We start from the raw sequence: 118,802 nt of genomic DNA, 5'->3' as shown, positions 1-118,802 counted from the left end.
ACACTATGAACATTCCAGAACCATTTTAGCTATTCACTATTTCCTCAGTTCGACTAAGTCTGTTAAAATATCGGTAACCACATGACCTCTTAGAGGGCTGTTATTAATGTTATGCAGAGGACTGGGAGACTTGATTGAGTATAAGTTAAGTCTTCCAGCCCTCTTCCGCACAAACGTGGAGACACACTTAGCTATGTTTTAAACTGTCTTAGTGTTACCTGACGTCGCTGAATAAGAATTTGGTGGCATCGTCAAAATCAACGTATGAAAGGAGTCTTTAATGCGGATTGATTTGGTATTGTAATGTTCTATTACTATACTTTAAAAAGTGAATCTTCATAATACGTTAGCGAAACGACCTACAGCTCGTTAGCGAAACGACTTCAGACGTAGGCGAATCGACCTAACTCGTTAGCGAACTGGCCGTTAGCGAAACCACTCGTAGGCGAAACGACCGGATAGCTTCTGACCATATGTGGGCATCGTGACAATTTGTTGAATAATATGTTAATAATAAGACAAAGAAATAACTTCAAAATAATGTCATCCATTTTAATGGCAGAAACATTGTACTTTCTAATTCCTGTTAAACATCATGAATTGTCGATAACTAGTATTCTATTTGAACATTTTTACAATATATGACTTGTATTAAACACAAATGTTACAAGACCTTGCACCAGTTCAATCTCAACTGCTAGATGCAATACTTTGAACCCCTTAATGTCTATTAACAATAGAAAACAGAGGATTTACTAATTTCTTTAAATATTTCACGAGTTATTTTTTTGTGCTCGCTGTAAAATAAAAGATTATTGTAGTTTTGCCTAATAAACTGGCAAACGATCACTGCGTTCATATCTATTCAAATGCCTTCGTTTTCTAGATGCCGCAAAGATTTCCTTACATCCATAGATACCTTATTGTTAATTATTTTCGCGGAAACTTAATTTCGCGCAAAACAAAAAGGAAAAGAAAAATGTCACGAAATTTAAGTCGTGCACAAAACCCCCTTTCAAATTGAAGGAACCCTCAGAATAATAGTGTTAGAAGAATGACGCGACAGTCAAAATTTTCGAGTCTTTAATTTTCGCGATGACTTCTTTCCGCGGATCTTTAATTTCACGTTTTTGAAATCGCGAAAAATCACGAAAAATAAGTCCCGCGAAAACTAGTAACAATAAGTTATGTATGAAGGTCTAACTGCATGTCATTACACGGAACAGACGAAGGTAACTGATGTGTACGGCACAGGAAAGGTAATAGCACCACAGGCTTGGCAGCTCCAAGTGATTAAAATCTCAGACCTGGTACCACTTCTTATCCTTGTATTGGCGCGACAGTTGATGGGCGGCGTCCGCGAAGGCCTTGGCACGAATATTCATTTCTCCAGTCTTCATCTCCAGCTCCGAGAGTTTTTCACCTCTCTCCATAAGAGCCTAGTGACCATCAAGTTTTATAACGTGTTAAAGTAACGATTTAAAAAAAACAACTCGGATAGATAATTTTCGCTTATGTTTTGAGCAAATTTACAAGTTTAATTGTAAAGGAAACAGATGGCTCAACAGTACAGGGGCTTCACTACGGCTTGTATAACATAAAGCAACTAGAGTATTGCTACTCCCCCTGAATGCGGCTAGTTCATCGCAGGGTTCCCATCCCGAGCAGGGTCCCACAATTTCGCAGGGTCCCCACCCCGAGCATCTTTGTTAAGTTTCCTCACCGTTCGCCGCTACCCATTTTTGTAAAAAATAAATAACTTTATATGGTAGACACAATTACTGGTGTCCCATTATTTTACATTGTGGCCCTTGAATAAATAAACAGACACATATTGTAAATAAACAGAAACTTGCTAAAAATCCCAACTGGCAGGAAGCTGACCAGTTGGCTATTTACAGAGCGAGGAGGTGTTGAGTTCGGGACTACCAAACACAAATCATTTTAGTGGCAGGGAGCAGTACTTGAACCCGGGGCCTCCGGATTACAAGTCCAGCGCCCTAACCACTCGGCCACACTGCCTCTCCTTATATTCCTGCGTGAAGAGAGGCACTCAAGACTGTGAGAGTAAAGTGTCTTGCAAGGAACACAACGCAGTGCCCCCAGCCTAGGCTCAAAGCCGGAAAAAAATACACCCACAATAAGGCCCCCACGCCTCCCCCAGTCACTTTCACGCAATTTCACAAAACCTCACTTACAGTGCTTCATAACTGATCTCTCACCTGTTTGTTCCTGGCCACAACACCAGCTAATCCGCTGGACGTCTCTTGCAGCTTCTCCATTCCAGGGCCATTAAACCGATTGGTCAAACTACGGGACGCATTCCCGCTTTCTGTGCCAACTGGTATGAGTTAAAAAGAACACACAACAAAAGTTCAGTCACGAACACTGTACAAGATAAAAGGTCTTTACTACAACCACCAAATTCCAAAGACGCCTTACAACGAACTCAAAAGCTTTAAACACTCCCTAACAGTTGGAAGGTAATCTACTCTCGTCATCTTCTTTGCTCGTCACGCAATCTTCCTCCATTAATGGAAAGATTGTGTGACAAGCCCAAAGAGCGTTGGTCACACTCGTCGTCGACGCCTCAAATCAGATTTCATTTGACTGCGATTGTAATTACAATTGGCCATAGCTAAAACGCGTTAATCCACACCGTTAACAGACGGTTTTTATTTTGTTTGAATGTTAGGTACTTACAGAGCTGCTCTCTATCAAGTGGTGAAGCAGCAGTGCTGAACAAGCTGCTAAAGAAACCTTTGCTGGGAGGTTCAGGTGTCTCCACCGCACGAAATAATGATCCCTGGTTCTCTGTCAGCATCCTGAAATGATACCAAACCGATTTATTGAAATGGTACATGAGTAAAGAGGACGGGAAGTCTACAGGAAATGGGGAAGCAAGGTTAGGAATTCCCAAGGTAGCGGGGACCGGGAAAAATAGGAAACATTTCGCAGCACTGCGCTCGCAGTAAACTTCACGTAGGAAACTAAAAGTTCATTTAAACTTAACGTTAAACTTAAATCTGCAACGCCAGTGAAAACACTGCAAACTCACAATTCCATCTTACCCCGGTCTCGCAAACATTGAAAGCCTCTGGATCTCAAACGGTGAACACAAAATGACTGCTTGGGCATCCTCAGAGAACACAAGCGTCCTGAGAAATCTAAAAAAACAACAAAAACAAACAAACAACAAAGCTTTCAATAATATCTAGGATATTTGACTATTTTTAGTACAGCTATAGATGAATTAGCACTATGTGCAGTTTCCTGCCGCAATGAAAACGATAGATAAACTGAATTGTAAACATTAGCATAGACTGAAATAATGAATATATGAAATCATATACCGGTATTTGAACTACGGATGAAGAATGAATGAAGAGAAGATCCTCGCAGTTGTGAACACAACTTAAGCAGTTGCGAAAAGAAAGCTTGAAAAAATCAGGCTTGCCGGGACTCGAACCCTGACCTCTGCGATACCGGTGCAGCGCTCTAACCAATGGAGCTAACAAGCCAACTGGGAGCTGGTCATTAAATTGGTTCGTAATATACACGGGAAAGATGAAGATGAAATAATGAATATATGAAATCAGATATTTGAACTGCTATCTAGCATAGACTGTTTACAGCCTCTCTATTTTTCAACGCAAAAAATGCGAGGAAATGGCGAACGAAGCAAACCGCCCCACTCCCTCGCGCCTCCCGGCGTTTTGCGCTGGCGTCCAGTTCTCCCGCAATTCTTTCCCCGCGTTCAACGCTAAGGGAAGTGGTCATAACAATTGTACTCGACGAGGACCCACCTTGTGTAGGGGTGGGTGGGGGGGGGGGGGGGGATTGGGCTATTCGAGTTACCACTTGTCTGTTCAGCCAAATGAACAAAATTGCATTGCTGGAGAAATGGCACAGGAGGTTTGAATCTTTTTCTTAGTTTCTACTCCTGATAAAGAGAGGGCTATAAGACACCATCTTTTAAGATAGGGAAAAGGGGGGGGGGGGAGGGTACATGAAGACTGAGACCACCTGTCTTATTCGCCCTGTCAAATTATTCGCCCACAATCTAACCTGTAGTCCTTCATGAGGAACGAGCATTCCACGTCCAATAACGGTGACAGGTTCGGCAGGCTTAACGCGAGCAGCTTGCCAAGACTGTTAAGACACAACAAGCAGCTACTACCTGCGAGAAAAAAAAAACATAGATGTCACTGACATAGCGCGGGGTCCGTGTTGACGAAATTTTAGTCGGCGAGTTCCTTTTTTTTTGCAAGTTTATGGACCGAAAAAGATACAGCCGAGAAAAACGAGTGCGTGAGATTCTAAACCTGGTCCTGTTCTGCAGGTTTAGAAAAGCATATACTTGTAATTTTTCTAGATCCCCTAAGGGGAAAAAAGACTTTTTTTCTTTTGTATCATGTTTTGAAAAGTAATTCAGGGAAATAGATTCATGAACCGTCCATCTTAATAATTCTATTTATTTTCGTTAATTAAGAGCTCTAAACTTCAAATTGGCAGAGAAAAAGTCGTTTATTGGCAAAATATGATCTTCGAGCATTGTAAATTCACTTTCATTCAAATTGAGATAAACTTGAAAAGTTGGGCCGACGTTTTTCAAGTTTACCCGAATGCAATCCGTTTAAATCTTCTCGAATTTTGCCCATCCATGCGTCTTTTTGGCCATTCTGTGTTTCTTTTGAGTTTTTCTGCAGTTTTAAGCCGTTATTGTGATATTTCAGTAAAATGTATGACCAGTTTATCAGTGCCGAAATTGCCTAAAATTGTGTGACATAGCCCCTTCAAGGTCTGTATTTCATTATGCAAAATTTGAACTGTTTAGGGAACCAGTGAGAATGAAAAAAATCATTAATAAGGAGATATAAACCAATATACGTACCTTGAACAACAACAGCATCTGCCTTGAGTAACACGGCCGAGTCATCCGTGAGGTTAGCTTCTGAGAAAGTCTTGGGATTAGCGTGGGTTGTGGGTAATGAATACACCTGTAAATCCAACGTGAAAAACAAAAAACGCCTGAAACTCACAAAAAGAAGTACAATTGCTACAGTACCAGCCAAGAGTATTGATTTCCCTTCTCAGCCATGGGATCGTCACTACCTAATGAGGAGGAGTGTTGCGTGACGCTCCAAACAAGTCACACGAGGGAGACTAGTCGCGTGACCTCTCTTTGGCGAGAGAAATTGAACAAAAGGACCGAGCTTTAGCGAATTATTTCATGTTTACATCTCTGTATATTGGCAATAAAAAGTGCAAATCGAATCGGCCAGTAAATTAAACAGCATGACAACCCAAAAATAGGGGAACGTGGAGGCTTTCCATAGATACCCCCCCCCCCCCCCCCACACAAACACACACACACTTCGGGCACTTCCATGTATGGGCTATATAGGTATGTGCTGCTGTAAAGGGTATGGTTTTCATGCAGTTTAGTCTGGAATAGGGTATAAAAATCAGAGAGTTTCAGTCTAGAAAAGGGTATCTTATGCCGGAAAACTGATCGGTCGTATGAAGAATTAAGTCCAAAATCGGAATAGAAACTCGGAAGAGCTAGAGGCTTTCCTCAACGTAAGTTAATTCATCGCGGCGTCATTGTTGACAGATGGTTTTCCATTGAAACACTGATAGTGATACAGTTCTAAAAAAGTGCACATCTGGGATAGGGTAGGAATTTTTAGTGTCCAGTATAGTATAGGGTTTAAATCAGCTAAACATGGTCTGGTATAGGGTAAGGGCTTCAAAGTCCCAGCGGCACACCCCCATCCAAAAATATACAGAATCCCGTCCCCCGGAGATAGCTCTGATTATCAGTAAATTCTCTTAACAAAAAAAAAAAAAAAGGGGACAAAAAGTTCAGGAGGATTCATCTTTTGAGCTCAAGATTATCTATCACCACTAACCTTGGCTTCTCTGTCCGTACAAATAACAACAAAGTGTTTGTCGAGTAACTCCCTTGTCAGTAAAGAGTTCCCTGAATGCAGTAATAAAAACAGTTCAAACAGTAAACGAACAAGTTTCAATCAGAGAATCAACGCCAAATTCAAAGTCAGTCTTGAAAAGTATCCAAGGAGCAGCAATGTTCTGGCACTTACTCTTATTGTGCTGTGAATCTTTTTCTTTCCAGAACTGGAATGGAGATGGAAAGAGATGTCCCTGACTGTCAAGGATAGCCATGCTGAGAATCATGCCTGCTTTGGGCTGACATAACGTCCCTGCAAACCAGTCAAAAGTTTAACCTGTCATGCATATCTGTGACTCAGAAAAAAATAACAGACTGCAGTGATTAAGATTGTTGCCAGGTGCAGGGTTCGTACTCTTTTGAGCATTTGAAATTCCATGACTTTCCATGACCTTTTCCATGACTTTTCAAAGTTTTTCATGACCTAAATCTGCCCCTTTTTCTTGGAAATTTTCAAAAATTATCTTGATTTCGGGTACGTATTTACCGTTTTTACCGAATGGTGATGAGGTTATGTTATGGGCCGCATTTTCTCACTCGAACACTCACTCACTCACTCACTGGATTCTGATATCAAACCGCAATTAATTCATCATTAAACGAGAAACGTGCTGACAGAAAGGTCCTTTAAAAGCATTCAGCACATGTCAATCAGAAACAAATTATTCTTCAACCTCGTTCCAGGGTCTCTCTCTTTCAGGGAACTAAATTGAATTTCACAAAACAAATCGAAAGAGGATCACTTACACTTATCCTCTGGTGAAAAAAGAGAATAGAATTCGCTCAACGAAGCCTCAGAGCATAGGCTATCAATGACGCATTCACGTAAGAAAACATTCAGAGACGCGTTTTAGTGAACACAACATTCATGCACGTTTTTGTTTCGCGTCACATCATCTTCGTGTCACGTCATCCGTTCTTGATCTTTTTGAGTCGTGCAGAAACGCGCATCTCTCTCTCAAATTTTATTCGCTGCTAAAAATAACGCTATACGTGCTGGCAGAAAAGTAAACATATTCACAAAACAAATTTTCTTAATGCTAAAAAGGATCAAAGGTTACACTTAAATATTTTTGTGATAAAATACGGAATTCGCGCTATGAACTACATATAGTTACGCTTAAACTGTTATAAAAAATTATTACGCTCGCCTTGTGACGTGTTTTAGTCAACACAACATCCACGGCACGTTTTTGTTTCGCGTCACGTCACCTCGTGTCACGTCATCCGTTTTTTCGTCTTTTTGCTTGTTTACAAGCGAAAGTAGGAGAATAACAGTTATGTTAGGGAAAATTTCACATTCTTGTAAACTCTCAAGGGATTTTTTTAATTTCTCAAGGGACAGTTTTAATTTCTCAAGGGATTACTTTCAGCTGTGGGTGATCACTTGCGATCTCGTGGAAAAAACGTGACTTGTCAAATTTACAAACGTTATATAACAATTTTAAAAGTGACACGTCAGCTTTCTTATCTCAACGCACGTGTGTCTGATAGGCGATCTATAAAAAGCGTCGCACAAACAATGGATAGCGTAACTAACGCTAAAACACGAATAAATAATCACTAGCACTTACATCGTTTAAAAAATTACAAACGTCAAAAATAAACCATACCAAAAAAACCCGCTCTTTTCAAAGATATTTTTGAAGTTAAAACAAATGCAAGAGATGGGGGCTTCTTTTAGCTTAGGAGCGGTTAAAAATTAGGCCAAATTTGGTCGCTACAAGCGCCATTCTATTTCGTCATCAGCCTAGGTCGTTAGGGGCGTGACCTCTCGTTGACAGCAATGTTGCATGAATCGGCTTTACAACATGCGATCGTATCGACGCAGTTCGAGTGGAATTTCAGTCAAAGACAGCAAAATTCTTTCGTGTTTCATCTTCAAATATAATGCGAAAGCATTCACTGTATATATGGCTTTTGTTTAATCCTTCTTAAGCCCACGAAGAAGCTCTCTTGATATCCGACCCTCGCAGAGCCTAGACAAAACGCAGCTTGAGTGTTTCGATTTGTTTACGCCGCAATTATATGCGCAATGTTTTCTCCGACAGTAGTCGGAAATATCTGTATTTTTTTCGTGCTTTTTCGTCGCAAAAACAAAGCGTCGAACGCATATTTTGTTGTTTCATTTGCTAATTTCGCTGGTGTAATCGACTGCATCGAAAGGTCCTTGCAGTTTTAAAGTATAGAATTGTCATATCTCGGTGAAATTTGCACTGTTTATTTGTGTAATGTTGAGGAATATGTGTATAAATACCCGGCGCGGACGAGCCATTTTTGACAAAATTATATGGCTGCATTTCCTCCGCGAAGATAGTAAATTGTTGTACTAAACTACAAAGCACATGTAATGATAAGTTCGAAGAACAATGCACAGGATAAACCTTCGACTCATACTTCATGCAAAAAAGTCGGTATCTCGAAGAGACTTTAATTCATCTTTTTGAGTCGAGCAGATACACGAAGTGTTCGGGCGTATCTTTTCTCTCAAATTTTTTCCGCTGCTCAAAAATAACGCTATTCGTGCTGACAGAAAAGTAAACATATTCACAAAACAAATTTACTTAATGCTTAAAAGGATCAAAGGTAATACACTAACCGGTAAATATTTTGGTTGTGAAAACTGAATAGCGCTACGACCCCTGCGAGCACGAGCCATCAATGACGCAACTCACGTGGAAAAATAAAGCAAAGTGAGATTGCCTTACTTTATTGGACACTTATTTAGAAACAATGCGGAGGTCGGCACTTCATTCATCGAATTACCATGAGGTTGCTCGAAGAGCCTTTGATCTTTACAAAAAATAACCTGCCTAATTTATTTGGTACAGTCAATACTATTTTCCATGACTTTCCATTTTATGACTGTATGAACACTGAGGTATTATCAAAAAGAAGAGTGGATGGTAAGAGTGGGTTACCTGTGGTAATTGTTAGCACAGGCTGCGACTCTCTTTGTTCTCTGACAGGCAGGTTAAGCACAACAACGAACACATTTCCAAAGACTGTTCCAACCCACAAGCACGGGCTGATTAAATTGTCTGCAAAACAAAAGCAATCCTGGAATTAAGTTACTTCAACAACGACCACTTTCAATAACAGTCAACTCTCCCTAAAATGGACACTGTTGGGACCAGCTCCAGTTTTACGTCTTAGAGAGGTATCCATCTTATAGGGAGTTTACTTACAATAAAATGACTGAAAAACGGCCGGGGGAGGGACCAACACCATGTGTCCAGCTTACAAAGGGTGTCCTTCTTACAGAGGTATCCGGTAAGAGTAAGCTGACTGTACACGTATTTTGACATTATTTTGGGGTTTATAAGCACTTTAATAAAGTGTGAATCAACAGGATTTGAATCGAATTCAGCCCCCAGGTCTTCAGAATTTTTTGGCTGGTATTTCCTAAACCCTCATCTTTCTCGAATAAGATGCCATTCTCTGACGTAGAATGCCTTACCCAAGCTCTATTCCCTGCATAAGCTTAGCGTCATTCTTTCTAACCCAAGCACTATTTCCTGCCTAAAACAGAGCTCTATTCTGTGCCAACCCTCAAGCTATAGCACATGGTGTAAGTTGTCATCAGTTGTCTCCTTAAATCTCAAAACATCAACAAAGTGCACAGTAGTCAATTAAGGCCAATTCTCTGAGGGCTCGGGGGAATAAAACAAAAGATGTCACATCGAGGTTGATGGATGAATGGATAATTTCTTTTGTTTTATTCCCTCATCCTTGAAGTTGGAATTTTAATATATTGGAATTGGCCTATCCCTTGTGTTTCGTCTGATGAAGAACCTCACCCGAACCACCCCCTGAAGCTGAAAAGGCAACTCACCATTCTTTTTAGTGAAGGTGCAGGCAAACCGCACACAGCTGATGCTGTCAGGGGGGCCACTTTCCAAATTTGGTACACTGGTTGTTCTTGGTCGTATGCCATCAACAGCTTCATTCTCGTTCTGATCCCCACCACTAACAGGCCTGCTATTAAGCCTTCTTACCGGGGGAGGTGGTCGAGGGGGGCGGCTTTTCCTTCTCTCAGATTTTGAGTTAAGATCAACGTGGAATTCCCCCCTGAGCCATCAGCATTCATAGTGAATGATATAGGCATGCCAGTTGTCACAGGCATCGTTGCTGAATTTGCTGATGATGACGGGGATTCTGACACAGCTGTAATAGGTAAATTACATTTAGTTATGCCGTTAATAATCACATTCAAGCTGGAGGTTCAACGTTTGTCATCCTAACAGCTACAAAAGAAGGCCAAGAAAAGCCAAACAAAAGCAACTTAGACGATCTATGGGAAGAAGTATGCAAAGTGACCTTGAGCAGGCTTAGGGAATAGAGAGCCTTCATTATTCCTCCTATCACAGTGATGTTGAAACTGATTAAATGGCAGAGGTTTTCTAGATCAAAGGATATTAGTCTAAAACATTTGATAACCTTACCACACATATCTTGGGCTGACAGCACTGTAATGAGTTTCTTTTGAACTATATCAACCAATGCTAAAGAGGGTCCATTGCTGATAGAAATCCTGTAAAGGGTAAAAAAAGGCTGTGATCTCATGCCAGCACTAACAATACTATGCTTGTTGCTGAAAATGGCTTACCATTCAGCTGGAGTTTGTGACACTACTGCCACAAGAAAAAATGGTCAATCCCCCCTCCAAGGATTCATTAACATTCATGGCAGCCAGCCCAGAGAAGTCATTGATTTGTCGAGACTTAACGTATCCTATGGTAAACATATGGAAAAACTTCACCAGTGAGTTTGGAGGAAACAATAATAGTATAAACCAAAGACTTTAAAAGTCTGTACACTGAACTGCATGTAACAAGGAACATGTTTGTATACGTAATTGGACTACATGCTGTCCAATTTGGAAATAATTTGATGAAAAAAATTCCGAGGGCAGCCAAAATTGGACGAGGCCGTAGGCCGAGTCCAATTTGGCTGTCAGAGGAATTTTTTGAATCTAATTATTTCCAAAATTGGACAAGCATGTAGTCCGGTTACATATTAATTATATAGCTTGTAGTGAGTGAATCCAGCATAAACCACAAAACTTATGTCCAGAACGGGAAAAGCATTCAACAATAGTAGGCATAACACAGCACATGCAATTCACTCAGAGCATTGTCTTCACAAATAAAACTTAAACAAAACAGTGCAATTTTATTCACCTGAGTTTGCGAAGCTTGCTACAAAGTGAGTGAAAACACTGCATCAATCAATGAAAGTCGTAAACAAAGTGTCCGAAGAGCTTAACAACTTCTTGAATGTGACATACTCCTTTCCACTATATCGTTCGTACTTCATCGCCGTCTTTTCTTTTCGAATTTCAGCAAAAAAACGACAAAGAATTGCATCTAGCTCATGCCTCATGGCGATGAACATCTGACAGATTTCTTGCTTCGCTTCGCTGCACTTACGGTCACCCAAGTTTTGTACTATTGGAGGTGTTTTGCTCTTGGTTTTTGCTTCTTAGTGTAGCTAGCTCCTCTTCTGACAACGTAGAAAATTTCTCTTTGTTGTTTCTATTGCTGAAAAGCTCAAAAGGAATAGAAAAACGTAGCAAACTTGCTCCATAAAATTCCGCCATTGTCGACTCACAATGCGACCAGTTTACAGCGCTGACGCTACGCTTTGTGCTAATTGGCTAATATCCATCACATGTTGTGTTTTCTTCGATTTGATTGGCCGAGACGAAACTGTCCAATTTATTTTAAATTGGACAGATTGTAAATTTTACCAAAAAATCCTAATTGAAACTATCCAAATTTAATCCCAAATTGGACAGTTCCCAGAAATTAAGGAAAAATAGCTGTGCTGACAATATAGGATTTACTGACAGCTATATAATTATATAGCAAATAAGCATAATTTACAAAATTAAATTGCTGAAGGCTTCCTCTTACCAGTAGTTTACTCATTTGCTGATTAGATTTTGACAAGAGAAGTTGGTTATTTCAAAACTGTAATGCATTTACATTACCTAGTATTACAGGCAGGCAATGTGCAGTTTCAGAAAACATTGATACCCACCCCACAGGTGGTCATTAGAAATTCCAAGTGCGTGGGGGAACCTTAGAAGCCAAAATTCTTAAAGCAAAGTGTGGGCCTTAACTGGAATTTCCAGAGGGGCGTGGGCCAAGATTCAAACCAAAAATACATCTGTGGCATATTTTTTGTAACATCAATATTTTCTGGACCAACACAATGCGTGTACAGAAGGCTATGTAGCTGTAGCCCTTTGTACACATTGCAGACCTACAGTACGCTATGTTTAAACTCACACTCCAAACTCTGAGCTAACAGCCATGTTGCTGAGTGGTACTGTGTCTGATCCAACTGATGGAATCATGCAACAGACAGTGGGCTGAAATCCAGGTGACCTCTTGTACAAACCAGTTTTACATGTTAGAGTGGGACATGACACAGTCATGGAGGCTGAGGTGGGACTGAGTACCAGTTCCTCTCCTTTATCCTCAGTCGGGCTTTGGACATCAGAGTCTGGTAGCAAATCCATACCCAGGTCAAACAAAAGATTGATGTCAAGTTGCTGAAAGCAAAATACAGAAACATGATTATAATCACAAACACTGACCTACAGAATATAATTATGAGCATGATTTAGTCAAATCACAAAATTTAGGGTTCATAATAAGCAAAATGGCTCATGAGGCCACACTCAAAGGGACTGTTAGCCTATTTAACTAAGTTTGCCAAAATACTTGCTATAAAACTCAATGTTAGCAAATAAAAATTACTTCTATTCGTCTATGGGTCTAAATTACAAAACCAAAGCTTCATTACAAAATTAGTAATGTCTTCTGAGTGTTGAAATGAAGTGAAATGATAAAACTTTATTAGAGTGTCAGAACCTTATAGCCTGGGATGTACCTTTACTAATAAACTAATTAGGGGACACAACATAAAAAAAAACTAACTAATACTAAAAATAATACTAGTAAATATCTACAAGTCTATGTCTACAACAGTGCCAATCTAAAATCTATGATTAAAATAAACTATGACTAGATGTAAAATATATCATTATTATAGCTAAAACTAGTCTTACAAACAAACAAGATTAACTTTGAAACTATTCAGCCTAACAGTTTTTCAAAAACCCATACAGTGGAACCCCGATAGAACGATCCTCGATATAACGATTTCCCGAAATAACGATGAATATTCCATGTCCCGGCAAAAGTTACTGTAAAATGTATGGGACAGTACCCCGATATAACGATCTTCGATACAACGATATCCCCGATATAACGATGGGAAATTAGCGAACCGAACGTAAAGTCTTTCCCGATATAACGATATTATCAGTTCTCAGTCACAATTTAAGCGAAACACTGAATTTAACACAATACCCTTACAGTAATCGGGTAACCTCTAACGTTTCTATCGCAGCTTTGTACGATTATATACAAAAATAACACTCAGTGTTCTTAGCCTCTTTATCAACTTTATCCTCCTTATCCTCCTCGTCATTCAATAGTTCTCTTTGTTTCATTATCTTTGACTAGGTTTACCCCGATATAACGATATTTTCGGTCATTTTACGGCCATATCGTTATATCCGGAGTTTCGATATAACGATACCTCGATATAACGATATAATTTTACTGCTCCCTTGGCATATCGTTACATCGGGGTTCCACTGTATCAAAATCTGTTCTAATCTTCTTCAATTTTTTTCATCTGTACCGTCTTTTGTATTTTTTGCTGTGTTATTGAAATGTTCCTTCACTTTTTTTACCCCCGCTTTTTCAGTGTTGCGTGCATAGCTATCTTAATTTCTACATCCATCTTTTGACATTGTCTTTCAACGTGCTGTTTGAAATGAGCCAATCAAAACCATGCATACCGCTGTTGATTTTATGCAATTGAGCCAACAAGGTCAGAAGGTCATGCTAGTGGGCTGCGATTGGCAGATTGCCATCTGTGTTTTTTGTTTAGCACGTTGAAAGACGGATGTCAACAGAAAGCCGCTATATGCACATGACACCGAAAGCATGTTGGTAAAGTGGTTATATTAACTTCTATAATTATTTCACTCAATTTGGTGGCCATTTTCTTATGTATTAACTTTGGCTAAAATCTGTGACACAGTTCCTTTAACTCTGGTGATCCATGAAACAGCTGAGGGACACACTACTTTCCCCTGGGTGCTGGGATACTATTTCATCGCAAGTTATCCTCAACATTTTGTTAAGTTGCCCTAACATTCTGCCCTGGAAGGAGAGGCATTGCGAGAAGCCAAGAACATAATACCATGGCCCTCAGGTAAGTGCTTAGACCTAGAACTTTCCTGAGTCCAATACAGTAACCATGAGACAATCCCACCCCTCAAATAAATGGTACGAGAAAAAAAAAACTTACCACAAATTCTAGTGTCTCTTCCACAGTGCTAAACTGGTAGACTATAACATGGCTAGTGCCTGCCACTAGAAGTGTCCGACTTCTGATACATAGTTCTATCATGTTGACAGCATAGCAGTCAATGTCAACCATTGAAGGCGGTGACTGTTCACTGCTTGTGCTGCCGTTGCCTTCAGACTGGCCATCTTTACCATTTGTTTCACTGCTCTCAGGTTGACTTGTGTTCTTCTCAAATACTTTGCTTGTTGACAGTTTGTAGAGACATCTCAAGACAGCTGTTACAGCAGAGATAAGGTACCGGTAACTTAATCAGAATACGAAAGGACACTGTCCCCTTTGTATAAAATTAATTTTTCGCGAAGATCTGTACACCGTTTAATTTCATTCAGTTTCCAAATGCAAAAGTCTTGAAATTGAAGGAAAAGTTTCAAAAAAATCTTTAAAATGTCTTTGCTGTGTAATAAAGTTAAATTTGACAAAGTGTCTGTAGTCTTCTGTCGGTAAATTCTGCGGGTGTTTTCATTTTTGAAGTCGCGTATTAATGCAAACAGTGGTAATACTTGTAGGTAATGGTCTACATACACTCTTTTATGCATTGTCTACCAAAGCTGGCTTTTCAAGTTATTTTTACGTGTATGATTTTTTCCTTAGAGTGAGCACAAAGGTAAAGGTAAAGTCTGCGTCAAGCCAAGTGGCCCATACCGCCGGAGCTTATCCTGGTTTCTGTAGCATTAAGTGACTAGCAGTATTTCTACTACCCCCCCCCCTGGATGGGACGCTAGTCCATTGCAGGGTTACCCCCCAGCATTTTAATTCGCTGGTACCCATTTATACACCTAGATGGGAAGAGGCATTACGAGAGTTAAGTGTCTTGCCCAAGAACACAACACGATGACCCCGGCCAGGACTCAAACCAGTGGACTGGTGGATCCAGCGTCCAGCACGCTAACCATAATGCCACCCCGCCTCCCACAGGGTGAGCACAAAAGTACAGAATTAGCACATTTTTCCCTGATTCCAGTAGGCTTACCTGACGAGGCCTCCCAGAACTTTACAGACCCATCTGAATGACTGTAACAGAGAATCAGAAATTTTGTGATCAGTCAGCTGCAGCGTAATATTTAATGCAAAGAAACTGATGCTTTATTTTGCATGACCTTCTTACCCAGTGATAACGAGTTCAGAGCCGGTAGCAAACTCCGGTGATTCTCCTAAGATTCCACCAGCTATGGGCCATGCCTTAAAAAAAGTCAAGTCATCAATTGAAATCATTCAATAATTTAAATTTTGACATGACCCGATCAGGGCTTTCAATATGTAGGTATATATGTATGAAAGACAAGTAAACACACATCAGCTCTAGCAAGAGCTAATTAAAACCAAGTACGGTACAGCTGTAGCTATATATAGCTTACTGAGAAATGGCTCGAAAGCATTTTGTCTATGAATTTAAACTGACAGCATAGTGACTGCTTTGAATTAAAAAAAAATGCATGACAGTGCCAGCACAATTACGTAGCTTGTCCACTTTTGCTGGACTGTATTTTTTGAAGCAAATCACGCTCAGTACCAACCTGGGTGCTTTCTCCCCTCTGTAACTGCCTTTTACGTGTGCGGCTACTTGCTGTTGATTCCAGAGCCATAATAAAATCCCGAGGACAATCACTACAAAACTGTGTACAAGTCACTGGAGACTCATGTATGTTGAATGTGTAGGGAACTTCAAATGATGACGGCCTGTGAAAGTAATTCAGAAATGCAAATATTAACCAGAAGTGGTGGTTAAAATATACCCTTCAACTAGTTAACACTCAAGAGTCACTGACCAAATTAAATGTAAAAGGTAAAGTCTTGGTTGGAGCCTAGAGGCCCTTTAGGGCGAGGCTGGAGCTTGTTGTAAATTTGTCTACTTGGCAAGGTGAGTTTTAAGCCATTTTGGGTGAGTAACAAATAACTGAAAGAATTTTGGCATTGGAAATATTTGAAATGCACATCTATAACAATGAAAACTATTTTTTGTTTATAATTTTTTGTTTGTTTGAAAGCTCTACATTTAATGAATTTAAATTACATTGGGGCACGTAACACTCAATAATTGCTGTAGGTTCTTAAAATATAATAATTAAGTACAACATACTTTGCAGATGATGAAAGTAAGTCAAACACCAAAAGTTTCACTGGCGTTAACACAACAACAGCTCTTGGATCTTGCACATCTATGAACAAAGAGAAGACGGAATAAATTAAAGATTTTTTTTAATTTACGTTTAATTAGTACCTGAAATTTTCGTGACACGTTCATTTTTCGATTTTGAGGTGCGCATATAAATTTTGCAACATTTAAATTTCGTGGTTTTGCGAAAAAAATTTATTTTATTTTATGAATCACTTTAATTTCGTGTTTTTGAGTAATACACAATTTACAATTCCTTGACAATATCATTCAACATGTCCTTGAATTAAATAAAGCAACTTTATCAAAGGAACAACAACGTCAAAATTAACAAAAACGCATGGTGGGAATAAAAGTCAACTGTAACAACAGAGCTGTTCTCAGTTCATGTGTGTATGTGAATTATTGTTCTTGAGTTAATTGACCGCAACATCCATTTACACTGAAAATCCCTTCCTTCAGTGGTACTAAACTCGTTCTTTCAAGTCAATTAATTTTCACATCATGTTATATATGTTTGTGACACTAATTGTTCGCCCCACTTAAATTTCGTAATTATTATTGAATTATGAAATTTGCAAAATGAATGTGTTACAAGAATTTCATGCAATAAGCTAAGGTAGATTTAAACTGCAAACCTCAAACCCCTTAAAATATTAATTACATGTATGTAGCAAATTCTTTCTCTTTCACAGTGCTTTTATTATACGGCTACAATAGTACGCGCGCTCTGATTGGCTACTGAGCGGGCATTATTTTCTTGTAATGACCGGGCATTATGAAAATTTTTCTCGGCTCGACGGTTTTTTGAGTTGTGAGTAAAAGCTACTAGCGAGGGGGCAAAAACAGCAAAAAATGCCGACAAAATATAACTATCTTTTCAATAACTAAAAGAAAAATATTAGCATACCGATACTTCTTTAGTATGAACGACGAAGAGAGCCACAGAGAGCGAGTTTTACCTCCATTGTTTTTTCCCTTGATTATACTCTTCTTTTGAATAGTGCTTAAAGGCCATATAATAAATAACTTATTATATAAGTGTTATTGCCAGAGAAAACCGGGCAGAAGCAAAACATCGGGGTCGGCCGTTTACCGTCATCTTTTTACAGTATAAAAGCTATCTGATAAGATTAGCAACGGTGGCATTTGCAGCAGTAGAGGTTCTTTTTTCTTTGAGATAACACTATTCCGTAATTTTGGGCCCTCCAACGGCCTAAAATATCCGAAATTTTTGGCAACTTTGGGTGAGCCTACAACACACTTTGTATGAGTCCTCAGACTTCTAATATTTTTTATATGACATTTATTCCCTTATAAGTTGACTGGGATATGTAAATCCTTCTAAGCTTTAAAACTAATTTTCTTACGAGGGGTTAAAAATTGGCATTGAATCGTTAATGAGCTTGACCCAAATTTGAGTCATTTTCAGTCGACTGTTTCACAAAAGTGCGGCAGTTTATTTGGAAAATAAAACCATCCCTCGATAGTCTTTTGCGCTGTTATCAAAATGCAGATCAGTTAAAATTGGTATCTAGAAGTAAATCGGAGTTAGCGGCGTCTAAAACTGCCATAACAATTTTCAGTTTAGCAATATTTCCCGCCAAATTTTCTAACATACTATGTTTCGACTTTCTCTGATTGCAGTCCATTATTAACTTAATGGACCTAAAAGCAGTTTCGTTGTCTTCGGGAGAGAACATGGAAACAGTTATATCATTAACAACATGTGTAAACATTTCAAATCTCTAAAGAAATACCCGATAACTTCTTACACATGTACCAAAATTTCCCGCGAAAGTTTTGTTTTTTATTCCCCGTCACGCTTTATGGTAAAACCGGACTGTATCCTCAGTACGCTGGTCTTTTGATCGTCGCCAAAAAGCAAATTGAATCAAATAATGCCAATTCAATCGAGAATTACCTTAAATTAATTAAGTAGACTTTGCAGACATATTGTTTACACACTTGTCTCCCCTGACTTCTGAAATGCGTGACGTGTCACGAATTGTAAGGTCAGACGACAGGTGTAAAGCTTTGTTTCATTCTCGACGTTGAATCATGAACTGTTCTTTCGGGTCAGAAGATTCGCCGTGTAGTTTAGGTGGGCTCGGTTCAGTTATTCTTCCATTACTGGCTTGCAAGCGAGATATGACTTTTCATCTTGTTAGTCTTGGAATCAGCGGTAAACGTGGTCGAGGAAAAACTGAGGTCAGCGAATCACAGTTAATTTTAAACCGCGCTGGTCTGCCGGGTGCTTTAAACAATGAGGAAATGGAGGCCATGACAATCTGTCCCAAGCATAGGCGAGACCTCACTACCGATTGGTCGGGCCGGAAAGGCGAACTTTGCTGCTATCCAACACACGAGGGCACGAGGAAGCGAATAAAACTCCCTAGACGCGTTAACGCTGTTATGTCAGCCGAAATCTCTGCTTTATTCAATGTTGTGGTTCCTATCGGCGCAGGTTAGTATACCGCTTTTATTTCTTTAGCAGTTCCTCTTTAATTTTACATACCCACGATTTACATCGAAAGGTTGAAAATTGGCGCCCGTACGCAAGTACTTTGTAGGCTAGTGCAGTTTTTCTGCTTTTCAGCTTCCCAGCTAATATTTGTAATCAAAAAGGCGGTTTTTTCTAGGGCCAAACCACGTGTAATGGCAATAAAGATATCTGTACCTTTCTTGAATCGAAACCAATAAAAACAAGCATACCCCAAATTTTTTTTTATAGTTACTCGAACGCATATTTTACGTGCCGTCGTCAACAACACAAATCAAAACTAATTAAAAGTACAAACATACTTTTTGCACATTTTAAGATGTAAAAAAAACCCACCTGTTGTAGCAAGCTCTTCCAAAGAATGCGCCAACAAAAATGTATCCTAAATAACTATTGATCATTTCTTTTTATCAATTTATACAACTGTTTTTGATGAATATTCGAGGATTCGCAGAAAACGAAATTAAACGTATATAAACCACAAACTTAATTGAATTATCAGTTTGCACGCAATTGACTTCATAAGCCGCATTAATTTGAGATTTTGGTTCAGTCAAAAATATAAAATATGAAAATCTGATACAAAACAATAACATAGCTGGCTGATATTAAAAATCAAAGTTGATTAAACTTGTCGAAATGGATTTTTTACAGTAAGGGACGGACCATTATTTTTTTGAAGGGGGGGGGGGGATGGAAAATATTGAAAAAAAATTGTTTGCAGGGCCTGGAAAGACAAAATAAATTGTTTGCAAACACGATATGTATAACAAAAAATAGTAAGAATTTCGAAAAAAAGTGTTTGCAGAGGTGCATAACCTAAAAAAAAAATTTTTCATCCTCCCCCTCCAAGAAAATAAAGGTCCGTCCCTAATCAAAATAATAGAGCCACTTTTCGATTCATCAAAAATAACCTTAGCAAACAAAATGATAATAAAATCCACTGAGGTAGACGTAAAAATGGAAACAGAGTCATCAATGTAAAAGTAAAGATGTGTAAATTTTAAAAGCAAGAGTGGTTTCATTTCTCTCCAACTTTTTGGCCAGGAAGGGTAGGGAGGGGTGTTTATAGAGTACAGTGAGGGTGGCACTCCGGCAAATGAATTTTGCTTGGGCGATAGCTAGTTCTAATAATTTGTGTTGTTATTGTTTTTCATGATAGCTATTTGTACAACTTGCCGACTGCAACACTACAAAGACCGTAAAAAAAGTGAGCCTGACAACGTCGAGGGCGCAGAAAAGGTCAGCGGTATTCCCAATTTGCAATACGTGTTTTCCTGTCTTGTGATTGGAGTGACTGTTAATGTCAAGTGGGTGTGTAGCCTGCAGATAAATACTTTTTACAGCTCTGGACGTACAGAGTGAGGAAGAAAGTACAGGCTATAGTGAGCAAAAGTTCACATTCGTTGTTCATGATTTCTTTTTAGGATCCTGGTGAGCATTCTACATTAATGCAGTGGGAGGAACTGGAATCTACTGACTTTGACGATGTGACTGAAGATGACCAAATACAAATAGAAGAATCAGACGAGACTGTGACACTATCGTCACTAGACTCTGAGAACTCTGAACCCGAGGAAGAGGTTAGTATATGGTGCGACGAAAAGGAACTCCAAAACGAGAGACGACAAGCACTCAATGATGCTCTAGGAAACCTGACCAATGGACGATTTAGCCCTATACGTTCTACATTAAACGCTTCATGGGATGACATTTCCTCGACCCAGCAAAAGTACTATATGCGCAAGGCGCGGGAAGCCGTAACAGCCTCACTGTCGGTCATTAGCCCAGGACAGGAAAAAGAACTTTGGAATTCCATTCGAAGTGAATCGATAATTGAAAGAGAAGATGGTGATTCATCCAAACGTAAGCGCTTCGACACAAGTACTGGGCTTATTGATGTCTTGATTAAAGCGCATGATCAAGCAGGGTCCTGGCAAACCAAACGCCAGATTCTATCTCTTTTCGCAAATGATTTTAGCCGCGCAGAATTGCAGACACTAATTCCCGGGTTAACTAAATGGAGAATTGACCAGGCCCGTCTGCATGCTAATGAAGTAGGAAAAGGACAAATTGTTCCCGAAAAGCCTATCTTCCGAACAAGAATTGATCCCGTGAAAGTTGATCATTTTATAAATTACATTTCACGACCAGACCTACTTCAAGATGTTGCATTTGGGACAAAAACGCTAAAGCTAGACTCTGGGGAACGTATTGTCATCCCGGCTGTTATACGAACATTGATTCCCTCTCTAATTATCCATCAGTACACAAGCTATTGCAAAGAGCAAGAATTTGAGCCAGCTAGCAAGCGTTCTTTGTTTCGAATGCTTGAAATTTGCTCAGCATCAATGCAGAAGTCCCTTCATGGACTCGATAACATCACCGCCGAAGGAACTGAAGCATTCGACAATCTACTATCAACTATTGAAACGTTAATGGAGAACGGCGCAGACGAGCAATGGGCCCAAAAGATGGGGCAGGCGATGAAAGAGGCTAAAAGGTATTTCAAGACGGACGTGGGTAGAGGCGAAAAAGGTATTTTCAAGGCGCACGTGGGTAGAGGCGAAAACAGCAGCGACCACTGCACTGTTTATGCTCTTAGTGATCCTACCAATCTTGACTTTCGTGTAGAATGTCAGCACCCTCACGACACCGGTTGTGATAGGTGCGAATCTCTCGATATGGTGTTAGAAGAAAACACAAAGAAACTAGAGGAGGTGGACATCACCGAGGATCAGAAGGCCAGGATGAAGTTTGAGAACAAGGCGTACATTCGAGCAGTTCATGCATGGAAGGCACATTTGATTCGCTCCGTTAATCAAGAGGAAGCTAAGCAGGACGCCCTTGGCCAACTTAACGAAGAAACGTGCTTGATAATCATAGACTGGGCAATGAAATATCTCGCCCAGCATTACCGGGAAAGGATGTCTGAGTTTTTTGGCAAGCGCGGCAGGAGCTGGCATGTAAGTGCAGTCATAACCCACTTGCATGCTGATGGGAGATACGAAGTTGAGTGCTTTGTGCATCTCATCAACACGTGCAATCAAGACAGCTTTGCCGTGATGTCAGTCACTGAGCATCTGCTTCACACCATCAAGCTTGAGTACCCTTCAATCAACAAGGCTTTCCTGCGATCAGACAACGCGGGTTGTTACCATAACGGGCCCTTGATCCTCAGTCTTCCATACATTGGAGAAAGGACAGGTGTAACACCACTGCGCTACGACTTTTCAGATCCTCAGGCTGGGAAGGACATATGCGATCGGAAAACTGCGCCCATGAAAGCGCACATTCGGAGGTGGGTGAATGAGAAGCACGACGTGACAACGGCAGATGACATGAAACAGGCACTGGAATCCCACGGCGGCCTGAAGGGTTGCAGGGCAGCTGTTGTGGAAGTTGATACCACCAAGGCGGCTGGCATGGATAACAAAATACCCGGTATAAGCCTTATTAACAACTTCTCCTTTGAGAAACGTGGAATCCGCACTTGGAAGGCCTACAATGTTGGACCTGGGCGCTTTCTTTCGTATAGTGAACTGATTATCGAGAAACAAGGAGACACTGGGCTGAAAGTAATCCAGCAGTTCGGTCCCAGAACGAAAGAGCGGGGTACTGTCTTAGAAAACACCAGGCCTGATAGTGAAATCTTCTCGTGCGGTGAGACTGGATGCGTCCTCACTTTTAAGACAGAGGCAGAAGCTGATGCGCACATGGATTCAGGAAAGCATGTCAGAAAGTTAGAATCGGAGTCCTTGTATGATTCTATCAGAAAAAAGTGGGCTGAGAAGGTAACTGGTGTGAGCGTACCTATCTCTGAACAAGAAGCAAGTTCCGCACATTACGACAGACCCTCCTCTTCAACCGTTAAAGACAGGCGAATAGAAGGATGGGCCCTAAAAACCACCAAAAAGCCACAACGAATGACGGATCACGTAAAGAACTATTTAGAAAAAAAGTTTAACACAGGAGCAAGAAGCGGATTAAAGGCGGATCCAGTACAGGTATCCCATGAAATGAAGTTCCTCAAGGACGATAATGGACATCTTTTGTTTACTCCAGAAGAGTGGAGAACAGCTCCTCAGATAAACAGTTTCTTCTCAAGGCTATCAGCATTACAACGACAAAGTCAAACGGGAAAGAGCGGGTTAGAAGACACCAACGAAGAAATTCCAGAGGAAGACTTAGAGGCGCTGGAATCTGAAATTGCCCTCGAGGATTTGCGGCAAGCAGTACTTCATGACATGGATGTACCAAATCACCCCATTCAAGTAGGGGAGAGAAACATTTGCGAGCTTACAAGAGCAAAGAAACTTAACACGCTGAAAGTGGCTGAGCTAAGGGAAATATGCCAAAGCCTACAAGTAGCAGTTGATGGGTCACTAGCAAGGAAAAAATCATTCATCGAGCCACTGGAAACGTATGTGAAATCATGCACACGTTTCCAAACCTGAACAAGCCGTAGTTCACGCGCACGCTTTCTGAAGCGCGGTAGGCTTAGGCTTTTTGGTCTATTAACGCATTTGACGGTAGCTTTATTGCACGTCAAAGAAAGAAGTTTCAAATGACACTTATGCTGGATTTCCACTGAAAGCCCATGCAGTCTGCGTAGCAGGCGTCTGTGTAGTTTTTTAGCGGGTTTAAGCGAGTGCGCGATCGCGAGAAGGCCACGCAAGGATAAATAGATTTTTTCCTCCTCAATTTTTCCTCGCGTGGCCTCCTCGCAACTACGGCGCCTGCTAAGCAGGCTAAAGCCCTTGAGGCTATATAACCACATTTATGACGTTGCTTTACTTCTTTGGGTGTATTTTATGAAAGAAATATAAAATAACCACTGTGTGCTTACATAGCCTGATGTACCGGCATTCAGCAGAGTTTGGGAGAATCCTTTTGAAGCGCTAACGTGAAAACAAACTTTCGTGTTTCTGTGAACGTTAACTAATAACCTAAGTACGTTTGTTATATAATACTTGTTTTCCATTCCGAACCCATTGAGGAGGCTATTTCAAATAACGTATTTTCTTTATTAATGTCCTATACATACTGCTTTCCGCTCGTCTGCGCAGTGGTTGCACGGGAAGTATACTTTTGAAACAGGAGCTACTGCTTCAGCATAATGTTTTGCAATGTCGAAACACCAGGTGTTTGTTACGGTCATTCAATCTATAATATTACATGTTTTTAGTTTTAATACATTGTAGCGGATAGATGATCTGTTTGTCGCTGATTTACGGCACCATTTTTTCCCTTTTTATTACTTTGTACGGCAAAAGTACAAACAATGAGTATCAGTCATTTAATTAAACGTTGCTATTTAATTTTTTCATGTGCTCCTTTTGTAAAAAATCCTGCTGAAAATCAAAGAGATATGTCACCAGCTAGGTTTTTTCAATAGCTCTTACGTTTTGTTATTTTCACGGGAACTTAATTTCGCGAAAATGGAACGGGCATAATCGCTGGACTAAAGTTTCGCAGTTTGGCCAAAAAATACATTAAAGCCTTAAAAATACGTTTACGCGGGACTTTGTTTTCGCAAGCCCCGCGAAAATAAGTAACAATAAGATACCTAACTTGTTTTGAACAGCGGTTTGGCGGTAAAAAATAGTATATGGAATATTTTACATTTCTGCTTCAGGCACAAAAAGATCATTTGTGAAAACATTCCTGCTTTGCAACATTGCGTGACATTTTAACAACTTTCGCGGGAAAATAGAGCTCAGTATAAAATATCACGTTGACGGTTTTCACTGTTTAACCAAGCTAAATAGCAACAAGACGGTTTAAAATTCCACCCCATAGCCCAGTGAACAAAGCCATTTACTTTTGAACGCCCCTTTTGTTGAATTATGGGCTGCAATCGTTGTAGTAGGAACAACGTAGTGATAACCTTCAAGAAAAATTTGGCGGGAAATATGTTAATTAAAAATTGAAATGCCAGTTTCAGACGCCGCTAACTCCGATTTACTTCTAGATACCAATTTTAACTAATCTGCATTTTGATAACAGCACAAAAGACTATCGAGGGATGGTTTTATTTTCCAAATAGACTGCCGCACTTTTGTGAAACAGTCGACTGAAAATGACTCAAATTTGGGTCAAGCTCATTAACGATTCAATGACAATTTTTAACCCCTCGTAAAAAAATTAGTTTTAAAGCTTAGAAGGATTTACATATCCCAGTCAACTTATAAGGGAATAAATGTCATATAAAAAATATTAGAAGTCTGAGGACTCGTACAAAGTGTGTTGTAGGCTCACCCAAAGTTGCCAAAAATTTCGGATATTTTAGGCCGTTGGAGGGCCCAAAATTACGGAATAGTGTTATCTCGAAGAAAAAAGAACCTCTACTGCTGCAAATGCCCCCGTTGCTAATCTTATCAGATAGCTTTTATACTGTAAAAAGATGAAGGTAAACGGCCGACCCCGATGTTTTGCTTCTGCCCGGTTTTCTCTGACAATAACACTTAACCTCGTCCGTTCGGTCATTACAGGGGAATCTCAGACCTCGACCTTGATGTATTGACCTCGCTGTCGCTCGGTCAATACATCAAGGCCTCGGTCTGAGATTCCCCTGTAATGACCTCACTCTCGGTTAATAAGTAGTATATAATTAATTAACATTGATTTTATACATGTATGCAGATGGCTACCTGACAATATTATTACGCAGTGTGCCGAAAATTGAGAAATTGTTCCAGATTATTGTACAGACTCTTTCATTGTACAATCTAGGCAAACAAAACAAAAAGATAGAAAAGTATTTTTATGTCCAGAAGCTCACATCACCTTCTCCCCATGGTGTTGAGGTGATGCATACAAAGTCGACCACAGTGTCTGTACAGAGGACTCTTATTGAGCGGCTACCCTGCATTAATGTCAGCCCCTTTTTCTTGCTGCTACATGTTCCTCCCGAAAACAAAATAATTGGGTCCCTGAAATTGAGAAAATAAGAGTATAAAACAAATTTTAGTGACAACAACAACAAAAACAATAATAACATTATTATAATTACTGTTTTTATCATCATCATCATCATCATCATTATTACATATGGTGTGGATAATATCCATACCCACGCCAAGGAAGGTCATTGGAAATTCCTTGGGGAGGGGAGACTACATAGCTAAATATTTTAGAAGAAAGTATGAATTTAAGTGGAATTTTTAAAGGGGTGGAGGGGTTACAACCAAAAAACCCAATAGTGGAGTTCATACCCACAGCTACAACCTCAGGCCAATGACAATCAGCAATACCCAAGCATGTATCAACAGGAACATGTACTGCAGGAAGTGTTCCGGCTCTTTCATTACCTTTTATCAGAGACATTTAGCCGAATAGTACAACTGTAATTTATATCATTAGCACATATTTAATATTGCCAGTGTGCATTAGTAGAGAACTCACTTTTCTTTAAACTGCAATGGTGATAATAAACATTTTTATTTATTTATTTATTTTATTTTATGGTGGGTGTATGGATATTTCTGAAACAACGCATTGTAAAAAATAAAATATATTAGTATAAACTATAGATGAACTCACATTGACTTAATTATCATGACAGCACAATAATTTTAAATGATGTCTTTAATTATTTCAGTTAATTAAAAACAAACACATACCCTGAACTAACTGCTAGCCACTGCACCTTAAAAATGGGTTGACAAGGTCTGCCTTTGTCTGATTTACCTAAAAATAACAATAAATGGTCTAAATTAATAATCATTTGTATTCAAAATTGCTGTTTGTTACATGGGTATATTGCTGGAGGCGAATGATGACATGTTAACTTTTGGCAACAGGTGCAATACACAATTATAGCTTATGGTCAATAAAAAACACATATTTGGGGTTATTATAAAGAAGTATATTAATTAATTAGTCCTGGAGCAGGGTTGTCAAAATAAGGCTGGCAACCCGCACATTTCACCGGCTATTCCAAATACTGCGCCAGCTACTCGGAGTATTAGTAGGTCAGTTCTGAGTGTGTTTTATCAAGTTCTGAGTGTTTTGTAGTTGCCTACTTTTTGGATGGAACCTGCTACTCAAAAACCCACTGACAACACTGCTGGAGACAAACTTATTTTTTACTTCATCAGAGCACTTTAATAAAAAATAATTATAAATAAAAATAGTACTCTATCTTATTAATAAAATAATTTTAAAAAGGCGAATATTAAGCAATTTAAAAATTGTTATAATTATATTGCAAGCTTGTTAAGATGTACATGTAACATTGATTGACTGTAGTAATTAAAACACTCACCCGCAAACAAACATGCAAACATTTAACAACAAACAAATGAGCAAGGTTTACAAAAACATGCACTGTGTAATATATGCTCAAAGTCAGTGCTAGATTTTTCCTTAATACCCAGGGCATTATAAGCGATGCTGATGCGTAGCATGGTTAAATGCTGGCAACTGCATGGCAAAAAGAGCTGGATATCACTAGCTCAGGACGTTACTGGGAGAACATTGCTCTTGGATCTTTCTTATTTATATAGACCTCACTTTGCTCAGTATGTTTATAAAAGAGTCCCCCATAAAAATGGTCTTTCAGTTCAGCCCCGAGGTACCCGAAGTTACTAATGCAGTGTATAAGAAGAAGTTTAAGTACTTATAAAATGAAGACTGTTACTAGCACTTGCCTGTCCATAATTCACTTAACTTCTTTATTTGAACTGGAATAAAGAAACTTACTATGTGGAATTAATGTGTCCACTGGTTTGTCACTGTTTTTAAGGTTCCATACTGTTAGGGTACCATCAGTGTGAGAGCAAATAAACTGTTTTCCATCATTCAACCAATATGCAGAGATCACAGACTATTGTAAAAAATAAAAATATGATGTCTATTTTGGCAGTAATGCAATCAGGAAAAAAAATCATCATTAGCTCTTTTCATCTCAAAAGACAATCTTGGAATATGTGAATAAGATATCTGAGGAACAGTGAGTCCATTGTGGGATATTAATTTAATTAAACTTCTTTCCTTTAGCTTAATTTGAGCCTATGCACAATTCCAAACAACGTCTTGTGGTCATCTGCTAAGCATTCAATTTAAGAGATTTCCCACAAAATACAGGGTTTTCCAATCAAATTAGGTACCCTATGTGTACAGTTGTGTCACAATGACACTTTTACAGTAAACTTTTATTTATGCCATCATATGTTTCTTAATCAATTGGATGAAAAGGAATTCTGTTCAATAATTTGGAACCCTGACAAACGGTGAGAATCTTTTCCTCAAACATTCCATATTTGGTTTTTGTTAATTTTGTTCTAGTTTATATTCAGTTGCAACTAGGGTCTTAAGAAGAATAACTTATAAATTAATTAATACAATTTTTTATGACACTGTCACAAAATTGCTCAGACTTGATGATGAATAAAAATGAATCCTGTGCTTTCTCACCTGAGAACAAATACATCTGTGTTCTGCTGTTTTCCCTCTGAGGGACCAAACAACAACTGTTCCAGATTCAAAACCTAAAAGCAACTGAAAAATAAAAACAAAAAGCACTCAACAGGTTTGAAGTTAAGTGATTACTGAACATGTCAATCAACCTCTGCATACAATAAACCAATGATCCATTAAATCATTGGCATCCTTAAGGGAGTCGAAAGAGAGGTTGACCAAAGAACACCTGGAGACATTTGCAAGAAGCAGAGATCAAGTCCATGGGCAAGAGTTGGTACCAGCTTAAGAGGATGCACAGGACAGGAGGCTATGGCGAGAGACTGTTGATGGCCCATGCTCCTGAGAAGGAGTGAAGGACAAACTAATACTACTCTAAAACAAAATGATTTTAATAAACACTGTGTTGATATCAAGAGCCTGTGCCGACTAATTTTTATTTATAATTTAGTATTTTAATTTGCTCCTGTTGTTGAACAAATAATGGCAAGCCTGGAAGCTTATAGAGTCAGTCATGTATTTGTACCTACAGGATGAAAGCTTTGATTTATGTGTGTATCTGTACTCCTACAATTCATTTAGCACAGGCTCCTACCTTATTAGGGTCCACAGGATTACCACTTATATGTACAACTGGACCTGGGTGGGTTTTACATTTTCTACAAAAAACAACAGGCAGTCTTATTCACATGTTCACATTACATAGTTTACATGAATAAGGTTTTACCTTTCTGTAGCTTAAGGTTAACAAAATAAATGCAATTACTTGCATGGTGACTGAGTTTTTCAGTTTCCGAGCTTAACAGTTTACTGAGTCTGGAGAAAAAATTACGCACACTATTGAATGCTCAATCTAGCTCATCAGGGCTACGGCTTAACTCTGGTTACCAGGAGCAATGCTACTCCTCCTGCATAGGATGCTAACTTATTTGTACTCATTAATTTACGCAGGACTTAAATTTGCAATTCTTGCGATTGCAAAAAATCGGTAAATAAATGGGCAATGAAAAAACATTATTATGAAAATGAATGAAGTTTAATACACTTCTATACGACCTTTCTCATTTGGCTGTAGATCAGTTTTCATTGTTATCTGGGTTCACTCTCTCTTTCTCAGAATCAAACAACAGTGAGAAGACATATCAGGGGCAGATTTAGTTAATGGTGGGGGGGGGGGGGGCACGGGTAAAGGCCACTGGCATTCAGCTTGAGAGACTATTAAATTATTTTAAACCAAACTGTTGGAATCACTGTACTCACATTTCTATTACTTTATTCCAATTAATTGTATATCCAGATAACTGAAAACTCTCAATATTTACAACGTGAATATTCCCTTTTTCTGTACCAACATAAAGCCACTTGGAAGAGAAAGGCAGGTGCATACAAGTTAATCTGCAAATAAAACAGGTGACACACTTGCTAAGTTAAAAACTTACCTACATCTTTATAATTTCAGGTTACATGTTTGAGATGAGTAAGTCTTATTGAAATGCAATCAAGTCAAAATTACTTGTAGAGAGACCAAAAATGTTTTGAAAAGGAAAATTAAAATTAGTAAAAAACATATTTATTATAAACATCTATTGTGCATAATACATTACAAGTACATACATGTACATGTACAATAAAGTTCTTTAAGTATTACATATATATTTGAAATTTAAACAAAATAAAAAGAGTAAATGGTTTAATAATTTCGAAAACTGTTATCTTAAAGGTGGTCTACAAGAGTAAATACAGTTTAACTGTATATCTCAGAAAAGAAATAAGCATGCATTAACCCTTTAACTACCAAGTTTCTGAGGGAAACTTTCTCGATCGTAGTACATGTCTTAAAATGGCAACAGCTCTTCTTCTTTACCTCCCACCCCCCATAAACCATAATTATATCGAAATGTTCAGCAAGAAAATATAATATACTTTCAAATGGAGTACTGTAGATCAGTAGAACACGGGGGGTCTGGAAGCATGTTCCACCAGGAAATTTTGCAAATTTAGGTTCTCTCAAGTGCCATTTCCGGCATTTTGACATCATTTCTGAGTTATTCTATAAGGTCTAAATATATAGGAACATGCCACCGGGACCTAGTCTGACAACTGAGTTTGCCTTTTTATGGGAAATTTGTTGAGCTTCGATTTACGGAGAAACAGTTATTCTTTTCACAAACATTTTGGTACTTTTCTTTACTTTTGCTACACTCAGATCGCAAAAAGTACTAAAAATTAGCAATTTTTCTCTTGTTTTCAGAATTTCATGATAAATTGGGAGAATCTGATATAAATCGGGAGAGCGGGAGGCAACGCATCAAATCGGGAGACTCCCGATCAAATCGGGAGAGTTGGAATCTCTGCTGTAGGGCCAAGACAAATTATTTTTGAGAGCAAGCCCAGCCCCCTTATTCCAGGGTCTGGATGATCAGACCCTCCACTTATCTAAAGGTCTGGAACTGCCACTGCATAAAATTGTAAGTTTTAAACTACAATGCTTTAGAGTGTCAAGTAAAACAATTAGACTACTCGCCCTCATTTTCTATGAGCGATAGTCAACTCGGTCGTGCCTCTTTGGCTATTCACTTGTAGAGAACTTGGGCTCATAGTCTAATTATTAAGTAGTTGTTTCCATCCAACTTACTATACCACTAATGTATCTGCATGTTTATAAATACTCAACAGAAACTATAGGATAAAGAAATACTTACTTTTCTCTATTAAATCTTAAAGACTGCACAAGGGCAGGTTGTGCCTGTCGTAAATTCCACAAGTGAATGTAGTCGTCTTCACAGAGACTTATCAAAGCTCCCTGGAGAAAACACACCACACGCTATTAAGATACCTGTAGTGTTAAATTCCTATAGTAAGCTCCCCGCCCTGCTCTGCTCCATTTCTCTAGTTCTAAATAATTTTTAACACAAAATTAACTTAACTCAATCACTTAATCAAGCTCAGAAAAATTGCTATGACAAATGTGTGGTTCCAGAAAATGTCCATACTCCCCCACAGAAGGGATTGGAAATTCCTGGGGGTGGGAGGGGTGTCAAAGGCCAAAAACTTTAAGAAAATCTATGAAGGTTAACTGGAATTTTCCGAGAGGTGGGGTGGGGGTCTTTGGAAAAATCCCTTCATGGGGAAGTATGGATAATTTATGGAACCACACAAGACTTAATTGCCTGGGCTAAGCACAGAGAAGTTTGGCAGACATTCTCCGCTCTGACATTACCACTCGCAATCAATGTAAACTGTGCATATGTTGTAGTTTAAAAATTATGAATTTTTATATCAAAATGTTTTCAAACTAATTGGATTTGTATTTTTGTCATTTTAAAGAGTCACTATGGTAATAAATGGGGAACAAAGGAAATTATAATCAAACTTGTTTGAAATCATTTTGAACTATAACTCATACACAGTGTTTTTGATCATAATCATGATAATGACATGGATAGATTTGTCAATTAAATTTATAAATAGGATAGTTGTGCAGTGTTTTCAACTAAAGTGGCACTTAAAATTTCTCACCATTGAAAAAAATACTACTGGATCATTAAAATTTGACCAGATTGAACTGTATTACAAACAACATAGAACTTATGATCTATTAAGCTTAAGCTTAAGTTATTTTTCAACAATAACCTAAGTGACAAATCACTGTTGATAATCTTAATACACACATCATTATAACATATGGAAGATGAAGCGTGTCAAAGATTATTAATCACCGGGTAAGTGGATTTAGAATAAATAAATCTTTGACTAGTCTTGGCCGTGTAAACTTATTTTAATTACTATACCTCATTCACGAGGAATATAAGTTCTCTAACCGCTGCCCCACTCTCATGTTGGACATGACATTCTATTCCTGTCTGCCCCAAACTTTATAAAATGCCAGTCAAGAAAAACAATGTTTGAACGTCTGTCTATTCAACAACACATAAGGAAGCAAGCAACTGTATTTATAATAACCGAGAACAGTTCTTGAAGTTGTACTTTAAGTGTAAGAGATCTTTTTTCGTGCTTTTTTCATTGAAGAGCCTGCACAATTTTAATAAAATGCTCTGTGCTCGGTAAACAAATATGCAAAAGATCGATATGTGCATCCAACATTCAGCTTTCGTATATTTGCTTTCAGAAGACCTCCAAAAAACAATCACCATAAAGAAAATAAATAAATAATTTCTGACATGCAGCACCCACACAATAAGTGGAAAAATTTGTATCTGACGAATAATTGTCGCTCAAGTCAATAAGCTTTTGCTTGTATTAAGCTTAAATAAATTCGAAAATAACCAATAATTTTGTCAGACGTTTGTACGTACACACTGGGAATTATTGTACATTTGTACTTTGTTTCCGCGTATCTTTTAACTAAGAAATTGCACATCATTTTATTTGTCATAACGTTCGTACAAAACGCCTAAACCTCACAAGTACAAGTAAAATGACTTATGATGGTTAATTAATTAAATCAAGGGAAACGTTCTGCAAATGTACACAATTCAAGGATACATCCGAAGGGAACCATCGTACGATCCTATCGCGAGTAAGCTCTGCACGGGATCATACGCAACACAAGTTGGTTGGTATGGAAAACCATAGCGAGAAGTCTGTGGAGATATAATCAACCTCAAAAGTTCAACAACGAGTTAAATTGGTCAGACTAACATTCAGTGCTCAATTGCTCATTTGCTACAATTATCGATGTTGTCTTACAAACCTTTGTAAAGACGAAGTCTTCGGCCCTCAGTCGATCTGTAATTACCGGATCTTCCTTACTACTGGTGCTGCCCATTCTCCCCCCATGTCCAGACCGAACTACTTTGGTTAATCTTTTCATGAATGTCCTATATTCCTCAACCATCCATTATCACTGTTTTATTTTCAGTCCAAACTTCTCTTATCCCGAAACATACACATCGTGGCGCAAAGGCTTCTGGGAGATATGTAAATATCAGAACCCGGATGAGAGCGGTTTGCTCCACAGGACACCCAGCACTCGAGAGAGTAAAATGTAAAGGATGTTTTTAGGAGACAGGGAACGAAAATTATGATAAGAAGGCCCAATTTAATTCTTTTTGTTTCAGTCCCAAATAATGGCTGCGAAAGAGACTAACTCAAGGCGGGGTGCTTATTTCTATTTTGACAGAAACTTGAAAAAGAAACTTTACACATCTTGCAAAATGTCAACGCCTTAATTTGACTGCTGTCCTTACTACGTCTTACTATTTTACTGATATTTCTTGATATGCAACATCCAAAGAGAAATATCAAGAAGAGAGGAGATAAATTATTATATTAGAACTTTGGAGACCTAAAGGTAAGAATGATAAGTGATTCGTCGCCTGTCCACGAACGGTTTTTTTTTTTTTGGAGCGCAAGTGAAGAGCGAGCGTAGTCTCCTTCGCAGCGGTTGTTTGGGCTCGTCACGCAACGGGACGTGACGACCCTTATAACGAAAATTTCGAAACTTCTGTCTCTTCATCAGCGTAGAAATGCCGAAATGAAATGAACGGCATTTCTACGCTGATGAAGAGACAGAAGTCTCGAAGCGTCCCAGAAATTTCGTATTTCAGGGCATTAAAAAAAAAATTTTGTTTAATTTTTGTCATATCATACATGCGCTACACAGTTTTTTTTCCTGATTTGTGACCCTAATAACGGCTTCAAAGAAGACTTGAGACACTAGAGCAAGCGCAGAGAAATCTATTTTCTCGTTAAGTAAAAAGCGGTTTGAAGAGCGATATCTCTGTTTTGAATGGCAAAGTAAAATAACAGTATTAAAAGGAAAATCTTAGTCTTGCCTTCAGGGGCAGAGAAGGGAATTGCTAGATGTTTGCTTGACCTAAAATCGAACTTAAAAATTCTTGCCTTTAGTATATATCGAAATGTAATGTTAATATAAGAGACAGGAGGACAAAACGAAGCTGTTCCACAGAAAAGCTGTTCTGCATGCACTTTCCAGCGGGCTGAGAAAAAACATTGAACCCAACTGGCTGGCTTTTTTTGTAAGCAGTTTTATACCATTCCATAGAAAATACAGCCAATCAGATTACAGGAAAGCCGTTGTATATTCGACGGTATTCAACCCAACCTTCCCATCGAGCGCTGCGATTGTATTCTCGACGAAATTTAGTAAGCGTATTTTCTATGGTATGGTATAAAATAGTTACACAACACTTTCTCGTGGTATACTATGGAATATCCCACTTGTCACTTGTATTTTTTTGGTATACACACTCGCCTAAAGGCTCGTGTGTATACCGAGAAAATACAAGTGACTCGTGGGATATTCCATAGTATACCACTCGAAAGTGTTGTATAACTAGTATTTCTTGCTTAATAAAGTATAACATGTAAAATTTCATGAAAATCTGATGACTCGTTCGTTAGAAATCGTGCGTTTTCTCAGTGAGCTGGGAAGTGCATGAAGAACAGCTTTTCTGTGAAACAGCTTTGTTTTAACCCCGTTTTGTCCTCCTGAAGAGATAAAATAGTCCATAGAAACTGCATGTTCTAAATGGCCAAAAGCGACATGTCTGTTGCTCTATAAGAACAAAATCAAGTCGCCCGTGTTTCTACGACTAACATAGAAGAAGCAGGCAAAATATTTCTTTACCTCCATGACAACTATGGAACAGGGCAACAGCAAATAAACTTCCTCTTAATGAGAGCAAGACAAAAGTGCTTACCGTCACTGGTAAGCGACTTTCAACCAGAATTAGCCAGGACCTTGCTATTGCAGTTAATGGAAAGCACCTTGAAAATGTCCAATGTGCAAAGCTTTTGGGTCTAGAGATCGACCATGAACTAACATTTATCCCTCATGTGGACAAAATATGTATAAAACTGTCGCAGCGGATAGGAATTTTAAAGAGGATCAAATGCTGCTTACCTAAAACACAGACTACTTTACTATAACACCATGATTAGACCGATTATTGATTACGTGAGCGTGGTTTGGACCAGCTGTGATAAACATACCCTCACACGTGTTCTAAAACTGCAGAAGAGGGCTGCAAGAGTAATTCTAGATGCCGATCGCCAAGCGAACTCTGTCAAACTGTTTAATAGACTTAACTGGATACCATTTACCGAACAGGCTAAATAAAAACTAAGTAAGTGCTGCATTATATACAAGCGTTTACAGGGGCATGTACCCAGCTATCTGAAAAGCTTACTTAAGCTTACTAACGAGACTCATTCACGAAATACAAGATATGCCAACTTTAATATTGTTCATCCAGTTATAAAACGATTAACTGAAGGTGGCAGAACTTTTACCGTGACTGCTTGTAAAGAATGGAACAGCCTACCCCTATCTATGCGAAAATTGTCAACAATTAAAGCTTTTAGGAACTCTCTTTGGAAGAGAATTTTTAAAGAACAGCAGTTTTTAAATCATTTTATTCTGTAATTTAGTTACACTTTTACTCTTTTTACCTTTTTAATATTTTATCTCGTATTTCGGCTTGTATTTTTATTCGTAATATTTCATAGTTTTTCCGTAGTTTTAATATTCGTATTGTTCTGAGTATTTTTATATTTTATTGTAAATAATTATTGAGGGCCACTGGTTTGTTAGTGTTTTTATGCTATTTTAGTGCTACCCTCGTTAAATAAAGACTTTACCTTACCTTACCTTAGGTGCCTCTCGAGTAACATTTGACTTGTCTAGTTGTTTTGTCCCTTCCCCATTTAGCCCAAAGAAGTGCTGGTTGCAGACATATTTTCCCTTCTATTGCCCATTCAGCTTCAAAGGGAATGTTAGTACGCTTAGCAACTAATCTAATGTAGGAATGTTCTACCGTATCTAGGAATTGTTTGTTTTCTAAAGCGTTTTTATTAAAATCCGAATAGTGTTGTAATTTCCTAGAATTTTAAATTTTAAATTTTAACCTGTAACTTAGTTTTTTAGAATATTAGTTCAGTTTTTAAGCTGTAATTTCACTTTGAGCACGTAACGTTTATTTTTTTAGGTATTTTATTTGTAATGCGCATTTGAACATATACATATGAAATTTGCGCACAACAAATCCATCATTATCATCATTATTAATATTATTATCATATAAATGTATCGTTAACCCCGGTTGCCGATATTGCGTCACGCGTACGTACGTGATACGGTTTGTCCAACTGCCCACTTATGGAGTTCATGACCGAAGGTAGTTTTTTAACGCTAGACAAATACCGAACAACAAAATGACAACTTTGATACTTTTGTAAAGTTTAATATAATTGCTTTAGAATAGGTAATTGAATACAACATTCGATAGCCACTGCAACTAAGCTAACATTAGTACCACTCCCGTTAGTGAGAATAATTTTTTGCATGTACATAATCTTGGCCTCATTATTATATGCATAGTAAAATCGTTTCCCCACCCCTCGCCCCCGTAGTTTTATCTACACACTGATCTAATTACAGTTTCCATGAGCTTTGTTGGCAATCTGAATCTGCTGGGACAGGTATCGATTGATTACAAACTTATCTACATAACATTATCCTACTATTGAACACTGGAATTTTTTAAGTCATATCATTTATCCACAGCTATTTATCTCGTAATATTTATTTGCAACGATTATCCCCAAAAGCAATCTAAGTTGAGCTTGCCTATCATGGATAGAGAATCATCTTTTCGGGACAAATCCAAACTGTTACACTATTTACAAATTTTAATTAAGTCGGCGTTCCCCCCCCGGGGGGGGGCACTCAAAAAAGTTTTGTACGGGGAGGCTCCGCCCCAAGCTCTTACCCCTTACCCTTTTATATACCATTTTTACAGAAATTGTACCCCTTTCGTATACCTTTTAATGAAAAAAGGTACCCCTTTCTTATACCTAAAAGACATGGCATAGACTTAGAACAGGACGTTTTCTTGTCATTTTCATGTTGCGCTTTATAAATTAAAATAATACAGTCATAAAGTGCGTCTGTTCGAAATATTTTAATTCAAAGCCCTTTTAAAACCCTAAAACACGGATTTACATACCCTTTCATATACCTAAACTTGTGAAATCCCTACCCTTTTATATACCTGAAGCCTGAAAAAAGGTACCCCTTTCGGGCGGAGCCTCCCCGTATAGGCCATTATATGGAGTACCCCCCCCCCGGGGCGTTCCCTCAAGGAGAATTCAAAAGATAGATCGGTTAGGATCAGGGCAAACACAAACACATATCAAATCAAATTTTCTAATCACAGCTTCCCGAGCACGAAACGGAAATAAATGGTTGGCTTCAGAAGAAATATTAACAATCATCATCAGTCAAACAAGATGGCTATAGTACAGACTCGTTCGTAGCTCTAGGAGGTCCTCTTGGACTGCAAGTCTTAATTGTTAAACTACCGAGATAGCCTCGTCCCCAGCGTCTTTTCGGTCGAACAAATCCAAAATGGCTTCCATTTAACCGAACTCCAAGTGGCCGCCATCTTGGCTTAGATCGCTCGAAAAGAACCTTGATTTAACCCGATTAAGCTATCAATCAATCTAAAGCCATGGTTTTCACATAGTTTATAGAGGTAACTGAGCATAATATTTATAAGCAGAAGCAGAAGCGCATAAAAAGAACGAACACACTCATTCTTCCTGTCGTCCTCACTACAAATAAGCATAAATATAAAAACAACAAAACAAAATTGTTCTTTCAGTTCATCTTGTGCTTATGTTTTATAGTTCAACAGTCAGGGGAACAAATGCCAGTTGATGGCGACATCACTTCTCCGAGAAGTGACTGAGCCCGCGGTTTTCGTCCCAGAAGTTGCTAAGCAGCATAACGTATTTGTACGCCTGCCTCGTCCCCAGGCGTCCTCGTCCTTGGTCGTGCACGGTTCGCTTGGTGTTGTGGGACTGACGTGCACGGTTCGCTTGGCGTTCTGGGCCTGATGCGGACGGGGAAGCCCATCAAACCCCGCGCTCCCTGTTTTCCCGCCTTACCGCCTCAACGTCCGGCCAATCGGCGCCTGGGGACGAGGCAGTTTGTACGCGCAATTGCTTTCGGAGTCCTGATGAGCGCTTGCGCTAGTTTTTGATTGTACGAAATAATTCAAACGAAGATTTGCCAAAAACGGCACTTATTTCCCCGACTGTATACCCAGTAAGGACAGCATAAAAAGAAGAACGAGTGTTTAATATGCGCTTATACCTATGTCTGTACTTGTTGTGCGTATGCTTGTGCTTTTGCCCAGTGAAAACAACTCATATCAATAGAACAAAACATTTGAAAAACTTGGAAATATTCTCACGCACAGGGGCAAGTCAAACCGGAATAAACGATGATCATTTCATGGTTTTGCAGGGTCTTTGACGAAAGTCACGTGAGAGTCTGATGTCTGATTGTCAGTTACAATGAAAGGAATTGCGTAGTTTTCGCAGGCAGGTAGCAAGAGCCTTACGAAAGTCCTTCAACCTCCAGCAGAATATGAAAGGATCAAGGACAGCGCTCAACGATGTAAAGGCCAAGGTGATTTTTATGTAGCGCTTGAAAGACGGCGAGCTGGGCGGTACCACGGCTGGCAGACACACAATGGGTGCCCAACACAGCAAGCTGACGGCCACCGTCATTGCGACCACTGCAGTTGACTTGTTCCAGATGTCGTTGTTCTGGGACGCTGTGGGGTACTGACAGGAAATTTGTCGGGCTTCTCGTCTGGCAGTGCAATACATGGAGATGTGGAGGGCCACAATTAGGATGATGATAACTGCAATGTAGAAGAAGGCGTACAGCGGCAGACTTGTGAAGAGGGTCGACAGGGTAAGCAATACTGCGACAAACCACTGCGCACAGAACGCTGATATGGTCACACGGTTTGTGCTCGTCCAGTCGATGTAGCGATACGGGAAACAGATGTAGATAAAGCGGTCCAAGGTGACGATGAATTCGCCGTTCAAGGACGCCAAGAAAAGGCCGAACCCCAATTTGAATCGCACAGCCTCGGAGACGGCATTGGAGCCGCAGTTGATGTCGTAGATGTACATTGGCTCGTACACTGCGCAGATCATGACGTCAGTCAATGACAGGCTAATCAGTAAAACAGCTGTACACATCTCTCGCAGCTGTCTCGTCAGAAGAACAGCAAGTATCACAAAAATGTTCGAGAGAGTTCCAATCACCGATATACCGCTACTGATCACAGTCAGGGCTATCACTTCTGCTGATGTCATACCATAGAAGTCGAAGCTGCCGCCATTCCGCGTCGTAGAGTTGGTGTCCTGTGTAGCGGGTTCAGACATACTGCAATCTTATTACAGCTGACGAGTGACACGAGTTGAACATACGTAAAAAAGAACGAGTACCTAGTTATGTAAGACTCAGTTTTAGTGTTTTTATGCTATTTTAGTGCTACCCTCGTTAAATAAAGACTTTACCTTACCTTACCGTACATATTTTATATGGCGTTTAGTCGCTTGACGGATCGGAGAAGCAAATTGGATTTTTTAAACACGAAATCGATGCCAAACAGCTACTCACGAATATCGGGAGCGATGCCGTCCATGTTAAAGCGATGAAAACGAGAAGTAAACTGGAACTTTTAAACAAGGACTTCGCAGTATAAACAGTCTCTGGCCTTTTTGTTTTCCGCTGTGCGTATAACGGAAAACAATGTCAACCTCAATAACAAAGCTTTTTTTTATGCAGATCTTATAAGCGCTTTCTCATTGGGGAAAGGAATAAAAAAAATACTTTATGAAAACCCCTCATTTACAAGTTATCCTGTACCCTTAATGAATTGATACAAATAAAATTGATCTTCTGAAAAAAAAAACATACAAATAAAATGAAAAGAAAAACATTCGTCTGCGATCAGATTGACGTGAGAAATAAACACATGTTTTAACCTGTGGGTTTTTTAAAATATAATTGGCTCATTAACATGCAATTGGCTGCACAAGTGATCCTTAAGTTGTGTTTTTAAAAAAGGGAACAGAACAATGTAAAGACATTTAACAACAAAACTACTTAAGTTGAACATCAGCCAACTATTCTTCAACGCATACTTGTAAAGATCAGCTCAAACATACAAATAAAATATCAAAGGTTTCTACTCCTAATACCGCATTATGTTGATTTCTCACGGCCGAATTTAAAGTTTAAATGCTGTGTTTTCGCTTTCAATTTTTGCTGCCAAAAGGGAAGAAAATCTTCCATGTATCGTAGATTTTTTAAAACAGCATTTCCCAACCGTACTGGGTGAGCAATAAGCTCGAAAAACTACTTGTTAGAAAGTAAACGCGAATTTGAAAACTCGCATATGGCGCATTAATTCTCGTCCTTAATCCTGTCTTACTGAAAAGAACATTAAAAATGTTAACAAATTTGGAATTTCTTAGTTTTTTGGCACATACAGTTAATCTTAACATTGATCTTTGACAAGACTCCATATTCCTTGTCGTTTAAATGCAGACGAATATGAATATTTGTACCTCGCATAATCGAGCGATCTGACTGCTCTTTTCTTTAATATTTTGTTAGGTTTCTATGACAAAAAGAGCTTTATTTTTGGCATTCGCTTTAGTTTCCTTCAATGACCAGGAAATGTTGAGTGCTTACCATTTTGAGAACGCGGGGGGGGGGGGGGGGGGGGAGGAGAGGCTTAACAGAGCTTTATGGTGAGTTTAGGCTCGAAATTTAGAACGGAAATCGAAATGCGAGGGCAATTTGGCGAGGTGCGTTTAAGCATTTACGATAAATTAATATTTTTGATGCACGGTAATTTCATCTTTTTAAATAAAAAAAATACGGTAAACATGGTGAATTGGTAAATTGTTATTCACTTGTTCATAAAGACATCAGCTGCTCTCTTGCTAACAGTTGTTCACTTCCCACGTCGTGACGCATGGAACATTTACAAAACACACTGATTGAAATCTGAGTTGTACACTGAAGGGACATCGTTTCCAAGTCTGTCAGTGGATTAGAATTCCTGTTACCATATTATTTGCTTGTGATAATAGTGTCATAGAGCGGTTTTTATTCCAGTGTCGAAAAACCAAAACATAAGCAATCCCTCCGGCCAATCACAAAGGACGCACAATTTAGTGAGCCAATCAAAACGCGAAGCTGACGCAAAGCGCGGGAAAACCCACGCGAGTCATGATTGGTTGTGGTTTTACTTCTGATCGGTCGATGAAGTGGAGCGAGTTTTTTTAGCCAATGGCAGAACATTGTAAAGCAAGACCAAAGCTATTCAGGATTACTTTTGGCACTCAATAGGCCATTTCCGATATATTAAAATTCTAACTTGGCTCCGACGCTTGGGGGAATAAAACAAAAGATATCACGTCGAGGTTCAGGAATGAATAAATTATTTCTTTTGTTTTATTCCCCCAAGCCAAGTTAGAATATTAATATATCGGAATTGGCCTGTTGAAAAGTGCTATATATAGGGGAATCTTTGCCTCATTAGCATAAGCGCTTCAGTATCTGATCGGGCTACATAAAAAAACAGTTATGAATTTGGACCATGACCAGACCATGACAAGATTAACTTTCGCTATAAATTTGAGCCTGATGTGGTGAATACGTTTTCTTTAACGCGGGTTAGAAAACGCAAAATTTTACAAAGAATGTATGGGCTCATGCCATCCAGTTTTTGAAAGCTAATATTTCCTTAAATACCGTAAAAGTCCGGTTATAAACTCTGGGCTGATAAAATTTCGTAAGGGGTTTTGTGTGGGCTTATTAGTAGAGGGCATTATCTCCGAGAGGGCTTATAAGCAGAATAAAAAAAAAAACGTTTCGAAACGAGCCACAGCAGTGTTGATCGAAATACGTTTTTAGCATAATAAAGCAACATTTAGCCCTGTTCAGTACTGTCATCCGGCAGAGAGGGGCTTATATCTGGGGGGGGGGGAGCTTATAATGGGATGTATTTTTTGTTTCCAGGTAGATGAGCCTATAACCGGGGGGGGGGGGTGCTTATGAGAGGAATTTTACAAGGTAATCTGTATAGAACTGAAAATTTCGCCGATTATTTAGTTCATAAGCTCTTTAAACTTCTGGAGTTATTTTGGATATTATAGCAGGATGCTTTTCTACCTAAAGTCGTATGCTAATGAGACAAAATGTCAACAATGCTGTCAGCACAGGTCACCCTATAATAAGGGTTAACCTGTGTTGTCTAACAATGAAACTGTCATCTACAAATTATCATCCCATTTTTATTTTTCTTTCATTTAACATTCCTAACTAGCATATTAATTGCTTTTTATTGACAACAAAAATACAATGCACAGAAATTTTTCTTCAAAAAACTAGAACTTGCTAATATCATTCCCAGATCTATCTCCTGACGGTGGGAGATCCAGGTGATACCAGCCAATTACCATGCACACCGTAAATATTCTGAACTAGTTGCACTAGACAGTTAATTTCATTTGTACACTTACACATGGCAGACTCGTAAGCCTTGCTGCCGGCAGCACAATAAATACAATATTTAAGTAAAAACGTTATCAAGAGTCTAAAAAGCTGACCCCTTTACACAGTACTGCTAAAAAAATGCTTACTTTTAATGCCAGTGGAGCCCTAGTTCACCCTTGCTCAGCAAAAGAGATGTCAAATTACATTAGGGCTTAAAGGGACTATGTCACGCAATTTTAGGCAATTTTGGCACTTACCAACTGGTCATAGAATTAACTGAAATATCAAAATAACGGCTTAAAACTGTAGACGAACTCAAAAGAAACAGGAAGGCCAAAAAGGGGCATGAATGGGCAAAATTCGCGAAGATTAAAACGAATTGCGTTCGGGAAAACCTGAAAAACGTCGGCCCGACTTTTTTCAAGTTTATCTCAATTTGTATGAAAGTGTCATTTACAATGCTCGAAAATCATCCTTGTTTGTTATGTGGCAGTGCTTTTGCCAATAAAAGACTTTTGCTCTGCCAATTTGAAGTTTAGAGCTCTTTAATAACGAAAATAAATAAAATTACCTAACATACCGTGACATAGCCCCTTTAACAACCTTGCTTAACCATCCATTATAATACAGCATGCAAAGATAGTATTTTCTGATAGTCGAGGCTTCTCAGTTTTAAACATCACTTGTGTTAGGTTTTGGGGGGTTGGGGGGTTTTATTTTTTAAAAAAAAAAAAAAAAAAATTTTCTTTTTTTTGGGGGGGGGGGGGGGGTTTTTTAGCGGGGCGCTTATTTTCCCTACCTTCAGGAGGGCGCTTATTCGAGGGGGCGCTTATTGGAGGTTGGGCGCTTAATCGAATAAATACGGTATGTGCAAACCTGTAACATTTTTTGGAGTTTCCAGCTAAAAACTCCAAAAGGCTAACAAAAAAGACCTTCAGGTTAATAGCACTCAATGGCTCCAACTTACCCAAAGAGCATCTTAGAAAATCTACATCGAATTTCTTTGCACCCTGGTAATAAAACAACTTTCTTACATTTTTTTGCAAGTCATCATCCTGGTTAATCACAACAAATGCAAATAACCTGACAAAACAATTAAATATATGCAAGTCTTGAAGTCACAATTAGTTTTGATTTTGCACTGATTGGTTAGAATATAATGCATGACTTTTTTTCTTCAACAAACATTTATATTTTAACAAATGAACATAACTTGTTATATTCTAGCAAATTCATTTACAGTCCTATCCCTATCCCTACCATGCCTCTCTGGGCCTGAAGCAATATTACTTTCTATATTTCAGCTGTGTAGGTTTTAACAACAGAGCCAAAGTATGCCAATTTAGATGGTACAACTTAATCGCATGTGCTGAGCTTATTGAATTGTTTTTTGTAAATTAAACTGATGATCGTCATGTATGACATAAAAAATGTTGTGGTTTCTTTTAAACATGTTTCAAAATCATACGACAATCATAGCACCAATATTAGACAATGCTTTATGATCAAAATTGTATGACATTTTTGCATAACACAAGCACCCCATGCTGCAGCAACAAAGTTATACCCTCTATATCAGCCCATAGAAATTCAAATTCTAAACTGCAAGTCATGGACTTTTGGACCACTAGTACAAACAACTCTAAATTTGTTATTGACTGACCCGAATGCATACAAAATTTTACTGACCATTAAAAAAACAATGGTAATTACATTGTTACATCACAACTTGTCTTTTTAAATACATGTAAATTAACCAAGAAAGACCATCATGTGATAGTTAAAATTACACATTAAAAAAGTTCTTTTACTACCTTGGAACTCACTAAAACCTTCTTGGCTTTGTTTATCATTATTCTAGTAAATGAACCACTTTTCATCAACGTAAATAATTCTTAGTCATAAATAATTACTGCTTTGACCATTCAAAGTGAGAGGGCCACCAACATGCATTATTGTTTCAAGCTATTCAAGCTGACTGAGTTCACCTACATGCAAGTACCACTGATGTCAACAGTACTTGCTAATTCAACACCTACAAAGACTATTTGAAATGTTTATGCAAAAGAAAAGGAGTACTGCCACCATTCTCACCATGAATTGGAGAAAAAAAATTATTAACATCTCAGTACTTAACAAATAACAGTAACCTATCAGAAAGCTTGGAAGGTTGCCGGGGGTAACAGAGGTAAGATTTAAAATTTAGGGTTTTTTAAAAGTTTGGCTCGACTTTGCAAAAAAATCATAGCGTTACATAGTTTTGAATTGCATGCTATTATTTAGATACAGCTATTTCAATTGACGTTGTCGGATCAAAGCCTAAAGCATATGCGACAAAACTGAAAGGTGGTAGGGGTAGAAGAGAGCTACTGCTGGTGCTGAATACAAATGAGATATGACCTGATGGCAAACTCGATTTCTCTTCTGACATGTGGAAATAACATCGTTTTAGCCACACTGAATTTTAGAAATATTTTCTCTAGGCCTATATGCAAAATTCTAGTGAATACCCAGACCACAATTCGTTCTTGTCCTTTTGTTTTAAATGCCTTCATCCGACAACATTAAGTGAAATATATGTAGCTCTATACATGCGTAATATTCATGAAGATTGCATGAATCGCATCCCTGATGACAGTGATTTTGGCTTTAAAAACTTGGGCACTTTGTCAGTCCCATCATTACTTACAATAATTGTCTTTTGCTTATCTTCATGTCATACTATCTCAGCCAGCTGCGCCTTTCCTTCTACCACCTTCCAGAGCTGGCCCTCTTCACTCTCCTCATCATCATCACCTTCGGCAACAACACCAAGGTTCTCTAGAGTCTCAACAGCATGAGACTGTCTCTTTCTCATGGTGGCCTCTATATGCAGCCAGAGCAACTCCTCATCTTCTACTCCATTTAAATCTATGTTAACACTTTCTGGATTATGTTCAGCCAAGCCTTGTTTGGTTTCAGGAATATGCCTCTTGTTGAGAAAAAATTAAAAGCAACAACAACTAAGTACAGCAAACACACAAATTTCCAGTATATTCATCAAATCCATCTAACACAAATAATAGAGAAGAGTGTGAGAATTACAAGATGGCATTAAATTGACATGTTAAAGTTCCTGGTTATGGAGGGGTTTTCCACAGGATAGGTATAGTTATTATTTGTAGTTGTATTCATGACTTATGCAAATTTGCGTGTTTCTTTCTCTTCAGACATGTGGAAACAAGGTACTTTTAGCTACAGTGAATTTTAAATTTTTTTTCAAAACTCAAAGACATGCGACAGTAAAAATGAAGCTACAGAAAAATGCTTCGTAAGAAGAAAATCAAAATCTTCACATGCAAAAATACAAACTTGTACATTTTCTCTAGGCCAATATGCAAAATTCAAGTGAATACCCAGACCAGGGTTCGGTCTTGTCGCGTGCCCTTTTGTGTTTTTTTTTTTTTCTGACAACCTTTCTCAAATTAGCTGTATACACATGTACATACTACGCATGAATAATAGCAACCTCAAGATTAGGATTGCAGGCTCCTCTGGGTCACCTGCACTGAATAATGGTTATAATAAACTACACTGTATCAATCTTGCTTACCACAGTGGCAGTGGCTTCCGTATCTGGTAGTTTATCGGCAGTTTCAGAAACTTGATCCGTTCCATTTATACCATAATCCTCTATTGTCGATGGCCCTTCACTATGTTGAAACGACACAGTCTCTTTTTCATGTTCATTACTTGTTGATCTACTTGTAGTCAGCATGTATGTCGACTCTTGTTCAACAGTTATTAAATGTGATGATGACGACACATGCACCTCATCACCATTGTTTGTCGATTCACCATAAAATCCTTGTGGAGAAGATGAATGGACTCCATTTGTGTGGACAGGTTGGAAAGTTGATTTGTTTGAAGTATCTATACTAGAAAATGAAATACTTTCCAATTCATCATTCACTGTGCCTGGTGTATCAAATTCATTGTTATTCTCTTGCACTTCTTCCGCATTGGCAAGAAGCATTGAAGAACCATCTTCTTCCATTTGGCCCATTGCATTTTGACTGCCTGAAACACCTTTGACTTTCTGCAGTATTTCACTAACCTTTCTTTTTGTATCTTCTGGGTCTTTTGTCTCTTGCTAAAGTCAAATGAAAACACATTCATGTATCATTATCACATATACAGTACACTGTACTGTAAGTGGCCATGAGGGGACGCAAGCGGCGTCAACTGTAAGTTCCTGATTTCTTAAGAGGATTAGTTTGCGGTTATCGAAAGTGTTATAATCTGTCAGCAGCATTTGAGTTATCTTCTCATCAGTTGTGTTATATTACATGGATCAATTTCCATTCTGGCGGCAGAATAAATTATAATGTTCGCGGCGAATTCTGCTTTGGCGGAAATTGGGGAAAGACAGAAGAATCTCATCTAGCAAGGAATGATTTCTAGATACTTTGATGTGGCGTAAACGTTTCGACCTTTTAAGATTTAAGTTGTTTTCGCCTTATGCAAGATGATCGTTTCTATGTTCTATCGATCGATCATTCATGTGGATTTACAAAGTGAAATTACGGTGAGTTTGCAGCCGCGAGTTGCGGTGACGCTGGCGCCTTTCACGCAGAAAGTCGTTCAAAATGCTAAATATGTTACGACAGACTGCAAATGGTTCGTACCTTTCAGTTGTGCCGTGAAAATTAATTGTCGGTTACACGGACACTCGTTCTGCAGCACTATGTTTTTTTTAGTTCAGTTTTTCAGTCAAACACAAGAAACGCTTTAAATATAATCATGGCCCGGGATATCACGTCATGGATCATTAATAAGGAGGTCGCCAGGTAAGTCAATCCATTAAACATTACTATTTTTAGGTCATGGTCAGTAAATTGAAGATTCCATCTTGTTTTCTTGTTGTAACATTTGGTCAGACTCTTGTTACAAAAACACAGATTTGAACGGGCTCATTTTATTTGCGATACATTATGTTTCGCTAAATTCATTTTCTATTCGTTCTCTAAAATATACAGCCGTATCGTCGAAGTAAAGATTAATTTTAAAAGTGCCCAGTACAAGAGTATTAGCAATGTAACCTGCAATTCTAATTCTGCTCAATTCTATTTTCTCCATCGGAGCTGGCGGGTGGCGCGCCTCATACAATCCGATGTAACCTGCAATTCTAATAGTTCTCCGCTTTAAAATATTTTCTCCATCGGAGCTGGCGGGCGGCGCGCCTCATACAGTCCGATGTAACCTGCAATTCTAATACTGCAACCACTTTAAAATATTTTCTCCATCGGAGCTGGCGGGCGGCGCGCCTCATACAGTCCGATGTAACCTGCAATTCTAATACTGCAACCGTTTTAAAATATTTTCTCCATCGGAGCTGGCGGGCGGCACGCCTCATACAGTCCGATGTAACCTGCAATTCTAATACTGCAACCGCTTTAAAATATTTTCTCCATCGGAGCTGGCGGGCGGCGCGCCTCATACAGTCCGATGTAACCTGCAATTCTAATACTGCAACCGCTTTAAAATATTTTCTCCATCGGAGCTGGCGGGCGGCGCGCCTCATACAGTCCGATGTAACCTGCAATTCTAATACTGCAACCGCTTTAAAATAGTTTCTCCATCGGAGCTGGCGGGCGGCGCGCCTCATACAGTCCGATGTAACCTGCAATTCTAATACTGCACCGCTTTAAAATATTTTCTCCATCGGATCTGGCGGGCGGCGCGCCTCATACAGACCGATGTAACCTGCAATTTTAATACTTCACCGCTTTTAAATATTTTCTCCATCGGAGCTGGCGGGCGGCGCGCCTCATACAGTCCGATGTAACCTGTAATTTCTATTACTGCACCGCTTTTACATATTTTCTCCATCGGAGCTGGCGGGCGGCGCGCCTCATACAGTCCGATGTAACCTGCAATTCTAATACTTCTCCGCTTTAAAATTGTGTCAATGTTCTTTCCTTCAACTGGTGGGTCATATAGTTTAGACCGCAACACGGAGATACTTATCATCGAGCCACAATATATACTTTTAAGTCTGTTTTTCCAATGGAATACATAATCAAGAGTAACTAATCATTAGCTGGCAACGTTTTTTTTGTCTGTTAGGTGGTGTAGCGTCATGGAACAATTGCAAAAAATAATTTTATGAGCATGTTTCTATTGAAGACGGCTGCACACATATGCTTGCCACAACACTTGTACATTGTACAAAATGCTGAAAATGGAAACAGTGCGGCGTTATCTAGGATTGTTTTCCATTGGATGCGTTTTTCTTCTGAAGGCTTTGCTTCGATACAGCTTTAAGATTCAGTTTCGTGATTTTACGGGCCTGTTACCAGTACGAGTCTAGTACGCAAAAGGCCGCTACTCTCGCAGTTCAAGAATTAAACTGCTTTGGCCTTTAAAAAAAATCATAGGAAAATTCCTATCTATCATTGTCGGCCGCTCATTATGCAGCTAATTCAGTTTGGTAAGTTACTTGCGGCTATAATATGCGCTCGTCAGTTCGAAAACTATATACTTTTTTTATAGGCTCGATCAGGAAAATCGAACAAGGTGTACCGATACAGCAGTCCGGCTGTATTTTATTAACAGCCTCCCCGGTATTATAAAATGTGCTGTGCATTTTCGTTGTTAGTTTAAAAACTATTATCACGCTTTCTTTAATAATCATCTTTAAAACTGGTTCTTTGTTTCTCCGATTTTTCCGAGGTACATCGACAACATTTTAAAAACTCGAAATCACAGAGCGCTGTTATCACAACATCACAAAATTATAAGTCGACGGTATTATGATCATCTTTTTGTGGTCTTCATTAGATTAAATAATGTTTTTGACAGCGAAACAGATTATGACACCTTTCGCGGCTTAAGCGAAGAAACCTGGTGTAAGGTATGTTAGGAATGCTAGGATAATATCCTAGCATTTCTCTGAAGTACTTACAGTTGACACCGCCTGCGTCCCCTCATGTTAGTACATTGCAGTACACTAAGGGGCGTTTTTTTATTCACAATTTTGGAATGAGAATGGCCCGAATGTGAAATGTGTGCATTTTTCTATTCTGCATTCCTATTCCGGAATAGACAGAACGCCATTCCATCCATTCTTCTCCCAGGGGCAGAATGAACAGAATGTTGCAAATGATATTCAAGATGGCGGACGGCATAGCCTGCATTTTGAGGGATGTTTAAACCCAGGGCTTTTGATCTGGAGTCCAGCACACTAACCATTATGCCACTGCAACAAACTAGGGTAATAATTTATATTCAATATTGATATTAACTATTGTTACAACGGTCTCAAGATTCAAACACAGACAGCCATGTAGGCAATTAGCAAAAGCTAACTTACTGACAGTAAGGCAAGGTTGACAACTTTTGAAAAATTAATCCTAACAATTTAATTAAAAGTTCTTCAAAAAACTCACATTTGCTGCAGCAGAAGAATTGCTTTCCTCTGTAGTGGTTGGGCTTGCAGATTGCCTTGTTCTGCTCATGATTTGTTCCACTCGCTAAACAAAAGAAACAAAAATACAACCTTAGCTTCCTCATTGCTTGCCTTATAATGAAACACAGTGTTCAATACATATATTATTATATTCAAACCAGTTTCATTTTTATTTTTCATTGTCTTACGTTCATTATCATAATCTGAAACAAAGGGAAATGAAAATCAAACTGGTTTGAAAAAATTTAAACCATAGATAAAATTAAACCACAACACACACAAGAATATAAAGGAAATGCCAAATTTTCAAAGGTCCATTGTATACACACCCTTACTAAATTAATCCTTTCAAATACCTCATTCCCAGTCTTCTGCTCATGTAAGCAGTCAAGCAATATGGCAGACAACAAATTATAATGTACATATTTTTCTGCTACTGTAGGTAAGATTTTGGTCAAACAAGCAGTCCAAAAAATTATTTCTTTAAACTGTTTTTTTGAGTTAAAAACTCTTTAAAAGTTATCACAAAGGTAACCAGTGCAACTAAATTTTTAATTATTTAAGTTTTACGGCTGATCAGCTCTTCGGCTACAAACTTGCTGAAATAATTTGGAACGCCACACATATCGTCTGCATAAATCAAAGGCAATTACAACACGTTTATGAATGGTTTTTGTGTAAGGGCTCATCAGATCATTTTCCACACATTCTGGGAAGACCACCTGGAGTGGAACATGATTAACGACGCCATAACACAGACATCCCTTTCCCTGAAATCTTTTTTTTTTTTTTTTGGGTGGGGGGGGGGGGGGTGGCTGTACACAGGCTATTGGGTACTGTATGAAAGAGACAAGTTAATTATTGGTATAAAAGTATAACTCCTTACCCTTTTCCTCTCTAGTCTGGCAGCTTCCTCTTCTTTCCTTCTTTCTTCATCTTCTTTTGCCTTTCTTTCTTCTTCCTCTCTCATTTTCTGTTCTTCTTCTTCTTTACGCTTCTTCTCAGCTGCAGCCCTTTCAGCTTCCTCCTGCTCTTGCTTCTCTTTCTCCTCTGCTGCAATCCGCAGCCTCTCTTCTTCCTGCTTGCGAAGAAGCTCTGCAAGCTCACGCATCCTTGCTTCTTCTTTCGCTTCTTCTTCAGCCCGTATTCTTTCTTCTTCTTCTTTTTTCAACCGCTCTGCCTCCTGTCGCTCCTTATCCAGAGCAGCCTGTCTCTCTGCCTCCTCTCTCGCCTTCTTTCTTCGTTCTGCCAAAGCTTGTTTAGCAGTCGCTTCATCAGTAACTCCAGCTTTTGGCTTTGTTTCAGTTTTGTGGCTTTTATCTGCCGCTGGTCTATGCTGGCCAACTTTGTGAATAGAACTAGTAGAATGAGATTTGGCTAATTTTCCTGCAGGCGGTAACAATGATTCACGACTTGTACTTTTTTTAGAGTTTTGATTCTCTAATGTCAGAGCTGAAGAATGTGTTGATGTTGAACGCATCCTTGGCTTAGTTCCAGAAGATGGTCTCTGTGGCACAGAACCCCCACTGCCCCTGCGATTTAAATTACTAGCTGATGCAGACTTACTGACCCCTAGGGATTTTTTTGGTTGCAAGCCCCCAGGGGTGGTAGCGGGAGATTCTTTGGGTGTTGAGCCTCCAGATAAACTATCAGCACTGCTCCGAGAGGGGCTTCTAGCAGTTGTAGCGCTGGAAGGCCTCATCAATGGCTTTGGCAATGAAGATGGACGTTCCACAGCACTGCCAGGTCGCATAGCACTACCTTCCTGGGGTAATGTTGGCAGTTTTCTGCCTGTGCCAGGTTTTGAAGCTGACGCATTTGGCTTGGAAACGTTACGTTTAGCGGCCTGATCCTTTAGCGTGGACCACCTTTCTTTCTCGTCTTCCTCCTTTTTACGTCTTCTCTCTTCAAAGGCAGCTCTGCGTTCCTCATTTTTTCTTCGCCTATCTTCGGCCTGTTTTTCTCGAAGAAGCTTGACCTTCTCCTGTCTTTCATCAAGTGACGGCGCATCCCTGCCACTCAGATTTTCAGTAGACATAGATCGCCTCGCTGAATTCGTTTTACTTGCGCTAGCTGGCCGAGTCAGTGCTGAGGTTGAGGTTGAAACGGAGGGATTTGATGAGTTCGGAGAGAGTTTGCTTGCTGTTGTTGACTTGCCACTTGGAGCCGAAGCGGCTGCTAAACAAAGAACAGGACACAAAACAGTTTGATCCTTGCGCAGAAAATCTTTCAAATTTACCAAGAAGACAAGAATTACTTACCTTTCTTTGCTCGAAATGCCTCAATGGACATAGGTTCTTGATTTGATTCAGCCATTTGGTTTACTACGTTGTGAGGTGTGCCGCTTTAACACTCACTTGAGAGTAAACTGGTCCCTTCAGCAACGCCTGGCAGGTAAATAATTGATATGACAACAAAGTTGAAAAGCATCCAGCGCATATCTTTCGTAATCTACGGCTTTCACACCGGAAAACATGGGTACAAAATTCACTCAGGACAGAATCGAATATTGAAAGAGTTTTTCCCTTCCATGTTTTTTACGTAATTTTTTAGACCTCGTTGCCCACGAGCCAATCACAGCAAACAATTTCAGACATGTGATGAATTATTTTACCGCTGAAGAGACATTGTGCTGGCTCGTGATCATCGCCGCCATTTTGTTCAACAACTTTCACGTGTGGAACGTTTCTTCAACGAATCGAATCTAATGAGGGTTTGCTTTTAGCGGAGATTAGACAGAAATTATGGAGACCTTGTTAGAGCAACAAAGGAGAATTCACGAGGAAAGGGAGAGGCTGGAGAATGCAATGGCAGATGAAATATTACACAAAAAACAGTCGGTAAGTTTGTAAGAATATAAAGCTAAACAGACTTTATAACAAGCTTAAAACTTAAGCTTATATAAAGGTTCTGAAGCTAGCTAGCTTCAGTCGCTTATTGCTTACGATGGTTACTCTAACGATCGATTATAGTTTATGTTGGAGATAGGCTTGCAGTGTAAAAGTTTCAGTAATTTTTTTTCTCAAGTACAAAATAATATTTTCATTTTTTCAGATTTATATGTATAGTGTAGATGTAAGCTTATTGATCATGATTTGATATATAAGCTTAGTTTTAATTGTTTTATCTTGTAAAAACTAAGATTATCAATAGTCCAGTAGGATTTGCTTTATTTCTGCTGTACATGTATGACAGGCATGACATGTACAGTTGATTTCCTGATGCAACTGTAATCAAGATTCAACTGTACTCATTTAGTTCTCTTGTTATTCAGTGATGAGACTTGAAGATTAAGCAATTAATGTCATATTCTTGTGATATGGATGGACTGCAAAATACCTGCATTACACTGTAGTTCTTAACTCCTGAGCCAACTAGGAGTAATGCTACTGCCCTTTAAACTGTAATCAAGTGCTTGTCCATTGCATGTTATCCTTCAACAATTTGCCACATTGTTCTAACAATTTGCTGGTATCCATCTAAAATTAACCATTAAAACCCTATAAGCTGTAACTAAAAGCCAACTATGATCTTCAGTCTGCAGCTTGCAGCCAAAAGCCACTGTCCTTGGTTTGTTGGGTTTTCATAAACAATATATATAGAATCTTAAATTTTTTTGTAAGCCACTTAATTTTAGTACCATGTGTAATTTGACCTTTGCAGGGTCGAGAGCAGATTAATGCTGATCATCAAGTAAAGATTTTATTGGAGGTAATGAATCCAATGCAGTGGACAGGTTTAAATGTAACTATATAGGTCATACATGTTCATGGGAGATAAACTGGAATTCTTATTTCTCCAACCAATTATTGCTACCCATGGAGGTTCAAAAATGCACAATTCCACTTTATGTCTAAATCATAATCTGTGAAATCCTGTCTATAAGCCCAGCAAGTTCAAAGTTTTGGCTTGTTTCTCTCAAGACTTGTTACTCATGAACAAAGGGAACCCAATATAATAATACACATGTATGACCGCCATAGGCTTGAAGTTACAGTAACCTTGCCTAAATTTCATTAAGCCACATTCAAATGGCTACAAAAATAAATTTACACTGTTGTTTCTGTACATTGTGTAATTTATTTATTTCATGTATACAGCGATCAGCCATATCTGCAGAAACCTTGTCAAGCCTTTATGAAGATAACGATGGGTAAGTAGTTTATCCCTCACTTGTCATATATATATACCTGTAGAAGGTGTAGTGGCCTAATGGTTAGTGTGCTGAACTCTGGATCCAGCTTTTGAGATTTAAGCCCTGTCCAGGTTTGCTGTGTTGTGTTCTTGAGCAAGACTCTTTACTCTCACAGAGCCTCTCTTCACCCAGGGCCCGGTTGTTCAAAGCACGATTAAGCTAATCCAGGATTAGCATGAAATTTGATTTCAATTTTATATAATTTCGTTGAGGTTTTCTGTTAATATTTTCTGTCCCACAGTTTTGACATGGACCAATCTCAAACTTAATAAAATATTAGCTTTGGGAAACCCTTTAAAACAAGAGAAATTAAAATCTTGATCATCTTTTAATCCTGGGTTAGCGTTAATCGTCTTTCGAACAACCCGGCCCAGGAGTATAAGTGGGTACCCTCCAATCAGACCTTCCAATAAGCATTGGTGGTTGACAAAAAGCAAAAAAAAACTTTTTCCTCTCAATTGAAGTGATTGAAGAAAAATTCTTTTAAACAGTCAGTAGTGTAGAGGCCCTGCCAGGGGGGATCTCGTGTTGCTTGTCTAAATTTAAAAATGTCCCGTGTCGCTGTTTTATCGCACTTCACGTCGCTGTTGGTAGTTGAATTCTGTTTTCTTTGACCAAGATGGTTTCATAGTAGGACATATGTCTTTTTAAGTGAAAAAAATTATTTGCAGCCCTGAACTAGTGTATCTTATTATATTTATATCTGCACCATTGTTGTAAAAAGTAGTCAGCAATTTCATTGTTTTTGTTTCTAGTTTACGTAAAGAAGAAGTGGCAGCTCTTTCTGGGCCAAATGAGTTTGCTGAATTTTATAGCCGTCTCAGAACTCTGAAAGATTATCACAGAAAATTCCCCAATGAGGTATACATGTAGTTTACATGTGATATAATAATTCTGTACCAACTTCATTCATTGCCTTTCAATTGCCTCATTCAATTTTAAATTAATTGCATACTGCTTCATTTTTTTCTTTGATCTATTGGCATTAATCCTTAATTGTTTAAAGAAGTGATTATGATCTTACAGTGTAAATAACTAACAAGAAAATGATATTTTGTAGTTTATGGTTAAGTTTTTTGGTAGGAATAAGGCCTGCAGTTTTTCAAGTGTATGTAAACCCGGCGTATCACACCGAACGAAATTGAACAAATTTTTCATCGAACTCAATCGAACGAAATTGAATCTAATCGAACGATTAAATTCGATTTTGTTCGGTCATCAACCAAAATCAGACAACAATTAATTAATTAATTTATTTTTTGTGAGTTCGATTTCGTTCAATGACCGAACAAAATCAAATTTAAACGTTCGATTAAGTTCGATTGAGTTCGAAAACCGAACGTTCGATGTGATACGCCGGGATGTAAAAGATTTAATAATTTGTGTGACAATGGTTCTGTGGAATCTTCTGTTTATTAGTACTTGTAATCATGTTTTTGAGTAAGATGGGTGAAGGTACATGTAATTTTACATGGCATGGCTCTATTGATGTTTCTTTTCCAGGTTGCTGAACCAATGCAAATGGAATTCATGCAGTTGAAGGAGGCCCGTGAAAATCCGTCAGATGAAATGCAGAGTAAGATTCAATCAGTCTAAAAACTGTTTAATTACATGTATAAAGAGTTTATGTATTGGTTTGTTCAACAGCTGTTCTGTGGCTACAATAACAAAACTAATGGTGAGAAAAAAGTATAACTAGCATTTTTTTATGCATCTGAAAAGCTGCATGTATAATAGTGGTACTAGAGGTTTTCTCTTTTCTTTCCTGTACTGAAGTGAAAACAGCAGGGTGAACAAGAGAAAGTTTTCTTGCTCATTTTTTTGATAGAAAGATTATATGAGCTTTAAAGATTACAGCTATAAAGCTGAATTGGATAAAACTTTACAAATGTGCAACACTAAAAGCTAAAGAGTTATCTACAGTTCAGTATATACAAAAAAAAACAAGTAAAATGGACATTGCTATATACAATAATATTACTATAAAAAAGCTGGTTTTCAATCTGTTCGTTTTACACACAGGCATATGGAATCTTTTGCTATTTCTAAGATAAAAACTATGATTTTTAGGCTCAGGCAAAAAAACAACATATATATAGTAACTTGTGATCAAAGTTATTGATGATGTCCTGATACATTTTGACATTTTCATCTAGATTTAGTAGAGTTTACAGACGAAGAAGGATATGGAAAATACTTGGATCTGCATGAAGTTTATGACAAATTTCTAAACTTACGAGGAGTAGAGGTGAGATTGTGGGTGTGACGACAAGTACAACATGATTTATGACACTGATAGCGACATGTTAGATCTACAATGTAGATGTTGAAAATCAGTCAGAAATAGTTCCTGTTGCTTTTATTTGGATATTAAGTCCAGGCTTAGTTTTGTTCAAAGGCTGCTTTCATTGGTAGTCTTGATTTGGAGGGGCTATTTTTAGGAAAATTGTTGACTTTCTCTTTTAATATCTCTATATATCTCGGTTGAGTTTTTAGACATTTTCACATACATGTTTGTGTTCTACAGGTATTTAGCTTTCAGAAAATGTAAATGTTAATGGGGTTTTCTCAAAAAGCAAGCTTGTAGAAGCACGACTTCCAGACATGGTCAATCTACACTAAATTATATCTTAATGTACATACTGTAAAGTTCTGGCTATAGTGACTTTGACTGGGAAAATTTTATTGGAGTATTTTTGGAAAAGTGGTTGCTGAATTCAGGAAGTTACATTTCTCTAATTAACAAAATTATTTTCTTTACATTGACATAGCGGATTGACTACCTTACTTACCTGGAAACATTTGACAGGCTGTTTGACATTGCAAAAGAAAAGAAAAATCCTGAGTACAGAAGGTTGGTGCATGTAAATATTTTTTTAAATAGTTTATACAGTACCGCTCAAATGTAAGTTGACAGTCCCTCGAGCCTCGATCCTCGAGACTCGAGACTCGATCCTCGAAACTCGAAAATTTCGAGTTTCGAGGCTCGAGGATCGAGTCTCGAGTCTCAAGGATCGAGTCTCGAGTCGAGAAAAATAATGAGCTTGTCGCTTGAATGATTCCTCGAGAATAAAATTGCTCAAGCGGGCCGCACTCTCGAAAGTTGTACTATGGAAGCCAGCGTGCCGGCTACTCATCTCTGCTGTAGCAACGCGCGCTTGGTCGTTTAATATTTCGAACCGTCCCAAAAAGTTCGAAATAGGAGCTCGAAACCGTCGATAGTGAATGAATTGAGGGAAAATCGAACCAGAAGTAACCGAGTTGGAGTTAGCGCGGTCCCGTCGAATCAACATGGACAAATACAACCTGCGTTCAGGCGATCCTAGGACAAACATGAAGCACGTGTGCAATGTCACGCATACGATTGTTTGTGTTATGATTTAGGATACAAATATTAAACCTTAAAGTTCACTCAGTCATTTAGTTTTCTTTTGAAAAACGCAGTTACGTGTGTATGAAAGAATCTAAATCGGATACTTGCGTGCGGGGTTGTGTTAAATTTATTTGCGCTGGAGTTTATTCGAAAGGTTTCAAATTACTTTTGACATATGCAAATTTTGCCAACTTTTATAACTGTGCCGCTTTAAAAAAGAAAAATTTGTATAACTTCTCTAAAGCTGTAATAATGATTAACGCCGATATCTGTGTTATAAATGAAGACAAGTTTCATTCAAGAAGAATTTAGGTTTTAAGAATTTTATGCCAAATTCACAAAAAATAAAACACGCTCATTTCAAGCTAGACGCGATGGCGCGACATAAGTCTGTCTTGCCATTTATTTTCGGAAGGCTTCACGGCTTCGATGTTTTTCACGTGAAATGTTTCGTTTGCCGTCTACAGAATTTTTACAACTCAAATTTAAGAACCGGTTTTATTTACGGAAACTTTTGTCTGAATTTCAGTAGCGACCAGAAAGAGACGTCTGAAATTCAGGCTTCTGAAACTTGCTTGCGCGATTTTGTCGGTTCTAATTTCTACGGCTCAGCTTACAAGATTCGTGGCATTTACATCGTTTCGCATCGAATGCTTCAGATGCTGAATTACAGAACATTTTGTGAAAGAAAATAAATTTGTAGTTTTATTTGCGAAAACTCAGGATGAACTTGTAAACCAATAACTGAAATATCTTCGTGATTGAAAACATGCACTTACGGCGGGTTGAAACATTGACAAGGGAGAGCACAAGTTTGAACTACAGATTCTTTTCACGTCCTTTTCTAAATTTAATTCGGCGATCACGGCTTTCAAGGACGAGTTTGTTTCAATACTTTTAGGTAAGTAGACGGAATTACGATCGGCGCGAATATATCGTACTGTCGAATGTTACATGTCGGGAAAGGTTTATATTTCATGCGCCGAAGGTGGACGCGAAACACTTGTACATGAGGTGCGAGCGGCTTTTATTCTTTCCTCGAGAAATAAATCGTTTCCTCGAAAGCCTTTCGAGTTATGAATATTCGAGACCGCCTTGTTTCTCGATCCTCGAGACTCGAAACTCGAGACTCGAGACTCGATCCTCGAGACTCGAAACTCGAACATTTCGAGTTTCGAGTCTCGAGGATCGAGTCTCGAGTCTCGAGGATCGAGTTTCGAGGATCGAGTCGAGACTGTCAACTTACATTTGAGCGGTACTGTAAATCCCTAACCACATGGACATCACCCTTGTGCCTTCTCACCTTCTTGAATGATTTATTATAAACCATTAATTTTATTAACTTTTCTTCACTGGCAGTTTAAATGGCTTGGTACCTGAATACCTATCGTCTAAATTTCTAAAACGTAACAGAATGTACTATTCTCTAAGGGATTCCGAAAACAAACTGGTTGTACCTCATCCACGAACTAACTATATGAAAAATAGCTTTAGTTACAGTGGTGCAACTCTCTGGAACAGCCTACCCTGTAATTTCAGGATGATAAAATCCTTTTATCAATTTAAAAGTAAAGTTAGACACGGCATTCATGGAAAACAGGATTAGTTTAATGGATTTACGTCTTCAATTTTTATTAATTAGTATCCATTAATAGTATATTTGTATTAATTTTTATTACTGTAATTTAGTAGTATCTTCCTGATGTTTTTAACCGTGTATAAAGAAATGTAATAAATAAATAAATAAATAAATAAATAAATAAGTTACAATGTACTTCTGAGAGAAACCCTGTGATGGACTAGCATCCCATCCAGCGTTTTTAGAAATACTCTTAGTTGCTTCTTGCTATGGAAACCGGGATAAGCTCTGGCCTAATGAGCCACTAGGCTCAAACGCAGACTTATTTATCATTCCAAGAAGTTCTTTACATTGTTACGAGTAGACTGTAATAGGTAACTGGTTGGCGGTAACTGGATATTTTTGTCTGTCTTTATTAGATACATTGAAGCTCTCCTAGACTATCTGTATGATTATACACAAAGGGTTTTACCACTTTATGACCTGGAAGGGGTAAGTTTTTTGTGTGTGTTTAAGTCTGTGTGTATACCAGGCTTTTAGCCAGGTGGGAGTCCAGGAGTCCTATGGACTGCCACTTTTCAGAGAAAATTAATATTGAATACCGGTAACTGTATGCAGAGCTTTTTTTAGCAAATTTGGAAATCTTAAGATACAATGTACCTTTGCACTCATAACTGCAGAAAAACAACTTGCATGTTCCTCAGGCCTTCTGTGGGGACAAAGTCAGGCCTTATAAAAATTTTGGACTCCCACTTTTTAAATCCTGCCTAAAAGCCTGTTAAAAATGAATGTCAGGTCAAAATGATTTCAAACTACTTTTGTTTACTAATAAAAGTATATTTTGCTTTGTTCCAGATAATTTTAAAATAAGAATACTTACAAATCAAATCGATCTAGTTTAAAAATCATGTTTACCTGAAATTAATTTTTAACAACAAAATTGTACATGTTTAATACTAATTACTGACAGTGTGCAGTTGTAATAATAACGAACACAAGGAACAAATTACCAGAATTTCTGTTTCTGAAACTGATATTTTACACAAATCATTTTATTTGAATGTTTTTTACTGACTACTGGTATTTACATGTTTAAAGAAACTAACTTTTGATTATCAATCCAGTGTTTCAGTTTCTTTAAGTTTTGTTCAGTGTTAGTTATATTTTGCAGGGCTGTCATTAAGTTTTTAAGCAGCCATTACATTGCAGTTATCCCCCGTAGCATTTCACTCTGTATGAAAGTGTAACATACACTAATTCACATTTTCACCCATAACATTGAGTGAACACAGCCGTACCAGGTGTTAGGGTTACAGGCCTTCTGAACATGTTTTGAACCTTCACCAGGAACTTCAAAAAGTCATTACAGAGTTTGAGGAACAATGGACGAAAGGAACATTTCCTGGATGGATGGTGAGTTAACAAAATAAAATATTTCAATTTATTTCATTTACAGTTCTTTTTTGTAACATAATAAGCTAATGATAAGCCACCTTGGCCTTTAGCCTTAACAAACAGGAAAACCACACCCTTGATAATTCTCGTGGTTTTATGAAAAATGTAAATCAGAAATTTTTTATTGGGTCATTTACAGAAAGATGCCAGCAGTGCTTTAGCGCATTCTGGAGCTCATCTAGACTTGTCTGCATTTTCGTCTCCTGAGGTAGGAAATAAGCGTTTATTTAGTGGGTTTACAATTATAGGGAATTATCACACAAAACTGTGCTTGAGCAATTGCCTATTTTTTTTCTCTTTGTACATATAGCTGGACGAAGTGTTTGTTTTTCTTCACTAGTAATTGCCTTGTGTTTACAGACTGTATGTTCTTTTTTGTCTCTAAAAGGAGCTGGCTTCCTTGGGACTGGATCGACTTAAACAAGCCCTTCAAGCTCTAGGGTTGAAATGTGGAGGGTGAGTGGTGACATTTTCTATCCTCCAGTTTTGACATTGACTAATGTCAAACTCCACAAAATATAAGAATGAAAACACTTTAAGGTGATTCCACTGAAATAGAAGGAGTATTAAAAATTTTCTGAGACTTGGTCCAGGTTACAATTATGTTATGATCATTAAAAAAATGAAATAAAAAATGGGGGTCACCGCGCTAGTTTTTGTGTAAAATGGATGGACATTATAGCAAATATACAACCCGCGAGATATATATTAGAAACCCTAGTAATCCAAATGGGGATCGCTATTATTTCCAGAAAAAAAACATTTTGCATTAAAGAATTAGTCTAGTTCAACAAAATAGACTTTGATCTTATATTAAAAACTATTCTTATTGTACAGAAATTAAGATAAGGAAAGAAATTTAAGATTTTGCTTCGTGCGCATGTTAACGGCACTACCTAAAAACGTGTTTTTTACGGCATTAAAATTAAAATATCTCATTGTAGAATTTTAAACTTTTTTTAAAATCACGATATTTTGTAGACAACCGTATGACATTTAAATTAATGCATTAAAAAATGGGGGTCACCGTGCTCGTTTAAGAGAAAATGACCATTTATTTCCTTACCGAGCTTAGCCTGAAGGGAATCTAATAGTGTTCTGTGTGCGCGTGCGCTCGTGTGCGTGGTAAATGACGCGAAAACTTATGCGCAGAAAAGATGCGCAATGCAATACCGTGGAATCACCTTAATACAAAAAAATTGAACCAATCAACTTTTAATCCTGGATTAGTGTTGATCAGCTTTCGAACAACCCCGCTGAGAAGCAATGAAAAAATACATTTTTGTGGATAACTCTCGTGCATTTCAATTTTTTCTTCTGGAAATTACAGATAAACTACGTGTAGTAAACATTGATTTGGCTTGAATTTTTTTTGAGAAAAGTCACCCTTTGGAGGTGTACGGTAACCTTAAATGACTGAAGTTTCATTTTATTTCAGAACACTTGAGGATAGGGCACAAAGACTGTTCAGTACAAAAGGTAGGACTTTATGTAAAAACTCATCTTTAACAAGAATCTCTCAGAGATTAGAACTGGGCCTGGAAGCTTGACAGCTAAGTATAACTGGTTTTTGCATGAAAGGCATGGTGCTGCACAGTAAAACCTTCGCTGGTTGCGAGTCACGCCAGTCACAGGTTTGCCAAGTCCAAGGTTTGCATGTGCAAAGTATGCCAGACTTTCCCCAATGACATCATTTGTTAATTTCACAATATTCACACTCCATGCCCTGATGGATTCTGTGTAAACTGCATGTCGGCAAATTCATCTTTGCCGGAAGATTTCAGTCTGATTTTGGTTATGACTTTATTGTGTATTTTACCCTGAAAATTGTAATAGTTTTGGGGAAAATTACAACTACAGAAACTCAACTCCGAGCTCTCTGATTTTTAACCTGATAATTTTCTTGAAAACATGGAAGTTATGAAAAATCTGAGTGTTTGGCCATAGGCGGTACAGCACTAGTTGACGACACAACCAGAAATCTATATTTAACCATTTATAAAAAAACGGGCTTGCCCCAGTCCCAGTGAATAAAACAAAATAATGACCAAATTAGGTTTAAAATTTTGTGTTACATCAAACAAAAATTTGTGTAAATTCTTTTTTCAGGTGTACCATTAGACCAGTTGGAGCCCTCTGTTTTTGCTAAAGCCAAAGCAGGCAAGGGTCGGGACAATGCTCAAAAACAAAAAGACATTGCTGCCCTTGAGGCTCAGATTTACCATCTAACAGAAATTCTTGGAGTAAGTGAGAATTGTTTGCAGAATTTTATGTGTTTTTTTTCAGACTAGGTCAAGTCCACTAAACGCTGTCAGTCATAAGCCATAGCAAGTTATCATTTTAGGTTTCTTTCTCAATTGAAGATAATTTTGTTATCATAAGTCTTCAAAAGCTGATTCAACATGTAGTTCTCCGCATAATATTCCATTTCATTGTTATCATCATCATCATTGTCATCAGGTTCATCTATAGATACAGCTCGAATAAATGTAGAAATAATGACTGCTGAAGAAAAACTGCATGTAACTACAGTGTAGTTTGCTTTATTCAAAAATAATGATCCCAATAATAACTTTCAAGAAATGTATTGAGAGACCCCATGACAGAAAATTTGTAGTGTTCACAAGGGCTGTCTTAAAGTTTCTTATTGCCATGGTTTGTGTCCCATGTATCTCTGGATTTATTGAGAAAAACTAAAGAACAAATAGCAGTTAAACCCTCTGAGAAATGATTGTAACCATTTTTCCTTTAGGAACAAAGACAAGCCACAAGAGAAAATGTCGAGCGTAAGCAAGCACGCACATCAGATGAGTTAGAGGTATCACCATAGTTTTTATTCATAATAACTATTTTACTAATGAAAAGGATCTGAATTCTAGTCTAGTTCTAATTTAACCTATGAAGATGGTATAATGACTGTATTTAACATTAATTTTTTGAATGTGATTTTTATCTTGTAGGAAGAAGAGGAACACGAGGAAGGTCACGAATCGGATTCTGATGATGAAGAAACTGTTCTTTACAATCCTAAGAACTTACCCCTGGGATGGGATGGAAAGGTACTGTCATCAACAATGTCTTTTTTATGATGCTAGATTCGACTAAGAGAGGCGCAGTGGCCTAATGGTTACCGGTAGCGTGCTGGACTCGGGATCGAGCGGTGCAGGTTCGAGCCTGGCCGAGGTCATTGTGTTGTGTTCTTGGGCAAGACACTTTACTCTCATAGTGCCTCTCTCTACCCAGGTGTACAAATGGGTACTGGCAAAGTAATGCTGGGGGTAACCCTGTGATGGACTAGCATCCCATCCAGGGGGGAGTAGAAATACTCCTGGTTGCTTCATGCTACAGAACCTGGGATAAGACAGTTCCGGCCTGTATGGGCCACTAGGCTCGAAGTAGACTTTTAGTTTTGACTAAACTGTGGAATTACTAACAGTACTGTATATGTATTTTTTGCTGTAAATAGCCTATCCCTTACTGGCTGTACAAATTGCACGGACTAAACATTAGCTACAGTTGTGAAATCTGCGGAAACTTCACATACAGGTATGAACCAAGCTCTGAATCTTGACTGAAACAACTCATTCTCTTGGCATGTACAAAAGTTTCACTTCTCTCTATCTTGTTGAGTTGATACTATGAAATTTATGTGATGTCTGTTTTTCTTTCTTACAGGGGTCCAAAAGCTTTCCAGAGGCACTTCGCAGTATGTATCATCAATATATGATGTTTATCTATCTCTATCTAGATCTATCTATAAAGTAGGACGGTTCTATCACAAAAAGCAAATTTCTTGTTTGTACTTGTGCCGCACTAGACATGGACATGGACATAGCCAAAACTCTATTTAACACGATTTAAAAAAACATCAGTATAAAGAGATAAAAAATCTAAAATGTTGTTTTTACATGTTTGCCGTGTGGGTGCCCGTTGAGTAATAAAAGTCATTGGTTCCCTTTCTAAACCTTGCAAGGGTTAATGGCTTACGTAATTTAGGTGCAGTCCATTCCAAAGAACAGCCTCGGAATAATTAGTCCTTGGTTTGGTTACTTGCAAGATGTACGGATACTGTAAGAAAATTCACGAGCAGAGAACAGATCTTGCACTGTTAGCTACACTGTACTATTCTACAGTTATTATTAAGTAAAAGAACAATACAGTTTGTACTAAAACAAAACCTGATAAAATAAAATGCCTACATTAACTCAAGCTAATCTTCATTTTTCACAGGAATGGCGTCACGCTCATGGAATGAGATGTCTTGGAATTCCAAACACAGCACATTTTGCCAACGTTACCCTGATAGAAGATGCTGTAGCATGTACTATTGAGTTGCATTACTATAATATTAAAATAATATAATGCAATTATAATGCTTGTTTTGATCGGTCAATCACTGCATAAATCATTAAAGCTATGTAAACACTGATTTTACTTCAATTTCTTGCTTCTATCTTGTAAAGAAAGTGGAAGCTATGGCGGAAATTGGCGCCTTTTGTTTACGTTGTTATTAGCTTTTTAGCTAAGCGTACCGACCAAGTTAAAGGTTGATTGATTGACTGATAAGATTCGAAAACTCGAGTGAGTCTCTCAGACAATTGTCGAGTTGTTCCAAACCCATCCGAGAAAGTAAAAAAAAAAAAAAACATTTTAACTTGTCTGTTTCTGGGAACAACACAGTTCATGCCTGCTTTCAGATGTTCGACATCTGACACATCAACTTCTTATGATTTTGGCCAAAAACATTCAACTTGAATAAAATTTGATCTTGTTGTCGCCACAAACTACGCTTCCTTGTGTCAATCGGGTCAATTTCCTATATTCAGGAGTCTCGCTATTCGTTAATTTCAAATACTTTAATTAACACTAGCGTTAACTTTATAATAAGGTAATTCAGATTTGAATGACGCGTTGTTTGTTTTTTGTTTGTTTGCCTTGTTTTTAGTGTGGCACAAGTTGAAGGCAGTCAAGGCGAAAGAACGTTGGCTCCCTGATCAAGAGGTAAGCCAATACTGCCTTGCTTTTTGAACAATCCGCACAATGTAAATGATGATGTCAGCAAGGATTTCTCCACAGCTAACTTTGTACGGTGGAACCCTCTGTCAGGGGACACCCTTAGTTAGTTCTCTTCGCGCCATGAGGCGCATAAGGCTGTAACTGGCTCTCGCCAACTAGCCCTGACTTGCGCTGCGCCCCTGACTTCCGACCAGCTGGACCACCCCTTTTGTCTGCAGGGGACACCCTTATCACTTATTAAAGAACGACATATACTGTATCTATCCTACAATAGACTGTTGTATGAATCTGAGTAATAATCAACCAGTGGCTAAATGTTTTATCACTGCCACATTCTGTTTGCAGGAAGAGTACGAAGATTCTCTTGGAAATGTTGTAAACAAACGAACCTTTGAGGATCTCAGTCGTCAAGGGTTGCTGTAAGGATGCCGTCACGTTCTCCTGATACATTCTTCTCGCCGTCATCGAAACCACAATTTTGTAATGTAACAAAGCAGTCTGAATCTTTTAGTTGTAAAGTATGCTTTAATAAAAACCTCTTTTATTTCATGTGTAGTTGTAATGAAGCTCGCAGCATGCAACAAACTATTAAAGAATAGAGGACTAAATTTTGGGTTCTCTTATGAAACCCCCTTCGCTCTGAAAGTCTCATCTTGTCCTGTTTCTGTTGAGTTACAAAAACCTAGTTCCCTAGTTGGAAACTGCCAGTTGGATGTCTTTGCTTTCCCTAAGAATCTGATTGCTGTCTGGATTCAGTCTTGATAATTACATAGTCTTGATGAAAATAACCCCGCACACCATCACATGTCCCCTGCAAAAAGAGATGGATTTTTTAAGTGACGTACAGTGGAACCCCGTTAATACGGCCACCAACGGGCCATGGAAATTTGGCCGTATTAACGGGTTGGCCGTATTAACGGGGTAGGGTCAAATTTCATGACTGGTCTACTCCTGGGGTCTACTCCAATTGCACTTCTAAACAACTGTTCTATAATAAACATTCCGACTGCAGATGTACAGTTATTAAAAAGCTCAGTATTGAAGATTCAATCAGCACATATACAATATGATGGAAAAATGAACATAACTGGATCGAAAAATGGGTATTTGATTCGAGTGGCCGTACTAACGGGGTAAAATTATGAAGGATTATACAGGTTGGGATTTCAGAATGTGGCCGTTGGCCGTATTAACGGGGTGGCCGCATTAAAGGGGTGTTATTATAAGAAAATGTATGAGCGTTTAGCCGGGACAAAATAAAGTGACCGTAATAACGGGGTGGCCGTATTAACGAGGTGACCGTAAGGCGGGGTTCCACTGTATTGATATGGCGGGAGGCCTTAGATACGTTAATTGCCAGGATTTTTTTCTAGATGCCCTTTTCCATTTCACGTGCATTCTGCCTTAGTTTTCGTAGCTTTCACTGTGGATAATTCTTTTAGGACAATAAAAGTCTTCGTGATTTCTGTCAATGAGAACTTTCAAATTCTTACTCAGAAGGTGTAAATTGACTTGAAGGTGAATTGTTTAATCTATAGTTTGCATTGCTACCTGCCTACCAGGCGAGATGTTTCGCACTGGGCCCTTTAGTTTTGGCGGGCGGGCTGCGAGCGCGTTGCAAAGACACACATGAGAGTTACCGGTTGTGGCACAACTTGCAAAAAAACCGCTCGGGCTCGCCTGGCTCGCTGGCTCGCCAGTCTCGCCTCGCTATTTTTTGCAAGTTGTGTCCACAACCGGTACTCTCTGTGTGCGGGGGTCGCATGCCAAAACTCTCATGTGTGTGGGGCCCGCAGGCCAGCCCTTTTGTGTGCGGGGCTCGCAAGGCCAACCCTGTGCTAGGAATAAATATCATTAACAAATATTTTTAAGGTTATACACCGAAAAATGGCTGCCGCAAGATATTCGACGAAGTTTTGCAAGCTATGATGGAGGAAAACCTCCGTGAATTTCAAGCCCAAAAAATTTAACTTTTTTATTGGCCCACACCGATTTTAACGTGGCTCCGTGTATGGAAAATGAACATACCGGAAGCTAACGAAAACAACAAAGATCTTTACACTTTTGCAAGAAAAAACAAAAAAAAGTTTTATGGCTTTTGGTAGCGTGTATTACAATTAACAGCTTTGGACTTGAGTCAAATTTTCAAAAAAATAGACGGTGAGACGCAACACATGGAACACTATTTCAGAGAAAGTGAACCACACCTTTTTTAAAAAACGACAAAGACAAATAAAAAAGAGTTTGACAAATTTATTGACAAAGCAAAGGGAGAAATTGAGGGTTGGTCAGAGAACGGCTCTGGGTGGGCCATTGAAAGAATAACAAATGCGTACATCAACGTTGCGCGTTATCAGCCATTGAGAGGAGGAACTTATTTGCCTTTGCCCCCAAAGTTGGCAAACAAGAAAGCAATTATTAACGTGCAAAACAGGGATAACGAATGTTTGAAATGGGCTTTGAGAGCTGCATTATTTCCGCCAAGAGATGGGAAAAATCCGCAAAGAACAAGCAGATACCCAGTTGACGACGGAATAAACTACAATGAATCGATTTTCCAACGCCACTAAAGCAGATTGACAGGCTTGAGGCGCAAAAAAAAACCTTGCAATAAATGTGCTTGGGTGGGATTCAGAAGACGAATGTGTGATACCTTTAAGATTAAGCGAAAAAGAAAATAGCATTCCCCGTATTTTCTTATGTTGATTGTCAGGATTACACAGCACTACTGTTTTATAAAAGAGTAAGTGCTTTGTTACATGACCAAACCGGAGATCACATAACACTTTTGCATGTGTGCTTGACAGGTTTTACAGAGAAGACTTGCTCGAAAAGCACAAAAAATATTCTGCGCTAGGCAGACCAACAAGAATCGAAATGCCGGAGAAGGGGAAAACACTCTTTCTTTTAAAAACTACCACAAACAAATGAAAGCGCCTTACCAAATTTACGCCGACTTGGAGGCACTGCTAAGGCCAATAGAAGGGTGTAACGCGAACGGCCGAGGAGCGCCAGAAAAGAAAAGACCTTGGTGAAGAAGTGAAAGACATGAAGCCGAGTTACACAGACAAAACAGAACAGCACGAGGCATGTGGATTTGCTTACACAGTTGTAGGAGTGATGGTGAACACGAAAACATTTGTGTACGAGGACAAAACGCCGTTGAAGTATTTTTGAACTGTCTTTTGTGAAGAAGAAATGTTATTGTCACAAAACCTCTTGTGATGACGGCAAAGACTGGGTAAACTTCAAAATCACAATTCCACATTTGCGAAGACGCTATGAAAAACTTTTTGGACTCTTTGCCAGTGGATTGGAAACAAAAAGGAGCTTAATTACTTTGGGCAGATGCACAAAAAATGTTATTACAGAAAGGAAAAAGAGGTAAAAACCTGGATACCGAAACCCACTATAACTAAAAAGCTTGAGAAACACACAAATTACCGCGAAAACCAAAAAACTGCTTAGCGTGCCACAACCGCTTATCCAGCCGAACTACAAGGATGTGGTAAAAGACATTGCCACATAACAGGCAAGTTTCGAGGGCCGCACAAATTTGTAACTTTATGATGCGATTATCCGGCACAAATACAGTTGCATTTCACAACCTGAGGGGTTAGGCACATTTAATGCAGTCAATTTGTTGGCACAGATGTAAAATGAAAATATTAATTTTCACTTGGCAAACTGCGTTTTATAGACAGCTTAACTTTCTTAAGAAGTCTTTTATTGCGATACCGAGGAGTCATTAAAATAACAATTATTATCGTCTGTGAGTTTTGACTTCTTTGCAAAAGGGAATTTACCCCTATATCATGACTCATGGGAAAGATTTAAGAAACAAGTTTGCCAGAAAAGAACGTTTACAGCAGCTCACCGACGAGCACATCGGATGAGAGTACGAACACGCGCAAAAATGTGGAACCTTTGGCTGCAGACCCTGGGCGACTACCCGATTTGTACGTTAAGACCGACGTGACCCTGTTAGCCGACGTTTTTGAAAACTTCCGAAAAATTTGTCTTGAGAAGTACGGGTTGGACCCCGCGAATTATTACACGACGCCAGGCCTTGCTTGGGATGCGCTTTTGAAAAAGACAGGTGTGGAGCTTGAGTTACTCACAGACTACGAAATGCACCTCTTCGTCGAAAGGGGAATAAGAGGCGGGATTTCGTCGGTAAGCAAGAGATATGCAAAGGCGAACAACCCATATGTTAAGGGATTTGATCCGAGTCAACCAAAAAATACATAATGTATCTCGATGCGAATAACCTTTACGGGTGGGCAATGAGCAAGCCGCTTCCGAAAAGTGGTTTTAGATGGAAAAGGTTATGCCAACAGAAAAAGAAATAATGACAAAAAAGAGTTTGCAAATCTCTGGCTTCTTGAAGTTGACTGGATCGAAGGTTGCACGACGCCCACAACACTATCCATTACACCGGAGAAAAGAAAATAAACAAAGAAATGTTTTCGCCTTACCAAAAGAAAACAATAAAGATCTTGGTTTGCCCCCCGGACACCGAAAAGCTTGTTTTAACGCTTGAAGACAAAACGAATTACGTCGTGCATTACCGAAATTGCAGTTTTATTTAAAACAGGGAATGAAGCTCAAAAAGTGCACAAAGTTTTAGAGTTTGAACAAGAGGCGTGGATGGAGCCGTACATCCGGATGAACACAGAATTCCGAAAAAAGCGGAAAGCGACTTGAAAGAACTTTTAAAGTATGAATAACTCATTTTTGGAAAAACAATGGAAAACTTGAGAAACCGTGTAGACATAGATAGTGCGTAGCGATGAAAAAACAAAATAAGAAAATTATTGCGCCCATTGTATTCAAGGCATGTAATGTTTTCAAACGATCTGGTTGGAATAGACATGCGAAAAAGAAAGCTTTTGCTTAATAAACCGATTTACACAGGCATGGCTATTCTTGACTTAACAGCTATGCATGTATGATTTTTATTACAACCACTTGAAGAGTACGGAGAGCGTTGCAATCTTTTGTATACGGACACAGACAGCCTTTTGCTTGAGATAAAAACAGAAGACGTTTACGCGGACATGGCGGCGAACATTGACAATTACGACACAAGCGACTACCCGAATCATCCGCTGTTTTCAACAAAAAACAAAAAAGTTTTGGGAAAATGAAAGACGAATGCGCAGGAAAACAAATTTCAGAGTGCGTTTGTTTGAGGCCAAAATTATTATATACAGAAGGCGAAACAAATAATCGAAAAAATAAAGAAAGGCTTCCTGAGGTGGAAATAAAGAGTGCGCGTGCGCAGGGGCCGGAAAAGAATGCGGCATAATGGCACATGGAAGTCAAATAAAGAATCCCAGTGTGCTATGTTCAAATGCTAGTGACGAAATAAAATAAAAAGGCAAAGGGGGTAAGAGTGGTGAAAAGAAAAAGATAAATCACGAAAATTTCAAAGAAACACTTTTCCAACCAGGAAAGCTTTCGTGCACATGCTAAGAAGCTTGACATGTGATGTGTTCGATAGTGGTGAAAAAATCGCTGTCCTCCTTTGACTCAAAGCGATGGATAGCGGATGAGGGATAAAAAAGCTTGGGTATAAGTTTTGCGAAAAGCTACATAACATAACGTTTATAGCTTTTCTGAGCCCAAGGGGCTCAACACTAAGTGCTTGGTGGTAACTGTGTATTTGGAGGAATAACAAGCAATTCTTCACGCACGACCGCGCTTTGGACCATCGTGCAAGTAATAAAGAACTGGCTGATTAGGTTTAGTAGACCTTTCATCTGTAGACTTTTAATGACAAATCGGATCTGTAGCCCTTTTTACGCCGCCTTCCACTCCCGTTGGTAGAGAAAGCGCACATAACGAGAGAGGGGAGTTTTTTTTCTTTCTTGCCAACAGGTCTTGTATATTTTGAGGACGGTTTTGACGAAACAGCCTTTTTTTTGCGCAGCAGGTTTCTTACCAGTAAGACTGGTTACTTGTTGTTTAGAGCGGCAACAACTTCGGGTAGCCTTTTTACCCACGCTGTCGACCGCTGGCCAGATGGCAGGTTCATCTCGACACCGTACTGATAACCAAACAGGCGCCCTGCCAGTGTTTGATTAAAACGTTCAACAATAGCTTGATCTCTGTGATGTTAACACGCCCGCGTCTTTAGGTTGTGTCCTTTCTTTAGTAACAGCTCCCATGATTCGCGACCAGGGTCAACTTGAGCATCTGTGGCCTTTTAGTGCATTCGCTGTTCTGCCTTTTGCAACCTAGTTGAATCTTTGGAGGTCGGCTCGGCCTCTTTGAAACGGCTGGCACGTCCAACAGTCAGCGCGTATTTGTAAACTTTTCGCCCTCGCGGCAGTTTGTCGTGTGGCAGAAAAGAAGGTCCGCCTGGTGGACCGCGTTTGGAGAAGAAACATCGAATTTTGGGCGAGGAACGTATCGTGGTGCCGGAAGGTAGATCTGCCAAAGGGCCTGCTTAACTAGCCACTTTTTTGCGGCATCTTCGGAAACCTTGGCAGCCTCGGCTAATTTTTTTATCGCAGCAATTCCCTTCCAATAGCCCTGGGGGCTATAGTGACTTTCGGATTTTCTTCGATTTTCTCCCATCTTTGCATCCATGCGTATACAAGAAAAAAGAAACGTTTAAAGAAACCGAAAGGCAGCGTACCCAAGAGCAAGAGCGCCTGCGCCAACAAACATCATTCATTTTTCTGCTGCTCGCTTGGCTGATAAAATCAGAGAACTTGGGTTCTTTCGGAGGAATCATTTGTTTGTCAGGATGTGCTGGTTGTAGAGTTTGAAAGCGTAGTCTGTGTTCGTAAAGTTTTGTTTCGCTTGCTGTTTGATTTTTGGTTTCGTCCAGTCGGAAGCTTCTGCGGTCGCGAGAGTACTCCGTATGCTGGTAGCCTCGAGGCTGTCGTCTTTTTTCTTTCAACGGCGTCATCTCCCCACCCAACTCGAGCAAGATGTTCCGCCATGAAACAGCAGCGTTCAATCTCCGCCACCTAATCCGCGCTGCTGTATATCTATTTTTTTTTAATTGGTTGGGGTTCTGGACTGTTAGTCCGCTGCCCAACGGCTGTGAACTTATTTCTAAACTGCTGCTTGGGTCGGTGTGAAGTTTTCTTTTACAACTTTTTTGGCCCCAGCCGATTCCGCGGCAGGCCAGTGGGTCGCGGCTCGGACGGTGTTGTGTTGTTTTTATTTTTTATTTAAAGTTCTAATAAAAGTTATTCTGGTCATATTTCTTTAAATTTTTTCCTCTATATTTTTTTTCATTTAACTCAAACTTTTTCTTCTTCATCTTCTCTTTTCTTTTTTCTTCTTTTCTATTTTTTCATATTTTTTATTTTTTCCTCTACTCCTGTTTAAACTTTCTTTTTTTTTTTTTTTTTTGGTTTCACTGTGCTTTTTCCCTCCTTTCTGTCCTCATCTTCTTCGATTTCCCTGGCCTTCTCATTTGGTCTCTCGTCTCTTTTTTTTTATTTTTATTTTTTTAATCCTCGACGTTCTCTTTTTGCCTTTTTTGGCGCTACCTGGCGCGTGTCTCGCTGCCCTTCACTTTCTCTGAACTGGTGTGTCTTTATGGTTGGCGGAGCTTATGGACTTCTTTTTTCGTTTATACTTTTTTCTTCCGTTTCACTATTGTACGTTGCAACGCGACAAAATATCCATTGATTTGTGGTGAGACCGCTTGATTGCGGCTGAGGCTCGGTCGGAGCTGGTTCCGTTACGGCAGGTGGTGTTACATTTCCTTGCAGCCGCAGATTTCTTTTCCTTTTCTTTTGCATTATTGCAGCAGCCTCGACACAGCTTTTTCTGTGCTTCACGAGCCTGTTTTGTTTTTTCAGCTGCGCTTCCGGCACTCCTTTTTTTTGGCGGCTTTGCTGGGTTGTTGAAGTAACAGGAGAAGAGGTAGAAACGGGCGCGCCCTCGGCGCGTTACTCCTCGGAGTTACTTCATTACTTGTTCGGCTCGGCCATTATTTATGAAAAATATTTTATGTTTCCGTCTTTTGCTACTTTCTCTTGCTATTATTATTAGTATTTTCTTAGCTTTGTTTAGGAGTCTTGTGAGTATTACTCAGTGGTGCCTTCGGAGCTTTTTTCCGTGGCGCCCTGCCGCTCAGGCGATTTCATCAGATCTGACTTTTTTTTGATGCTTGCTGAGTCGTAATCTATATTTTGCTGTTATCAAAGCAGCAGAAGCAGGAGCAAGAAGCTTGCCGTAATTGAAAGACAAACTGCCGACAAGATTGGAAAGCTCGCTGTTTATAATGTAGTCATTTTTAAGCTCTTTTTGTAAAGCTTCATATTTTTCATGGGCACAAACAGACTTGCTATTTTGTTGAGAGTTAGCGCGCTGTCAATAGATTTCCTTTCTTGGTGCCACGTATCCTCATTCTCTTGAAGTACTTTTCAACTTCTTTATCTGTCAAGCGCTTCACCTGCTCGTGTGTCAGCTGCACACCGTTGCTTCTTTGACTTGCCTGTTGAACAGGATTGCAAGCTGTTCACGCAAAGCAGGAATGTCAGGTCCTTGTGGTGCCTACGCTTTCTGACTTCTGGTTCGCTCCTCTTCCTACGGAGCTATTCTTGTTCTCGCTCGGGTGAGGTTGTTGCGCGGGTCAGCCTTTATTACTCTAAAATATGTTCATAAATTTTGTGCCGTAGGGTGGCGATGAGAATGACAGTGCGAAAACTTATTTTTTTTTAGCTTTAATATTTCTTTGTATCCTCTTGGCGTTCGCCAGCGTAATCCTCAAGATTGCCTTCGTGGTCTTGGCAGAGGGGGTGTAAAAGAAAACGATTGCCGCAACATTTTCGCGGTGAGGATGTTATGCTTGTCAATTTTTGAGTTAACACCCATACGCTCAAACCTGCGTGGCGAGCAGAGAAAGCAAGATTCACCAACTCCCCTGTTCTTCCTTTTACATCTTTCGAGCAGCACAGTCGTCGAGGTGATGCGTCGTCCCTCAAAGAAATCTTGAGCCTTAACCATTCCACCTCTGCTGCTCGCATGAAACAAAATCGAATATCTTCCTCAGCAAAGCGATAATAAGTCTTGTTGTGCTCGAAAGTCGGGCAGATGGCACGATGTAGTCAAACTTGCCTCGGAAAGGGCCACAAAGCTGATTGACCACGTATCTTGTTTTTCCTGGTTCGTTGGTCCCACTGAGGGCGTTGAAGGGTATATTGGCAGGATCCATGCTTCGCTTTGCGAAAGCTATATCAATACTCAACACTTTGTAATTCTTTATTTACAATAGAAATTGTGCATCAGCGTAGCGAAAATGTAGCATTTGACATTCCCTGATCCTGAGGCTGTTCTCTGTATCTCTAAATTAACGCCTCCTTTGTGTTCACCAAGCGGAGCCCGCTCCGTGCATGTTGTTGTCGCTCATGGAGCGAAGGTCAATGAAAGCCCGAACTTTTTTTCTGCATAAAACTTTGTGGCGTTATTAAACATTTTTTGGTCTGCGTTTTTGCCAAAGAACCTGAGAACTTCCTCCCACTTCTCTTCCTTTAACGCCCTGACTGTACACCTTATTTGGAACGCCGTTCACGCTGATTTTTACATTTGTTATGTCAGGGTTAAAGAAATTCTGTATCTCTTCACCTGCGGCGTGGGGTTCAGGAAAAGAAGTAGAAGTCCCTTCAAGGAGCGCTTTGGGACGTTAATGCTTTCGTTTATTATCGTGTCAGTAGCTTTTTTTACTGTGATCGTTTTGTAATTATCACTCTCGTAAAAGAAACTTTTGCCGTTAATGTAGTGCTTTCTACTTCTCTTCAATTCTTTTGCTCGTATTCGAGTGGTTCGTTCTCATACCCAATTTTGTGAATCTGTTCCTCTTACAACCAATTTGGACTGTTCATTTTATCTCGAAGCGCTCGTCTGCGGTGCGCGCGGATAGAACACGCCATGGTCTCTCAAAATCTCGTGATCAAGCGGGATACGATACTTGCTTCCATAAACTTCTGCCAGCTTCTTTTCCGCGTCACTCCTGAGGTTTTTTTGTCACCGCGTTTGAACGGATTTTCATATCCTCGACTGTATACCTTCAAGAAACATGTTGCTGCGCTTTTCTACCGGCAGAAAGGTCCTCGAAAAGTTTGTAGACGTCGTAAGCGTTCGTATCCTGCAGAATATCTCCTGCAAACTTTACCACCATCCTTGAGACAGCGCCCGGGTGACGTTGTTTACGAGAAAGTTGTTGGCATGGCCGCTCACCGTTAAGTTGAACACAAGAGCCAGGGAGCCTGGCACGAGAACTACGCCTTCTTCAAGCTTAGGCACAGCAACTCTCATTTCTTCTGGAGACGCTTTATTCGGGTTAAATGTAATGCGATGTCGCACTCTGTCTGCCTTGAGCGCGTTTGGTGTTTCTCTTCGAACGTTGGTCGGTGTCTTCGCTCGACCTGTAATTTAATTAAAAAATGTATTTATTTAATATACATGGCGGTAGAGGTGGCTTGTGCAGGTCCTCTTTTGGAATACAGGCGACCGTGACGACCGTAATGACATGACAGCGATACAACGGCCCATTCCAACCTGGAGGGGCATCAACGCCCGGACCTAGTGAAGGAATACCTGGGAGAAGAACCACAATGAATAGGCCGGACGAAACAACAACATTTTCCTGTCCCCGACGTAGTGCGACAACAACCTTCACTGCTTCGAGTTATCTTGACAAGTTTCTAGCTGACATCTTAATATGGAATGGAAGGCTGCAAGTCGGGTTAATAAACCAGGTAGCCTTATTATATTTAACAACCAAATTCAAGGCAAGGAAGAATACAGATAAATATAGACTTCCAAAAGTTTTAAAGCCCTTGGTCCAAGTCGTCGATTAACTCTTGATAATGGGTCTTTCAGAAGGCATCAATAACAACAAAAAACAGCAGAAGATAAAATGAAAGCCCGGAGGAAAGAAAAAGCTAAAGAGGCAAACACAAATTGAAGGCGCACTGATTACAGAAGAATTAATCGGTTGAAAAAGTAGAGTACGAGACTGTGATTGGGGTAACAATACCTTTACAAGAATTCCACAACACGAAACAGAAAGGCTCGAAAGGGAAGAGGAAATACGACAAGAGAGACATGAAAAGAAGAATTGCAAACGCGAAACAGGCCACAACGGAAAGAAACAAGCTCGCGAAGAGTAATTAATAAAAATTATAAAGAAGAGAGAAGGATCGAAGATTGTCTTTAACAGACAAATTAAGAGAAAGGTAAAAGCGATTTTCAAAATATGGCTTCACCACAGATTTGCTTGCCGTTGGCACGACTATTGGCGTATTCTGAGTTCTCTCTCAAACGGTTTAAGGTTTAGCAAAAGGTGTTGGTGACGGTCTTCAGACACTTGGCAAAAAAATTGCAAGTATTCTGCCGGGCCTCCTTGGCTCGATCGCCAGTTTTGTGTTTCGAACGGCCGGCCAGGTGATCAGCTTCCTCGGCAAGAATGCTTGGCTTTTGATTGTCGGTGTTGCTATCTTTCTTATCGAGCGAGTTACAAAACGAAGCGAGCGCTAAGCTCTAGAGGGAAAACCCGAAGGGTTTCCGGTGCCCCTTGGGCACCCTCAAAGAGCTCGGCTGACTGCAAACGCAACAATAACGGCACCAGCAATAAGGTAGATCTTGTTTTTTTCGTGTGCTGTATCTTCAGTGTCTGGCTTCTGCTTTTCGTCTGTTTTTGTCACAGTACCCGCTGAAGGCGTATGTGGCGCCGGCTCTTTTTTTGCAGCTTTGTGAATCGGGTTTGACGAATGACTTGTTGGTCTATTAACTTTTGATGGCCCACCGCTCATACTTGTTGCGCCCACTTTTTTTGTAGCTTTATTAACCTCATCATTCACTCCTAATTTCATCCCAACAACAGCCTGCTTAAGCTGGTTATTGTAGCCAACAACGCTTTCTGTGTTTATAACCATACGAGCGGGCATCAGCCAGGCACCTGGGCAGACTGCAAGGTTAAGCCGAACCTTAGCTTCGTCGTGGCTAGTTGGTATCTTTGGACCGACTTTGCCAGTCAGGTTGCCTTATAGCGTCTTCAACCAACACGAGGAACTCACTTTGCGCTTCCTTTGCACGGCCGCCTGTTCCAAGTATGCTACTTCGAACGTTCACCTGCGAACCGAGAATACAGTAGACAAAGCCTCTATCGACTGGTTTACTCTCGACAAACCTGCCTGAGTAAGCCCTTCAGTGCCGTTAGGACAAAACCATCTGCCTGTGCATATGCAGCGTCGTCTGGCTCGTGTTGTCAAGTTACCTTTGCTTGCTTCCACCTTCATCCGAAATTTATCGTAATCGGGGTATTTTGCCCAGATTTTTCGGACCTTTTGAGATCAGATATAAACGTTACCAAGTCCGTGGTTTGCGCCTGTTGTGAAACGGAAATCGCTTGACGGGTCGACACCGAACTCAGCACTATTCTTTTGTACGAAGCCCGTCGTACTTGTTGTCGACTGGCTAAAAGTGGGGTCGCCTGGCAAGGCGCTTACGCTCTGAATTCCCCCATCTGAAACAATATTCGCCTTATCGTGAATAAACGTGAAAAGGTAAAATTCGCACATCGGTGGCAAGCTGGGCTGAGTGCTCTTCATCGATATCTCGACTTATCCGCAGCCTGTTGTCGCGCACCCGCAATGTGCTGGGCATGGCCTATTTTGCTGCAAGCCACCTTTTTGACTCTTTTCCTGTGTTGCTTCGTTTTGTTTTTTGAAATCTTTTATTTGTTGTGTTGTCTGGTGTGACGTGTGTTTATTTGGCTGTTAATATTTTTTTCAAACTTGGTGCGGCTTCGTGAAATCCAACAGCTGGAATTGGCAAAGATGAGCCTTTTGCGCCGCTTGGTGACAGCTGTTGTGGAAAACCGCCTGAAATTTGATTCACCCCCAGTGCTTTTTTCATTTCTGGGCTCCAATATTTGCTGTCAGAGCCAAAAACATTTATCAAATGGCCTTGCCCTGCCTTGTAATATGTCTGCCGTTGCTGTGTGGTTGTACGCGAACTCAACCTGTGCAAAAATTTTGTTCGGTCAGCGTTTGGTATTTTGCAAGAAAGGTTTCCATGCATTGTCTTTTGCCGCTTCAGAATTGTTGTTGCTTCTGGGGTTTTCTCCACTTCATAAAATCTCTTGTTTTCGCATCCTGGTTCTCTTTTATATTAAACATTTTTTATTTTTATTTAATATAAAAATGGTTGTGCTGACTGTTACCCAATCCGACTTTTATTTTGACCAGCCTATTCCAAAACCAGCTATATCCGGCTTTTAAGTTGTTCTCTTTACAACAGCTGGAATAGTTTGGAAAGGATGGAATAGTTTTTTATAAACAAGTGAACAAGGAAGAGAAGGCGCGTTATATACGGCAAGGAAACTTCTCACTCGATGACATTGGGAGTATTTTTGAAAAGGATTTCCAGAGAAAAACATGTTTTCTGTAACAAAAGGCATTGCAGGTCGTTCATTGATAATAAAAGCAAAAGAGCCCAATTTAAAAGCTTTTGGACTGAATGAAAGTCTTATTAAGTTCTTTAATTTGCCTGGGTTTGAGAATTACGCAAGTATTGAAAAGGAATTTTTTGAAACAATTGAGGTAAATAATGTTTCAAATCCTAAAAATTACTTCATCAACTGTGACCTTATCGACAAGCAACAAAGCTTGCTAAATGGTAAGCCATCAAGCCTTTTAGCGTTTTTTGACATACGTGGAAAACCGTATGAAAAGTTATAAATTTTAAGTCTTCGCGACGTTTCTCTGTCTTCTCTTTCGTTAGTGGTGGGTTCGATTTACGGCACTTTACTATAGTTGTGTAAAAAAATAACTTTTATTATAGGCATTCATCTCTATTGCTCCCGAGTGCCCCTGCTTATGGTGATCGCGAAAAAAACGTAAAAAAAACTTTCCCGCTTTGCCTCAAAACTTTAGGTATATAATTTTTAGGGTGGCTGTTTTGAAAGAAAGGTGAAGTCTTTTTTCTTCCGCTTTCTGGGTGGTTTGTCCATTCTCTCTGCTTCCCCTTGACAGCGGTAGTCGGGGCCGGTGCGTCCTCCCTGTGCTGCAACAGGCGTGTCGCCGCTTTCACTGGAGCGAGAAAATTACATAAGAAAATTCTCTTGCTGTTGCAATGAAACTGTCATAACTTGTTTCTGCCGCTCTCTTACAAAGTTGATGGAGTTCAATTGATGAAGGCCCTCAGAACTGTTCGCTCACCTTACAAAAAATTTGCAAAAAAGTCATCCCCACAGCCTGACATTGAGAAACTGAGACAGGAAATTCGAAAGAAGAATTAGATAGGTTAAAAAAAGAATATCAGCAGAGTCGAAATCAGATTTGAGAAAATAAACACTGGATTTAATCTGAGTGTTCAGAAAAAAAATTAACGCATGACACAAATCGTGACATTGTGTTACACAAGCGTGACATTGTGTGACACAGAGCGTGACAGCCACGCGTGACGTTGCGTGACAGGTCAAACGAAAGGGCAAAACCCTGGTCGGGGGGTGCTCGTTGGCTGTTTCTTGCCTAGCCCCGGCTAGGACTTTTTCCCCGCCGCTGACAAGGCGGCTGTCCCACATTTTTACCTCTGCCGAGGTTTGAAATCCCGAGGAATTTCTGAGCACCCCCACGTTATCAGTAGGGCCGAGGCGGGTTCACCCAGGGGTATCTCCCACTGAAAGGAGTCCCCCTATACCCCGTAATTCACCATCCGCACAAGCCATTATAACAGGATTCAAGTGGTTGGCCATCACTACCTCCCTTGACTTCACCAGAATTTGTGAACTAACAAAAAGTTACGGCCGCGTTTACTTATATATAGTTCACTTTGTCACGTTTTTCACTTGTGGTACCCTTTCACCTATTTTGAGCAAGTACGCATGCGCTTTTGGGCATCAGGATGATGTCATCATTAATTAGACACTTGGTAAAGTTTGGTAAATAGGCTAAAATGTTGGTGCTTTTCCAAGCGATTTGCTTTATTTTAACCGAACTTTCTACTCCCGTTTGGCAAAATGAGGTCAGACAGATAACATATCAAGTCGTGGAAGCAATGCTTGAAGCAGAAAAAAAATAAACAGGCCCGATTGAGTCCGATGTTTCGGGAAAGTTCTTTCGATCGATCGTTAAACTTCTGTGATCAAATCCTGTTATTTCTCGATTTCTTCTCTTCGCTTCACTTCGCCAGCTTCTGTGGGGGCACAAAAAATTACAGCGCGTTAACTGAGCGTATTTTTTTTGTAATATATGTTCTGTTTCGTTTTTTATCGGCCCAAACACTAAATCCTGATTAGGCCGCCATGTTTCTTTCTGCTCGTCCAAGGGCCTGAGAACTAGAAATATGGTTTCCAGACTCTCTCTGAAAATGTCACGCAACTCACCGGAGCGTGCAAGTTTTGTTTAGCTTGTTAAAACGTTTGCGACAACACTGCTGTCTAATTTTTTTAATTTTTCAATCAGCTCGTCTGTTAAAAAGATTGTTATTTGTTTTTCATTTTCTTTAGTTTTTTTGTAGGTTGTAAACGCTTTTCCACGAGATCTTTTCAAGTTTTTCTTTACATTCAAGTTAATTTCTCCAGTTCTCCCTCTTCCCATCTTCGTTTACTCAATAAGAGCATTTGTTCAATAGGAATTATTTCTGGCACAGCAATTAAAGGTTGGTTGTAATTTAATACAATGGCGCCATACAACGATTGGTACACTGTCGGGTCCGGCGAATCTGCTTCAGGAAGTTAGGAATGTAAAAGCCACTCACATTTTCCTCCTTTCACACAAAAGGGCTGGCCTTGCGGGCCCCACACACATGAGAGTTTTGGCATTGCGACCCCCGCACACATGAGAGTTACCGGTTGTGGACACAACTTGCAAAAAATAGCGAGGCGAGACTGGCGAGCCAGCGAGCCAGGCGAGCCCGAGCGGTTTTTTGCAAGTTGTGCCACAACCGGTAACTCTCATGTGTGTCAAAGAGAATCAAGGGGACGATAACTATAAGCCCCGATCTTAGAACAGTTTTGTAGCTTGCGGGGTGTCTAGCATGCAATGCAGGCGTATTTAAGCGAGGAGCGCATTTTGATAGGGCGAGGGCCATCATGGAGTTCGAAATCGTGAGAGGCTTGCCGGAGACCAAATACGCCAACAAAATTATCCGGTGCTCGCCCATCGAAAACATGGAAGGCAAACTTTTTCCAGTTGTCTCACATAAGAAGAGTGTAAGACGCGGAGAATGACAGGAAGAAGGAAAGGGGGGGGGGGGAACTCTTGTCGGGCTTCTCCCTGTTATCCTAGCGTCTTACAAATTTTCAGAGAGAGAAGAGACGACTGAGGACAAGTTAGGGTAACTAGGGGGTCATTAGCGCTTCTTACCTCATACCATCCGTCATTGTCGTCAACTTTTACAATGTCTTTTATTCTCTGACCCTTTTGTAGTTGAAGCTCATTGTCATTTGTAGGTTCATATGATGTGTGAACATAGCCATGATCTCCTCGAGCTCTTCGCCATAACCTTGTCATGATGTCCCCTGTGAGGCAAGAAGAAAAGCAAAATGTTATAGTGTATTTATTGCCACGTGTAATCCTTTTGCTCGTCTTTCGGGGGATGTATGAAAAGAAGCTGTTGGGATTTCGTGAAGCTATACAGTAGATGTAGAAAAAGATTAGTAGTTTTATTTAAACTCCTTTTTGACTGTTACGAACCCAAACGACTAAGCACAGGACCATCTTATCCCCAAGCGCTTATCCTGCTCATTCAACTGTAGTACATGCAGTACTTATCTCACAAATTGAGAAATTGACCTCCAAATACTCAATGTATGACAAGCAGCGTTTCTTTAACAAACCATAATTAAGCAATCTACATCCCTCTTCTTGATTATTTCTTAGGTTCGAGGTCCGTCATAACCAACCGCATTTGTTAAGTTCTATGAAACTACTTTAACCGGAAAAGCAGCAGAATGGGTTACGTTTGGACATGATACTTTAAATAAATCGGTTCGGCTCTCTGTTATGATACTTATTTTTATGAGAGAATACTTACAGAAGCTTTTGAATGGTCGAGTTAAGACGTCTGTGTTCCTTGAGGAGTCGTCCTCATGCTGTTCGCTGTCGGTAATGAAACAGCCCCATATTATCAACACCCAGCCAATGAAAAGAGTGAAACCCATGAGACCCAACCCCTGATTGGTTAGTTAAGGCAAACAAGTGCGGTGAATGGGGCTTGCGGGGGGGGGAAAGGGGGTGTTTTTGGGAACCTGCCCGGGGAACCTGGTGATACAATTACATTTATTGGACTCCAAAGTGCAGAATAGAAATTTTTGTCTTTTGTTCTTTGCTTCCTAAAGAACAACTGGGCAGAATGTTCAGGTGTAAAGAAAATAAATTTTCCAGATTGCCTTTTAAGCGAGTTGGAGTCATCGTGTGCTAGCTCAAAAGCCTTTATTAATGGCCTTACTTCATATGCCAACTAAAATGTCCAAAAATGTTACTCCCATTGGGCAAGTACTGAGTAATAATCCACTAGCCCCCAGGCAGTGAAACACGATCGCGTGGGAGGCTACCAGGCTACCGGACAGGACTTTCTTTGCATGCTTTTGTTACTTTCTAACTTGTACTGCTGATAAAGGATACAGCAAGCAGAAGAGCTCTTTGTTGAGAGTGTTTCGACTTCTTTATCTTTACATTGCACCAGTCGTATATAAACCGAAGATTTTTCTTGGGAACGTTGTTAGTCTTCGTCCTCCACCCGTCATCACAAACGCACACTGAACCAACACGGCGACCATGGTGACAGTTGAGTGGCACCTGTCATTCAAACATACGCGGCATTCTCATTATAATAACACTGACTTCACACGTATTACTCATAAGTTTCCTGCTCGTAATTCCTCGTTAACTCGTTTAACTACCTGAGCTGTTTCCGATTATTATATATCGCTCCATCAGAAACAACACTAGTACCCTCCGAAAGTCGACCTGAAAACGTCGATCACTATCGAGTCTTCAGGTCTAGTCAAGATTCTGGCATAGTATCCGTTCCCTCGGACAAAATTTAGAAACGTTCGACCAATATCTGAGTCAATATACGAAAATTCCCGTGATTTAATTGTACCCTTTTAATATGATAAAGTCAGAACTTCGGTTATCTTTGAGGCTAGGGCTAAAATGGTATTAACTTGACAGTGTAACCCGAAACTGCAAAACCGATCATTTTTAAAGACACATCCTGGGCTGTACTACGTACATAACCAAATTTTAATAATGTCGGGCAATGTTTGTTCCTCAAACAGGAAACATTATTTACTCTTCCTTCCCCTGCACTGCACTACATCAAGACCCTCCGCTAAGAGATGATTTTCTTTTCTCACCTTGTTGATTTCTTTAATATCCTCCAAGGTGTACTTCGTCTTTGCCAGCTTACTTTTCTCCATGTTATCATGGATCTGTTTTTTCTGTTTCTTGGTTAACACAGAACTAACAAGACTCTTGCAGTCGTTAAAGTCTTTGTCAAAAGCCTGTTAACATAAAATGTAATTTGTGATAGTGTTAATTAACATAAATTACTATTTTGCCGACACGGACCAGAGAACTGGGTGCGAGCGTAGCACGCGAGGACTTATGGTTAGCGTGTTTGAAATAGAGTTCGTTGAGAGACTTGTGACATTCTACGGTCAGCCTCTTTGGCCTATACTTTACTCCGTTAAGTTAAATTTTTATTATTTCGTTTTGTGAATATATTGTACTTTGATTATCGTTTTCTTTCATTATTCTGATATCATTGTTTTTTGTTTGTGTAAGCCTTAAAACCCCAAAGGCTGCGCCATAGCATTGGTCGGGGGTACACGGTCCCTAATTTTTCCCATAGTGGTTTTTTGGGGTTTACGTGTCCGGCTGTGGTGCATGTAGGCTATGTATGATTTTATTCATCCTGCTGTAATCTTATTGATGTGTCAATAAAATGTATCGTGGGCCCGGCTGACCAACGTGCCCATGCCTCATAGTCTTTGTGTGTGTTCGGTTGTGTAGTGAAGGCAAAATTAATACGACGCAAGCTTTAAACTAGACTTTAAGTTGCTAATCCACGAGAACTTTGCATGTAACTTGTGACATGTAACACTTATCAACCTAGTATCAACCTAGTAAAATGGCCCAGCTTACAACGACTCTCTCGTAGGCAGTTGGTTAGAGCGCCCAACCGGTATCTGGGAGGCCATGGGTTCGATTCCCGTCGGGGAATAAGAATTTTGCTTTGTCCCATGCTCGTGTCATGTTGAATACTTCATCTTCATTATCAACTGATCTAGTTTTTGCACGCGTAACACTCTGAGAAACAAGTAAACCATGGCTTTGTGGGAGATAAGTGGCTTATGGTTAGCGCAGGCAGGCGAACATGGTCCGCGTTCGAGTGCTGACGGAGAAATCATGGTGCTGTTTTCCTGGGGAAGACGCTTAATCCTTACATCCACTGGATACCAACAAATCGTTAGGCTACCCGATGAAATGCTTGAAGGTTACCTGCGTGCCAGGGACAAGAGCGCCCCATGCATGCAAAGGGAGTAGCAATAATCCAAGGCTATTCAGCGGCTATGTCACGGGGTTTTCGCAGATTTTTGGTTTAAACTGTTCTGAAAGTAGTGGTAGGCAACTTAACCCATAAAAAACATTATCTTGGAACATCTAAAGGAAGATATAACCGTAATTTGCGGATAGAAACCAAGCGAGACGCGCGGAAACAACTTGAAAAAATAGTAAGCCTTACTTTTTCAAGTTGCAATTCGAGCCATTCGCAGCCAAAGGTGCTCGTTAACAGTTTCAGTGCTCTCATATAGCATTTTTTAATATAAAATGGACTTGCCATATAGATTTTGGCTGTTGAAATAATCTGGTAAAATCCGTGGCATAGAACCTTAAAGCGCCAGCCAGTAGGCTCCCAAAAGGCTTTCAGAACTCAGGTTTTGCACAATTACTATACCTTTTACACGATAACCCTCGCGAGTTTTTTCCATAAAATTATGAAACTAGTAAAAATAACCTAAAAAACAGCTAGACACGCAGTGCTATGCCAATTTAGTTCATAGTGAAATTGTCCACAGCATATAAGGGAAAAATATAACCGTTCAAGAAGGAGGACTTACAATTTCCGGAAGGTCATCTTTCTTCTTTCCTTTAGTATAACAATCATGCACAACTTCACACTTTCCTGACGATTCCCTGAAAAAGTTTCTCCAGCCATTGTACTTTTCCACGCAGTCTACAGGCTTGCAGCTATTTCTGGGATCCTGAAAAACAGAAATCAAACCAAACAAACATGAACGAGCACAAGTTGACAATGGGAGCCGACATAATTTATACCATACGTAAGTAAACTTTGCACGGCTTTGGAAGGTGGGTCTGAAGCATGAGAAAAAGGCTGCCGTATTTAATGACAAGAATAACTTCCATAGCACTATCAGAGCACACATACACTTTAAATACACTGGGTAAGGTAATTTTTTATTTTTTTCTTTGCCGATACTTGTTTGTAAGTTGTCGCAAGTTCAACTTGCGTACAGACTTGCGTTGGGTGGCCAAACGGACACGCAAGTTTAGTGGTCTTTAGTCGCAAGTGCACGCAAGTTTGCAAAAAGTCATTTGAAATGCTACGAGATGCAATTCAGTATTTGAAGTACCCGTACACTGCAAAAAAAAATGCATTGACTTGCGATGGGCGGCCAAGCGGTGAAAAAATTGCGTTGACTTAAGCGCAAATTTGATCTCGACCAAAGTGAACGCAAGTCAACGCAAGGGTACGCAAGTCAACGCAAGTGCACATAAGTCCTGGGTAAACGGAGATGCAAGTGGACGCAAGTTTTCACTGACTTGCGTCTACTTGCGTTGCCGTTTGGTCAGGGCTTTACAGTACTAGTATTTCAAAAACTCGCATCGGAATCTGTTTCAATTTTTGTCCAACATCCGTACCTTCTTTTGCGGTATTCAGTGCTGTGTTATCGAAATCCTCCTTAACTGTTTTTAGTGGTTATTGTTATATTTCTGACTCAATTTGATGGTCATTTTCTTATGTGTAAATCTGGCTAAAACCCATGACAGAGTTCATTTAATGGCTGGTGTATACCCACCCTATCAACTCCGCGGCATTTCCTGTAGCTATCCTTTCCAAAGCCGATGACTGTAAAATAAAATATTTATCAATTATTCCATATGCACGCGTTGGATATGAGACGATAGATATCCAACGAGGCGCTCCCCGGGAACTATATCATATCCAACATGCGCAACTGGAATAATTGTTTTATTAAAACACAAAGAATTCCAATATTTGGCTCTCCAGCTGTTCTCGTTAACGCGTATCGCCTACCAAATCTGTGGTTAAAGCTCATACACCATTGCCTGTTAACCAATCAAAGCTCAGAAATTGTAACATTTCATCGCTAGTTTTTAATAACGAACGATACCTTACGCTCCAATACAATAGGGATAGCCTCAATGATGTAAAAAAAGGAAAATCAACTTGGGGTTATTATCTTGACCCTGGCGGGGGGGGGGGGCATTCCCTATAATGGACTATACGGGGGACTCCCCCCAAAAGGGTACCTTGTTCGGGCTAAAATTATATTAAAAGGGTAGGGATTTTACGAGTTGACGTATACAGAAGGGTAGGGAAACAATAGAGATACAACATCCTTCTGTAGGTATGTGAAAGGGGTAACATTTTCTTATCAAAGGTATAGGGTTACCTTTTCTGTCGGAAATGGAGCCTACCTTGAGACCTGAACCAGGTATAATATAAACCACGTCTCGCTGAACAGCATTTAAATTTAAGAGTTATAAGATGATGTACATACCATCAAGCCATGAAGTCTTTTTTGGTTCTGTGGTGTTAAAATTCACTCTGTGACGAAACTGCTTCTCATCCACCACAAATGTAAAGTCGCAATTTCCTGCTCTATCCATTGGGTACTATAACACGAAAAAGTGCCGCATATTTTATATACACTACAGCAAAATGAAATAACAAGTCCCTAACTGACTATGCGGAGTGACATTTAATACCTTTCTAGCTATTGCCCAAGGGAAGTCGCTCTTTGGACATTTGTAAAGCCATTAAGGTTTATAGAAGTGGATGCGGGCGGAATATTAAAGCCATTTCAAGACAATTTGAAGCCGACTAAATGTTTGAGTCTCGCAGAGATGCTTGATTCGTGTCGACGCTTACACATCTTATATTTTCAGCCGTGGAAATGGATAAAAAACAAACAAACAAGTAAATTTCAAGCCAAATTTGTATGTTGTCGCAAACTCTTACCCGTCCCTGCGTTCACTAAACTATTTGTATAAAACCTGAAGTTGATTGGAATATTGTCATCTTTTGATTGGTTTGTCTATGTACAACTGTTACCGAAGAACTATATACAATTTACGTGGCAAAAATACCTCAAACAAAAAATATGCTGATCCAAGCTTACTTTGTTTGGAAATACATAGGTCATATTCTCCTTTTTTAACGGCGACAGCTTTATTTCGTTTCCACCAACTAGCTCCATCGACTGTGAAAAAATGAAGTCCCAAAGTATAAACTTGTATGTAGACGAATTAAATATCAGTAGTTCGATAAATGTCGACACGAAAAGGTTGATAAGCAAATTCCAACCTTACAATCCAGGTCATTTTTGTCAACTCTCCAACAACATCTCGGTTTTTTGGGCGTTATTGTTAGCGTTTTTCTTGCATCATTTGCAAGCGTTATGTCTGTAAAACGAAAACGGAGTACAAATTTCACTTCAACACATTCTAAGCTGTAGTAGAGACATTGTTGAACGAAACTTTATTTTAATTCCTACATATTATATACTGAGTGGGGTTCTTGGGGCTAAAAAAACGAAGAGATTACTTACAGAACTGGATTCCAAAACTTTTGTAATTCACTGGCAAGATCCCTGAACGCTGAAGTGTAAAAAATACAAACAGCTTGGCATAACAACACCAAAAAATGCCTGGTTTAATAGCAGCTTAGCTGGTCTTTCATTGATTGTTTTAGTAGTTTGACATTACTTGTGGCATTCTTTGGTTTCATGAACAGCAATTTACAATTTAACTTTCCAATTGTGTTAAAAATATAAGCTTAAGCTTATTACTTTGGTTTCATCAGAAACAAGTTTGTCAAAGCAAGCCAACGAATATAACAAACAGATCGAAAATATCGACAAAAAAACTTACCTCTACGTGAATTTTACCGGTAACTTCTGCTAGGCAACATAGTAAGAGAAGGCGAAATGCCGTTTTCATCGTTATAGAAGTGAGCAGTATCGACCCTTTCATAAAGGGTCATATAAAGTACGTCAAGCTATAAAATTCACTGCTCTGCTGTTTGGAGATGTGCTTTTTGTGACTTTTTGTACTTCGCGCGCGTCACCTCTATTCCAGTTCCCGGATTTAGGTTTAGACACGTTTAGGGACTGGGACCCTGTCCTGGGGGAGGGGTCCCCTGGGGGCGAGAGGGTCCTTTTTAGTGCGCGGTGGCGGCGTGCAGAGCTAGAGAAACACTTCGGGATCGGCCGGAGACGAGCCGAGAGAACTATACAAAACGAAAGCTCACATTTTTCTAAAGTTAGAGAATGTCAGTATCCAGGAAAAAAGGTAGTGAAAGTTTTAGAAACTTGGAAAGAATATTCTCGTGAAGCCTCTTAAACTAAAACAATGTAACAACTTTTTTGTTAGAGAACACTATATTGGTCATGGCAACACAAACACTAAGCTTAAATTCAAGTAGGAAATACGTCTAATACCTGGTATGGTTACCCTGAGACAGAATATCCCCTCCCTAACGGCTTGGAGAGAGACGAGAGGAAGGAGATCTCTTCCTTGCAGGGTTAGGTTGCAAGGTGTCCAATGTGGGAGATTTATGCATCTCAATCACTGGTTTATCTGGGACTTCAGTATGATAAAAATGCAGCATTAAATTTTATTTATTTACCAAAATTAACTGGTTTCAGGAGGGACCATGTGCTATTTAAAAAGCACAATGAAGGGTTAGCAAAACGGTGGTTGTCGGTCACAGAGGGGGTAACATAGAATAACAGTGCACTGTTACCCTCTGACGTCATAGATTTTGCAATGTTGTCGTCTCAGAGACTTGGTGGGAGACAGTTTTGTTGTTAAATGTCATGTGATCTTCAAGTAGCCAATAAGTGTGCATGCTGTTAGGGAAAAATCAGCAATATAACAAATAGAAATTATTCCCCCACTCTCTCCATCAGGCAAAAGCACAAACAGCGATTTCCCGAAGCAGATTTTTACTAACAGATCTCTAATGTAGACATTAGCATATTGTTAGTACATCATTCCCATTAGCATGCAGAGTAAAAATTAATTTTTTTAAGAAACCAAGAAAAGATGGAAGTAGAAAAGTTCACGCTACATAATACAGAAAAATAGTTCCATAAAAATTGTTATGATTCTGATAAATATAATTATTAGAGAGAGTAAGGTTGGTGAATACTATAATAAGAAAATTTAACTAGAATAGTCAATTTTAAAATTTGTATTAAACTAAAGCCTAATAATTATTAATTTTCTCAAATTGTTATTTTTAGCTATTGTTGTTGTTGTTGTTGTTGATTATATTCATCTTCTAAAGAAGGTTCATTTTGTTCTTGATTTTCCTGCCGTTCTTGATCACCTTGTGTTTCCTCAGAATTATGTTCTTGTTTATTTTGTTCTTGTTGTTGGTCTTCTTGTTGCTGGTGTTGCTGATTGTATTCATCTTCTAAAGAAGGTTCATTTTGTTGTTGATTGTCTTGCTGTTCATGATTACCTTGTGTTCCCTCAGAATTAGGTTCTTGTTGATTATCTTCCTGCTGTTTTTGGTGTTCCTGTTGGTCTTGTTGTTGTTGGTTGTCCTGTGGTTCACTTTGCTCTGAAGACTCTTGACCTTGTTGACCTTCCTGTTGTTGGTGGTGTTCCTGTTGGTCTTGTTGATGTTGGTTGTCCTGTGGTTCACTTTGATCTGAAGACTGTTGACCTTGTTGACGTTGATTAAATTCTTGCTCCAGTGATGACTGTTCTTCGGCATTTTGCTGCTGTTGTTGTTCATCTCCTTCCCCTGGAACAGGCTTGTCCAAGTCTGTCATGATTGAGTCAGCTTTTGAGTTCATCAGTTCCACGAAGTCAATCATGCCGTCATCATCCATGTCATGTTTTGTTAGAAGTTCATCTACAATAGCTTCTGCTTCATGCTCAAGGAACACACGGCCTCCTTCCTTGAATTCGCCCTTGTCATTGTCTTCCTGGTGAAAATCTGTAAGAGCCTGCATCCATTCTAGGCCGTCAAGCTTTTGGTTATCATCATAATCATGCAGCTTGAAGAAATAAAATATACCTGTTGAACAAAAGGAAAGAAAACAACATAACTGAGCTTATAAGATACCTGTCACCTGTGCACCAACTACTGTATTTATTTGATTAAGCGCCCAACCTCGAACTACTGTATTTATTTGATTAAGCGCCCAACCTCGAATAAGCGCCCACCTCGAATAAGCGTCCACCCAGTAGGTAGGAAAAGTTAATAAGCGCCCAGCCTCGAATAAGCGCCCACTCCACCCCCCTAAAATGAGAGCACAAGAGGAATTTTGATTATTGTTGAACTTGAGATGAAAATTGACTAAGTACTACTAAGAGACTATCCCGAAGACCAAGTTTTTTTTAGTTTTTTTACTGAAACTTTCAATGAACATTTAATATTCAGCTTTCGTACGCCTTCACGTTTAGTTATTAAACATTGTTTTCTTGCAAAATAAACGTACTACTTGCTAAAAATGGTGATAATGTAATAAGTGCCCAGCCTCGAATAAGCGCCCACCCCTCAAGGTCCAAAAATTTAATAAGCGCCCAGGGCGCTTACCAGTAATTGAATAAGTACGGTAATTACATTGGTTTTGTCTCCAAACGTTTCTTTTAACATGCTTTTTAACTCATACAAATTAATTAACTGAGAGTTACATTTCCTGCTCACTTCAATCATAGTGCATTACTCAGGAAAGAAAAGCTCACTTCAGTCGGTAGTCGGAGAAGAGGGAAAAACGCAGGCGAGCAAGGGAAGGAACTAAGCTTGCCTTAGTCTCCTCTTGTTTTTTTCCTCACTTGCTCACATTTTTCGTTCTCCTCTACTACCAAGAGCCTGTAACAGGCTAGGGTTAAGGTTAACCCTGTAAGCAAGTTCTCTTGTTCGCAGGCAACAATGGCTACATAATGATTCCAATCTCCACTTTATTTGTTTCTTATATTTTAGTTCATTGATTGTTGTCTTAAGTGCGCCTGACAGCAGCAAAAAATGCAAGTGTTTTATTTTGTAGTTGAGTGTTGGCACCATTTTGAAAAGTGCAGTAATAGCCTAGAGGGGCTTGCCTTGACCTTTCATTTCAAATTAATGGTAATATGATTTATCCCTGTCTCAGATGTTTTTGTTCCCAAAATGTCTATTGTGATCATTTTCAATTCAGAAGGTTTGAATATTCCATATGCTACATATTGATCACATTGACCAGTTTTACAAAATTGGAACCAAACAAAAGCCTTGCCTGCAGACCCAGATGTGGAGTGTATAATATGTTATTCACGTACCTTTAGCATTATCACCAGCTGCAACATCTTTTACACCTTGGTTTTGTTCAGATTCTCCTGTTACTTCGCCAAGGTGTTTCTGGATATGCCTGCAAAGTTATAAAGCTTATGTCAGGAAATCAAATAGTGACTCTCATTGTAAAAGGCTAGCATTGCCAGAAGGGTCATTACATTAATATTTCCCTTTGACTTGTTTACCTAAACTAAACAGAGCAATGTGTAGAGTTCACAAGACAAAGAAAGGAAACTTTATCACCCATTCATAAAACCCATTCATTATTTTAGTATATGATGATGTTAGAGCCACCTCATGGAATCATAATTAAACCATTGTCATTATTTATTATTATTATTACTTTTACTGGTATTATTAAAATTTAAATAAAATTTAATTTAATGAAACTGTGCTAAGTAGCTTCTTGACAGGGAGACTTGCGGGCATCAAGGCACAAGAAGGACAGATTACCTAATACTTGGGAAATAAATTTAAGATATTGACTTTGGCTGGAATCAAACCTCTCCTCTCATGAGAAATGCACCATGCATTAACAAAAAGTCTAGGCCGGTCTTGGACAATGCTATATGTTGCATAACTTATTCCAAGGATATAAGTTAAACTTCAGAAGAAATTAACAAACACCTTAATCCTTCTCCATCTAGGTCCATTCTGTCTGCTAAGTGTGCAAGTAAGTGTCTGAAATAAAAAGTGTATTGAATTAAGTTTAGCTTTAATAGAGCAGTTTTCAATTGAGTGTCGTAAAACAAAAACCAAAGTAATTACTCTGGCCAATCACAAAGGACACAGACAATCCAGTGAACCAATCAAAACTCGAAGCAAATACATGTAGCTGGCACGAAGCGCGGGAGAACGTGCGCGAGCTAAAAAAGAAAGTGGCGCGAGATTTTTAAGCCAATCACTAAGCATAGAAATGCAAAACCAAAGCAAACGCAATTTACTTTCGACACTCAAGTGAAAACCACTTGAAACAGGGAGACTAATGATTGGCTTAGTCATACTAGGCACAGGGAGCAGAGGAGCCAAATTTAACTTTTTTAGATAAATGTTCCATCTATTTCATGGGACTTGTCATACGTTATCCAATCATTAGCCAGCAGGAATCTTGTTGCTTTTGGCATAGGAGCAGGCTCAATGACAGTGGGCACCACAACTGAAGATGGCAACGAACTGAAGGTAATTCCTGGGTTTGTTGTTTACCTTCAGGAAAGTTAAATTTTGAAAGAAAAAAGGGGGGTCACCGTATTCGTTTAGGAGCAAGAAGACCTTGAATATACCACATGCGAGTACTGGGAAAGTACACGTTTTCGTTGATTATGTATTATACTGCCATAGAAATTTATCTGTATTTATTTTACAGAAAGAACTGTAGAATGTACGGGTTAGTATGAACAGTGTTTTGATGCGATTGAATAAAATTTATAGGTGTGATGTGACAGTGGACGTGATAAGATACAAAGCGCGTGAGTAATCACATAGATTGTTTCCTCACTACGCAAAGATCACAAAGTTCTCTTGCAAAACAAAATAAAGCGGTAGATTGTCAATACCATAAAGAAAATAGCTACAAGGAGTTATTCGAACGTACGTTTCAGTGGATTTATCTTCACAGCAACTGCATGAGAGTAGAAGAATTCTATCATAACAAAAGAGTTGAATGCACAAGCTTTAAAGTATAAGGAGAACTGAAAATCGTTTCTCGTTTTTACGCTTTTTTCAATCATACCAGACATATAAACAAAGCAATGCAGAGGTATCTTGTTGTGTAGTTCGCTGCGCGATGACCCTGCGTTGCAGACCGGTTATATAACCGGGGTTTTGTTCGTCTGCAACGCAGGCTACCGCGCGATTTGCAAGGAAAATCATTTGATTTGCTTCCATCTTTCCAGTTTTCTTTCCTTGAGCACACACCACAACACTGGCAGTTGAATGATTTACCAGATGGTCCCAGATGCTGGCGACATTTTCAGCATGAGCTTTGAAATTGTGAAGAGACTCAATTGAAGGAGTCAGACGAGTCGATCGAGCAGCTTAAGCGAAAGTTCCGTGACACGGGCAAATTACGATACGGGCTGGATTTGCATATTGACATATCGCTTCCGATTGGTCAGTATAAACAATAGAATTGAGTTTGCTTGCGTCATAGCTTGTACATGCGCAGTACCGTGAAACGGTCCCTTTAATTTGCTAGGATCAGCAAATGTCAAAGTGCCCTGCGAGGAGATAAAGGAGAGAGGTGGAAAGGATGTATGCAATTCCACCCAATCCACCCATCTACCACTATTTTGATTCAAATCTGGATCTGCATTACCATTTTAAAGCTTTTTCTTTAATAGTTTCCCTGTAACTGACTCAGACCTGATGCTTATTTATTAATGCCAATGTTTCAACAAGTTCCTATCATTGCTTGTTTATACTACAGTTTTAATGTAGCAAGATCAAAGGTGGCATAAGTCTTATCCAGTAAAAAACAATGACAAAATACTGTCCAAGATCCATGGTCCAATCCTCAATTTCTTTGTCTCGCAGAATTTTACCCAATTTCATGGTAGTCACCATGTTTTGATTTTTTGTGTCTCTTTTAAGGAGTCTCAATTTATTTTACAAGGCTAAGGAAGCCTTGACCTGACAGAAAAGAAACTAGCCTCACCATTTTGCAATGTCTCAAATTTACCATTCTTCACCCCTTAATTTATACTGTAGGATCATGTTTACTAAAGGTGATCTCATCTGATACCGTAAACTTCCGGTTATAAGCCCCCCCGCTTATAAGCCCCCTCGGTAATAGGCCCATCTACCTGGAAACAAAAAAATACATCCGATTATAAGCCCCCCCGGATATAAGCCCCCTCTTCCGGATGACAGACTGAATAGGGATAAATGCTGCTTTATTATACGTTTTTAACTTAAAAACGCGTTTTGATCAATACTCCCGAGGCTCATTTTGAAACGTTTTTTTCATTCCGCTTATAAGCCCTCCCGGATATAAGCCCCTCCGCTTATAAGCCCACCCAAAAACCCTTATGAAGTTGTATAAGCCCAGGGCTTATAACCGGAATTCTACGGTACGTCATTGGATATATTGGCCAATAGTCAGCCAATAGTGAACCGACATAAAGGTCGAGAGTTGGCTGATAGTCAGTGGATACTCAGCCAATAGTTCACTGTCACTTGGATGATAATGACGAATGTATCAATCAACAGTCTGACGAGTGTGACAGCAGACTGTCAGTCATCTTTCTTAGATCCGCCGATACTCGGTAAACACTAGGCCAATGATGGACTGATACATCGACCGACTATTGACGAAGTGTCGACTGACTATGGGCTGTAACCACCCCCCCCCCCCTATCCAACTATCAGCCAATGTGTTGACTGATATATCAGGCTCTATCAGATGAAACTACCCATGATAAACATGATCCAATATATACTAGTTATGCAACGCTTTCGAGTGGTATACTATGGAATATCGCACAAGTCACTTGTATTTTCTCGGTATACACACGAGCCTTTAGGCGAGTGTGTATGCCAAGAAAATACAAGTGACAAGTGGGATATTCCATAGTATACCACGAGAAAGTGTTGTGTAACTATTTTATACCATGCCATAGAAAATACGCTTACTAAATTTCGTCGAGAATACAGTCGCAGCGCACTATGGGATGGTTGGGTTGAATACCGTCGAATATACAACGGCTTTCCTGTATTCTGATTGGCTGTATTTTCTATGGCATGGTATAAATACAGTGTATGCTCGTTAGTAAAACTAAAAGCAAGCATATGGTGCAAGTTTGAACGTTTCATCTTGTCTCCTCTCTTGTACAGGTTTGGTAATGAAAAAGTATATTTCACTTCTACGCTAATCTGGTTGGTTTGTTAGAAAATTATGTAATAAGCATCCACTGTGTTGAAGAATTTTCGAAGATCTCAAAATTACGACTTCCTTTTTTTTTGCCTTTTGGATGGATCACAAAGAAGTATTATTTACTGAGAGCTGTTTTGGAATGAAAATTCAACACTTTGAAACCTTTTCCTAATTTTATCTTACACTGTGGACACCCACTTCAGTTTAGGTTTGATCTATATATATCAGTTTAAACACAATTATCAATATTTAAATTTAAATCAAAACAAGAATATGCTTGTAAAAATACTCTTAATTCTGCTTAATTCAATATAATGCTCTCTTTGTTTTCCACATTATTTTGATTTTTTGCAAACATTAACCTTGATAAGAACCGATTTCTTTAAGTCGAACCAAATTAAAACCAATAAGTTACTTGATAAGCTTGCATTACCGTTTTGGTCGCAACAATATATAATTATAGACGAGACAATATACGGTGCCGTGTTATCAGTGCATGAATGAATATAACTTGTAGAAACAAAATTATATTTTAAAAGCTCTTCAAAACAGCTCTCAGTAAATAATACTTGTTTGTGTTCCATCCAAAAGGCAAAAAAAGAAAGCTCTTATTGCTTACCTTCGTTCATGGTTTTGGTTGTGGAATTGTGGAGTATCTTCATTCGTTGTTGACTCGGTGTTATGTTCTGAGACATTTTCTGCATTAGCTTGTCCGTTAGATTGTCCAAGGATAACGCAGCATAACACTGAATAATAGATAACTAGCCCAACTTTGGAAACCTTCATATTCATGCTGAAATCACAAGAAAGCAATGTGCGTTTGTGTCGGTCGTCGATGCCGGCTGAAATTCTGTCAACTTTGTGTCATAAATAAAAGCATATCAGCATCAGCTTCTCATACCAATTGTGTAATTTGCAAAGTGTCTACGTGGATAACAGCAAACAAAAGGGAGACCAGTTGCCAAGAGCAATGTCGTTTCTTCGAAGTATTCATTTTCATATGACCCGCGAAACAACCAATCGGTAAACCACGGGCGAAATGTGACAGGCTCCCAGGGGAGGTTTCTTCCCGACCCCCTCCCCGCTAGTCACTGTTTTACTGGAATTTCGGAAAAGACCTGAGAAAAGACAAATAACTGCTACGAAGGGGCTCAACAGCGAAGGTATAGGAAGCTCTTGCTAACGAGATCACCAAATCAAAGAAAAAAAAAACAAAGAAAAGACCGCGAGCGAACAAAAAACTGTCGAGGCGGGAGGGCACGGGCAGAAATTTTTTTCCGGCTTGCGTGACGACGCAAGTAACGCGGGGCTTCCAAAAATATAATAGCCACGAGAAAACTAGCCTGAGAAGTGAGACAGGGTGGCAAAGGGTTTTCGCGTGACGCGTGATGCCCCCAGAATTAGCAGCGTGATTCGTGATGGAGCCAAAATAAGCCGCGTGATGCGGGACTGGACATCACAACGTGATGCGTGATTTGACTATTTTACAATTTACTTACTTACTGATTTACTTCAAGGTTATCCGTGATATTTAAAGCTCTTCAAATTAAATAAAATACATTTAAATGAAGGTCAATAAAGAGGCTCGCTGGTTTCAATTCTGGAACTAAGCTTTATTTTAAATAACTTCGCCAGTCTTCAAAGTTTGAAAAATTTCACCGAAATTTGGCATTGGGATTTTTACAAATTTGTCCAAAAAACAATTTAGTACTTTTATGTTCAAAAATTAACAATAACAGGCAACCAATCCAAGAAACTTTGCCCACAATGTAATTTTCAATAATACATCATCAAAAAGTTGAAATCCTCCTAAATTAGCTCAGCACACTTTCTTATTTTTACGTGATGCGTGATTGTTTAAAAATGTTCTCCGTGATACGTGATTTAACTCAAAAATTCAACGTGATGCGTGATTGGTACCCCCCCTTTGCCACCTTGGTGAGAATCAGGCCTTCCTGAGGGGGAGGGCTTCTTCCCTTTCAAAAAAGCCTGATTTTTAGGCAATAGAAAATTTAAGAAACTTACTACCATTTGCAAAGTAGAATTTCCTTCAATAAAAAAAGGAATAAATGCGCTGTCAGAGGGAAACGAACAAAGCGTCGTCGAAATTCTCTGTAGAGTCTCTGTCTGGTAAGCCAAATGAACAAAGTTTATTGGCCTTAAAATTTGAGTTGAGTCTTTCATATTAGATGTGCATGAAGCTTGCTTTGCTGGAGAAATGGCACAAGAAGGTTGGAATCTTTTTCTTAGTTTCTACTCCTGATAGAGTGGAGGCTATAAAAACAAGACACCATGTGGGAGGTGGGGAAAGGGGGGTAAATGGAAAGTCCACCTGTATTTTTGCAGGGTTGTGGGTCCTGTCTGAGTACAATAGTTTTGACCATTTCCTTTAGGACAATCCTGAAGATACCGATGACGTCATGTTTGCTGACGAGTCCGAAAGTTGAAGCATCTTCTCAACTTTCTCGGAAATCTTCGGCAAATTTCGTTTATCTTCGGAGAAGTTCGAAAAATGCTCGGAAACGTTTGTATGATCTTCAAACTAGCCTGCGTAGCAGGTGTAAAAATTTAAAGGGGAAGGGGGTAGTAGGAGGATTGAGGGAATTCGAGGAGTGAAAAACAGAGTGGTCAATCTTCGGTCTAAAATTGCAAAAGTTGCTTGAAAGGAAAAAAGTTACTCGAAAGATGAAAAGTTGCCCAAAGTTGCCGAGCATCTTTGGGACAGCCTTAGTTTTAATATCTCGGTGTAAAAAGTTGGCGCATGCACATTCAAGTTATCCTGGACTCTCTCTTCTCGCGGCTGGGTTCAACCCCTATAAAGGGCGGGCGGAAGAGAGAGTTCAGAGACTGGACTAGCTGGACTAGCTCGTGCTTTGTTTACGTCACAAGCGGGTTTCACAGGTTTTTTACACCAAAGATGAGTCGCTAAAGCAGTAAAGGGCTCCCTGTTATACCACTTTCTCCATTATCTTCTTTGACTTGCAGTGTACACTTCACGCTTCTCTTCGAAACACGCAATGACTAAATGTGTTGAACCCGTGTTTCGAACCCTACTTAACCTCCTTACTCTCCAAATACATGTACACCATCATGTTGATCATGGGACACGACGGTCCCAACAAACGCGACCCCCAAAGTACCAAAATCACCAAGCTCCACCCTCCTCACCCTGGCCACTAAAACTTCTTTGCACATAGGCGTACGGGCCGGGGGGGGCAGGGGGGCTGCAGCCCCCCCAAATTTTGGGCAACTCAGATTTTTTGGGCAGCAAGAGAAATTTAGGCAAAGCCCGTTTTAAAAGAAGTTTTTTCTTCGAAGAGATATATGTTTTCTATTTTAACTTGAAGTCAGCGAGTTAAAGCAGTTGAATTCACATGAGGCAGTGGTTTCTTAGCACAGTGGTTTCTTAGGGGTCATGTGTTGATTAGCCTGCGTTGCAGACGAACAAAATATTATTATTTGTAATTTTTTTTACTGTTGGGCACTGTACTGCAAATATCTGTCACAGTTAAACACATGATAAAGAAAGCTTCTCCGCGTTGCTAAATTTTAAAAAATCGACGGCGAGATTCTGGAAGCCGAGCAGAAAATGCGCGCGAGTTTTCGTCGTGTGCGCGGGTTAGGAAACATGACTGTTTCAGAAATGCTGGAGGCAATGCAAGAGAATGATCTATTTGATAAGTTTTCAGAGTTTCCTTACGTGGTTCATATCCATGCAGTGTTCTGCAGAACGATCATTCAGTGCGTTGCACAGATTAAAAACTTACCTCCGCAGCACCTGACGGGGTGACAACGTGTAGTAAGGCCAATAAGGCCAAGTAAAATTACAAAACAAATGTTTCTCGTCCCCTCCCGCTTCATTTTTTTGGGGCCGCCTCTCTTTTGTTATTATTTGTTTTTTGAAAAGGTAGAACGATCAAAAACTTTCACTTTGTACGGAGTAAGATATGGCTTTTGTCTGCGTTAAAATACAAATTAAGGCCAAAACTTTAAATACTTGTTACGCTGGTCCGTACTGGATAGGTCAAATACCTTGCAGGATTTATTTTGGAAGTTCGCTTTTGGCCTGGAGAATTTGACGATAGAGAAAAAAACATCGATATTCGAACAACACAGGTATGGAATGCAACAAAATAATAAATAATTAAAATATACCAAAAAATGCGCCCGCATGCTCTCTTTTTTATAGAAATCCGGACGAGAAACATTTTTTTTACTTGGCCTAAATTATTACTTGTAATCACACTTGTATTAGCATTTGATGGGCATATTCCAACTCTGTAGTCAACAATGACATGGATCGTATTGTTAATATCTTCGGCCGTCGAAATGGTAGGGACAGCTATTTCTTTTAACGTGTTTTATGAGCTCATATGATAGATTATTATGTAAGAATTTTTCACTTCATTTGTAAGCCTATGTTAGTGCATCGTATGACCCTCGTTTCTTCTCGACTGTTTCGTAAAAATTTGGGCAACTTGCGAAATTTTTTTGGGCAAATGTCTCGCCGCCCCCCCTGGCAAAAAATTGCCCGTACGCCTATGCATTTCCTCGCCAATTACTCTTATTAGAGGGTCTGGATCCGATGGGCCGTTATACTGATTGTACTCGAATACCTTTTCAGCCTTTTCTCGAGGATTTGGGTTCATAGTCTTGTTTAGGCCATCCCATTGAAAGCATTGTGAAATGTTTCGCTCCCGTGAAAGCTGATCGGTCGGTCAAAGGAACTTTGGGCTGTTTTGTGTCACACATATTTCAACAGTAATTATCTGTTTATATTAAGTTCCGACAATGTTATTATTTTATTCACATATGGGCTACGAACGCTTTATTCTTGTACGACTCCTTTTTAGATTTGTGAAAAGATCGTAGTTGACAATTACTCCTTTTGATACTGTTGATATAGCGTGGAATTTATAATGCTGATTTTAAAATGATTTAAGTGCATGCTTTTCTGGCGACATTGGTCGAATTCTCACTTATTTGATGCAGGAAAGTCTTAAAGAATTATTCTGATTGAACAAAGCACATGTATAGAATATGTAAAGAAGTATGTAAAGAAGTCTCAAAGGACAGGCTTGTTAGTTGGTGTTATTCACCGCTGGGTGCTGTGAAGCTTAGTCCTTCATCTTCTTTCATATATATGTCCCGCTTCTGGTAAGTCAACCGAACGTTTCGTTTTCTGTTTTCTTTTTAAGAGTTGTTTATTCGTCTAGTTTTTATAGCTTTTGTAGCTTTTCGTTTTGTTTAGCTTTTGTTTCAATTTGTGCGCTTTAAGGGTTAAACTGGTAACCATTCTGCTGTGAATTGTTTAGCGTGCTTATCGGTGACGCTATAAAGAAATCGTTGTTCAGTCAGCTAGTTTTGTTGTTGAACTACTGAATCTATGGTTAGAGCGTTTCTTACGAATGGCTGTTGGTTAGAATGCTTACACTGCTACTACACATGAAACTTTTTCGTTCGTGGTACAGTTTATTTGGACTGCTACCGTGCACATTTCTCTCCGTTGAAAGGTCGGTTTCGAATTCTGTGTTGGAAAGAATATAGATCCTGTGTTCAATTTACATAACGCCAGTCATTCTCATAACCTGAACAATTTTTCCCCGCAGGCTGAACGAGACTTTCTAACAGCGAGCAAGATACTGCAATTGACTGAAGTATGCGTGCCTTCACGACGCATTTCACGCTGGTAAATTTGCTTACAAGTCACTACATCTTATTTCGTCGAATTTCAGGTAAAGGAAAATTGTTTGACATTGATTTGTCTAAAATATAGATTTTTTTTTTCAAAAAAAATGGTACTTTTGAAGTCAGTTTCTATGAAATTCTACCACATGCACTGTTTCCACCGTTTTAATAAGTCATTTACGCTAATTACTGCGGTTGATGTTCCAGCGAACTGTTCAAATTCTTTGAACAAACATGTCATTGAATAATAGTCAAAAATTGCTATTTCTAATAACTAACTATTAAAGAAAATTGTTTATAAGTAGGACGTATTGTCTTAATGTCTTAATGTAAGTTAACAGATTCTCATCAAGAGAAATGTATTTGATGTATGACAATCACAACTACTATTTTGGGCGTACGAAAACTGACGAACATTGTTGTTTCATTTTAAATTACACTCCTATATTTCTCGATATTTCATGGCGTATTTATCAGTAGAACAGAACCATATACAAAAAAAAGCTTAATTTTAATGATGTTTCCTCCTTTTTCCTTCAGGTTGAACGCAGACAGATGTATGTAAGAGAAAGTGCAGCCATTTTATCATGTTGCGGTCTGTAGCTCTTGGACTCTGGCGCAAGTTGACTTTTGGTCACAATTGAAAATATCTCATTTTAGATAAGTTTTCTTTTCTTTTTTCTGCTTCTGTTGTTGTTGTTTGTCATGTTTTGTCGTTTATCATTTAACAGTTTTAGTCCTAGAGTGATCAAAATCTAATGCTTTCTTGCCACATTAATTGATTGCCAAGTATCTCAAAATTAAATCATTAACTGTAGGGTATTGCTTTGATGTATCACGAAAATCTCTCAACTAACATTGAAAGATATGTAAAAACGAATAAGGAGAAGTTTTATTTTGAGCCTCTAACAGAAACGGTTTAGGCAAGCGGTTACTCCATACCTTCGTAGGGTTACTTTTAGAAAAAAAATCAATCAAAATTAAAGTTCGCTATTTGATCTTGCATTTTTAAAAAAAAAAAAACGCACTCGAAACGCACATGAGGGCACATCAGAGCCAAAAATAAAAATACTTATAACGACGATAAAAAGCACATGAAAACCTAACAGACCGGCTCCCGCCAATAATTTATTCTGCTTGCTGTTATCACAAGCATTGAATCAATGACATTGCTTTATGTTCTTGCTTGGCGGCTCGTTTTGTTGACATTTATTCTCAGAGGAGGCCTTAAGTGTTCATAAATCTTTTATAGAAGTGCAGAACTCCAACATTAAAAAGGCATACATGTTAGCGCCACGCTTACCTCACACTTGCTGCGACCGAAGGACGCTGTCGACCCGATTTGGCAAGATGGCGTGGTTTACAGGAACTCCCCTGTGAATCAATAAAGTTTACACCGGCTAGATTGAGGAATGGATGAAGGAAAGAATCTAGGAACGCGACCACAAACCTACTTCGTTTCAGATTTCCAAGATATCCACTGCTACACTTGGTCCCAGGCACTTGGTACACTGGTACACATTTCCATTAGACTTCACTAAAACAACATCAACAGGCATAGTGGAATTGAGATCAAGAAGCATTGACCCCCACCGATACGTCAGTTGACTGCTGTGGGAAAAGGCCTCTTGCCGGGACAGCGATGATCGAAATCAGCCAATCACACCCGACAATTTTACTTTGTATGATGACGCGTGACTAGTCCACCTCATCGCCTTATGAACACTAGCAAAGAGGAATCGAAACTTCACGATCTACATCTCAAGTTACTTCATCACAAGATAAATGATAATACCTTATTACAATAGTACCTTACCATTATGAACAATAATAAAATGTTTCACGAAACTCCAACTTGTTGGCTCTCAATACTTTAGGCCTTAATTTAAGATCATTCCATCCTCGGTATTCTATGACTAGCCCAATGATGCCGCTGAAAATCGTTTACTGTAAACCAGTAAACCATTTATCAGTCAAATCCAAATGACGTCATTTGCAAAATATGTTGCCATGGCAACGTTAAAAGAAGGGTCAAGATACCCTACTTTTGGCGTTTAGGTTAATAACAACTTATACCCTGTGATAGATTTGTTTTTTATATATTTTAAAAATACAGAAATATATATTTATATTATCTGTAGGTGGAGTTAAGAGTCACCTTAATTCTTTGAAAGAGTAACGTAGCTCTGAACCCTCCCTACTGATTTTTTTTTTTTAAGTTTGTGACACTGTCTCCTTTGACAAAAAATGTCAAAACAAGAACTTTGAGCGACTAGTTTTAAAGTTCTTCTTTTGGCAATGGGTTACGTAAAGTCCTGTCAGCCCTGGTTATAAGCCCTGGGTTTATTCAATTTCAAAAGAGAGTTTGGCTGGGTTTGTAGAAAGCGTTGCGAAATAAGCTGAAACTGAAAAAACTTGTTTACACTACACTGCTGAATTATCAAAATACATATTTCATTTGGTGGCGTCTAAGCGTGAAATAACAAAAAAGATAGATATTCTCAGGCAAAATGTTGGGAAATTAAACGAATTTTACCTGAAAACACCTTTGATGGTGAGTGGAAGTGATTCAAATGTGCATGGAGCTTTCAGTGACCACACTTGTTTTATTATTTACATATTTCCTGTTGCAAATTTTTAAAGATCTGCAAGGACAACAAGGGAAATGTGGTGGGGAGTGGGGCTTGTAACCGAGTATATATATTTTTTAATTTTTAAGATTTTTTTATGGGGGGGAGGGGGTGGATAAGCCAAAATGCCAGATGATATTGTTACAATTTAGCTTTCACCCGCTCCTATCTGCTAAGGAAAAAAAATAGCAACATATTGTATATTTTTCTCAAACCTTGCATTGGTGGTTTTTCATGGAATCTGCGGGCGTACGACTTTTTATAGATAGCGAAGGTATGGAGTAACCGCCCTTTCATAGAGTTCGTTATTTTTGAGAGTCAACGAAAAACTAAAACGTTGCATTGCTTATTGATCCACAAACGGGATCAATACAGTTCTAAACGTTCGACTAAACAAAAAAATAGCATAAGTTAATGACGTATTTTTTTTTTCCGCCAGGTTGAGCGCAGATATTTTGAAAGAAAGTGCAGCCATTTTGAGTTGCAGTGGTTAGCTCTTGGACTATGGCGCAAGTTGACATTGGAAACATCTCGTGTAAGATAAGTTTATTATATCTCATCTTTTTGTTCTGTCTTTAACCAAAAAATGTTTCAGTCCAAGAGTGAACAAAATATCAAATCTCCCTACCATATCGATATATTGTCAAGTATCTTGTAATGAAAATCATTAGAAAAGATTGACAGGAAATGAAATACAAACAGTGGCCAAGGAACAAGAGTGTTAAGGGAAGATTGTCTTGATATTCTAGCAAAAAAGAGTTAAAAAGTAACTCGTAAAATGAATGAAATGATCTTCGTAGTGAACAAGCAATTTAAGTCATTGTTTCTGTAGTCTGAAAAAAAAATCGGGTTACAACGGGCTTCTAACCCATAACCTCCACGATACCAGTGCGTCGCTCTCCCGACTGAGTAATGAAACTTTTTTACTCGAGTTCTTTAATTTGGAACTACCATATGATATTCGCATGGCCAGTAAAATATTACAGTGCGTGTCGTATTGATCAGTAAACGGGAATTGAAAAATCGTTCCTAAACGTTCTACTAAACAAAGGAAAATAGACTAAGTTAATGATGTTTCCTTTTTCCTTCAGGTTGAGCGAAGCCGGGACTCGAGCACAAGCTGCTGACATTGGAAACACCTTATGTAAGATAAGTTTATCATCATAATTTTGTCTTTTTGTTCTGTCGTTTGCCACGAAAAGAAACAACGGGATTCGAACCCATGACTTCCGCGGCTCCGCGACTCCGCTACGTCGCTCTTCAAATGAAGCCTTGATACTTTGAGGGCAGGTCAATTGTAGGTTCGCGAATTGGTATTTTGAGTTGGTTAATTTTAAACCAACAAACATTATTTGCATGGTCAGTAAAATATTATAGTGCTGTTCGTATGTCGTATTGATCGGGTATTAAAACGAGAAGCCGGCTAAAATTGTTCGACGTTCCACTGACATTCCAACTAAACAAAGGAAAAAAGCTTAAGGAAATTATGTTTTCTTTTATCTCCAGGTTGAACGCAGTTTTTTGAAAGAATATCCAGCAATTTTGGATTGTTGTGGACTCTGGACTCGTGGCGAATGATGGCATTGGAAACTTTTGACTGAGATAAGTTCAACATTGTACATGTTATGTTGTCTTTTTGTCCTATCGTTTTCCATAAAAAGTTTCAGCCCTAGAGTGATCAGAGTCTAATATCTAGACCCTATCTTCTTTTCATATCGATAAATTGTCAATAATCTAATAGAGAAAGAAAAAAAAGAGAAAAATAACGGTTTCAATCACTTGAGTGTCGAAAGTACTTTGCGTTTGCTAATTGGTCAAAATTTGCGTTCACTACGCTTAGGGATTGGTTTAAAAATTTCGCGCCACTTTCTCGGCCAATCAGGAGTAAAACCAAAAACCAATCGCGACTCGCTCAAAAATAAAAAAAAAAAATACAAAATTTTAAAAACAAAATTCTTATTCATCTGCGCACGTTTTCCCGCGCTTCGTGCCAGCTACATGTAGTTTGCTTCGAGTTTTGATTGGTTCACTGGATTGTTTCAATGTCGTTTGTGATTGGCTCAGAGTAATTACTTTGGTTTTGGTTTTGGTTTTACGAGCACTCAATTGAAAACTGCTCTAAAAGAAACTGATTGTCGTGATGAGCATGCAACAAAAGAGATATAAGACATGTTTTGTTTGAGCAAGTAGGCAAGGTTTGTAATCAGACTATTTCAGATCAACGTGAAACTGTCAATTTATATTGCTTTCGCTTAAATATCAGTGCAAAATTCATGTTCGCAATCTCCCCCCCCCCGGTCGAGGGTGCCCGTACGCCTATCACATATTGATTAGTAAACCACAACCAAACTTATTCGTAAAAATTACAATTTACTTTGTTTATTACAGTGATACTTACAATCTCTATAAGAGCGGGCGCAAAACAAATCAGTTTCGAGGCGTTAGTAACTAAAATTTACAGTAAATGATGCTTATACGGGTATAACCCGACTTATCAATCACCGACGTGTTAATAATATCTGCGCCTACATGACATGTTTGCTTTCCGATAATCTAGTATCGAGATAAGAAGAAAAGATATTTTCTGTTTAAAATATTTCTACATTATTCAAAAGATGATATAACAAAAAACAGTGAAAAGTGGGAAATTGTTTTGATGAAGCTTTAAACCCTTTAGGACAATATGGTAATTTAATTGTATGGAGAATTGGAAAATTGATATTTAAGATCAGTACTGAAAGGAAAAAGCCTGCCGATCGTGTACGTTTAGTTTGATTGCATGGCATAGAGTAGAAAGACGAACGCAATTCAATAGTATTCTATAAAAAGCTTGCAATTTATTCTGGACTTGCATCATTTAGTAGAACCACTATGGAGAACTGCAAAATAGGAAGCAGCCCAAAGGAAAAAAAAAAGTAAGCAATTTAATAAAAAGAACTTGAGGTTAAGTCCAAAAGTGATTAAAATCTAATATCTCCTTACCATATCGATAGGAAAGATTGTGTTGATGTACCAGCAACATTAAATAAGACATTTCGGGCGGTTAGCAATCAATGTGTAACTGTTAAATATGTAGCTCTTTCTAATTTTTAAAGCGAATTTACAGTACATTTCGTATTTTGCATTTCATCAATAAATTAGAACTAAACCTGTTAATCAATAGTCGGCTAAGGTAAAGTTCATTTAATATGAAAGGGGGGAGGGGAAGGACGTGACATGAAGATGCGGCATCCAAGCCCCCCCCCCCCCACACACACACACACTCACCCCCTTCACTTCAGACATTTAAGGGCCCCCCCTATCCCTAGCAGCACACGCAATCACAACCTCCACAATCCAAAACACTGTCCACGATACGATATAGAAAACAGAAGTTTTAGTTACAAACTTAAATCATCAAACACCTTGAAACATGTTTTACAACCGAGATCAATACTTGCACATATATAGTTCTGTAGAGTCAAAACATTTCTTGAATGATTCAACACTTATACACCTAAAACTGACGAGTTATGAACTAAATAAGCAATCAGTTCTAATTTACACGGCTGCAATAGTTATGAATACAAAATACTAGGTAGTCTTTTTGGTTGGGACACAGCTGCTGCTGAAGAAAGGAAAAGAATGGAGGGAAAAAAGAAAGAGCAAAGAAGAAAAACGTCAAACGGCAGAAAGATATCATAAGATATGGCAAAGAAGAAAGCATGCAAATAACAAACAAATGGTGAAAACCTTGCAAATGCAGTCTTGTCATGAGATCCTGACCAGACATTATCGGCTAAAAAAGCTAAGCTGGCAAGAATCAAGCTTCTTTCAAAGTTTCACATCAAGGCCCTGGAATATCTCATCGAAGCAGATGTGATGGACGACGTGGAGCAATTAACCACAGTATACTCAGACCTACTATGGGAAAGGAACAAATCAGACGATATCACTGATCAAGAGTCAAGAGTCAAAGAGTCAAAAGCAGGATGCTATGAGATGAGATGATGAGAAGGATGCTATTGAAACTTCTGTTAGAAATTATTAAATAAAAAGTCAATGCTCAACTTTCAAATATATTTTTGGGTTATGGTTATGGACTGGGGCATCTGTAAGTTATGATTATAGAAGAAAAACACCTTAAGTGCAGTGAATATCAAAATAAAGAATTCTACAACCCCCTGTGACCACATAAATTTCCACAGCCCCTCCCCCAATATACATGTATATCCCCCTCAACGTCTTCATATCTCTCCCACCCAGTCCCTCCCTCCACTTTTCATATTAAATGAACTTTTCATACACAATATTTTTAAAAAAATACTTTCTTTTTTTGGAGAAATTTTCAATTCGTGGCCAAAAAATAAACATGCTTAGGCTTCATTTGTGAAACCAATTATTTTCGAACTTGACGAAAGATGAACATAGTTTAATCGATTTGCATGAGAATATTGAGAAAAAGAAAAAAAATAATGTTACAGTTTACTAATTATACAACAATGCTGATTGAAAATGCGAGAAATACAATTTTTATTTTGCATTTGATCAATAAATTAGAACCAAACCTGTTTATCAATATTCAATTTTTAAATAACGGCAAAAGAACTTTTGGCTTTTCTCAACTAATTGCAATGCGCTAGTAGCATATATTCATAGTAAAATGCATAAAAAGAATTCACCGACTTTTAAGAACATTTATAGTGATTTCAGTGGCATGTTAATAATAACAGCGCCTTTAACATGTTCGCTTTTCGATAAGCTGTATTAAGGTGAGACGCTAGGTCTATTTTGCCTCACAGTGTAAATATACAGTACCCCAAAAAAGATTATCCAAAAATAATCAATTCTGTCAAATGTGAAGAAATATGGAAATCGCAACGCAGCGAAATATGAAGTACTACTAAATAATACTTGCGTTCACACCTGTACATAAGTGAATAACTGGGAAATATTGTCTTGATGTGGTAAAATTTTGGAAATTATGGCGAATACAATAGTATGGAGAATTATACTGCAAGGAAAGCAATTGCGCTAAATTTAGTCTGTTATGTAATGGGACTTGCGTACTTTTCAGTAAAAGAACATTTTCCTTTGTTGCAAAAAAGGTTAAAGCCAAAATTAACGAAAAAAAACACGAGACAATCACCCGTGTAGTCGGTTACATTTAAGATTAATTCGTACTCCACTTACCTTTATTCTATGTTATATATTCTAATATATTGTTAATATTTGATCCTCTCAGCAGGTAATCAGGGAGCGAACAATGAAGGAAATGAAAAACAACACAGCACCAGAGTGAATTAACGAGATGATTAGAAGAACATTTGCAAAAGTTTTTTATTCATGGAGGTTTATAAACAATGAGTGTAAATAAAGGATGGTTTCAAATTTTGGACGTGAACTTTATAGAAATTGCTTACTTCAAATGTATTTTCAATACTTTTTAACGTGCGAAAGAAACATTTTAATCAGTATAAAAACAATGAGAAGAACCAGGAAATAACACAAAAACATAATCGAGTCATAACTTGTCATGTGTACGTTAAAAAAAGATTAGCTAAGTTGTTCTTTTAAGTCTTCTCTCTTGTTCTTTTAGATATTACTATTTCGGTAAAGAGTGTTAGGAAACTGTCAAAATACTTCCCATTATCGTGTAGGCAACTGATAAATATGGCATTGTAAACTTAACGGAGAAAATAGTTTTCTTATACACTGAGTCATCCCTAATCCTTATTTTTATCAGTTATCACCACACAATAAACGAGTCAAGATAAACGTAGTCAACTTTACTACTGTAAACAAGATACTAAGAGCAGATTAAAGGCTTGACCCAAATGCTCTTAAAACCTACATAATGTAACATCACTGAGTCACAAAAATGATCGTAATCGTCCGCTCTCCCAAATGAGAAAAGTGTTGGTTGAAGTCTAAATTCCATCCACAGTTTTCTATTCTCTTAGAAAATATCCTGAAAGTGAGTTCAAATCAAATCCGACGTTAACATGTTAGGAGGGACTTTACTCTTATCTGCAATCCTTCTCTCTTCTCCTTTTCTTCAAGGAGAACGAAGATTGTTGATGAAAGTTAAACTTCCTCCCAGTCTTCTATTCTGGGAAAGTAGGGATTGTGGACGGAAGTAAAACTCCCCCTATAACCCTTAATTCCAGGAAGGTGAATGATGTGCAATGAGTTGAAACTTTGACGTAAGATCGTCTCCCTTGGGAGCTTGAAGGATTGAGGATGAAAGTTAAACTTCCCACCCAAAACGTCTGGCTCAACAAGAGTTGAAAATGTTATATGAAATGAACAGCCCCTCCCACATTGGAAGTGTATATCTCTAGTTGTTAAAACTTCTTAGGAAGAGACAGGTTGCAATAGGGAGTAAACAAAATTTAAATGTGAAAGGAACAAAGATGACTAAGGCAACATTTCTTAAAACACCATCGTTTCGCATCTGTAATGCAGGAATATATGAATAAATTAACCCCGGAAGGGTGTGTGGGAGTACCTCCCCCTACACTCTCTCCTTCTCCGGAGGGGAGTGGGAGAAGGGTGTGTGGGAGTACCTCCCCCTACACTCTCTCCTTCTCCGGAGGGGAGTGGGAGAAGGGTGTGTGGGAGTACCTCCCCCTACACTCTCTCCTTCTCCGGAGGGGAGTGGGAGAAGGGTGTGTGGGAGTACCTCCCCCTACACTCTCTCCTTCTCCGGAGGGGAGTGGGAGAAGGGTGTGTGGGAGTACCTCCCCCTACACTCTCTCCTTCTCCGGAGGGGAGTGGGAGAAGGGTGTGTGGGAGTACCTCCCCCTACACTCTCTCCTTCTCCGGAGGGGAGTGGGAGAAGGGTGTGTGGGAGTACCTCCCCCTACACTCTCTCCTTCTCCGGAGGGGAGTGGGAGAAGGGTGTGTGGGAGTACCTCCCCCTACACTCTCTCCTTCTCCGTAGGGGAGTGGGAGAAGGGTGTGTGGGAGTACCTCCCCCTACACTCTCTCCTTCTCCGGAGGGGAGTGGGAGAAGGGTGTGTGGGAGTACCTCCCCCTACACTCTCTCCTTCTCCGGAGGGGAGTGGGAGAAGGGTGTGTGGGAGTACCTCCCCCTACACTCTCTCCTTCTCCGGAGGGGAGTGGGAGAAGGGTGTGTGGGAGTCGTTGTTCTTCGCCACCCTTTTTAATGTGGCAGTTATGGGAAAACATTTTTAAATGTATAAAATGTATTGAAATACAGTGAAGTAGGACACAACGACACGTGTTTTGACGGAGCTTTCTTTGTAGAATGCTTGTCTTTTATTCTTCGTTTATGTACTAGATATTTATTTTCAGTAGAAAGTTTTTAAGAGCGTTTCACTGGTCCTCTCTTTATTTGCTCTTTAAACCTTCTTTACATTTGTTAAATTTTGAATTTTACTTTATTTTCTCTCTCGTTTTTTTCAACCGAAAACCAGTGTTTTGTATTGATTAGTTCTTGGCTTCCAAAGATGCTGCCCTTTAGAGTGCTTAGTAAACAAGTAATTCATTTAACGAAAGATGATAAATAGCAGTCAATGCTTTATTTCAAAAATCTTAAAAATTTACTCTTGACGCATTCATCATGCTCCACGCATTATACACATTTGTGATGCTTCACTATTCATTCCTTTGCAAAATCCCTCTAATCTGTGCGTTCCTACATCAAGGAGAATATTGATACATTAGAACGCTGTTTAAAAAGTTAAAGGATCAACTAATTTTAACAGATAAATGAAAAAATGGTCTGCATAACTGAGAATATTGGGTTTTCGTTTTCTTGTTTTTGAAAAGTAGTTTGCAAATGTTTAAAGTAATAATGCGCTTGTTCAACCTGCATCAAATGCTGCTAAACAATAATAATTTAATAACCTGTAAAAAAATTTACTGGACTGCACACGTATAATCGATTCTTGCCTGCGTGTTGGAATTCTAATTTTGAGAAGAGAACGTTTTGGGACTGAACTGTACCTAACTTCTGCTGTTGCTCAAAATAGAACGCAGGCGTATAAATGTCAACTATAATATTAAACTTCCTTGGCGAACGTTTTGAAAACATCTATCGACCCATTTCCGAGAATTTTTTACAATGGCGTATAAAAATAATATTAGTTGTAAATTTTAATACAAGTGAGCTCAAGAATCAAAATCGTCTTCAGGATCGCTAGAAGGAAAATAAGCAAGCATTCGAGATAAGCAAAGATAATTTGTTTGGTTGAGGTAATGTCATAATTTATGAAGTTACAAAAAAACGTATAACTCAAAATTTTTATTTTTTATACCAACAATGTCATTTTGAACAGAATAACTGTAGGACTATTACAAATGTTTATAAAGTTATGATAACAATTTAAAGAAATTAAGGTGTTTCGCCGGACAATACAGTTCCTCGAAAATTAAGACAGAATCCATCAAGAAATCGAGTAATATTAATTTTAGTTGGACAAAAATCGAGTACCAGAATAATTTATATCCCATTTCTACTGCGTTATTTTCTACCCTTTTTAAAAGCTTAAGATGTAAGTAATTATCCGTGATAACACCAACAACAATTTCTTTTCAGAGCCTGAGAAAATGAGTTTCAATGTTCACAAAAACCATGTAAACTGTAGGTAAAATCTCACGCGTAGCTATTTTGTAAAATCGTCTTTAAGCGATTAAGTGGTATTCAGTGAAACTTTGAAATTTGTTTTCGATGTTCGCTGTTGCTAGAAATGATGATTTGTGATAAGATATTCAAAACAGTAACACAGATAATTTTGGTACATAATTTTGTCCAATTAATTCCGCCCCCCCTTTTTTTTTTTTATTTTTTTTTGTTCCAAAGGGGCCTTTAATTTTTTTTCCCCCCCTCGAAAAAGAAAAAAAATAAATTGTTTTTCCACCAATTGGATTTTTATCCCAACTGGGCCTATTGTCCAAGTGTTTAATACTCGAAGTCTTTTCCGAAAAAATGTTGTTCAAATGCATTTTTTGAGTTTGAGAAGTGTTAAATAAGCAGCGACAAACGGCTTGAAACGACAGAATTAAAATCATTAGTTATAAAGTTCAGTCAAAGTCATGCGATTTTATGGATATTTACTTAATTAATTTCTAAACATAAACGAATTAACACTCGTTTCTAAAGATCTAAAAAGGATAAACGTCACGAAGTCAAATGCTATAGAGCCGTGAGTCGTACTCTGAATTTTTTCTGCCATCAAAGTCCTAAAAATGCAAAGTCTTAAAATATATTAACGGTACAAATTCTTGTTCATAATAAGAATTAGCTAAAAAACGCCTTCCGAAACAAATGATTAATTTCGGTTCAGTCATTTCATACGCAAATCGTCTTATACGAGAGTTACCAATCTTCTTACAGGAAAGTTACCAATCGACTCATAAGAAAGTTACCAATTTTATCGTTTACAAAGAAACGTGAGTATTTTTTTAATTAAATTCTTGAACTCGGAACAATTGCAAATCCTTGCAAACACTTTTCAAATACTCTCCTAAGAAGTTCTTGAACAAGTTAGTTTAGTTTTGTTTTTGTTCTTGGTTTGGTTCGTACTACAGGAACGCCACACGGATGACCCTAACGTAGAGTTTAGAAAACTGAATGTTAACATTTCAAATCCTAGATCAAAATATTTATTCTCCTAACTGATTGCTGATTTTACATTTATTTCAATGTGATTTGTGAGATTTTTGTAGTACATCAAGACAATCTCCTCCCGGTGTTTATCACCTCACCATATTTGATAGAAAAATTAACTGAAGATTTTAAGACACAAGATACTTTTCTTTTCTCTATAATCTCTTGGTTTTAAAATAAATCGCAAAAACTAACTGGCCGCAAACGGCCATTATGATGATTTTCTAACATTTTTGACTTGTCAAATTATCGAGGTGTCCGTAATATTTGTTGTTCGAATTTTCAGCAATCTACAAGTGACGAGTCGACATGTTATTTTACAGTCCAAGGCCTTTTTCAAAGTACTTTTTCAGTTTTAAATCATGCATTTTGACTTACAAGAAATGGGTCACTGATGGGTTGACATGAGTTTTTTCGTTTGAATTCCCTTAAAATTCGTTTGGTTGAAGGTATCACTCATAACTCTAAGCCTTAGACAGTTTTTTGTTTTCATTTATCGATCATGCATACGTCATTTGACTAACATTCAAATTATGCAAAGAAAAGTGAACATAACAATTTATATTCCAGTTTCATATTGACCCCAAAAAACATGAACTGGATTTTAGCTTTTTTTAAAATTTACAGGTTGACTTACAATTCTCTTTAGTGTTGGTTCTTTTATTTGTTCTGCCAGTAATTTTATGATAATCTTGACAATACTCTCCAGTAATGATATTCTTTACGCAATCCTTCTCAGTTCTTGCTATTCATATAGGAACAGTGCATTTTAATAATTCACCACCAAAACTGTACAGAAGAAGAAAGAAAACAGTGAACTTATCTTCGAAAAACGAAGTTGCCAACAGTCGACTTGCTTCAGAATCCAACAGCTACACCATCGTCACTTTGACTCATAATGGTTGCACTCCGGAGCATTCATTCATCATGCATTCTCTTTAACTTGCATCTTTGTTCCACCTGGAGAAACAAAGAAAACGTCAATATAACTTTAACCCTTTTGTTTTTTATTGTGCATACTTGCTTGCAGGGCCGTACCTAGGATTTTTTGTCTGTGGGGGTAAGTTTTCCTGGCGGGGGCAACTGGGTTTTTTTAGTTTAGTTAAGTTTTTCTTTTTTTTTTTTAATTTTCTTATTTTTTTACTTTTCCTCTGCCCCCCGCTAGGTACGGCCCTGGCTTGCTGTGTTGTTTAAATCTGGTAATTTTAAAAATACGCTAGGTATAGATCTCGAACAAACGTACTCTGACCATATCTCATAAATCAGAGAGATGTTATCAATTAGACGTAAAATGCACGACTTTATTTTAGTTTTTTTTCTCTTGTTATGGCATCTTTTTATATCTCTGCCTGCATAATCAGTTCGCCGTTCAAGATTTGTTGAGTAGTTTTAATGTACTATTGCAGGTATGCAATCGTTCCGGCACACTGTTTCTAGATTTGGTTTGAGCTATATTGCTATTTTGCACTGAGTTCCAAACTCCAAACAAATATCACTCACCACGAGAGTAAGGTTTGATTTTTTTGCCTTTTTTCAATTACAAGTAGGGTTAAAAAAGATGCTGAACGAATTTTTGAAACAAGAATAATGTTACACATAGTTTTAATACATATAATTTTAATGTATTTCATTATACTTACTTATTTTTACTGCTCAAAAAACGCATATTAAGTGTTCACAAAAGTAAAATTTTTATTTCTAAGCTAATGCCGGAGTACCGTGACCAGCTATTAACGTCGATGTAACATTTCAGTGTGGTTTGATTCAGTTTTGCTCCAACTGATGTCAAATGCTTTTGACTAATTCCGACCCCACCAAACACAAACAGTGCAAAACATTTTTATGCCAGTAAAATTAAAAAAAAAATGTATTTCTTTCAGTTAAGCATGTACCTTATTCTCAATTAATTTCGCGAGTACTAAATTTCGCGATTTTCGCGATTTTGAAAAAAACCCGCGAAATTTAATACTCGCGAAATATAAGACACGTGAAGTTTAAAATCGCGAAATTTAATATCGTGCTGATAATATAAAAAAATTATGAAACTCGATGTGTTTTATCATAGTTATTCTAACATGTCTGAGCTTCATGTTTAGGAGTTTTTTGTTTGATTTTGTCCATTAGTTATCTCCCACTCTATCAGTGGCACTGTTCGAACTGTTCTCTGTCGCCAAGTTCCTCAAAATCTCGCTCTTGCAGTCGTGGATGAACCTATTAGGGATTCAGACTGTTAAATACGTTATGTTTTGTTATGCGTAGATTGTTTTGTCTGCTGTTTTTACGATGACTTTCATATTAATTATGTTGTTACAGTTTCGAGGTCAAAGCTTCATATTGAAGAATAGGTAAAAATCGCGAAATTTAATACACTCCAATTGTACCTTCCTCTCAAAATCGCGAAATTAAGTACTCGCGAAATTTAGTCAGAATAAGGTATTGCAAATTATTTCCATCAGGGTTTTCAACCCCTTTATAAACCACTGCTTGTGAATATCACATCATGCACTTAAAGCCGACCAGGTTACTCAAAGACAAGTTTTTTTTCAGACCTCCTACTCGGTTAATAAGAACTTAGTATTAAACTGATGTACGTATAAACTCGATCGCTGGCGGCTCCCTCCACAATTTGTTGTGTTGTTTGCGTCTTTACTTATACAGTTTTGGAATAACACGACACTAGATACAGTGGAACCCCGATATAACGATCCTCGATATAACGATATTCCCGATATAACGATGAATATTCTATGTACCAGCAAAAGCTAAAGTAAAATGTATGGGACGGAACCCCGATATAACGATCCTCGATATAACGATATTCCCGATATAACGATGAGAATTTAGCGGACCGAATGTAACATCCTCCCGATATAACGATATTATCAGAACACAGTCACATTTTATTTGCAAAACATCGAATTGAATGCAATAACATTACGGTAATCTAGTCATCTCTAACGTTTCTAAAAACAGCTTTGTACGATGATATACAAAAATGATACTGTGTTCTAAGCCATCAAAATTATTTTATCCTCCTCTAATATGCAGCAAAAAGTACTTGTTAGGTTTTCCCCGATATAACGATATTTTCGGTTATTTTACGGTCATATCGTTATATCGGGAGTTTCGATATAACGATTCTTCGATATAACAATATTATTTTACTGCTCCCTTGGCATATCGTTATATCGGGGTTCCACTGTATCAATCCTTTCAATACAGAACTTTTTAAATGTTAATTATGAGAATTTGGTGGCACAAGACAATATCCCTCGGTTTATGATTTTTTTCTCATCCCAAGTACTTGGTAAACGTTACCAAGATAATTTGATATGAATCTACTCAAGGTACTTTTCATTGTATAACAAGACGTCCAAAACACTAGTCTGGTGTATCACTGTTCTAAGCCTTAGTTAAAACACATTTCTCGTTACTATTTCGAACAAGTTTACTTATGACCATACTTAATTATGCATACAATTTTGTGGCTTTCGTTCAATTTATGACTGCCGTTTGTGTTTGAAGGATTGTGTGGAATTTAGTATGTGTATGTATAATTGAAAGTGCAGAAAGTGGGGCTAAACGGAAATCTTTTTAACATAAAGCAATTTTTAAAAGTCAATTTATAGTTTGATCACCATTCAGGGCAGTCTTGCGGTATGAAATCGGATCACATCAGTGCTGCCTCGGCACACCAACTAGGCTTACAGACTTCATATTGAGACAGGATCTTGTAAATGACAAATTAACTGTTAAGCAACCATCGAACGATCACCTTACCTGAAATTGTAATTGTTTGTAACGCGAAGAGTCTGAAAAGAGACCGGCACGCGAGGATGGAATAACAACACCCCACTTGCTTGCTAATTCATGACTTTTTTGGTGCCAACACTGACCATGGCCGCTCTGTTTGCAAATTCTTTTGGAAGCACTTCTACTGCTCTGCTAAACCTGACGAAAAACACAAAAAAAGAATAAGGTATTTGTATTCTTATCCAGAAAAAGTTCTTATTTGGAGTCTGGGAAGGAAAGGAGGCGTCGAAGGAGTCTGGTTTGACGCCAGCTTACCGACAAGTATTGAAACTGAAAAACTCGACACTCGAATTCCATACGAGACAAATTGCGAACAAGAAAAATTACGCACTTCATGAGTAGTAACTCGAACTAAACTTTACTGCTTGGAATATTAGACCGTTTAAGAAACAAAACTTAGAGGCTAGTGTAATTTTAAAAACTGAAGTTAAATAACAACTAAAGAAATAGCACTGAAACAAAGAAGGAAAAGTTATCTGGACTTAACTCAAAGAGGCAGATGCAGGAAGATGTTCGTCAGTTGCTTCACACAACAACCATGGCCAACACTAAAATTATGGGTGTGTCAGGACGCTAAAACTCTTATACCTAATTAATATTTATTCAAATATGTTACGACAAATATGGCTTGCACAAAACAATGCACCATTAACATCTTTTTCGAAATGTTCAAAATTTTTGAG

At 38.8% G+C, this 118,802-nt stretch overlaps 7 protein-coding genes and 1 long non-coding RNA gene across 10 annotated transcripts; 3 read left to right on the top strand and 5 right to left on the bottom strand.

Moving 5' to 3' along the window:
* Positions 1–531: 531 nt before the first annotated feature.
* On the bottom strand, positions 532–33,384 carry LOC144656074 (syntaxin-binding protein 5-like). The gene is given in 28 exon segments (XM_078516296.1): positions 532–1,439; positions 2,223–2,341; positions 2,704–2,825; positions 3,072–3,167; positions 4,069–4,180; positions 4,895–5,000; positions 5,916–5,986; positions 6,108–6,227; positions 8,896–9,015; positions 9,810–10,040; positions 10,043–10,141; positions 10,420–10,508; positions 12,271–12,536; positions 14,372–14,646; positions 15,402–15,442; positions 15,537–15,610; positions 15,946–16,108; positions 16,509–16,587; positions 25,837–25,982; positions 26,673–26,739; positions 27,754–27,877; positions 28,468–28,551; positions 29,066–29,129; positions 29,731–29,865; positions 31,173–31,273; positions 32,262–32,343; positions 32,977–33,074; positions 33,185–33,384. Coding segments are annotated over 28 exon segments (3,366 nt in total). The 5' UTR covers positions 33,329–33,384; the 3' UTR covers positions 532–1,301.
* On the top strand, positions 19,983–23,504 carry LOC144656238 (uncharacterized). Its single transcript, XM_078516479.1, has 3 exons — positions 19,983–20,065; positions 20,127–20,289; positions 20,475–23,504. The coding sequence occupies exons 2-3, from the start codon at positions 20,203–20,205 to the stop codon at positions 23,502–23,504; spliced, it is 3,117 nt and encodes a 1,038-aa protein (XP_078372605.1). The 5' UTR covers positions 19,983–20,065; positions 20,127–20,202.
* A 5,424-nt stretch (positions 33,385–38,808) lies between the features above and the next one.
* Positions 38,809–39,702, bottom strand: LOC144656525 (melanocyte-stimulating hormone receptor-like). Its single transcript, XM_078516748.1, has one exon. It carries the CDS (start codon positions 39,700–39,702, stop codon positions 38,809–38,811), a length of 894 nt encoding a protein of 297 aa, XP_078372874.1.
* Positions 39,703–43,628: 3,926 nt separating this feature from the next.
* Positions 43,629–52,796, bottom strand: LOC144657216 (uncharacterized). Of its 2 annotated transcripts, none has more exons than XM_078517521.1 (5): positions 52,544–52,796; positions 51,169–52,460; positions 50,263–50,346; positions 46,425–46,964; positions 43,629–45,803 (listed from the first exon to the last, which is right to left on the bottom strand). In XM_078517521.1, the coding sequence occupies exons 1-5, from the start codon at positions 52,596–52,598 to the stop codon at positions 45,549–45,551; spliced, it is 2,226 nt and encodes a 741-aa protein (XP_078373647.1). In that variant the 5' UTR covers positions 52,599–52,796; the 3' UTR covers positions 43,629–45,548. The 2 variants fall into 2 exon arrangements, with proteins under 2 accessions (XP_078373647.1, XP_078373648.1); XM_078517522.1 differs by having other exon boundaries at positions 51,169–52,457.
* Positions 52,797–52,799: 3 nt separating this feature from the next.
* On the top strand, positions 52,800–66,449 carry LOC144657217 (splicing factor 3A subunit 3-like). Its single transcript, XM_078517523.1, has 20 exons — positions 52,800–53,122; positions 53,946–53,993; positions 54,383–54,435; positions 55,233–55,338; positions 55,981–56,053; positions 56,634–56,725; positions 57,249–57,331; positions 59,849–59,921; positions 60,777–60,842; positions 61,024–61,092; positions 61,273–61,340; positions 62,323–62,363; positions 62,994–63,127; positions 63,637–63,702; positions 63,845–63,943; positions 64,351–64,430; positions 64,560–64,590; positions 65,115–65,205; positions 65,830–65,885; positions 66,246–66,449. The coding sequence occupies exons 1-20, from the start codon at positions 53,027–53,029 to the stop codon at positions 66,321–66,323; spliced, it is 1,503 nt and encodes a 500-aa protein (XP_078373649.1). The 5' UTR covers positions 52,800–53,026; the 3' UTR covers positions 66,324–66,449.
* On the bottom strand, positions 66,422–89,278 carry LOC144657218 (uncharacterized). The gene is made up of 12 exons (XM_078517524.1): positions 89,087–89,278; positions 88,765–88,813; positions 88,521–88,618; positions 88,336–88,416; positions 87,715–87,829; positions 86,989–87,038; positions 86,008–86,151; positions 84,241–84,387; positions 83,504–83,677; positions 82,914–83,052; positions 82,244–82,398; positions 66,422–66,711 (listed from the first exon to the last, which is right to left on the bottom strand). The coding sequence occupies exons 1-12, from the start codon at positions 89,186–89,188 to the stop codon at positions 66,628–66,630; spliced, it is 1,338 nt and encodes a 445-aa protein (XP_078373650.1). The 5' UTR covers positions 89,189–89,278; the 3' UTR covers positions 66,422–66,627.
* Positions 89,279–89,470: 192 nt separating this feature from the next.
* On the bottom strand, positions 89,471–97,393 carry LOC144656083 (uncharacterized). Of its 2 annotated transcripts, XM_078516307.1 has the most exons (5): positions 97,274–97,393; positions 96,992–97,165; positions 93,129–93,182; positions 92,489–92,577; positions 89,471–91,247 (listed from the first exon to the last, which is right to left on the bottom strand). In XM_078516307.1, the coding sequence occupies exons 2-5, from the start codon at positions 97,162–97,164 to the stop codon at positions 90,463–90,465; spliced, it is 1,101 nt and encodes a 366-aa protein (XP_078372433.1). In that variant the 5' UTR covers position 97,165; positions 97,274–97,393; the 3' UTR covers positions 89,471–90,462. The 2 variants fall into 2 exon arrangements, with proteins under 2 accessions (XP_078372433.1, XP_078372432.1); XM_078516306.1 differs by having other exon boundaries at positions 89,472–91,247; positions 96,992–97,378.
* Positions 97,394–104,863: 7,470 nt separating this feature from the next.
* Positions 104,864–106,424, top strand: LOC144658815 (uncharacterized). The gene is made up of 3 exons (XR_013571790.1): positions 104,864–105,225; positions 105,782–105,834; positions 106,197–106,424. It is a non-coding gene; the product is annotated as an uncharacterized LOC144658815 (long non-coding RNA).
* The last annotated feature ends 12,378 nt before the right edge of the window (positions 106,425–118,802 follow it).

This window comes from Oculina patagonica, chromosome 6, assembly GCF_052425735.1.
Source record: "Oculina patagonica isolate OP01 chromosome 6, crgOcupat, whole genome shotgun sequence".
Classification (NCBI taxonomy): Eukaryota; Metazoa; Cnidaria; class Anthozoa; order Scleractinia; family Oculinidae; genus Oculina; species Oculina patagonica.
This window is presented reverse-complemented; position numbering and strand designations above follow the sequence as displayed.

Bases quoted from the DNA above. Each gene is read 5' to 3' on its own strand.
- LOC144656525 (XM_078516748.1), bottom strand. From the start codon at position 39,702: ATGTCTGAACCCGCTACACAGGACACCAACTCTACGACGCGGAATGGC.
- LOC144657216 (XM_078517521.1), bottom strand. From the start codon at position 52,598: ATGGCTGAATCAAATCAAGAACCTATGTCCATTGAGGCATTTCGAGCA. The intron at 52,461-52,543 runs GTAAGTAATTCT...TTCTTTGTTTAG, and splicing joins GGCATTTCGAGCAAAGAAAG to CAGCCGCTTCGGCTCCAAGT. The intron at 46,965-50,262 runs GTGAGTTTTTTG...ATTTGACTTTAG, and splicing joins ATTCTTCTGCTGCAGCAAAT to CAAGAGACAAAAGACCCAGA.
- LOC144657218 (XM_078517524.1), bottom strand. From the start codon at position 89,188: ATGAAAGGGTCGATACTGCTCACTTCTATAACGATGAAAACGGCATTT. The intron at 88,417-88,520 runs GTTGGAATTTGC...ATTTTTTCACAG, and splicing joins AAAATGACCTGGATTGTAAG to TCGATGGAGCTAGTTGGTGG. The intron at 83,053-83,503 runs GTATCCTTTATC...CTAACCAATCAG, and splicing joins AAAGAGCTCTTCTGCTTGCT to GGGTTGGGTCTCATGGGTTT.
- LOC144656083 (XM_078516307.1), bottom strand. From the start codon at position 97,164: ATGAATATGAAGGTTTCCAAAGTTGGGCTAGTTATCTATTATTCAGTG. The intron at 93,183-96,991 runs GTAAGCAATAAG...TTTTTATTTCAG, and splicing joins AACCAAAACCATGAACGAAG to ACACTTACTTGCACACTTAG. The intron at 91,248-92,488 runs GTACGTGAATAA...TTTGTTCAACAG, and splicing joins AGCTGGTGATAATGCTAAAG to GTATATTTTATTTCTTCAAG.
- LOC144656238 (XM_078516479.1), top strand. From the start codon at position 20,203: ATGATAGCTATTTGTACAACTTGCCGACTGCAACACTACAAAGACCGT. The intron at 20,290-20,474 runs GTCAGCGGTATT...ATTTCTTTTTAG, and splicing joins ACGTCGAGGGCGCAGAAAAG to GATCCTGGTGAGCATTCTAC.
- LOC144657217 (XM_078517523.1), top strand. From the start codon at position 53,027: ATGGAGACCTTGTTAGAGCAACAAAGGAGAATTCACGAGGAAAGGGAG. The intron at 56,726-57,248 runs GTGAGATTGTGG...ACATTGACATAG, and splicing joins TAAACTTACGAGGAGTAGAG to CGGATTGACTACCTTACTTA. The intron at 57,332-59,848 runs GTTGGTGCATGT...TGTCTTTATTAG, and splicing joins AAAAATCCTGAGTACAGAAG to ATACATTGAAGCTCTCCTAG.